The sequence below is a fragment of the Peromyscus maniculatus genome, chromosome 5, assembly GCF_049852395.1.
Source record: "Peromyscus maniculatus bairdii isolate BWxNUB_F1_BW_parent chromosome 5, HU_Pman_BW_mat_3.1, whole genome shotgun sequence".
Lineage (NCBI taxonomy): Eukaryota > Metazoa > Chordata > Mammalia > Rodentia > Cricetidae > Peromyscus > Peromyscus maniculatus.
In genome coordinates, this window is record NC_134856.1 from 40,040,474 (window position 1) to 40,170,546 (window position 130,073).

General features: G+C 44.3%; 2 protein-coding genes and 1 long non-coding RNA gene across 3 annotated transcripts; all 3 read left to right on the forward strand.

Moving 5' to 3' along the window:
• The first annotated feature begins 11,214 nt into the window (after positions 1–11,214).
• LOC143273156 (uncharacterized) lies at positions 11,215–18,057 on the forward strand. Its single transcript, XM_076571535.1, has 2 exons — positions 11,215–11,635; positions 15,249–18,057. Exons 1-2 carry the CDS (start codon positions 11,594–11,596, stop codon positions 15,813–15,815), a joined length of 609 nt encoding a protein of 202 aa, XP_076427650.1. The 5' UTR covers positions 11,215–11,593; the 3' UTR covers positions 15,816–18,057.
• Positions 18,058–38,949: 20,892 nt separating this feature from the next.
• On the forward strand, positions 38,950–44,403 carry LOC121829729 (uncharacterized). The gene is made up of 3 exons (XR_006072795.2): positions 38,950–40,570; positions 41,801–41,915; positions 44,228–44,403. It is a non-coding gene; the product is annotated as an uncharacterized LOC121829729 (long non-coding RNA).
• A 9,676-nt stretch (positions 44,404–54,079) lies between these two features.
• Cyb5b (cytochrome b5 type B) lies at positions 54,080–96,641 on the forward strand. Its single transcript, XM_006974144.4, has 5 exons — positions 54,080–54,341; positions 77,117–77,245; positions 77,660–77,689; positions 87,815–87,843; positions 92,616–96,641. The coding sequence occupies exons 1-5, from the start codon at positions 54,180–54,182 to the stop codon at positions 92,704–92,706; spliced, it is 441 nt and encodes a 146-aa protein (XP_006974206.1). The 5' UTR covers positions 54,080–54,179; the 3' UTR covers positions 92,707–96,641.
• The last annotated feature ends 33,432 nt before the right edge of the window (positions 96,642–130,073 follow it).

The following is a 130,073-nucleotide window of genomic DNA, read 5'->3' on the forward strand; positions in this document are numbered from 1 at the left end:
TTTATAGCTGAGTATTGTGTTTCATTGTATGAAAGCCCGCAATTTACCCATCCATTCTCCTGCTGATGGACATTTGTATTCTTGCCAGTTTTGGATAATTAGGAAAAAGGCTGCTGTTGTGTGACATTTTGATTGTGTTCTGACAAATAAAGCTTGCTTGGATTCAGAGGGCAGAGCTAGCCACTAGCTGGCCACAGAGTTTTAGAGGACTGTAGAGAGAGGAGACAGGAAGTGGTCTTGGGCCTTTGGATGGAGGAACAGAAGAGGTAGGAAGTGACTGGCTCCTCCCGCTGCATTCCCTGAGAGGCTAGTCTCATGGCTGGGGGTTCACTTACTGCCAGCTTGGGGAGCCACGTTGACTGCCCCAACTCTGGGAAGTTTCTAGGCCCATGCCACCACCGAGTATCATGCTGCCCACTTTTGCCACTAGCACGGAGCCAGAAAGCCTTCTCTTAAAAGAACAGTGCCTCTGCTCACTGCCAGTGAACTGAGCCCATAGGAGAAAAGGAAGCTACCAAGAAGCCATGCTTGACTCTGTTCTGTATCTAGAATTCTACTTCAAGTTTTGTCAGGTTTCACGTGGAAATTTCGGCCATATGTTGGAATGCCATATATAATAAGAGTATTTTCTCTGAATTTGTCAAAGCAAATGGACTAGACATTGTTAATGTAATTCTTACCTGTGTTTATTTGTATACAGTTATTGTACTTATTGTATATAGTTTTACTATGTTAGTTAAAACCTTTGCTTTTTATTTAGACAAAAAGGGGGAAATGATGTGTGCTGTGGATGATTGATGGATAAATAAAGTGCTGATTGGCCAGTGGCCAGGTAAGAAGTATAGGTGGGACAAAGAGAGAGGAGAATTGTGGGAAGTGGAAGGCCGAGAAGAGAGACACTGCCAGTTGCTGCCACAAGAAGATGTTAAGATAACGGTAAGCCACGAGCCACATGGCAACTTATAGATTAATAGAAATGGGTTAATTTAAGATATAAGAACTAGATAGCAAGAAGCCTGCCACGACCATACAGTTTATAAATAATATAAGCGTCTGTGTGTTTATTTGAGTCTGAGTGGCTGCCAGCCTGGGTGGGACTGGAGATAACTCCAGTTACAGATGTGTGATATTTTGATCGTGTGCTAACAAAGCTTGCTTGGAGTCAGAGGGCAGAGCTAGCCACTGGTAGACCATAGACGTTTGGAGGACTGTAGAGAGAGGAGACAGGAAGTGGTAAGGTGGGTAAAAGTAAAAGTTTTAGATGTAACTGTAGATTGCTCATGGAGAGGGATACATAATTTTAGGTGGCAGTTTCTTTTCTTTATTGTGGAAAACAAAGCCAAATTTGCTCCCTGAATATTTACTCCATCTAACACGTCTCTCTCTCCTTTATATTTTAGCCTAGTGGCAGTGTGGAGAGAATGCAGTTGTGTTTGTTGAAAACATCTTTTATCTGGATCTCGATGATTAAGAGCGCCCAGTTCCCAGCACCCACCTGGCAGCTTGTGTTTGTCTGTAACTGCAGCTCTAGGGGACCCAACACAGACATACATGCAGACAAAACACCATCCATAAAATAAAAATAAGTAAATCACTTAAAATGATTTATAAAAAAGAAAAAAAACTTCTATCAATCACTCTCTGGTTTATATTTAAAACAAACAATTTTTTAAAATTATATTTATATGTGTGTGTGTTTCCATGTAAGAGGAGCTGTCTGTGGCGGTCAGAAGAGGGTGTTGGCTCCCCTGGAGCTGGAATTACAGGTGTTGTGAGCTACCCAATGAGTCCTTTGCAAGAGTGGCCCATGCTCTTTAACTGCTGGGCATCTCTCCAAGCCTTCTATGGGTTATCTTTTATTCTCTTTTTAAAAATAAGTCTGTTAGTTAGATGTGGTGGCACACCATGTAATCACTGCTCAGTAGGGAGAGACAGGAGGCATGCTACAAGTTCACAGTCAGTCTGAACTGCATAGTTAAGACTGTCTCAAAAAATAAAATAAAATACATGCCATAGTGGTTAGGCCCTTGTTGCTCTTTCAGAGGACCTGAGTTTGACTCCTAGAATACCCACATGGTAGCCATCTATAACTTCAGTTCCAGGGGATCCAACACCTTCTTCTGACCTCCAACAGTATCAGGCAAACATGTGGTGTACATATATCCACACAGGCAAAACACTCATACACACACACAAAAATAAAAAATATAAAAACTAAAATAATGATAATAATAATAATAAAATAAATAGGGGGTCAGGTGTGGTGGCACTGCCTTTTTAATTTTTTATTGAATTTTTTTCATATAATATATTTTGATCATGTTTTTCCCCTCCCTCAATCCTTCCTAGAGTCTTCCCACCTCCCTACCTTTATGTCTTGTTCTCTTTTTCTTTCAAATACAAGTAAACAAAAACCCAAGAAACAAAAACAAAAACCTCCACAAAAAACACAAATCAAAATAAACAAGCAAAGACCAATAAGATTTTAAAAAGCCAAAATAAAGTAAAATGAAACAAAAAGTCCACAAAATGACTATTAAGTTTGCTTCTCCAGGGCACGGGGCCTGCTCTGGAGAACGAATACCAAGTAAGGAGAAACTGATTGGAGAAAACTGATTTTCCTTTTGCCAGAGGGATCAATTGCAGATAGCTTCTCTGTTAGGGGTGGGACCCTGTCTGGCTTGTGTAGGCACAGGCCTTTAATCCCAGCAGTCTAGAGACAGAGGCCAGTGGATCTCTGAGTCTGAGGCCAGCCCAGCCTGGCTTACAGAGAGAAACCTTATCTCAAAAACCCGACCAACCAACAAATAAACAAAGATAAATAGGGGGCCGGAGAGATGGCTCAGTGTTGGAGAGTGCTTGCTGCTCTCGAAGAGAACCTGAGTTCAGTTCCCAGCACCCTTCCTGGGTGGTCACATCCACCTGTAACTCCAGCACCAGGGACCAGAAGAAGCCCTTGGCCTCCATGGTCATCTCCATGGCACCATACCCACATGCAGACACTCCATGCATATAATTAAAAAATTTAAAACTCTTTAAAAAGCAAACAATATGCTTGCACGCTCCCGTGTGTGTGTGTGTGTGTGTGTGTGTGTGTGTGTGTGTGTGTGTGTGTACTAGTGTATATGTAGGTATGTGTGGAGGCCAGAGGACAATTCCAGAAGCCCAAAGGATTTCTCACTAGCCCAGAGCTCACTAACTAGGCCAGGCTGTGAGCCGGAAGAATCCATTGTTTTTACTTTCTCAACACTGGTATTGTAAACATCTCCCAGAGTTTTACAAGGGTTTTGGGGATCTGATTCAAGTCTCTGTACTTGCGAGGCAAGCATTTTACTAACTGTTGCCCTAACCCTCAAACTATAAAGTTTGAACTTTCAGTCTTAAAATGATGACGATGATGATGATGATGGAGAGAGAGAGAGGATGGATGTGTGACATGCCATGGTGTGTGTGAAGGTCAGAGAGCAACTTTCAGGAGTCAGTTCTCTCCTTCTACCACGAGACTTCAGGGATTGGAAGTCAGGTTGCCAGGCTGACTTCTTTACTAGCTAAGAAGTCGCCGCTCCCCCCCCTACCCCCCCCCTGCCCCTCCCCCCACCCTGCCCCTCCCCCCACCATCTCCCATCTCCAAGTCTCAATATGTAGCCATGCATGGCCAGGACTTCACTATGTAGGCCAGACTGAACTCAAAGATCTGTCTGCTTCTCCTCTAAAGACAATCTCAAGTAGCCTTTGCTGGCCTCAAACTCCCTATGTAGCCAAGGACAGGTATGGATTTCCTGATCCTCCCGTCTCCACCTCCCCGATGCTGGGATCATAGGCACGAATGGCCACTTTGGTTTTTGTGCAGTGCTGGGAATGGAACCCCGGGCATTTGCACACACTGGGTAAGCATTCTACCATCTGAGCTTACAGCCTCTGCCCCAGGCATAATCTTGTATCCAATCTAAATTTGATGTTTGAGAAAATAGGGCTCAGATACATTTTATTCCTCTGTGAGTGTCTCACTCATTATCTATATCTATATATCTATATCTATATCTATATCTATATCTATATCTATATCTATATCTATATCCCCTTCTGGGGCTGGAGACAGCTCAGAGTTTAAGAACACACACTATTCTGTGTTCAGTTCCCAGCTCTCACAACTGCCAGGCAATCTGACACTCTCTTCTGGTCTCCATGGATACCTGCGCACATGTGATGCATATCAACTCCTGTAGGCACACACAACATACATATTAAAAACACACATGGGGCCGGGCGGTCGTGGCGCACGCCTTTAATCCCAGCACTCGGGAGGCAGAGCCAGGTGGATCTCTGTGAGTTTGAGGCCAGCCTGGGCTACCAAGTGAGTTCCAGGAAAAGGCGCAAAGCTACACAGAGAAACCCTGCCTCAAAAAACCAAACACACACACACACACACACACACACACACACACACACACACACACACATTCTTTTTTGAAGTGCCACCATTGTTATGAATTAAGAGGCCTTGTGTGTAGACCCGTTTCTAGGGCTACAGTAATTTGAAAGTTAATTGAGTATGTAAGCAAAAACTGTGAAGACCACATGACTGACCAGTTCTGGGGTCTTTAGTCATGTAACGCCCCCGTGCCCCTGTGCCCGGGGAGGTCAGATAGGATGGCACGGTAAAGCAGCTGGGCGCTCTGAGCCAAGAAGCCTCAGGCAGCAGTAGTAATGGTTGTCGGGTTTTTTCCCCCTTTTGTTGTTATATTTCAAGTGCCACAGAGCACATGGAAAGAACACCCACTTGGCCAGGAAATGCCAGGGAAAGAGCCCAGAGGACGTGACATTTGGGTGGGTCATGAGTGACGGGGAAATCTGTCATCTCGTTTTATGACTGCAATCTGCTGTCTGTGGCGCATTTCCCACCCGGGTTTCATCTACAGTGCGTCTTATCTGATTTAGAAGGGCCCGGAGGACTGTGCCTTGCCCCCGCCCCACCCCAACCCTCGCCACAGAAGATCTGGAGCTGGAGCTGGCTCTGCGTTTGTCAGACTCAGGAGTGCTTCACGGAGGCCTGGGCTGGGCCTTGAAATTTTTCTGTAACTGCGGTGCCACAGGATTCCTGAGTTTCACCCACACAGGCTCCCTCCTCAAGTCCCAGCTGGCTGCCAACACCCACACCAGCAAACTCACCCCCAGCACCACCACCCTTGGCGACGTCGGAATTCCCACCCCACCCCACCCTGCACCCCCCAGGTCTGTCTGTGCTCTGGGAGAAGAGCACAGGGTCTTGTGAGGCACAGACACCTGATAAGCATCTGGTGAATAACCAGTGAGTAACTACAGTAGATCAGGATACAGGAGCCGCTGTGTAGCAAGGAAGGGGAGGAAGTGCCAGTGTTCCCTGTGCATCGGAATCATGGAGGAGCCTGCAGTGTTCAGATTCCCGCTCCCTTCCCCGTCTGGGAGGTGAGAATGGAGCGCACAGAAAGCAGCCACAGCTTCCCAGTGAAACTCCCTGGGCCCTTCTGTTTGGAAATGATAGCATTACTAAACACCTGGACCCGTTCTTCATTAAAAGTATCAGACTGAGCCAGGTGTGGGAGCCCATGCCTTTAATGCCAGCACTCGGGAGGATGAGGCAGGAGGATAGCAGAGTTTGAGGCAATCCAGGGTTACATATAAAAACCTTGTCTATAAGAAAAAATATGGGGGCCGGGCAGTGGTGGCGCACGCCTTTAGTCCCAGCACTCAGGAAGCAGAAGCAAGCGGATCTCTGTAAGTTCGAGGCCAGCCTGGGTGACAGAGTGAGTTCCAGGACAGGTGCAAAGCTACACAGAGAAACCCTGTCTCAAAAAAAGAAAGAAAGAAAGAAAGAAAGAAAGAAAGAAAGAAAGAAAGAAAAGAAAAGAAAGGAGGGGGGTGTGAACACACCTACAAACACATGCACATAGACTTCATATGCACACATATAAAGAAAGAAAGAAAAAAATATTATTTTAGTTTTTTTTTTTTTCATGACAGGCTTTCTCTGTGTTAACAGTCCTGGCTGTCCTGGAACTCACTCTGTAGACCAGGCTGGCCTCGAAGAGGCCATAGAGATCTCCCATAGAGATCCACCTGCGTCTGCCTCCTGAGTGCTGAGATTAAAGGTGTTTGCCACCACCACCAGGCTAAAAAAAAAAAGAATTATTAATAATATTTAGCACAGGAAAACTGAATAGATATAGGAAGGAGTTTGCCTTTTTATGTCTTTCCATGGCACTAAAAACTTAGCCTCGGGAATTACTATTTTTACATGTTACAAGCAGAGGATGTAGCTCAGGTAGAAGATGACACTTACCTAGTATTCATGGGTTCCACCACGAGAACCACCCAAACAGGGCATGGTGGCATACCCTGTAATCCCTCCCCACTAGAGGTAGAGGCAGAAGGACCAGACATTAAAGGTAATCCTTGTCTGCAAAGTAAGTTTGAGGCCATCCAGAGCTACACATGAATTTGTCTAAAATAACACATACATACACACATATGCACAAAAACACACACTTGCATGTGCACATATACACATACATACACACTTGCGTATACACACAAATAAATAAATAGCTTTTTTTTTTAACCACCCAAGCCGGGCAGTGGTGGTACACACCCTTAATCCCAGCACTCCAGATACAGGGGCAGGCCGGACTCTGTGAGAAAAAAAAATCCATATATCCTCTGGATCGTTTTCTTTCCAGCAGGGGGCAGCAATGATTCTCAAATATCCCTGACTAAGCACTAAACTGAGAGTTGGCATCCACAGGTTTCCAGTTCCAGGCTCAAAAACTGTCCTTGTATCACCAGATCACAAAGGAAACAAAAGACAACAACCACAGAAAGCTTTAGATGTTGTACAAATTGTTGAATAATACATTTTCCATACGGCTATTTTATTGATCCCCAAAACCTTTATTGTCCCTGAAGTTCAGTTTTCTCTTCTTTTCTCTTTTTTTTTTTCTTCTTGAGACAGAGTTTCTTAGTGTAGCCCTTGCTGTCTTGGAGCTCTCTTTGTAGACCAGACTGTACTGGAACTCACTCTGTTGTTTATTGTTTGTTTGTTTGTTTTTTGCTCTTTTGTGGGGCCCTGCCACCCAGTTCCCAAATAAATCACACATGGAGGCTTATTCTTAATTATGAATGTGCGGCCTTAGCTTGGCTTGTTTCTTGCCAGTCTTCCTTATCTTAAATTATCCCGTCTACCTTTTGCTTCTGGGCTTTTCCAGTTCTCTTCTGTAAATCTTACTCTTATTCCGTGGCCTGCTGTGTAGCTGGGTGGCTGGCCCCTGGAGTCCTCTTCCTTCTCTGGCTACTTCTCCTTCCAGATTTCTCTTTCTATTTATTCTCTCTGCCTGTCAGCCCCACCTATCCTTTCTCCTGCCTTGCTATTGTCCATTCAGATCTTTATTAGACCATCAGGTGATTTAGACAGGCAAAGTAACACAGCTTCACAGAGTTAAACAAATGCAACATAAACAAAAGTAACACACCTTAAAATAACATTCTATAACATCCATCTGTAGACCAGATTGGCCTTGAATTCAGAGATCTGCCTGCCTCTGCCTCCCAAGTGCTGGGATTACAGGGGTGTATCACCACCGCCCGGCTTTTTATTGTTTCTTTTCTTGTTTTTGAAGCTCAGTTTTCTCATCGGATAAAGTCTATGGATTTGCTGAAACCACTTTAAAAAGCTCTCTTTCTATCTGTTTAAAAACAAGCCTGGTGGTGGTGGTGGTGGTGGTGGTGGTGGTGGTGGTGGTGGCGGCGGCGGCGGCGGCGGCGGCGGCGGCGGCGGCGGCGGCACACGCCTTTAATTCCAGCACTTGGGAGGCAGGGGCTGGAGGATCTCTGAATTCAAGGCCAACCTGGTCTACAGATCCATGTTGTAGAATATTATTTATTCAAGGCCAGCCTGGTCTACAAAGAGAGTTCCAGGACAGCCAGACCTGTTACACAGAAAAACTGTGTCTCAAAACCCCAACACTTACCCTCTCCCCAAAAAACCTACAAAACTGTAAGCAGGCATGATGGCACACACCTCTAATCCTAACACATGCAATGCACATGTGTGGACATGCACACTGGTCTGGTCTACAGAGTGAGTTCCAGAACAGGCAGGGTTACACAAAAATTATGTCTTGAAAAACCCTAAATAAATAAACAAAACTTTAGTTGGGCATGGTGGTACATGCTTTCCAGCACTCTGAAGGCAAAAGCAGGCAGATCTCTAGGAGTTTGAGGCCAGCCTTCTCTACACAATAAGTTCCAAACTAGCCAGTGCAACATAGTGATAATCTGACTAAAAAAAAAAAAAAAAAAAAAAGCTGGGCGGTGGTAACGCCTTTAATCCCAGCACTCGGGAGGCAGAGGCAGGTAAATCTCTGTGAATTCGTTTCCAGCCTGGTCTACAGAGTGACTTCCAGGACAGGCTCCAAAAGCCACACAGAGAAACCCTGTCTCAAAAACCATAAGAAACAAAACAAAATAAAAAAAAGACTTGAGTCTGGAGAGATGGCTCAGCGGTTAAGAACACTGGCTGCTCTTCCAGAGGGCCCAGGTCTAATTCCCAGCATCCACATGGCAGTTTACAACTCTCTGTAATTCTAGTTCCAGGGGATCTGACACCCCCACACAGACATTCATGCAGGCAAAACATCAATGCACATAAAATAAAAATAAATCATAAAAAATAGACTTTACAAATCAGCATTAAGAAGAAACAAGCCCTAGTACCCTCTGAAATTAATTGGCTTATTAAATTATCTGCTTGGCAGCCCTTAGCTGATCAGGATGAATCATTACCAGTTTATATTTAGTGTAGATCAAAGAATGCCATTTTTGGGTGGGGGTATTGGTAATTACTCAAAACACTGCTGGAGAAAAAGAGCTCTTCCCACTCAATAAATGTTTAGCATGTGTGCCGAGGTCACAGGTCTAGTGTTCAGAAGGCACACACAGACTTACCAAAGGATCTTGAGTGGGCCGGCCAAATTCCACAGCAAGCAGTTGTAGAGAAATAAACACAAGTTAAAATTTAACCGCAACTATCTGTTCTTGCAGTTCAGTCCTCCTCAGTGGGAGGGGCTGACAGGGTGGGATTGAGCTCTGTTCACTCTAGCAAGGACCTGAGCTCTGCTGTGACCGCAGAAGGCACTTTCTACATAAGCATATTCATGTGTACTATACATCTTTCATACATACAACATTGGGACTTTTCCAGCATTTTCCATGCTTCAACAGCAATGCTGTTTTTACAGATGGTTAAAAAAATCATAAAACTATTTTCCTCTCTCTCTCTCTCTCTCTCTCTCTGTGTGTGTGTGTGTGTGTGTGTGTGTGTGTGTGTGTGTGTGTGTATTACTAGGAACAGAACTCAGGGTCCATTCCATGCTAGGCAAGTGCTCTGTTCTTGAGCTACATCCCCAGGTCTTTTTGTACTTTCTATTTTTTGAGATGAGGCATCACTGAGTTACCCAGGCTGGCCTTGAATGCTCTCTGTACCTAGGCTGGCCTTGAACTTGTGACCATCTTGCCTCAGCCTAACGAGTGCTAGGGTTAAAGGTGTAAACCACCACAGCCAGCCCCATAACTATAATTTGATTCTACGGAATGTCTCTAGGAAAGAGGGATGCTGCAAAGGAGCCTCAGTTTCCAGGGTCAGACAGGAGCTTAGGCCCGGTCTCAAGGAAGGAGACCTAAGAATCCAGAATGGTCACCAGGACTAGATAATCAAGACAGGCCTAAGAATCACCTAGAACGTTTGTCACACCATTGCCATGGTCTGCTCTCTGAGATTTTCATGCTGATCCAAAATGAATTCCATTACATACTGTACTCATGGAGAGAGAGAGAGAGAGAGAGAGAGAGAGAGAGAGAGAGAGAGAGAGAAGAAGAAGAAGAAGAAGAAGAAGAAGAAGAAGAAGAAGAAGAAGAAGAAGAAGAAAAGGAAGGAAGGAAGGAAGGAAGGAAGGAAGGAAGGAAGGAAGGAAGGAAGGAAGGAAGGAAGGAAGGAAGATTCATTTTTATTTGAGGAGAGCAGGAGAGGGTGTCAGGTCTGGAGTTACTCGTGGCTGTGACCTGCCAGATGTGGGTGCTGGGAACAGAACTCTGGTCCTCTGCAAGAGCAGGAAACACTCCTAATGACCATCTTTCCAGCTCCACTGTACTGATTTTTTTTTAAACTAATCTTGGCTCCTGTTTGGGAGCTCGCATGCATTTACACACACGTTAGAGGACAGCCTGGGTGTCTGTCTTCCCATTCCACCTTATTCCAGATGTAATCTCTTTGGTTTTGTCTTTGTACTCCAGCCGCCCTTCAAGCTGCTGGGGATTCGCCTGTCTTCACCTCCCCATCGTTGTGGGAGTCCTGAGTTTTGAGAGGGGCACTTGCACCCTGCTTCACTTGGGTTCTTCCTCTAGCAGTTTTTACCCGCTGAGCCGGCTCCTAAGCTCTGAACTAAAACTGCCATAAAACTTTAACCGCAGGAGGGGCCACACGTGACATTCTGCAGCCATTTCCTTTCCTGCGGGTTTATTTGTTTTCTTCTCCCAAACACCGACTGGCCTCCTTTATCCTCAGTCAAGGGCATCGCTTTGAAGTGCGGCGGTGTCGGGCGCCCTTCAGTTCAGCCTTGGCATGAGGGGCTGTGAATTCTTTCATCTGAAACCCTCTTCGGTCTGCCAGCCACACACAAGTCAACAGTCCATCTCCCTAAAACCTGCTGCAAACTCACCTCCCCTGGCAGCCTTCCCTGACAACTTTCAACTTTTTGCGCTGTGTTCTGTGCTATGTAGACGCAAAGTGGGTAGTTCGGATATAAGCCGGGAAGGATCCTTAAGACATACGTTCATTCTGGTTCTTTCCATTTGGGACAGTGTGGCTTGAGGAAGCAAGCAGGGACTCTGGAATGTGTATGACATGCACCCTCGGGCGTCCTCAAGTTCATCATGCTGTCCCCTGGGAAACCATTTTCCCTTCTCTTGGGCTCTTGTCCCACCTCAGCTTCTCCAGTAGCTGTCTTTTCTTCTCTCCAAGAGTGGAAGAACAGGTTTCTTTTACCTCCCCAGAGCACAATCAAGCCCAAACCATCATCCCATTGTGTCCTCATCTGTCAGTGGAGGATAATTATAGTCCCTTCCTCCTTGCGTTCTTGTAGGAATGAAATGAGATCAGGCATGTTTCCAGACCGGGCACCTGGCAGGTTGCTCTAGACTGGGTTGTTGAAAGCCCTTCCGACGCCTGAGGCAGAGGCAGTGGTATTCTGGGACCAGGAGCTGTGGCCACAGCTTGGCCGTTCTGGAGCTCCTGGTTGGTGGTCACTTGCTCATCGGCCGGTTCTACAGTATTTTGGCAGTCATTCTTGGGTATTTAGTCCAGAGTCTATTTCTTCAACTTTCCGTAATAAATTAGCAAGAGAAAAGTATCTGTCAACTGTAACTCAGAAAAAAACAAATCAATCAAACTTTGTTGAGGGCTACTGAGATGGCTAGGTGAAAAAGGTATCTTCCACCAAGACTGATGACCTGAGTTTGATCCCTCAGACCCATCGAGTAGCAGGAGAGAACCAACTCTTGAAAGATGTCCTCTGACCTCCACACCCATACCACATCCATACGCAAAGTAAGTAAACAAATAGTTTTTAAAAAATTCACTGAAGGCTTGGGGATACAGGACATAATCGTATTTCAGGAAAGAAAAAAATTATCTTTATTTACTTGTGTCTGCATGTGCCACGGCCCATGTGTGGAGGGAGGTCAGAAGACAACCTTCAGGAGTGAGTTCTTTCTTGCCGCCATGTCTGTAATAGTGACGGAACCCAGATGTCTACCCTGGCAGTGCTCCTCCTACTGAGACATCTCACCAGCCTTTCAAGAAAGAAGATTTAGGGGCTGGAGAGATGGCTCAGAGGTTAAGAGCACTGACTGTTCTTCCAGAGGTCCTGAGTTCAATTCCCAGCAACCACATGGTGGCTCACAACCATCTGTAATGAGATCTGGCGCCCTCTTCTGGCCTGCAGTCATAGGTGCTGTATACATAATAAATAAATAAATCTTAAAAAAGGAAAGAAAGAAAGATTTAAATTGACTACTACACGGGGTCATGCTAAGTAATCATTAGATTATTAATGTCTCATAGAACTTTCTTTAATGAATTGAAAAAAAAATTTTAGAGACGGTCTTGCCATGTGGCTCTGGTTGGCCTGGAACTCATTATGTTGTTATGTAGCCCAGGCTGTCCTCAAACCTCAGCCTCAAGAATGCTGGGGTTACTGGCATATGGCACCATGCCCGGCTGTTGATGATGGCATTTCTTTCTTTCTTTCTTTTTTTTTTTTTTTTTAATTTTGGTAATTTTCTTTTTTCTTTTTTTCTATTATCAGCTTGATACAGTACAAATTCTTATCCTAATAGTGAAATGTTTCACTGAAGCTTGCCCAGTGATTGAGTAAAACCAAAACTTAATTTACATCCTAAGGTGTGTGTCCCCCCCCCCCCCGTCCCCCCCCCCCCCCGTCCCCCCGTCCCCGTCCCCCCCCCCCCCCCCCCCCCCCCCCCCCCCGCCATGTAGCCTCCCTGGTTCTGTGGATTGCAGTCTTGATTGTTCTTTGCTTTATATCTAGTATCCACTAATGAGTGAGTACATACCATGTTTGTTCTTCTGGGTCTGGGTTACCTCACTCAGGATGATATTTCCTAGTTCCATCCATTTACTTGCAAATTTCATGCTGTCATTGTTTTTCTCTGCTGAGTAGTACTCCATTCTGTATATGTATCACATTTTCTTAATCCATTCTTCAGTTGATGGCATCTAGGTTGTTTCCAGGTTCTGGCTATTAGGAATAATGCTGCTATGAACATAGCTGAGCATCTATCTTTGTGGTATGATTGAGCATTCCTTGGGTATATGCCCAAGAATGGTATGGCTGGGTCTTGAGGTAGATCGATTCCCAATTTTCTGAGAAACCGGATGGCATTTCTTTTTATTTTAATTATGTATTTGTGTGTGTGTGTGTGTGTGTGTGTGTGTGTGTGTGTGTGTGTAGGTGTTTTGCCTATATGTGTGTCTCTGCACCATGTGCATACAGCGCTTGCAGGACCAGAAGCCGGTGTCAGATCCCCTGGAACTAGAGTTACAGATAGTATGGGTTCTAGGAGCTCAACCCAGGGCCTCTGGTAGAGCATTCAGTGCTCTACCAGCTGAGCCCTCTCTCCAGCCTCTTCATGGTGGGTTTTCAACACTATACTGCAAGTCCTAGCTAATGAAAAAAACAGTAAAAGGAAGTATAAAGTACACAGATCAAGAAGGAAGAAATCAAACTGTTTGTGTTTCCAGATGTCATAATTATCTATGTATAACATTTGAAAGAACCGAAGAAGATTCACTCCAGTAGTCAGCAATTATAGCAAAATCATAGGAGGGAGATTCTGTGTTCCTGGGTAAGGAAAACTCAGTACTGAGCTCAGGAATTGGAGTTCAGTGACAGAGCATCTGTCTAGCATGCCACAGCCCTGGGTTCGATCCTAAAAAAAAAATAACAAAAAAGACTTATTGTAGGTTCTACCCAACATGTTCCAAAGAATGCCAATCAGAAGTTATTTTCAAAATATTGACAAACCAACTCTAACTCATTTTTTATTATTTATTTTATTTTTGAGATAGCATGTCATGTAGCTTAGATTGTCCTTAAACTCAATATGCAGCCAAGGCTAGCCTTGAACTTCTGATCTTCCTGCTTCCACCTCCCAAGTATGTACCACCATTCCTGGCTTGATTCCAAAATTTATTTGGAAAGACAAAGATCAGCATAATGAACACACTACTGAAGGAGGAGAACACACTGGAAGGCTGGCATTACCAACTTTAAGACATGCTATAAAGTTACAGTATTCAAGGTATAGTGACAGAATAGACAGGTTGATGGAATAGAGACCCAGAAACAGACACACAGCAATACAGTCAAATTATCTTTGACAAAGCAATAGAGACAACATAATGTAGGAAAGGTAGCATTTTCAACAAATAGTACCCAACACACCCAATATCCACGTGCAGCAGAATGAGTTTATACACAGACCTTAGACAAAATTAACTCAAAATGATTCACAGATTTACAGGTAAAATGTAAAATTAAAATACCCTAAATAGCCAGGCAGTGGTGGTGCATGCCTTTAATCCCAGCACTCAGTAGGCAGAGACAGGCAGATCTCATGAGTTCAAGGCCAGGACAGGCACAAAACTACACAGAGAAATCCTGCCTCAAAAAAACAAAAATAAATAAATAAATATAAGAAATAAAAATAAATAAATAAATAATGATCTATGAGAAAATCTAGATGACACTGGCAATGTTACCTTAGATACAACACTAAAGGAAAAATTTCCTTAAAAAGTGAATATACAGATGGCCCGACTTGAATTTTTTTTTTTTAATTTACACTGGTGCAAAAGCAATACCCATTAGATATCGTGTAATAAACTGTTCGACTCTTGATCTCTTCCTTGATGGTATCATACAATACTATATCGTCTCACGATGTTGGGCGGTGGCAGCTAGCCCTGCCTCCCGGTTAGCCACACAACCATGAAGGGACTAGCAGAGCTCTGGATTGCTCTGCTGTGGTGTTTGGTAGGATGGGAGAACAAGGGGAATGTAAAAAAGTCCGTTGCTGACTAGGCATAGTGGCTACATCACATGTAATCCTAGCCCTTGGGAGGCTGAGGCGGGAGGATTAAAAATAAATAGCCTTGAAGTCTTCCATCCTGAACCCACCTCATAAATGCTGAGATTACAGAGGCGGGTGCAGTGCACGCACTCACTTCCCATTCCTCCCAGGTCCACCCTCCCACCCTTGAGCCCTTCCCTCTCCAAAAGTAAAAAGTAAAATAAGTTAAACAAAACAAAACAAAACAAAAACACCAAGTCCAATTTGTGTTGCCCATATACTCCTTTGAGCCTGGGCAGACTCCCAGTGGCCAGCCCCTTAGGGATAACTGAGTCTTTCCACTCCCCCCTCCCGAGACAAAAGCCATCAACTGTGAAGAGCTACACTTCAGCGTCTATATCACAGTTTTTAAGTCTTCAATAGCTTCATGTCTGGACTGTTTCTCTTTTCTGGGGGGGGGCAGACGGGGGAGGCAGATGGGGGAGGTTGGCACAGAAGCCTTCAATGTCTTCCCAGTTATGAGTCTGCAGTCATCAACACCACTGTAAAAGATGCATCTCTGCCCACAGAAGCCTGCGACAACAAGGATCATGGGCATCAACGTGGTTTCAGGCAGCCGTTCAGATCACGGACATCAACACGGTTTCCAGTGGGACATCACATGGTTTCGTGTGGCAGCATGGATCACGGACATCAACATGGTTTCCAGCAGCAGCATGGATCACTGCAGTCTTTTGAGACTTAACCCAGAAAATGAACCATTCTTCATCCCAGATAGCTTGTTGGTGCTCAAAGTCAGGGTGATGGTGTGGTTGGGCAGAGTGTCTGGGGGGCAGGACCTGCCCGTGCTCGCTGGATGCCCTGCCAGTATTCCTGGCGTGACCATTGCGTTTGCAGCCAATGAGTGGCCCCGTGCTCTCCAGGCCCAGCGCTGTGAGTACCAAGGGTTAGCAGCAGCCGCCGCCGCAGCAGCAGCGGCTTCATGCTGTGGGCCAGGCCTGTTGGCCAAGCAGCTGCATTGTCCTAGCAGGGCAGGCGTCAACAGGGCAAGGTGGCCTGAGCCTCCTGGTGGCTCTGAGACCTGCCACACAGGCTCCTTTGCCAGCAGCGGCTCTTCTCCCATCTCTGGGCTTTAGGCACCATGGAGGAGCTGCCTCTCTAACACTCTTCTTCCTTTTCATTTCCTCTTTAACTATTTGTTCAACTCAGCTTCTCAACCACTGGATGGTTCAAGCTGTGGGCAAGTCTGTAGGGCATTTCCTTGATGTTGGAGGGCCGAGCTCACTACGGGCAGTTTCATCCTCTGAGCGGGTGGTCTTCACTCTGCAGAGACTCCTCTGGGTGCAACAGTTGATTACATTCTCACACCAGGTTGTCATGGTGACAGGAGTCTAGTCACATGGTGTCTGCACCCAGTGTCACAAGCTCCCTGGGATTTTCTGTAGCTCCACCTAATCACACCTCGTTTCCGAGATCCTCCACCACACTTGCTTAGCGGTGATACCAGAGACCGTACTGGCTCTCTGTATATTATTTTTTAAAGGGTGGATACATGCCATTGTACATTTGTCAAAACCCACAGAAAGTGCACCAACAAGCCAGGCATGGTAATGCACAACCAAAGGACTAGGAGTTCCTGGTCAATCTTGGCTATATATCGAGTTGTATGCTAGCCTGGGCTACATGAATCCCTATCTCAAAAAACAGGAACAAAAAGAAGGCAGAACCCTAAGAGTAACCGTAACACAAACTGTGGTTTTGGGGTGATAATGATTTGTAAATCTAGGCTCACTAGTTGTAGCAGATGTATTACTCTAACGTGGGTATTGATCGTGGGGGGTGGGTTCTGAATGCAGAGGAGTCTATACTGTCTGCTTAGTTTTATGTGACCTAAAATTGCTCCTAAAAATAAAATAAAGGAAAATGAATGGGAAAGGCAGGCACGAGGAACATAGCTTTATGCAGGGTACTTGTCCATTGTGTGAAGCCCAAAGTTCAATCCCAAGAACCATAAAACAAGTCTCTTTAAAAGAGAAAAATTGCTGGTCAGTGGTGGCGCACGCCTTTAAATCCCAGCACTTGGGAGGCAGAGCCAGGAGGATCTCAGTGAGTTTGAGGCTAGCCTGGTCTACAGAGCGAGTTCCAGGACAGCCAGAACTGTTACACAGAGAAATCCTATCTTGAAAAAACAAAAAAACAAAATGGTCAAAGAGAGAGAGAGAGAAATTATTTTTGTAAATTTCTTTCTTCCCTGAGAACTATTACAATGATTCTGGAAAATAAATGAATAAATAAATAAATAAATAAATAAATAAATAAATAAATAGAGAAGAACAAAAGACAAGGCCTGTGGTGTATTAATGCTTTTTAGTTCTGAGTGCCAAGGTGTGCTGGTAGCTGTTCAACAAACAGCTCTCAGAGACCGCTGAGGAGAGCTGCGTAGCCTGTTAGTACGGTATAAATACATCCACCATGAATGACTTTCAGGAGAGAGACGATGCTCGCTCGGCACGGACATGAGCAAAACTGACTGACTCTTCCCCGCATAAACTTATCTACCGGACGAGGCTGGTCAGATCTCTACACAAACAAAACACTGACTTCTAGTCTCCAGGACTCACTCAGGCTCTGCCTGTGGCCCACTGCGTTCCAGGACAGCTGACTGGGCTAGCAGAGCAGAAACCGTAGAGGAGATGCCCTTAATAGCTTCTGACTCAGGCAGCCTGAAGAAAAAAGGAATTCTTTTGCAAGCTTAGGCATTCCAGAAGCAGAGCAAAAGTGGAGTTGTGCATATTAATTAGGCTTTAAATGGCTGGAAGAGAGCGGGAGGGATGCGTATTTCAGGACTTGGAAGATTTGCTGGGCGTGGAGGCACATGCATAGAATCCCAGAACTTGTAAAATGCAAGAGGATCAGGAATTTGAGGCCAGCCGAGGCTACAAGAGGCCCTGCCTCAAAACCAAACCAAACCAAAATCTACATGCGGTGGTGCAAGCCTGGAGAGACAGAAGTAGCATGACAGCTACAAGTTCAAGACCAGCCTGATTTATCCAGCAAGTTCTAAACCGGCCAGTCAGGGATCCTTAGTGAGACCTTGTCTCAAAAAACAAAAAACAGCCGGGCAGTCTTTAATCCCAGCACTCAGGATGCAGAAGCAGGTGGATCTCTGAGTTCAAGGCCAGTCTGGTCTACAGAGTGAGTTCTATAGACAGAGAAAGCCTGTCTTGAAACACCCCTTCCCCCTAAAAAAATATGTAAAAGCAAGAGAGAGCTGGGTGTGGAGGGACAGGCCTCTGATTCAAGCACTCAGGAGGCAGAGGCAAGCAGGTTTCTCTGAGTTCAAGGCCAGCCTGGTCTATATAATGACTGTCAGGCCAGCCAGAGCTACATAGTGAGACCCTATAATGACTGTCAGGCCAGCCAGAGCTACATAGTGAGACCCTAAAAGCAGACAAGTACAAGCTCTGAGTCAAATTCTGGCCTGGGTGATCTCAATATTTTACTTTTCTGCATCTCAAATTCCTTATCTGTATCTGGAGACACTGTACAAGCTTTGACAGAGTTTTCAAAGCAGCTGGCCATGTCTAGCTCATAGTAGGAATAATGGTTAATCTCCACTGTGAATTTGAGTTGATTAGGAGTTACCTAAGAGACACTCCTCTAGGGAGTGTCTATGAAGGCATCTCAGGGGGGGTTAACCGAGAAGGGAACATTCACCCTGCATGCTGACAGCACCACCCCATGGGCTGGCGTCAGATGAGCACCAGCATTCACTCACCTGTTTCCTGGCTGTAGACACAACATGAGAAGTCACCCCATGCTCTGACTGCCATGCCTGGCTTGGCATCATGAGCTATCCCCTCAATCCACAAGGTAAGAGAAGCCTTTTTCCTTGAGTTGCTTTTGGGAGGCATTCTGTCATACAAACAGTAGCTGATACAGCAGGTAGCCCATTTACCACAGCAGATGTTACTGCTCCTCATGGGCCAACACATCAATGTACTGCAACAACATCCTCACAAAGGACATTCTTTGCTTTCTCTCTCTCTCTCTCTCTTTTTTTTCCCATGATAAATCTAACAGACTTGGGAGATTTATATGGTATTTGATACCATTTGTAGAATAAGTGGTTAGAAAGACATCTTTTTTTTTTTTTTTTTTTTTTTTTGGTTTTTCGAGACAGGGTTTCTCTGTGTAGCTTTGCGCCTTTCCTGGGACTCACTTGGTAGTCCAGGATGGCCTCGAACTCACAGAGATCCACCTGGCTCTGCCTCCCGAGTGCTGGGATTAAAGGCGTGCGCCACCACCACCCGGCTAGAAAGACATCTTTTGTTACTTCCCAAGTGGGATTGAGTCCAAGTCCACTAAGATCCTAAAATCCATGGATGCTCAAGTCTCACATAAACTGGCAGAGTGTGTGCATGTAATACGCACACATCTTCCTGTGCACATCCTTCTTGGAAGAGGGAAAGAAACGGGCACTGTGAGAAGTAAATAAAGAGAATCAAACCTTCGTCTGCAACACTCTAGTCTTCAGTGAGGTCTAGTCCTTTCCTAGTCAAAAGTTAGTAATATAAGAAAAATAACGGCAGGATTTTTTTTTTTTTTTTTTTTGAGACAGGGTTTCTTTATCTGGCTGTCCTGGACTAGCTTTGTAGACCAGGGTGGCCTCTAACTCACAAAGACCCACCTACCTCTGTCTCCCGAGTGTTGGGATTAAAGGCATGCGGCACCACTGGCCCCCACAATGGCAGGATTTTAAAGAGGGTAATTTATTATGAAACAATACAAATGATTATAAATGTGTTATATAATGGGTTTTTGTTTTATCTTGCTTTGTGTTTTGTTTTTCCATGTTGGTTGAGTTGAGACCACAAGAGGACATTAATCCTGGAGCTATCATTGAACAGCCCTGGGAACCTTCTGGAACACAAACATTCACAAAGAGTGCACATTGCAGTCAAGCACCTCTTCTACCATGGGCCTGCCACTTTCATGAGATGACAAGAATAAATCGAAATGATAAATCATAAAGGCTCCACAGACCTTCCTTCCCACACAGCTAACCAATGGGCAGCAGAAAGGAAGCTGGGAAAAAAGGCAGAGGTGTCCAAGTTCAGCTTTATTCTAGACCTTCTCTTGCCCTCTCCCCCCACACAGCTGTTCCCTATGAATGGACTTGGCTCTGTTGCCTCCACACCAGAATGGATTGTCCGCACTCACTTGAGAAGAGGAACTCATTTTTCCTGAACTGATGCTGTCTCCACACGAATTCAGACTTAGGAAGGAGCTGTCTAGCCTTTGATAAACATTCAAGATGCATATGTGACCAAAGACAGCGGGTTTCCTTCTGTCCTCCTGGTATCTCTTTTATCTCACTAGACCTGCTAGGGCTTTGGTTCACAGTTGTGGTGAGTGGTAGCTGGGAGTGTGCCCTTTCTTCCTGCCCAGATTCACAAACAACAGGGTGTTTCCCGTAACCTGAAGTCCCAGGTGCTTGGAAACATTGCCAAATACTTTTTCCAACTTAAAAAAAAAAATGCAATTGTATCTACTAATTTCAGATTATGACATGCATTCACATAATTTAAAACTTCAGAAAATATAGAGCATAAAATGATATTTGTTCCCCCATTCCCAGCTCTCTTCCCCAGTTCTGGTAGTTTCTAGGCTATCTTTTCTGAGATAGGGATTTAAACACACTTAAAAATAACTTTAAAAAAATTATAAGGGCTGGCTGGAGAGATAGCTCAGTGGTTAAGAGCACTGACCTCTCTTCAAGAAGACCGGGGTTCAATTCCCAGCACCCACACGGTGGCTCACAAGCACCTGTAATGAGATCTGTTGCTTCCCCTGGCCTGCAAGGACACATATGGACAGAACACTGTATACATAAAAAATAATAAATAAATGATTAAAAATAAAAAAATAAAAAATAAATTGAAAAAATGAATAATAAATAAGAACAAGCTCGTCAAGCCTGATCACCTGCGTTTGATCCCTGGGACCCACTTGGATGGTGAAAACTGACTGTAAGTTGTCCTCTGACCACTTACATGCATGTTCACCCCCCCAATAAATAAACAAATGTAATAAAATGAATAAAAACCATTTATATTTATGTCTTCTACTTTTTTTTTTTTGAGAAAGGGTAGCCCTGGCTGTCCTGGAACTCACTCTGTAGCCCAGGCTGGCCTCAAACTCACAGACATCCACCTGTCCCTGCCTCCTAAGTGCTGGGATTTAAAGGCGTGCACCACCATGCCCAATGTTATTCTTCTACTTTTTATCCTTTTGTTTTATGTTAATAACACTCTATTATATGGAAATAGTTTCCTTTCTCTCTCTCCCCCCTTCCACTATAGGAAAAATACTTTTTGAAGAACAAGTTCTTAAATGTTTATTTGGTGATTCAGGGACTTGTCTTAAGACCTAAGGGAATGCTTAGTGTTAAGTGTTTTGAAGCCTCCTCCTAATCCCCACCTGGCTACTGTCTGTGTAGGGCTGGGATTGGTGTGTCCTCCCTTCTTCCTCCCAGATAGATTTCCACTTCAAAGCAAACAATCAACAGCTCTTCCAGGGGTCGGAGAGAAGGCTCTATGGTTCCTATGGTTTGGAGAGTTTCCTGACCTTTCAGAGGGCGAGAGTTCAGTTCCTAGCATACAAGTTGCGTGGCTCATAGCAGTTGTGTGACAGAACTTTTCCTGGGGAGACATAAGACACACACATATCTACTCACCTCCGTAGGGAGGCCACAACAGGCCAAAGTGGATATAGGAATATGGTAAGGGGTTATTTAGAGAAGCAGAAGTGACTGCAAGGCAGTTGCATCACCGAAACCCAGCCCAGCCTGGGTGACAGTTCAGAGGCTGGGAACCTGGAGCACACTGCACAGTCTTCCAAGTAAGAGACTCCGTCTAAACCTCTTTCCAGGCGGCTGCTTAGTGTCCGAATCTTCCTTGCAGTTCTCCAGCAGCTCTTACTGCTTACTGTGGGAGGGCAGCGACTGGTGAATCTGGCCAGTTTCAGGAACTTCCTCAAGCTATTTTGATTTGTTTACTTTCCTGCTTAAGGAGCTTCCCTGCAGGATAGAATGTTTCAATCTCAGAGGAAACAGCTACATTACAGCTAACTAAGACTTGAGCTCCAGGGGGTCTGACTCCTTTAGGTACCAACATACATGTGCTCACATATACACATGTGCTTAGACACAGATATGTACACATATACGTAAATAAAAATAAACCTTGAAAACATTTTACAGCTCAGGGTTGGAGAGATGGCTCAGCCGTTGAGAGAACATGCCCCTTGGGCAAGCGTTGTGGCCCATACCTTTAATCCTAGTACTTTTGAAGGTAGAGGCAGATGGCGCTCTGTGAGTTTAAGGTGGACCAGCCAGAGCTACCAAGTGAGACCCTGTCTTAAAAACAAAAAACAAACAAGTCCTCCTAATATTTCCCCCAAAAGAGAGGACATGCTTCTCTTAGGATCTAAATTGGGGTCCTAGCATCCACATCAGGTGGCTTACAACCAACCGCCTGTAACTCCAAATCCAGGGATGTTTGATGCCTTGTGGCTTCTGTGCATGGGAGTACAGATGCCCACTGAGGGGCAATACATACAATTAAAAAAATAAAAATGAATCTTTCATTTGTTTTTGTTTTGCAAGACAGAATTTCTCTATGTAGCCTTGGCTGGCCTGAAACTAGCTCTGTAGACCAGGCTGGCCTCAGACTCACAGAGATCCACCTGCCTTTGCCTCCCGAGTGCAAGTGCTGGGATTAAAGGCGTGCACCACCATGGCCCGGCAAAATTAATCTTAACAAACACAACAAAACCAAAAAAAGCCAAACAAACAAAAACCCCACAACTTTTCTGGTGAGGATGGTGGCCACAAAGTGGGGGGGATTTGAGGGAACTTTGGTAAATCCCCGAGTCCAATCCAGCCTCCACTCACACTAATAACAAAGAATAAAACCTGGGAAGGAGAGGCCTGGGGGATGAGGAGAAAGATGAATTTTTTCCCCTCTAGCTTCTAAGAGAGTTTTGCAAACAATCGAAGTAATTAAAAGTTCTCAGAAGTAGCCGCTGGTGCCCTTTTCACCGAGGCGATGAGGGCCAAGCATGATATATTAAAAGAGAGGGAGCTGCTCCATTGAAGTTAAAAATAACCTCTGTCACATGGCTGATTTGTTGGAATGCAGCAATAAAGGACTGTGGGCAGAGGGAGGGCTCCACGCAGCTGGGCAGTCTGTATCAGACCGCGCACATCCTGGGGACTGTTTGTGTTAGCAAGGAGAAGAAAGAAACACTCTCCCAGCTGACTTAGGGCATCTAGAACACACACACACACACACACACACACACACACACACACACACACACACACACACACGAGGCAGGAAGAAGGGAGAGTGAGTTCAAGTTCAGAGCTGTGACCTTTGGGCTTATCAGACAATGAGTGGGTGAGAACTGGTCACCTGTGCTCCCTGGATGCTGATTCACTGAACAAGAAAGGCCTTGCAGTTTCCCTGCCTTTGAATCCATTTCAAAGGAAGATATGGCCCCAAGGAAACCTTTGATCCCGAATCCCTGGGAAAACCGATCTAGGGTGTCTTGAGAGAAAAAGAGCTCAGCCAATGCCTGTCATGCTTGGAGACACTGGAGACTGAAAATTTGTTTCTCAGCCTGGAGGATTGAACTTAAGGCCTGTGTGTGCTTCTCAAGCACTCCTGAGCCATAGCCTTGGCCCTCTTTTCACTTTTTATTCTGAGACAGGGTCTTGAAATATTGTCTTCTACCCCAGACAGGACCGGAACTTGCATTTCTCCTCTCTCAGCCCTCCTAAATGAAAAGAGTTGAGGGGGCTGGAGAGACGGCTTACCTGTTCAGAGCACTGACTGCTCTTCCAGAGGACCCAAGTTCAGTTCCCAGCACCCACGTGGCAGCCCATAACTGTTTGGAACTCCAGTTCCGGGGGACCTGACATTTTCATGCAGGCAAAAACATCAATGCACATAAAATAAAACTAAAATAAATTATAAAGAAAATATTGAAATAGTAAAGTGCTTGCCCAGCAAGTGCAAAATTCTGTGTTTCCTCTCTGATTCATAAACTTGGTGTGGTGGAGCATTCCAGCAGCAGGATGAGAAATTCAAGGTTATCCTTGGCATCACAGTGAGTTTGAGGCCAGCCTGGGGTACAAGAGACCTTGTACCTGATGCAGGCTGGCACCAAGGGTTGACAAGTAAAGACACTTGCCACCAAGCCTGAAGACTTGGGTGGGATCCCTAGAACCCATGTGGTTAAAGAGGAAGACTCACTTCTGCAAGTTGTTCTTTGGCCTGCACACAAGCCTTGGTGCAAATAGGAGAACACACCCACAAATGAATGTAATGAAAATAAATAAAAGGTTAGTAGCTGTCTTACACATATTTATGCACCATCTGACATCAAATCTGTAGCTTTTTTTTTTCCCATTAATTTGCACAAAAACCCTATTTAGAGCAGGGCAGCATGCCTTTAATCCCAGGCAGATCTCTGTGGGTTCCAGGCCAGCCTGATCTACAGAGTGAGATCCAGGACAGGCACCAAAACTACACAGAGAAACTCTGTCTCACCCCCCCCCCCCCAAAAAAAAAAACCCTATTTAGTTTAAGTGGGATTCTGTCTTCCCCTCCCACCTCCAACAATGGTTCACTATATATAAAGAAGGAGGCCAACCGAAGGTTAGGATAACCTCTCCGTTCTCAGGTAGGACAAACATCTTCCACAGCATTTCCTGCATTCTACCACACCCACACGTTTGGTTTTCCCTGAAGCCCTGAGCTCTCTGGCCTGTGTTTTCCAAGCTGCTGACAAGCAGAGACAGGGCCAGCGTGAGGAAGCTGCTTCAATCTGGCAGCCAGATCTGCTGGAATCTTCTAGAATACTTGATCTATTTATTACCAAGCCCAGAAAGGGTACCACTAAAAAAGGGACTGTTAATGTCCTAGTGGAAGTTTGGGGTTCTTATTTATTTATTTCATGTGCATTTGTATTTTGCCTACGTGTATGTCTGCAGAACAGGCCAGGAAGGAATGTTGTCTTCGTAAAAGGAGTGGGTAGTGAATCCAACTCTCCCAGACTTGCTGGGACCACCTTTCTGGACAGATGACCTTCAGAAGAAAGGTGCTTCTTTCCATCCCCATGTGTCCTGCTATGTGGCGGGCCCCCAACTAATAGTGTTCCATGCACTTCTTCATCTTTCACTTTTTTTTTTTTTTTTGGTTTTTCGAGACAGGGTTTCTCTGTGTAGCTTTGCACCTTTCCTGGAACTCACTCTGTAGCCCAAGCTGGCCTTGAACTCACAGAGATCCGCCTGCCTCTGCCTCCCGAGTGCTGGGATTAAAGGCGTGCGCCACCACTGCCCGGCCTCATCTTTCACTTTTACATGTAGAAAAGGGAGGGTGTCAGGAGAAATTGGGCCTGGCTGTCTAATATCTTCCTTTTCCTGAAGCCTGAGGACGAAGGGGTTAGGAAGGGGATAGAGGAGGGTAACTCAGAGGCAGAGGGCTTACTTATCCTATATGAGGCCCTAGAAAAGGGAGGAGATGGATGTTGAGGGTGAAGGAGGGGTATAACTTCTTCTCTTCACTCTGGTCCATTACTCCTTGGAACTTCTGGGGAAAAAATCTGCTTAATTAGATATGAGGAAGCTACGTGGTCACACACCCCACCATATTCTTGAGCCCATAGTCTGTGTCAGAAGATGAGCATCTTCTACTTTCTTTCAAATGACTTAGGGTCTGCTGTGTTCTTAAAGCTGTATCTTTAATTAATTCATAAATCAATTAATGTGCATAGGTGTGTGTGCTTGTGTGTATGTTTGGATGTGTGTGCAGGTGTGTGGAGGCCAGAGGACATCTTCAGGTCCTGTTCTTCAGGCACCAACTGTGGAGGGACCCCAAAACAGACTGACCACACAGCTGCCATGACAGGCTTAGAGGTTGCGACCCAGCTTCTAGCAAGCAACACCTAGGACCCAGGGAAAGCCATAAGCTGATCCCACCCAGTGTGGCCTGCATCCAAGAGGACATACCTGACATTTCAAACATTCCCTGTGCCTCTAGACAAATGTCAGCTAATCAGAGTCCTGAACCCTGGAAATCCCCTCATCCCAACCTCTGCTATAATAAAAACCCCACCCTGCCTGGCTCTGGGCTCTCTGCTCTCACTGCTGCATCAGATAGAGAGCCCAAGCTCTGAGCTTGAAAATAAAGGCTCTTTGCTTTGACATACGGGATTCGGTCTCCACAGTGGTCTTCTGGGGGTCCCCGAAATCTGTGCATAACACAACCACCTCTTTGGTTTTATTTTTTATTGCTTGTTTGTGTTTTGAGACAAGGTCTGTTATGTAGCCCTGGCTGTCCTGGAACTCACTATTTAGACCAGGCTGGCCTCGAACGCATAGAGATCCACCTGCCTCTGCCTCCTAAGTGCTGGGACTAAAGGCTTGTGCCATCACTCCTGGCAACTGTCTACCTGTTTTTGTTTTTTGAAACAGAGTCTCTTATTGACCTGGAACTTGTGAAATAGGACAGGCTGGCTAATCAACCGGCCCAGGGCTCACCTGTCTCCACCTCCTCATCACTAGAATTACAAATGCCACCGTGACGCCTGTTTTTCTAGGTAGGTTCTGGGGACTAACTTCAGGGTCCAGTACCCGACCAACTGAGCCATCTCTCTAGGCATTTCTTCTTGACCCCCTTGATATGTAGCCCTGGATGGTGGAGAACTCACTATTTACAATAGGGGTTGGCCTCAAACTTGGGGCGATCTGCTTGCCTCTGCCTCTCAAAGCACTGGGATTACAGGTGGCTGCCACCATTCCTAACCTGGAAACCTGTTATTTATGAAGTGCCTTCTGCAAGGCAGCCACAAGCACAGCTAAGAGCTCCGCGGAGCTATGGACTCACCCTGGAACTCTTCCTTCCTTGAAAGTCCCCAGCACTAGCAGCAGGGAGCCCTTGGCTTTGGGAACTTAAAGAGACAGCGGAGGACTACAGAGGCTCAGAGGGAAGTCACGAAGGTGGCAGGAAGACCACATACACTCACAACAGCAGGTAAAAGAGCTGGGTTGTTTCACATGGAGGGGGCAGAAAAACAATGGAGGGAGCCACGTGGAGGGTGTGGCATCCCTGGTATTTTTCCACAGCTTTGCTCAGCCTGGATCAGAGTGCTGGTTGTCCCCCACCTCGCCCGGTCCACTCTCATGCTTTCACATCTACCTCTGGGAGAAGAAATCGTTCCACTTGTGCAGAGACGTGCGGGAGGTCAGGACACACAAACCTACCAAAAGTCATTTGATAGAAAGCGTTGGGGAAGAAGTGAAAATACACAGCAAAGTATAAAGATGAAAATTAAAACTGGGTGATGGTGGCGCACACCTTTGATCCCAGCACTAGGGAGGCAGAGGCAGGCGGATCTCTGGCTTTGAGTCCAGCCTGGCCTATAGAGTGAGTTCCTGGACAGCCAGGGCTACACAGAGAAACCCTGTCTCAAAAAGCAAACCAAAACAGAAAAGATGAAAAGGTAAAATCATCAAACCCTCAGCTCTGATATAGTACTGTAACTTACTTTTCTTCTCTTTCTCTCTTACTTTCTTTCTTTTTTTCCCTCTGAGACAGGATTTCTCTATGTAGCTTTTGGAGCCTGTCCTGGAATTCGCTCTGTAGACCAGGCTGGCCTCGAACTCACAGAGATCCACCTGCCCCTGCCTTCTGAGTGCTAGAGTACTGGGGTCAAAGGCATGCACCACCACCACCCACCCAGCATCTTTTCTTTTTCTTTTTTTTTTTTTTTTTTTTTTTTTTTTTGGTTTTTCGAGACAGGGTTTCTCTGCATAGCTTTGCGCCTTTCCTGGAGCTCACTTGGTAGCCCAGGCTGGCCTCGAACTCACAGAGATTCGCCTGGCTCTGCCTCCCGAGTGCTGGGATTAAAGGCGTGCGCCACCACCGCCCGGCCGCATCTTTTCTTTTTCAAGACAGGGTTTCTCTGTGTACCAGTGATCAATCAAAATGCTGGTTGACCATGGTGCTACACACTTGTAATCTTACACTGGGGGAAGGGGAGAAGGAAGGGCCAGGAGTTTGATGACACACTCCGCTGCATAGTGAGTTCGAGGTTATATGAGACCCTATCTCAAAAAAATAAACTAAAAAAGAAGGCTGGGTGGTGGTGGTGGTGGTGGTGGTGGTGGTGGTGGTGGTGGTTGCGGCAGCGGCGGCGGCGGCGGCGGCGGCGGCGGCGGCGCTCACCTTTAATCCCAGCACTTGGGAGGCAGAGGCAGGTGGATCTCAGTGAGTTTGAGGCCAGCCTGGTCTACAGAGTGAGTTCTGGAACAGCTAGGACTTGTTAGAGAGAGAGAGAGAGAGAGAGAGAGAGAGAGAGAGAGAGAGAGAGAGAGAGAGAGAGAGAGAGAGAGAGAGAGAGGAGGGGTTCCTCAAATAACAACAGAACTGAGGCTCCCAGAGGTTGCCCTTAGCCATACTGGCCCCTGCTGTGTGGCCAGACCCTGGGAATAGGAACAATTTCTTAACTTAGTAGATAGCTTTGTTAAGAAAAGGTGGAAAGAAAAGTGATAAAATCAGTCTAGGATGTCTCTCTTTACCAGAAATCCCTATCACATCCACCCACATTCGCAGGGCCCCTCTGGCTCCAATAATTCAATCATGGGAACGTATAAGTGAACAAAGAGTTGTAGAAAGTTCTTCATCAGCGGGAGAGTTACTTTATTCAATGTGTTTCCTAATGTGAGTTGGGACAATAAAGGGGAAGAAAGAGAAGAAATAAAAGGCCGGTTTCTCTGGCCACTATTAATGAATCACCCCCATGTCATTACCCATCCCTAGTCAGGAAAAGCTGAGCTTTTTCATGCCAAGAAAAACAGCAGGCAGGAAGAAACAAATTATGACCTTGTTTGTGTTTTGTGTCTTAACTATTTGATTTATAGGCCTTGATCCAGAGATTATGGATGAAAGAAAATATTTCAGTGCCCCAGCTGTAACCTGAACTTAACCAAGGGTGGGTCTCATGTCCATGGCTAAAAAGTTATGAAACTGAAATGCTTTGAGAACAAAGGATTCAAGTTGGAGGCCATCTGTAGGCATTTTCAAGCTGCTCACAAGGTCTAATTCTTTTCTCACACTCCAACATCACGCAACTCTCTTTAGAAAGTTTGCTGCCTTTTTCTCATTCCAGAAGCTGGGCATTTACTGACTCAGTAAATAGTTAAGCACCTAGTGTGTACCAAGCACCAATTCAGACACTGAGGATCTACATCGGAGTCAGAAGACATTGTGTGGTCATGGGCTCCATGGGGAGAAGAAAAATAGCAGGATGTATTAAAGAAAGACTGGAGAGTTACCAAGAGGAGGTGGCATACTTCGCTGCTGATATTGGACCTGAGATGGAATAAATTTATGTGAGCTTGGGATGGATGGGACCTTTCCAGGTAGGTGGAATAGCCTCTAAAACAGGCTCATGAGACAGGCCTGATAGTGTAGACTAGTAATCCAAGGCCTTGGGAAACTAAGAAGGAAGAATCCCAAGTTCAAGGCCTGTGGCGGTTTGATTAGGAATGGCCCTCATAGACTCATGTGTTTGAATGCTTGGTGTAGCATGAATCTTAAAGAGTCTTATTAATAAAATCAAACCTGGGGCCAGTTATTGGGGCGAATGCTGGAAGATCAGAGAAGCAGAACAAGCCACAGCTTCCTCACCTCCACAGTTCCTCAGCTGATCCTGTTTCCTCAGACTGAAAGCTTCTGTGTCCTCATCCCAATGGATCTCAGCTGAACTGCTGCTGGAAAGCCTGAAGCTTAACCAGCTAAAAGCTTCTAGTTCCTGGTCTTCATGCCTTATACACCTTTCTGCTATCTGCCATCACTCACTGGGATTAAAAGCTCACTTCTTGGGATTAAAGGCGTGAGTCACCATGCCTGGCTGTTTCCAGTGTGGCCTTGAACTCACAGAGATTCCAGGGGGATTTCTACTTCTGGAATGCTAGGATTAAAGGCGTGTGCTACCAGTGCCTAACCTCTATGTTTAATATTGTGGCTGTTCTGTCCCTGACCCCAGATAAGTTTATTAGAGTGCACAATATTTCGGGGAACACAATACCACCGCAGCTTGGCCCATAGCGAGTGGCACTATTAGGAGATGTAGCCTTGTTGGAAGAAGTGTGCCACTGTGGAGGCGGGCTTTGAGGTCTCATATATGCTCAAGCTATGCCCAGTGTGGTACACAGTTCACTTCCTGTTGCCTGAGGATCCAGATGTAGACTTTTCAGCTATCTCTCCACCACCATGTTTACATGTTGCCATACTTCCTACCATGATGATAATGGACTAAACCCCTGAACTGTAAGCCAGCCCCAGTTGAATATTTTCCCTTATGCTGTGGTCATGATATCTCTTCATAGCAATAGAAACCCCAACTAAGCCACGTGGTAGTGATGAACACTTTTAATCCCAGCATTCAACAGGCAGAGGTGGGTGGATCTCTGTGAGTTCAAGGCCAGCCTGGTCTATAGAGCAAGTCCCAGGATAGGCTCCAAAAGCTACACCGAGAAGCCCTATCTTGAAAAACTAAAACCAAAAAATAAATAAATAAATAAAATAAAATAAAATAAAAATACACAATGAAGTACTACTCAGCAAAGAAAAAAATGACAGCATGAAATTTGCAGGCAAATGGATAGAACTAGAAAATATCATCCTGAGTGAGGTAACCCAGACTCAGAAGGACAAACATGGTATGTACTCACTCATAAGTGGATACTAGAAATAAAGCAAAGGTAAATCAGACTGCAACCCACAGATCCAGGGAGGCTACCTAACAGGGGGAACCCTAGGATGACTGTGGCTTATAGTAAGTTTTTGTTTTGCCCAATCACTGGGCAAGCTTTAGTGAAATATTTCACTATTAGGATAAGAATTTGTACTGTATTAAGCTGATGATAGAAAAAAATAATTTAAAAAAAAAAAAAGAGCCAGAGGAACAGGGAGTTTGCTGTGAGAGTGTGTCTCCTAATAATGTCAGAAACTACACCCATGAAATCTCACCAACACGACTGCCTAAACATGGGCTGGACAAGGACGACAATGGACGTGCTAATGTGGTGAGGGTGGGGGATCAACCCGACACGAAGAACTACAGGCAACTACGAATGCTGAAGGTGGAGAATTGGTTTTACCCAGAGGAGGGCACAGCAAAAGATCAGCCCTGAAAACACGCATCATACATTCAAGTAACTTCCTAAAGACTGAGCAGGTTGCATTTATGTGTACATGTGTATGTATGTGTAATATATTCACACATATATGTAACATATACATATAACTTGTGTATATTTCTCATAAAGATTGAGCAGGGTGAAAAAAAACCCACAGATTGTACATTGTTCACTATACTTTTCTAATAAAATCATAAAATGAACATACTTGTATTTACTTCATTTGCATTAAGAAACTTAAGAAAGGACTGGAGAGATGGCTCAGTGGTTAAGGGCACTCACTGTTCTTCCAAATGTCCTGAGTTTAATTCCCAGTACCCACATGGCAGCTCACAACTGTCTGATGCCTTCTTCTGGTGTGCAGATGTATATGCAGACAAAGTGTCCATATACATAAAATACATAAATAAATACATCTAAAAAAAAACTTAGAAAGAAACACACAAAACTAATACATGATAAAATTCACTTACAAAAAATATAAATGTAAGATTAGCGTAATTCAAAAACATTAGTATTCTGTGTGTCAGACTGTGTGAACTTGCTTAAATGCATCGTCACTGAGAATATCAGTTTGGTAATGGCTAACATTGCAAATGCTTATGCCTTTGACCTAGAAGTCCCATTTCTTTTTGAACATTGCATAATGATATAAGATCAAGGTTACTAATTTCAGAATTGTCCACACTTGCAAAGGCCTGGAAGAAACCCAAATTGCTATCAGTAGGATATAAGTTAGGGTACATTTACAGCTATGAATACTAGAACTATGCGAAGCTGGGCCACGTACCAATGAACCGGGGCTCTCTCTGTATCAGCAGGTAAGTGTGTGTGTGTGCGTGTGTGTGTGTGTGTGTGTGTGTGTGTGTGTGTGTGTGTGTTTTGCCAAGAACTGAATGCAAGGCCTCATACTGGCTAGACAAATGCTATGCCATGGTGCTATTACCCTCCTCCCCTCCCCCACTCCCCACCCTGCCATCTATCTAAACATTTCTGAAGTAAGTCATTAAGCAAAAAAAAAAAAAAAAAAAAAAAAAAAAGCACGTTACAGAGTTACAGATTGTGTGTTGCTCACTCGCTTTTCTAACATGAGCAAACTTGTCTTTACTTGCTTTACATTAAGAAACTTAGAAAAGAAACACATGAAGATAATGATGATCTGGGGTGGGTTAGTGGGAAGGGAAACTGGGTAAAAAGGTGAGGGAGAGATGTCGCTGCATGTCTTTCAAATTTTTTCCTTTTTCTTTCCTTCTTTCTTTCCCTTTTTGGGACTAACTTAATTATAATTCCCAAGGTCAACATTCTGTTACAACTAGATAAAACAGATGCCTGATTTTTTTATGTGCAAAAATAATGTTTTCTTAAGTATTGATTTGCTGTTAGTAGTGTTTATAATGACATTTTGTTTTTCCCTTGACTGAATAAGACATTTCAAGCCCATGATTAAATTTCTTCAAATGATGTTTATATGCTTTCCTATTAGGTAAAGCCTTCACTTGCTAAATAGATACTGTCTTAATAGCAAAAATAAAATAAAAATTAAAAAAACGTTTTTCAAATAATTATTCATATTTGGGACATTTTTGCAAAATTACATAGTAATCATGGAGTTTATTTTACTGGGCAAAATGTTAAATCTACTTAAAATGTATCCATTATACAAAATTTTATCATGTCTACTATTTCTAGTCCTTTAGATCAATAAATAAACATCTGTCACTATGTAAGCCTCTAAAAAGTAAAGACAATCTGGTGATTTCATTAATGAAAAGGAGATCCCCTCATTAATGAAAAGCAGACCCTCTGGCCTGAAAGGAAGACTTGTACTTTCATATTTCCTTTTTTTTTTTAAAGATTTATTTATTTATTATGTATACAGAAGAAGGCGCTAGATCGCATTGCAGATGGTAGTGAGCCACCATGTGGTTGCTGGGAATTGAACTCAGGACCTCTGGAAGAACAGTTGGTGCTCTTAACCTCTGAGCCATCTCTCCAGCCCCCCATATTTCCTTTTTTCAAGACAGGGTCTCACTGTTGCCCTGACTGGCCTGGAACTCACAGAGCTGTGCACTGCCACTTGAGGCTCATTTTGATATTTTTCTAGTCCTGCTGTATTTAAAAGGTGTTTACATTTTTACTTGGTATAGTCCTCGATGATGGGAATGATGCTGATCTCAGGTCTGATAAGACTACAGTTAAGACAATACAGATGCTGCTTTACTTATACCATTTTGGGGAGTACCTGTATTTAAGCTTTTCTAGTCTAAGTTAGAGTACCTCTCCTTCATCTGCTCTTTGCTTCTTTAAAACATCCGATGTCTTTGGTTATTTTGATATGAAATACAATGCCTCTATGCTAGAACTCTGTTAAAACTTTAATAGCTACCATGTTGTCAGAACCTCAGCAGTAAATGCGGAGAGCTAAAATGTTGCAGGTCTAAACCCCAAACTATCTTGAGAACTAGATTAGTCTTTTAAGTAGCCAATCAGTCAGCTTCCTCTTTATGTGACTTGATATCCCGCCACCCTTGGTTTTTCAAGACAGGGTTTCTCTGTGTAGTTTTGGAGCCTGTCCTGGAACTCACTCTGTAGACCACAGGCTGGCCTCGAAGTCACCAAGATCTGCCTGGCTCTGCCTCCTGAGTGCTGGAATTAAAGGTGTGTGCCACCACTTGATATTCTTATGACCAGAACTCAAAAACAATTTAAGAGATCGACTTTAAGGAAATTGGTCATAGCCTATGAAAGGGTCTTTGCTCTGAGTCGCCCAGCTTCCTCTAGAATACAAACCTCAAACCTCCTCCGAGGCTTGTTCCAGCGTTAACCGTTCCACTCACTCTACCCTCAGCTGCTCCGGTCACGGTCACGTTCTCTACCACAGGGTTCTGGTCACAGCTCTGGGTTTTGTGCTACAGCCGGGGCTCTGGTTCTCCGCTTCCCTCTCTTTAAAGTGCTCCTCCTCCCGGGGTTCTGTGCCCTCCTCTGCGGCTTCTTGTCCTAACTGGAACTCTGTTCCTCATTCCCTTCCCTCTGACAAGACTCTGAGTTTTCTGAGACCCCTGTTCACTGGCCCGGAATTCCCGAACTGGGTTGGGTGCTCCTCCAGGCGTGGAACTGAACCAACCCCTTGTCTTGATCCACTCCTTTCCTAAGACCCTGGGATCTCAGCTTCCTCGTCTCCAGGAGGGTAGACTAAAGTTCACAAAGACATGTCTGCACTCTCTCCCTTTCCCCGGAACCCTTTGACTTACCAAACAAACAATTCCTCCCCAATGGTTGGTGTTCCTGGTCACACTGGATTTTCTTCATCTGTCCTGTGACCTGCTTTTCTCTGGCTGAGAGAGAACGTTCTTCTCCCCGCTTGACACTCCTTTTCTCTCTACACTTTCTGTCTGCCTTTGCTGGAAGTTCTGGGTCCAGTCTAATGTCATCAGACTCAACAGTGAGTCTCCAAGTAGGTTGGTGAATTAATCTGTTCAATGTTACTATTGTCTAATAATTTTTTTGTTTGTTTGTTTTGTTTTTCAAGACAGGGTTTCTCTGTGTAGTTTTGATGCCTATCCTGGAGCTCACTCTGTAGACCAGGCTGGCCTCGAACTCACAGAGATCTGCCTGGCTCTGCCTCCTGAGTGCTGGGATTAAAGGCGTGCGCCACCACCGCCCGGCATCTCATAATATTAAAAAAGGAAATAAAGTACAAGGAAAAGTAAGCAAGAAAAGAGAAGGCTAGACGGACGTAAGAATGTAAACTTTTTTTTGGGGGGGGGGGAGATGGAGAGATGGCTCAGTGCTAAGGGAGCTTGCTGCTCTCAAGACATCGTTTGGGGGCTGGAGAGATGGCTCAGCGGTTAAGAGCACTGGCTGGTCTTCCAGAGGACCTGAGTTCAATTCCCAGCAACCACATGGTGGCTCATGACCATCTGTAATGAGATCTGGCACATAGGCAGAACACTGTATACATAATACACAAGAAATAAATCTTAAAAAAGAAAAAAAGAAATCCGTTTGGTTCCCAGCGCCCACATTGGGCGGCTCTCAGTCACCTGTAACTCTGGCTCGAGGGGATATGACACCGTCTGGTCTCCAACCACACCCACACACATGTGCACATCCCCACACATACATGTTCACAGATAAAATAATAAAATCCTTAAAAGAGACATTTTTATTTTTATTTATTTATTTTTTGTTTTGTTTTTCAAGACAGGGTTTCTCTGTGTAGTTTTGGTGCCTGTCCTGGATCTCGCTCTGTAGACCAGGCTGGCCTCGAACTCACAGAGATTTGCCTGGCTCTGACTCCCGAGCGCTGGGATTAAAGGCATGCAGCACAGCCACCCATTGAGATATTTTTAATAACGTTCTGTATAAGACTTTGTTCATAGTTAAGATGGCTGGATATTTGGAGAATGAAAAAAAAATAAAGCTAAAGAAGCTTAGACAAGGTACAAAAAGATCTTAGATTAAATTACATGAGATATGTAAAATATAAGACTACAAATGCTGTATATAATAATTAAAGCTTATTAAAAATATCTAAGTCCAATGTTCAATCAAACCTCTACTTAAATTCATGTTATGTAAGAGATAAGACTAGAGATGATATATGTGTAATAATTAAATGTTATTAAAACTATCTAAGGTCAAAGTTCAACCAAGCTTCTACTTAAATCAATAGGATTCTCTTAAGCTATTGATCTGTTCTTGGTAGCATTTACAAGTACCAGCCTTAAGAACAAGAATATATGTCTAATCCAGATTTATTTAAGCCTGTTTAGTTTTTGCCCAAGGTTTATGTATCTATAACCACATTTAAAGGCCTATACATACAGAAAGCCTAAAAGGGCACTATTTAACTCTTGTTCTCCAAGGTCAACTAGCTCCCAGGGGACTGTAGGACATCTCTTGAAAGGCTCTGAAGCTCTGGCAAATCACCTGTCCTCCTGTACAAAGAGTCCATGAGGCCCCCCCAAACTGGATTCTAAGATGTATACATTCTACAAAGAGGAGTGCTGTGGGATGTCTTTCTATACGCTGTGAATATGTGTGGCTCCTATTGGCTAATAAATAAAGCTGCATTGGCCTATGGCAGGGCAGGATGGAGCCAGGCGGGAAAATCCAAGGGAGATAATGGAAGGAGAAAGGCAGAGTGAGAGATGCAAGCCGGCCGCCCAGGGAGCAACATGTAACCGGACACAGGTAAAGCCACGGAACAGGAGGCGATACATAGATTAATAGCTATGGGTTGAGTTAAGTTATAAGAGCTAGCTAGTAAGAAGCCTGAGCCACAGGCCATGTAATTTGCAATTAATATAAGCCTCTGAATGATTATTTTATAAGTGGCTGCAGGACTGCTGGGCCGAGCGGGACCGGACAAACTTACGGCTACAAAGGAGCGTCAACACAGAAGGATATGCCCTCAAGTGCTTCCGAGGAGAGCCCTAGTCTGCAGGGCCTTGACTCATCCTCAGCAGTGACACAACTGGTTAAAAAAAAGTCTAATGGGGCCTTGGAGAGATGGCCCAGTGGTTAGGAGCACTTGGGAGCACTTGTTCTCAGAGAGGACCTGGTCAGTTCCCAGCACCCACGGGGTGGTTCACAACCATTCATAACTCTAGTTCCCGGGGATCCTATGCCCTCTTCTGACCTCCACAGGCACCAAGCATGCACAGTAGCACGTGCTACTGAGAGCCAGGTGGAGATCCCCAGTTGTAATTAGATGAGAAGATAATCATGCTTTTCCTAACTGTAAACAAAATATTGTTTGCATGTAGTTGGACTTTCTTTGGAACTCCAGCTTCCAAATAACAATACGGAGACTTCTTATTAAGTATGAAAGCTTGGCTTTAGCTTAGTCTGGTTCCCAACTTGCTCTTATAACTTAAATTACCCCGTTTATAATAGTCTGTGTTCCACCACGTGGCTTATTACCTCTCCTCCATACTGTACATTAGACTTGCTGTATGTCTTGCTGGTGAATCCCGCCTCTCTTCTTCCCCGAGATATCTGCTCAGAAGTCCTGCTTATTCTCTCCAGCATAGCTATTGGCCATTCAGTTCTTTATTAAACCAATCAGAAGGTTCTTTGGCAGAGACACATTCGTAGTATGCAAAAAGATTATCCCACAACATTTGTATAATCCTGATAATTCTGCTAATGTCTTTTTTGCTTTACAAGGTCTACAAAGAGACCAAAATTACATCAAACACCCTCATCCTGTCGGTGAACAAGGTTAGAATAGAATCCCTGGATCTTTTTTTTCTTTTTTTTTTTCTTTTTTGGTTTTTCAAGACAGGGCTTCTCTGTGTGGTTTTGGTGCCTGTCCTGGATCTCACTCTGTAGACCAGGCTGACCTTGAACTCACAGAGATCTGCCTTGCTCTGCCTCCTGAGTGCTAAGATTAAAGGCTTGCACCACTGCTGACTGGCCCAAATCCCTGGATCTTTGCAGTAAAAAGTGGACTATAGCTATTAGACTCTTGGTATTGACTCAATTCATCTTTGGACTCATGTTCTCAGCTTATCTGTTACAGTCTTGGTAGTGAGACCATTAATCTTCGGACTTTGTGTACTCAATCGATTCTTAATTTTATATACTCTTGTTGACAGCCAATCCACAGTTAGCTGACCCTGTGACAATTTAACTCCATCTATCTGGGTCTCCTCATTTGCCCCCCAATGCCTAGAATTCAGCAAGAGTAGAGATCCTAAACCCTTATGTGTCCCAACTTCAATCAGAAATTCCCAGATTGACTTGATGTCCATCTCCTAAGTGATTTTAGGGTCTCACCACTTCAGGGAAAATGTTAGATAGCAAGACAGACATTGGTGGGCATGGATGGAGGCTACTGAGAAAGGACCCCCTTCCCATGAACTTGGCATGCTTCCCTCTGACATTTGGACTTATTTTTAATTTTTACTTTTTTTTTTTTTAAAAAAATTATGTGCATTGGTGTTTTGCCTGCATGTATATTTGTGTAAGGGTGTTGGATCCCCTGGAACTCGAGTTACAGATGGTTGTGAGCTGCCATGTGGATGCTGGAAATTGAACCTGGGTCCTCTGGAAGAGCAACCACTACTCTTAACCTCTGGGCCATCCCTCCAGCCCCATTTTGACCTTTTTACTCATTGTCTGAAGCTCCCTTGTCTTCTGCCGTGTGGCTGCTCACGGACCTTCATTACTGAAACTGCCTGCTTCCTAATGAAAAGGCACGGTTTTCTACTCCACTTTTTTTTTTCTTCAATTTTTGTATCTTAGAGACCAAACGCTTCTATCCAGAACATCACTGGAAGAAGACATGTTGACAGCATCCTTTCGCAGAATTTCTGATACCAGAAGTTGCTCCAGGACAGCTGTGCCCTCCCCCCAGAACCCCGCCCCAGGGAGGATATTACCTTTGTCCAGTAGGAAAGAGCTACAAGAATGACAACTACCCCCTTCTCCACCCATCTGTAGGAACAAAAATGAGGACTGTTAGCCAAGGTGTTTTGTAATGCTCCTCTATTTTGGGTAAGTGGAGATAATTTACATTTCTAGAACTAACTTGTTCCTCTGGATTCTTGCTGTTCATACCTTATTAACCCCCTGTAATGGCCCACCAGGAAAAATGTTTATCGATCACCTAACATTCTTCAACTGGTTACCCTCACAATGTCCAACTGTCCCCTACAAGGAAACTTTCCTCTTTGCTGACCCTCCTGTTAGGAAACTGTAAGATGGGACTGCCACTCTGCCATGTGGTCTGGACTCACCCCGGGGATGCTGCTGTCCATCTGTCTTTCTACAGCATTAGTAACTCTTCAATAATCTCTAAGCAGACAGTCTGCCTCAGAGTCGCCTTTGAATCTGAAACCCCAGGCCTTTTACTGGGGTCAGATCAAGAACTTTGCCCAGGCACAAGAGCTTGGCAGAGCTCTGCTACTGAGCGGCATGCCCGGCCTCGTTTTGGTCATTTTAAATTGGCTACTGGTCTGTTAGGTTTCTTTGTGTAGCTTTGGAGCCTGTCCTGGAACTCGCTTTGTAGACCAGGCTGGCCTTGAACTCACAGTTTCCCCTGGCTCTGCCTCCCGAGTGCTGGGATTAAAGGCGTGTGCCACTGCCTGGCTGAGTTCTACATACATTTTTAAAAATATAGTTTTACATAGTCTATATACAAGTACCTTATATTAGATAAGACTTCCCAACATGTCCTCCCTTTTTATGAGCTGTCATTTAGTTTACTTGATAGCATTCTTCGAATAAATATTTTTTAAATTTTGACAAAGTTGGGTTTATGAGATGGTCAACAGGTAAAAGTGCTTGTGGCACAAACTTGACGATCATAGTTTGATCCCTAGATCCCATGGTGGAAGGAGAGAACTGACTCATAGCATATACCTGCCCACACTCATACTCACACATCATGCATCACTCCTATGCACAGTAATAAAAATAATAAGAAAAATAAAATTTAATATTGACAAAGCTCAAGTTACTTTTTTTTTTGTCTTGACTCTTTTGCTTTTGTGGTTGTATTTATTACTCTTGCTTTTAATTGTCACAGTTGTTTTGTTTGAGAGAGAGACAGACAGACAGAGAGAGAGAGAGTTGAACTCACCTCTCTATTTGCATGCAGAGGGTAGAGGTCAATGTCAGGTGTCCTTTATTTTTCACAACCTTATTTATTGAGACAGGGCCTCTCACTGACCCTGGAGCCTCTTGTTTAGATTAGAATGGCTGACCAGTGAGTACTTAGAATCTATCTCCACTTCTCAGTGCTGGGATTACAGGCATGTTCTTACAAGGTCTGTCTTTTTACGTAGGTTCCAAACTCAGGTCCCCATCAGGCAGTGGTGGCACACGCCTTTAATCCCAGCACTCAGGAGGCAGAGCCAGCCTGGTCTACAGAGTGAGATCCAGGACAAGCATCAAAACTACACAGAGAAACACTGTCTTGAAAAACCAAAAAAAAGAAAAGAAAAGAAAAACCCCTCCAAACTCAGGTCCTCATTCTTGCATAGCAGGACCTTTTCCCACAGAACCACCTTCTCAGCCCACTGTTTTTCAAGTTTCCAAACTCAGAGTTAGCACAATTGTGTTATTTACTTTCTTGTATTGTGTTTAAGTCTTCAATTATGTATGGATTTTAGTTTTATTGTTTCTCCAGAAAAATTCATGGAAAACCATTTAATTATTTTAATTTATCCAAACACCATAGAAGGCCACCTTTTCTCACTGATTTATTTATTTACTTATTTATTTTTGTTTTTTTTGAGACAGGGTTTCTCTGTGTAGCCCTGGCTGACGTGGAACTCACTCTGTAGACCAGGCGGGCCTCAAACTCACAGAGATCTGCCTGCCTCTGCCTCTCAAGTGCTGGGATTAAAGGTGTGTGCCATCACCACCTGATTCGAAGTAACATTTTCACCTTATTATCTATTCTATTCTGCTTTTTTTCAGCACTGAGATGGGACCCAGGGCTGCACACCTGCTAGTTAAGAGCTTTGTTATTAAGTTATAGTCTCAGCTTTTTTGTTTTTTGTTTTTGTTTTTGGTTGGGGACTGAAAGATAGCTTGCCCGTAAAAGCAATTGCTACCAAGCTTGATGACCTGCCCCATTTGGTCTGAGGATTCACAGAGGTAAGAAGTCTCTAGTGTGGTGGCTGCTGCTCTGCTTCTCTGATCTTTCAGCTTTCACGCTAATATCTGACTTGGGGTTTTTATTGTTAAGACTAGTTAGGATCGCATACAGAGTTGGATCTCTGGAACCCACATGATAGAAGGAGAGAATCAACTCCCACAAGTCATCACCTGACCTCCATACATGGGCAGTGGCACAGGCATGGCCACATGTGTACACATATGTGTGCATGCATACACAAAGAGATAAATGTTTAAGAATTAAAAAAAAAAATCTGAGACAGGTTGCTATCACTTCAATGTAAAATGTCCCCCATAGGCTCATGTTTTGGAACACTTGGTCCCAGCTGATGGTGCAATTTGAGGACGTTATGAAACCTTCAAGAGGTGGAGCATGGATAAGGAAGTAGACTGCTAGACTATGAAATAAGGAATCCGGGGAAATGGAATTTCTCCCCGGATTTCTGTGCTTTGAGAAGAGGAAGCCTGAATGAAGCCTTGTGCCATTAGGAGGGAGAACTTGAGTGCTGGCTAGTTTTATGTCAACTTGACACAAGCTAAAGTCACTGGAGAGGAGGGAACCTCAATAGAGAAAACTCCTCCATAAGACTGGGCTGTAGGCAGGCCTGCAGAGCAGTGGTTCTCAACTCTCCTGATGCTTCAATCCTTCAATACAGTTCCTCATGTCGTGGTGACCCCCAACCATAAAATTAATGTTGTTGCTACATCATAACTGTAATTTTGCTACTGTTATGAATCATAATGTAAATATCTGATGTGCAACCTTGTGAGAGGGTTGTTTAACTCCCAAAGGGGTCATGACCCACAGGTTGAGAACCACTGCTATAGAGTTTTGTTTGTTTGTTTGTTGTTGTTGTTGTTCTTAATTAGTGATTGATGAGGGAGGGCTCAACCTGCTGCAGGTGGTGTCTCCCCTGGGCTGGTGGGCCTAGGTTCTATAAGAAAGGTTTTATGAGCAAGCCAGGAGGAGCAAACCTCCATGGCCTCTGCATCAGTTCCTGCCTCCAGGTTCCAGCCCTGTTTGAGTTCCTGTCCTGACTCCCTTCAGTGATAGACCATAATATGGAAGTGTGAGCCAGATAAACCCTTCCTCCCCAGCTTGCCTTTGGCCATGGTGTTTCATCACAGTCATAGAAACCCTAGTAACTAGGACAACCTGTCTCCCAGAGACATTTCACAGTGCCAGTAACTTGTCATATTACCTTGCAGGATGAGACTGCAGCTCAGTGATGGGTGGAGCCACACCTTGACCTGGACTGACCCGGACACATCCCTCTGGACCTCTGCTTAATCCTCATGTCTGGACCCAGTAGATGGAATGGGGGTAGGGTTCACTAAATCTCTCTGTCCCTCTTCCCAGTGTGGCTACATTGAATACAACTTCTTCTTCTTCTTCTTCTTCTTCTTCTTCTTCTTCTTCTTCTTCTTCTTCTTCTTCTTCTTCTTCTTCTTCTTTCTTTTCGCTTTTTATTTGGTTCTTTTAATTGTCGTATAGAGATGAGCAGCTGAGCCTGGCCTGCTAGGGCAGCCAGAGGCCAGTAACGTACACTTACATTTACCTCTCCTTTTTCCTTTTGCTGGAGCTTGAACACAGGCCTTTGTGTGTGCTAGGCAAACGCTCTGTCACAGAGCCACACCTCTAGCTCCTGTTTACCTTTTGAAACTCGAACATACTTATTACCTGTTAAACACACTGGCAAACGCTGGAAGGTGGAAGAGTGAATCTTCTGAGACCAGGCAGCTGAGCCCGAGGAGGAAAGCATCCTTCCTGTCAAGGCCTGCTGATCCAGAGCTTCCCCCAGAGGGAAGCAAAGGAAGGGGAAGCAGCTGATCTCAGGGTGGGAGTTTTGCCACAGAATGCTGACAACCAGGCTAGAGGATAAAGGTTCCTAGCTTTGCGATAACTTTCTGGAACTTCCCAACTCCTCAGGGTTAGTCCTGGGAAGGGAAAAAGAGAACGAGGGCTGTGATAGACTTAGAAATCTGTCTATCCCTTAGTGAAAGGAAGAGACTAGGTTTATGAAGATATAATGTAACCTATAATATACTAATAGTTTATTACATTATATAACAGATATATTATATATCATATAGATAGATTATATTAATATATTTTATATTATATAATAGATCTAATCAGGTCAATGTCACTCTGTTTCACTGTTGGAATAGGGAAGTTGGAGGCAGATCCACCTTTCCTTCTCTGGGACATTGAGTTCGAAGCTGTCATGCTGGGTTTTACAGTCCTTAACTTATGGTTCTACCCAATCCCTGGCTCCTCAATGCCAGCCCATACTAAATCACATGGTGTAAAACTTCCTCTAACCCCCGCCCCCCAAAGGATCTGAAAGTCAGTTCTTTTCCTTTTGAAGGCTCTGCTCTGGGCCTCGTCCCATCATACTGCCCACGATGGCTCTCTTTTACTATTATTTTAAGCTATTTCTCTTTTTTGGTGGGGTGGGGCAGGGTTTTTCTGTGTAGCCCTGGCTGTCCTGGAACTTACTCTGTAGACCAGGCTGGCCTCAAACTCTGAACTCAGAGTTCCACATGCCTCTGCCTCTGCTCTCCCAAGTGTTGCAATTAAAGGCATGTGCCACCACCCCGGCTGAGCTATTTGTCTTAATAACATTCCTCTCCAGGTTTTAAAGGAGACCCTCCCCTTCTCTGTAAGGTCTCCTCATGCTGTCTTTTTATAGAAAGTACTTTTCTTTTCTATTGCTCTTAACAGGTCAAAGCCAGGCCATGACTCTTGTCGTTGAGAGGCCCTCTCTCCTAAGAAAGCTAATTCCCGAAGGGTAATTTTGTGGCGGCTCCTGTCCAGGACCACCCCCTTGATGCCTTTTTTTTTTTCTAACAGGAAGGAGAATGTACCCCAAACAGGGTAGAATTTTCCCTTTTACTCTTTCCCGAGGAACAGATGCATGTTTGCCGTGGTGGCTTCTTGTTTGAATTCCACTTTTTAAAAATAAAAGCAGTAAAACAGCCTTGCAAGTAAAGAGTGATTCTCCTGGAGAAGCATCTCACACATAATACATCTTGAAATAAGTTACAGAGCACAAGTGTCAGGACCCAGTAGATGGAATTGGGGGAGGGGATCTCACCAGATCTCTCCGTCTAAGACAGCCCGGGGAGAGGATTTTCTAATCCATACAAGTATTGGTTGGGCTGGAGAGATGGTTCAGTGGTTAAGAGTACAGACTTCTCTTCCACAGGACCTAGGTTCAATTCCCAGCACACACAGGGCAGCTCAACACTGTCTGTAACTCCAGGGAATCTGACACCCTCTAAAAAAAAGTATTGGTACTAAAAATTGATGTTGAAAGTGTTTCAAACAATTTTGCCTTTTTTCTTAACATTTCCTTCCTTCCTTCTTCTTCTTTTTCTTCTTTTTTTTTTCTGAGACAGCTTCAAAGGCAGACAGTTTAATAGCCCTGGCTGTCCTGGAACTCACTCTGTAGACCAGGCTGTCCATGAACTCACAGAGATCTGCTTGCCTCAGCCTCCCGAGTGCTGGGATTAAAGGCCTGTGCCACTACTGCTGACTCTTAACATTCCTTAAGAAGCAGATCTCATTTCTTTTTTTCTTTTCTTTTCTTTTTTTTTTTTATATTGAAAGATCTCATTTCTAATGTCTAGAAAGTATAACCTCCTGTATCATCTCTGCTTCTGGACCTGCCCAGGTGTGAGGAAGCTCCAGCTGAGGATTCTGCAGCTGGCACCATGCGAAGAACTTTAACTGGCAGTCTGTTGCTGCACCTCCTCTAAGCATTTGTTAAGAACTTGAAAAAAATTAAAGCATTCACTAAAAGAAAGCTACAGACCAATATTCTTCATGAATACAGACGCAAAGACTCTAGAAACTATTACCAGGACTCATGAGATGGCTCTTAGAGGCTCTTGCCACCAGGCTTGACGACCTGAATTTGATCCCTAGGATTTACAAGGAGGGATTAATGGTGGTAGGCATAACCACGCCCAAAACATTTTAATCTAGTAAGTTTACTTATCATATTGATGACAAATTCACTCCTGTCACTTATGAATATTCATCTCCAGCTGAGTATTTTCACATTGTAACACATTCTAGAAGGGTCCTCTGCCCTCAGTTCACACTGATCACTGGCTGAGAGATCTGAGCGAGAGAAGACAATTTTCACGCTGGGTTCAAGACTGTCATCCGGCAGAGAGGTCTAGTCTCCTGGCTTATAGTATAGTCCTCCTCTGAAGTCCTATCATCTACCCACATCCCTTTGATAAAGATGGCGAGGGTCCCTGCTGCTAGAGGAAGTCCTAACCACTCTCCTGTTGACCACCTTTGAAATCCCAACTCCAGTCTCCAGACCCTGAAGGCTTATCTACTTTTTTGTTTGTTTTTAGAGACAGGGCTTCTCTGTGTAACAGCCCTGGCTGTCCTGGAACTTGCTCTGTAGACCAGGTTGGCCTTGAGCTCACAGAGATCCACCTGCCAGAGTGCTGGGATTAAAGGGTGTGCCACCACCACCCAGTTACTTTTTCTTTTGAAGGACTCCAGATGAACTTTTTCAACCTCTCCCTTTGCCAGAGGCTCTCCTATTCTATCCTCTCAAGGTCTTTAAAAACATGTGCTTTCCTGTACGGAGGTAGAAAGGAAATGATGAGAATACTTTAACTAAATCATCGTATGAATGACAAAGGTATTTTTATCATCATTTAAAATTCAGTGTTTTTCGGCACTGTTCACAGACAAACTGCATGAGAACCAATGGAAACACTTGCTAAAAATATTGATTTCTGGTTCTATATCTGTACCTACTGGTCTCACATGTGAGGCAGGGAATCCTCAGAAGATTCACGAGTAGTGAGGTCCATTTTGAACTATTCATTTATCAAATAGATTCAGAGAGCTTGTTTTCACTGCTTTTGGTAATAATGTCTTCTAGAAATTAAATTACACACACACACACACACACACACAAAGGCATATTATATGTGTCTATGTCTGTGTGTCTATGCGAAGCAGGAACTGGAAGGACCATTTTGCCAAGCAAATTTCAGTGGTCACCTTCCTATGGGTCCTGTATGTCCAGTCGATCAAGCAGTTCAGGCAAGAACAGTTTTTTGCCCAAATGGCTATTTTTGCCAAGAAGAAGATAAACTCCATATAGAGTATCTTTGATGCCCATCCTCCTCTCTGAAAACAAAAAATTTAAATGAGTTACATAAACATAATACCTCGAAACAAGAGTAGAAATTTACATACAGTGTAACAAAATTAAGTTTAAACTTGTATCAATAAATTAAAATCCATAGCAATGTAAAACATTTCTAAACAAGTTGTTGCTCTTTAAAAGAAGGTTCATTAATCTACCCTTTCATCCTATCATTATCTATTACTATCCCCTTTTCTTCTTTAGAAAGAGATTGCATTTATAATCAACCTGCTTTAAATAAAAATATTGGTTTTTCTCTGTCCCACACCAGAGGGCCCTTCTGATGTGGGACAGAATAATCTCTCTACTATGTTAAAGTTAAAACCTTCCTTTTTGAAAAAAAGAAAAGGAGAAGTGCTGTGGATGTCATTCTGTATGCTGTGAAAATGTGTTGCTCTGATTGATTGATAAATAAAATGCTGATTGGCCAGTAGCCAGGCAGGAAGTATAGTATATGCGGGATGAGCAGAGAGGAGAATTCTGGGAGTGGAAGGCTGAGACAGGAGACACTGCCAGCCACCGCCACCACCATGAGAAGTAAGATGTAAAGTACCAGTAAGCCACAAGCCATGTGGCAACTTATAGATTGATAGAAATGGGTTAATTTAAGGTATAAGAACTGGATAGCAGAAGCCTGAGCCATTAGGCCAAACAGTTTAAATAATATAAGCATCTGTGTGTTTATTTGGGTCTGAGTGGCTGCAGGCCCAGGAGGGACTGGAGATAACTCCAGCTACAAACACTGGCTTCTTCCTTGGTGAGTTTTTCCTTCATTAGTCAGTGTAAACAGTTTCCTGGACCCGTGGGAATGACCATCAATCATCCAGCGTCACTCTGGTGTCCTTGGAACTGGGGGTACCCCTGTCCATGGTCTTTAGTGGCTATGATCAGCCCCCATTGCTGACTATCACCCCTGGCCATTCCCTATGACTGCGGTCTGAGGCCTTGTTTTGGTTTATTTCTTGTCTCTCAGACCCTCATCCTCAGGCTACCACCCCGGCCCTCGCTCTTTGCTCGATAGAGCACTGAGCGACTTGTGCCATTATTGATCCTTACTTAGTCTCTGGGATGCCTGAGATATTATAGCCATTAGATCTTGTTTATTTTTTTTCTTTCCTTTTTTTTTTCTTTTTTCTCTTTGCCGCAGCCATGGGAAATAAGACCTCCAGTCCCATACAGAAGCCCACATCTCCTCTGGGATGCCTTTTGGAAACCCTCAAACCTCTCAGCTTAATACCCTTCTTACAGACTTCCAAGCTTTTCCACCTCTGCACTAAAAAATGGCCTAAATATCCCTTAGATAACAATAAAATATTGGCACCTAATGACTCGCTGGACCCTGATATTTTACGGGAGTTATCTAACTTCTGTCAGCGAATGGGCAAATGGAAAGGGTCACCTTATATCCAAACTTTTCTCTGTCTCAGCTCCAGACCCTCCCTTCTCGATTCCTGTTCACCTGCCCACCTGCTCCCAGCTGTGCAACCCGACCTGAGGAACCTCTCACTGCTGCTTTAGACCCTGCCAATGAACCCTGCCGTCCCGACCTCCTGCTCCTTCTTCTCTAGCCACTGTTCCTTCGGCTCCTCTGGCCCCTCCCTCCTCTCCAGTACTGGGCCGCTCCAACCGCCCGACTCTGGCCCCCACCTCCCCTCCCCCTGCCATGAGTTCTCGAACTGCTAAGGAACCCCACCCCTGTCAAACCAACCTGGTGGCCATCCTCACCTTGTGAGAGGTAGTCGGGGTGGACTGACTGGTAAGGTTCATGTCCCTTTCTCACTGGCAGAACTCTCTCAGACAGAAAAGAAACTGGGTTCTTATGTGTCCAACTCTACCTCTTTATTAAACAATTCCAATACATCACCCAAGCCTATGGTCTCATCTTTGTAGCATGAATCTTAAAGAGTCTTTATTAATAAAAACAAACCCGGACCCAGGTATTGAGGTAAACTGGAAGATCAGAGAGACAGAACAAGCCACAGCTAACCTCACCTGGCCAACTTCTCAGCTGGTCTTGTTTCCTCAGACTGGATGCTTCTGTGTCCTCATCCCAATGGCTCTCAGCTGAACTGCTGCTCAAAAGCCTGAAGCTTAACCATCTAAAAGCTTAACCAGCCAAATGCTTCTAGTTTCTGGTCCTCACGCCTTATATACCTTTCTGCTTTCTACCACCACTCCCTGAGATTAAAGGCTGGCTTTCTGGGATTAAAGGCTTGTGTCACCATGCCTGGCCATTTCCAATGTGGACTTGAACTCACAGAGATCCAGAGGGATTTCTACCTCTGGAGTGCTAGGATTAAAGGTGTGAGTGCCACCATTTTCTAGCCTTTGTATCTAGTGGCTGTTCTGTCTCTGACTCCAGATAAGTTTATTAGGGTGCACAATATTTTGGGGAATACAATACCACCACACATCTTTTGTAATATATATATATCATCCTAACTAATAACCTACTTCCTGTGGAGCACAGAGGAGTCTGGGAACAGGCTAGGAGACATGTAGATGAGGTCCACCAGACTAAGGCAGCCTATCCTCCTGGAGCTGAGGCGGTCCCCGATCAGGATCCATGGTATGATTGTAACACCCCAGGTGGCTCCCTAGCTAGGCATCAGTTTACTACCTGCCTCCTAGCAGGTCTTTGTAAGGCTGCCCTCAAACCAGTAAACTATGAAAAGCTTCAAGATATAGTTCAGGGCAGACAAGAGAATCTGTCTCAATTTCTAGAGTGACTTACAAAGGCCCCCTTACGGTGTACTAATCTAGATCTGAGAGCCCAGAGGGCAGACAGCTCCTTATGACCTATTTCTTTTTGCAGAGTTTCCCCGACATTAGGGCCAAACTTAAGCATCTGGACAGAGGGCCTTTGACCCCACAGGCAGAAGTCTCAGTGCTGGCTTTTAAGGTAGAAATGGGAGAAATGAGAAAGCCCATAAACAGCAATACCAAATTTTGGCCAAGACCATCTGACCAGGTGCCCGAGGGCCCCCAGGTCCTTGTTTTAAATATGGTTGAGAAGGTCACTGGGCTTGTATTTGCCCTGCCCCACATGGGCCACGGGCCATGTCCAAAGTGCCACCAAGAGGGACATGGGTCAGTTGACTGACCCCATGTGCCTCATGATGGGGACATCAAACACAGACCACCCTCCAGCCAACCATATAGGCTTGGCCATGGATGACTCAACAACTGTGATCTCCCACAGGGAGCCTCGGGTAGCCATTACAGTATCGGGGCGATCCATTTCCTTCCTCATGGACACCGGGGCCACTTACTCGATCCTGAGGGAGTTTTGGGGACCCACCTCTCCTTCTTGTCTCCCTATGATGGGGGTAGGGAGACAGCCTTACCTACCTTATCAGATGCCACCACTTAATTGTATTTTCAGGGGTATCCCTCTCACCCAGTTATTTTTGGTCATGCCAACTTGCCCTGTGGCCCTAATGGGAAGAGATTTTTTTTTTTAGCCAAGGTTGGAGCTTTCATTTTGTTTGCTCCCCCCATTCGCCTGACCCCAGACTCACCAGCAGCTCCTCTCCTCCTCCTCCTCCTGGCCTTTTATCCCACCCCCAACTCAGGGGAATTTCTCCTAATAAACAGGGCCCTGCTCTCCTAAAGTCCAGAGGACACCAAGATCAACTGCCTTGTCTCCAATTCCAGAAGAACGAGGTTTTATCCCCAAATCGTATTCAATCCTACTGGATTGAGCACCCCATATGTTTTTCCTTCCTGATTCCCCCCTCTGCCTTCTCCTGTCTTTACCAACCACATTCTGCTTCATCAGTTTCCCTCTGTGTCTCTAATAACATATTCCAATTTCGAATTAACTACTCAGCTAACTGTTACAGGACCACCAACAGCCATAGCGTGGGAGGCACAAGGACCATCAAATATACTCAGGAGGGAGTTGGCTTGGACCCACCCGGACAGGTCTGATCCACTTCAGCTTGTGGTGTCCAAGCTGTCAGATCCAAGCAGTGATGGATGACTCCACAGGGCTCAAAACAACAGCGAAGACCATCAGCTACCTCAAGAAAAGCCCGTCCTCACCCCCCCCCCAAAATTAACTGACACCTACCAAGTCAGCTGGAAGCAGTTCCCAGAGACACGGAACCCCTATTCCCATTCACCCACCACCCCTAACTTTGTGTGTGTGTGTGTGTGTGTGTAATGTTATTATTCCTAGCCACTTCTGGAGTCATGTGACTGTACATGCGCTGTCAGCAGTCCGGCAAAACGCTTAGTCACTCCAGGGCCTCACGTCCCACACAGTCCGTGTGCAGTGTTGTCACATAATCTGCATGCAGCGTGATCACGTAGCTACATAAGCCCATATACGCATGCGCAAGGTGACCTATAAAAGCAGGCTCCACCTGCTCCCTGCTCTCCAGGGGAGCGTGTACCCCCACCCCACCCCACCCCCACCCCGCACCTTTGTTTTCCGCAGGCCTACCCACCTCCACTCTTTCTCTTCCCTAACGAAAACTCTTATCGTGGGTTCCGTTGTACCTCATGTTTTCTCGAGCCTGATAGGTAAATAATGTCGACAAACGAATAACAGTTTCTTTGATTTTTTTTTTCTTTTGTTCAGAGCTGGAAGTTGAACCCAGGGCCTCAGGCGTGCTAATCAAGCATCTTATTTTTACATCCTCAGCTGCCAGAGTTTGTTTCTTGTTGCTGGTGACACACACATTTAACCCTAGTATTTGGGAAATGGAGGTAGGTAGATTAGGAATTAGGGTCACCCTTTGCTGCAAGGTGCAAAAATTTACAAAGTAGGATTTCAGCTGATTATGACAAAGCTAATACCTGGAAGAAGCCAAGGGCCTTCCAGAGGTCAAGCTCAGGCTCAAGGAGTCTTGGTGATATTTGGCTTTTGATTATCAGCCGTTTTCTGCTATGAGTTTCTTGTGTGCTGTTGTAGCTTTTCCATCATTTACTGGGCACCATTTCCCCTCTACTAAAGGAATATTTGGATAACCTTGTGCGCTGACAGGTATGTACAGCCAGAACCCCAGTTCAAGCCTCCCTGTAATTATCGTCATTGGCAGCATCCGGACAGGTCCATCCCCCAGAGGAGGAAAGTACCTTATCAGAGTTACACCTCTGTACTCTCTAAGAACAGAATTAAGCGTCCAGACTACCTGTTTGAGAAGGTCTGGAGGCTGTGCCAATTAAGCTTAACTTCCTCCTTTCCCAAATCTTACCTCTAGTTCCAGATCTCCCTTTAACTATCACCAGAGGCATCTAGCTGTACTCAGGTTGCCTAGCGACTGAACATACCTTCCCCCACCCTGCAGAAAAAATAACAGATAGCTTGGACAGATGGGAGGCACAGGAAAAAACAAGGCAGTTTTATTTTCTCCCATTGACCTAGGAACTTACAGATTCTTAACATTTTCTACCAAACACGTTTAAGTTTATAGTTGAGCACATAAGACCCCTCTTCTTAGATATTGCCCGAATTTAGCCTTTAGTTAATTCATTTCCCCATTGGTCACTTCCCTTTGGGGTTGCAAATGATAATGAATGGTTATTGCCCCTCTATGTGATTCTTATCACCCCTCCATTTGACCCTGGAAGCCTGGCTTTGCACTGCCAAGGGATTACTGCTTGCAAGTGTATATACCGGGACTTCCAGGGCACTGGAGGACAGAGAAGAGAAAAGAGAATGGAAGAAGTAGATGGGTAAGAACTTGAGAGGAACAAACTGAGATGGGAAAGAACTAGACTGAAGGGCTAGAAGAGAGGACTAGAGGAACGAGATGGAAGATGAGGAAGAGCCAGATTGGGAAGAACAAGATGAGGAAGAACAAGATGAGAGAGAAGGAGATGGGAGAGGAGCTGATGTGGGAAAGAACTAGATGGATGAGAATCTAGAAGAGGCAGAACTAAGATGAAGGGATTAAGATAGAACCTAGAGGGGACAGCAGATAAATGTATAGAGAAATTGGGCAAGAAAGGAGCTAAAAATGAGAGCAGAGTATAAGCTTGTAGAGAGAGAACTGGCACAGAATAATGAAGTGTATGAACTAAGGAGTTTTGTGTACATAGATTCATTTCTTTTCATCAAAGATTAATTATCAGCTGGTTGTAGATTCTTCCCGGACCCTGGGAGGGGACTATTGAGGGGCTTGACCCCACAGTCCCCGATAACCCTTGACTACATGGTCAGTTTGAGGCCAGTCTGGGCTACATAAGATCTTGAGCCCCCCCCCAAAAAAAAACAAAAAAACAAAACAAAAAAAAAAACCAACAACAACAAAAAATCCCAAAACAAATAAACAAACAAAACCCCCAAAACCAAAATAAAAAAAAAAATAGGGGCCAGAGAGCTGCAGACAGATGGCTGAGCTTGTAAAAGTGCTTACTTTACCATCAAGCTTGAGGATTTGAGTTTGATCTTTGCATGGCAGGAGAGAACTGACTACTACAAGTTGTCCTCTGACCTCCACAGGCACGCACCCTCAAATAAGTAAATAAAAGTATTTTTTTAAAGCGAAAAGGGAAAAACACAACAGGGGCTCAGAGGGTAAGAGCTCTTGCTGAGCAAATGTGAGGTCTTAAGTTCAAGTCCCCACACCCCCACTAACAGGCAGACAGGCCCCCAGGGCCCCTGTAATTCCGGTTCTGGGGTGGTGATGGTAGAGACAGGCAGGTCCTGGGAGCTTGCTGGCCACCCAGGATAGCTGAAAACAGCCGGCTCCAGGTTCAGTGAGAGACCTTCTCTCAACGGAGTAAGTACGGGAATGGTAGAGGAAGACATGTGACAAGCTCCTCCAGCCTCCTCGTACACATACGTGTGTACACACACATTTGGAAACCACATACCCACACAAAATAAGAAAAATAAAATTAAAACACGACAAAGACCTTGCCTCTTAGTTCTCCTTCAAACCCTATTATAAAACTTGTAGTAAGTTTTCAGAAAAAAAAAAATCCCTGAAATGAATCAAAATGTTTGAATTTAGTGGTTGTGGAAGGTCCTAAGAATCATCAGGGTTTGCTCTCATAGAGACACGTCTAGGAGGGGGAACCTGAAGTGAAGAAATGCCTCCCTTGGGTTGGCCTGTGGGCATGTCTACAGGGCATTTTCTCAATTGCTAGTTGATGTAGGGGGACCCATGCTACTGTGGGCTGGAACATCTCTAGGCATGTGGGCCTGGGCTATACAGGAAAGGTAGTCCAACAAGGCCAGCCTGAAAGCAAGCCAGCAAGCAGCAGGTCCTCTGTGGTCTGTGCTTCAGTCCCGTCCTTGAGTTCCTGCCCTACCTGGTTACCCTGGATGATGGCTTATAACCTGTGAGCCAAGGAAACCTTTTCCTCCCCAGGCTAGTTTTGGTCAGTATTTTATGACAGCCGTCAGGGCAAACTACAACACATAGTTTGTGTAATTAGGGAAGATGGGAAGTGGACGTGGCACATGAGGATGCACACTGTGGATCTCTGTGAGCTCCAGGCCAGCCAGGCTTTCACAGGGACGTATGTCTCAAAATGAATAGGCAAATAAGTAAAATATTAGTGAAAGAGATCGCAAGTTGCTTACGGAAAGTCCAGAGTGGCAGGCTGTGGAAGTAACACGATGAAAACATTTTAGGGCGATCAGCCTATTAGTTTTAACGGCAATTAAAGATAAGAGGCTCACAACTCTGAACATTAACTTGGAATTCTGAACTACCTAGACTTCTAGCAGGGGTCATCTGAAGTTAAGTCCCATGTTAGGTCGTTTAGAAACTAAAACAGTGCAGACAAGCCCTGATCACGGAAGGATTCTATTAGAGATCATTTTGTCAGCAGTGGAGGAAACCTGGGGTGTCTACCTTTGCCCCCAAGTACTACGTCCTTGTGCATAGAGCCCTGCTGGCCAACGACAGCTGCACTTGACCCAGCGACTGCTATGTGCTCAGACCTTCCTTTACACACTCCCATTTAGTGAGCCAAGTGTCTCCACAAGGAAGGGAGAGGTCATCACGCCCATTTTTATCGCAGAGCCATTTGGAGCCTAAGGGGAACCAGAGTCCCAAAGCTGTAACCCCGGGACTGCAGTTCTGGTCGCGAAGATGGAGCTTCCGGTGACTCGGGGGACGCAGGGTGGCGGGAAGGGAAAAGGGACGTTGGAGCCCCGGCTCTCTTCTTTTAGGACCTTGCAAGCCCTTGGGCCCGGAGAAGAGCAGCCTCTCCCGAGGTGACACCTGTCACCCGGCAACGTTTAGGCGCGGGTCCAAAAATCACGGTATCTGATTGGCAAGGTTGGAGGGGCTGGACGGCGCTGATTGGCTAGCCGGACGTCGGACCAGGCTTCACCCGGTTACGGAAGCCGACGAGGGTCGAGCGCGGGCCGGGCCTGAAGGAAGTTAGCGGCAGAACCTCCCCAGGTCGCGGTGGCGAGGGACTCGGACCCCATGGCGACCCCAGAGGCCAGCGGCAGCGGCGGGAACGGCGAGGGCAGCGACCCCTCCGTCACCTACTTCCGGCTGGAGGAGGTGGCGAAGCGAAACTCCGCGGAGGAGACGTGGATGGTGATCCACGGGCGAGTCTACGATATCACCCGCTTCCTCAGCGAGGTGCGGGCCCGGGAGGCGGGAGGCGGCCGCGTGCTGCTGCTGGGGTGAGGGGTGGAGGCCACGCGCAGCCGCGGGGACCGCGACCCTCAGAGGGACCTCCTGCGAGGTCTCAGCCTCCGGTGACGGCGGCGTGCCCATGCAAGTGCATGGAGCGCTTGCAGTAGGCTAGATCACACCCCGAACCATCACCCCGTTTTCCATAAAGAGAAACTGAGGCTCGCAGAAGCCGAGACCTCTCAAGGTCACACACTCAACGACCTAATCCATTGGAACCCGTTTCAGAACTGCTCCTTTATGGAAAGTATGCCTTAGGAAGCCATGCCCTTGGGGCTTTTATTTTCTTGAGGAGAAGCCGAGTTTTTGTTTTTGTTTTTTTAAGTTAAAAACATTAAATTATGTATCTGTACGAGGGCTTGTGCATCTGCGTTTCGGTACCTGCAGAGGCCTGAGGTCAGAACCCCAGGGGCTGGAGTTACTGGAGGTTGTGAGCCCCTGAGGTGGACTCTGGGTACTGAACGTGGATCCTCTGAGAGAGCACTTTGTGCTCTTAACCAATGAGCACTCTCTCCAGCGGAGCCCAGATTCCTCCCACCCCTGTTACTGATTAAGCAGTTGATTTTTGTTGTTGTTAAAGACAAGGTCTCATTGTGTATCCTTGTCTGTCCTGAGAGTCTATGTAGATCAAGCTGGCCTCAAGTTCAGGGAGATCTGCCTGCCTCTGCTTCCTGAAAGCTGGGGTTAAAGGATGGCCTGATTTTTAAAAATATTTTCTTTCCCTAATTTTTTTTTGGGGGGCGGCGGTTTCGAGACAGGGTTTCTCTGTGTGGCCCTGGCTATCCTGAAACTCACTCTGTAGACCAGGCTGGCCTCGAACTCACAGAGATCTGCCTGCCTCTGCCTCCTGAGTGCTGGGATTAAAGGTGTGCACCACTGCCACCAGACTTCCTCTCCAGTTTTGAGTTCACCTAGAAGCCATGATTTTTCCCATTTTGCCATTGACTATATAGTCCCTCACTCTGTTTTTCCTTTTTAAAACTTTTGAAGGTACTGGGGATTGAACCTGGGTCTTGGCCATATTAGGCAAGTGTTCTACCGTTAAGCTAAATCTCTGATCCCTTCAAACCTTTTTCTTAGCTCTCTTCAGATAAAAATCTCATTACACAAGATCTCTTTGAGACGGTTGTGCAACAGATATTTATATATATATTTTTTCTCCTGAGACAGGGCCTGATGTGTCCCATGCTGGCTTTTGTCTTAGCCTCCTGTGTAGACCTTGAACTTGGAATCCTCCTGTGTGTGCCATGCTGGGGATGCAGTCCTTCCTGCTTGTCAGGCACTCTTGTCAACCGAGTTACACCTCTGGCCTTAGGTTTGACAGGTGTTCAGCCATACCATCACCTCTGTCTGAGGAAGCAGCACTTTCAGTCCCCTGAAGTGTATCCTCTTGTTCCTCTGCTGTCCTTCTTAACATCAGGGAACCAGTGACGAGCAGTCACCAAAGATTAGTCTGAAGCTTTGACTTGTGTGATCATTTTATTTTGTTGTAGGATGATACCCTTATGGTTGATATCTGATAATACAGCTTGGTTCTGAGGACAGTTAATTTCTTTTTTTGTGTGTGAGATACTGCATCCGAAGGCCTTGCACATACCAGGCAAACTCTACCTTTGAACTGCTTTCCCAGAGCCACACCTTCCCTTCAGGGTCTCAATATGAAGTTTTGCAAAGAGAGGACATTACGCTAATGGATTTTTTTTCTGGTAGACAATGAACAAAATTCAAGAATTTGGTAATTTCTTACATTTGTATAGTAGACAATTACTACCCCCCACCCTCAAGGCTGGGAAAGGAACTCAGGACCCTCACAAATGCTAGGCAAGTGAAGTATTCTATCCCTGAATGTCATTGCTTGTTTGAGACAGGATTTTGCTCTGCAGCCCAGGTGAGGCACTAAACTCTTTGGAGTCCTTCTGCCTCAGTCTCCTGAGAGCTGGGATGGCCAGTCTGCCACCACATCTGACTCTCAGGTTTCTTCCTTTTTAAACCTTTTAAAATGGTTCTTCAGAGAGAACCCAGGGCCTTAGCTGAATGCAGGGTGAGCACTGTACCCCTGAGCCATACCTCCACACCCAGCCCAATTTGTTTTGCTTGTTATTTTGAGATAGGATCTTATATAACCTTGAACTCCTCATTCTCCTGTCTCTACCTCCCCAGTACTGGAATTAATGATAGCCATGTAACACCACTCCTGACCAGGCCTCTTTTCTTTTTTCCTTTTCTTTTTTTTTTTTGACATGGCATCTCTCTGTGTAGCCCTGGCAATCCTGAAACACACTATGTAGTCCAGGCTGACCTCAAACTCACAGACATCTGCCTGCCTCTGCCTCCTGAGTGCTGGGATGAAAGGTACCCCAGCTTAATTTTTAAAAAAAACAACTAGTTGAGAGTGACATGATAGGGATACTAGAAACAGTTTCTGTGAGGTTATGATCATATAATTATCTGATGAGTGACAGAGTCGGGCTTAGAAGATCCCTTGATTTCTTTTGTCCACATAGTATCACTTTAAATCCCAGTCTTAACGATGTCTTCTGGTATTTGCCTTCTAATACATTTTCTGTTAAAGTATAGTCCATAATATGGAGGCAGTCCACTTTTTACTTCAAGTTTTGTGGTTTTAATTTTCCCAGAATTTATTGATTGAGCATAGACAGTGAATTTGGAAGGGCCCAGGTAAGGAAAGGTTAGCAGCCTATTTCACCATGCACTGATGTAGCCAGAGACAGCATCTGGTAGGCAAGGCTTCCCTTGAAGCTTGAGATACAGATCTTTTTCTGCAGTTAGCTGTTTCTTTGTTGTCTTTTTTTTTTTTTTTTTTTTTTTAAGACAGGGTCTTACCTGTATTCCAGGGTGGCTTTATGGTACTCAGACTGGCCTTGAATTTGTGACAATCCTCTTGTGTCAGCTTCCTGAGTGCTGAGATGACACGCTTGAACTATCATGCTTATGTTGCAGTTAGCTGTTCCTGGTTAACCTGTTCCATAATCTCTATCCCTGTTTTGTTCATTCCAAGCTTATTCATTCAACTACTTAGGCAAACAGTAAACCTTTGCTTGGTGTCAGATACTGTTTTAGGTACTAAGGATACAGGAGTGAAGAAACAAACACCTGTGCCATCTGGAGTCCACAGTGCCTGGGAAGCAGACAGTAAACAGAGTGAATGGATTGTATTCCATGGTTGGATGTAGATAGGTGCTAAGATGAAAGAGAATGGTGTGGTGTGTGTATGTGGTGAGAATAAAGGTGAGGGGCTGACAGTTCGGTAGAGAGGCCAGAGAAAGTGTCATGCAGCTGACCCATGAAGACCAGGAGTGAAGTGAGAGAGCTAGTCAGGAGCATGTCCACAGGGAGAGCATTCCTGGGGGAGGGCACAAGAGCCCCTGAGGTAGAAATATGTCTGGTGTGTTTGGAGACAGTCAGTGAGGCTACAGCGGCTGGATAGACAGTCAGAATGGTTAGAGGGCCAAACATGTTCCAGCTTTGTTGGTCTTAGGATGGAGTTTGATTCTTGTTCTGAGATGGAAAATCATTCAAGAAGAAGCATGATATAGCCGGGCGGTGGTGGCGCACGCCTTTAATCCCAGCACTCGGGAGGCAGAGGCAGGCGGATCTCTGTGAGTTCGAGGCCAGCCTGGGCTACCAAGTGAGTTCCAGGAAAGGCGCAAAGCTACACAGGGAAACCCTGTCTCGAAAAACCAAAAAAAAAAAAAAAAAAAGAAGCATGATATAATGCAATTTAATGTTTAATTGGGTCATTCTGACAGCTCTTTTGAGAAAGCAGTGATGGAGGACAAAGGTAGAATTGAGGAACATAGTTAAGGAAGATGCTGTAATTAAGGCAAGGACTAGTGGCTTGGACCAGAATAGTGGTGACAGGGGTGATAAGAAGTACATGCTGGCTAGGCGGTGGTGGCGCACACCTTTGACCCCAGCACTCGGGAGGCAGAGGCAGGTGGATCTCTGTGAGTTCAAGGCCAGCCTGGTCTACAGGGTGAGTTCCAGGAAAGACTCCAAAGCCACACAGAGGAATCCTGTCTCAAAAAACCAAAAAAAAGAAAGAAAGAGAGAGAGAGAGAGAGAGAGAGAGAGAGAGAGAGAGAGAGAAGAAAAAGAAAAAGAAAAAGAAAAAGAAAAAGAAAAAGAAAAAGAAAAAGAAAAAGAAAAAGAAAAAGAAGGATAGTATAGATAGAGAACTATGCAGAAGCCAGGAAATCTGGCTTGGTAGGTAACTCACACTAGGTGCCTGTGAGACTAGATGGTGGATCCCCTTGAACTAGAGTTACAGCAGTGCAGTTAAGAGCCACCTGGTGTGGGTGCTGGGAACCAAACTTGAATCCTCTGTAAGCACTTACAACCAGTCTCTGAGCCATCTCCTCAGTCCCTGCAGTGCTTGTTTTTTTTTTTTGTTTGTTTGTTTTGTTTTTGTTTTTGTTTTTGTTTTTGAGACAGGTTCTCACTGTCTTGGCTGATCTGAAACTCACTGTGTAGATCAGGCTGGCCTTGAACTCACAGAAATCCTCCTTTCTCTGCCCCCCTCAATGCTAGGATTAAAGCTATGCACCACCAGCCTGGCCCCTGCATTTTTTTTTAAACCTGTGTATCTGTGTTAGTTACTGTTCTGTTGCTGTGAAAAGACACCATGACTAAGGATACTTATAAAAGAAAGTCTTTAATTGGAGGTTTGCTTACAGTTTCAGAGGGTTAGTCCATGAACATCATGACAAGGAGGAATGATGTAGGAATAGTAGCTGATCCACAAACTGCAGAGAGAGAGAGAGAGAGAGAGAGAGAGAGAGAGAGAGAGAGAGAGAGAGAGAGAGAGAGAGAGAGAGAGAGAGAGAAAAGAAAGAAAGAAAGAAAGAAAGAAAGAAAGAAAAAGAAAGCGAGCCTGGGCCTAGTGTAGGCTTTCAAACCTCAAAGCCCACTCCCAGTCACACACTTCCTACACAAGGACACATCTGCTCCAACAAGGCTATACCTCCTAATCCTTCCCAAACAGTTCCACTAACTGGCAACCAAGCATGAGTTCAAATATATGAGTCAGGGGGCATTCTCCTTGGAATCCCACAGACTCTCAAGGACTTTTCCATGTCAGTACCTGAAATATTCTTCATTATTGTTGGATAGGACTGTAGCTAGAATTTTCCTGCCTGGGCCACAGTCAGGACAAATCTCTGTCACCCGCCAGTCCCACAGCCGCTCAGACCCAAACAAGTAAACACAGAGACTTATATTGCTTACAAACTGTATGGCCATGGCAGGCTTCTTGCTAACTGTTCTTATATCTTAAATTAATCAATTTCTATAAATCTATACCTTGCCATGTGGCTGTGGCTTACTGGCATCTTCACATGCTGCTTGACATGGCAGCAGCTGGCAATGTTTCCTTCTACCTTCCTGTTCTTTCTTTTCTCCTCTCTGTTAGTCCTGCCTATACTTCCTGCCTAGCCACTGGCCAATCAGTGTTTTATTTATTGAACAATCAGAGTAATTTGACATACAGACCATCCCACAGCATAGGACTTGTAGATAACCTGATTAATTTAGGCAGTTTCCTATTGATAAACATTTGGGGTATATCAGTATATAGTTCCCCTCTAACCCCAAGTCACTTTTATTGACATCTTATATATAGGCAATGAAGTGTACGGATATTGGACATAGAGTTAAATAAGTTTGGGCAAATGTTACATTTGTGACCACCATTAAAATGAAGAAGAATATTCACTAGAATACCACTTCTAGTGTAGCCATTGATCTGATTTCTAACATAGAATAGTGTATATGTCTCTCACTTCTTTTATCTATTTTCTGTTTTTTTTTTCTTTGTATGGATATGCTATTTATTCACCTGTTGGTTAACTTTTGGGTAGTTCTAGTTTTTGACTGTTATGACTAAAGCTGTTATGAACTTTCGTGTACAAATCTCATTGTAGACATAAACTTCCATTTTTATAATAACCTAGTAGTAAAATTGGTAAAAGTGAAATGATATATCTGTAAATTTTTAGGCAGTGGTCCGTGCTTCTCTCAGAGTTCACATCATTTTGTACTCACACCAGCATATGAGTCCTTTAAAATCTGCTTGTCTTCACTGACACATTGTGTTTGTTAGTCATTTTACTTTCAGCTATTCTGGTGGGTAAGCAGTGACTTAACAATACCTTTGGTATTGTTTCATTGGCTTTATGACCATCTTTTTGTAAGATATCTTTTCAGTCTTGCATACTTTTTTTTTCACTGTTGTTTTGTTTTGTTTAAGTAAGTAGCACTATAAAGACCCTTCCTTGTCTGTAAAATGGAGCTAGTAGTACCTTCTTCATAGGGTGGTTTTGACCAGTAATTTAAATGGGAAACATAAAGACTTAGTATCCATCATAGAGCTTAGTAACTTAGGGATTTTTGCAAATAATGTAGAACTGTGTTGTTCCCAGCAACACTTATTTATCGCTGGGGAGATCAAACTTGGGACTTCCCATATTCCAGCCACATCTTTGCAATGCTATGTGACAGATGCTTTGAATAGTTAAAGGTGACTTAGATGCCTAGGAGTAGCAGGAAGGAGCTGGCAGTAGTTACTGTCATATGTGGGAGACAGTGGCTTTGCCTGAAGGAAGGCAGAGAATACAGTCTCTGTTTGGTATAATCTCTAAACACTCATGAGAATTGCTAAACCTGAATTTGAGACTAGGGTAGTTTGGTGACCTTGTCAGGTTACACCCTTTGGCATCAGGCTTGTTTCCTAGGCAACGCCCCTCTTCCCAGGCTCACTCTCATCCCAAGCAAATGCCATCATTTCCTTCCGTCACTCCCTAGCTCTGTTATCTTTCTTTTCCCTGCCACACTTTAATCTTCTGTTTGGCTTTGGTGATATAATGTATTTGGCTAGAGATTGTGTTTTATCACCTAGCCTAATTTTTGCAGCTTCCTCAAGCTGATCTTTCTCAGTTCCATTTTCCAAGTCAGGTGGTGTCTAGTAGAGTTCCGTTGTCACATTTTCACTGCATCAGTATGGAATTTCCATCCACACACAACTTGAGTCGTTTTTTTCCAGCTAGAATTTTATACTGTAATTGTCATTCCTTACACTCTCTTGTCAGTCATTAGTCCTGTTCTTTCCATGGACTTAATAATCTGGAATACATTTCCATTAGTAATCTGTTCTTTCTTTTCTCTTCTCAAGCATAGGTTTTTTTTTTCTGTCCTCTGGCAGTAGTATGTAGTAAACTAATTGAATTTAAGACTACTGCTCCCTACCACATAGTCTTTGGATGGTGGAATTGACTAAGATCCTTCATAAGAAGATAGGACAAAGTTTTCTCATAACTGTACAGTATTTTATTTGGTTATTTTTGCTTGAGTGAGTAAAAATATATAGGCCACACAGTCAGTTGTTTCTTCTCCTTTGTTAGTTTATATGGTAACTTACATGTGCTTTAAATGCAAGCTGTCTGTGGTCTCACTTATCTGAAATCCCTGTACCTATTACGTTGAATTGGGAAAATCTTGAGTTTGAGGACTGCCTGAGCTACAAAACTTCCAAACTAAATACACAAGAGATTTGTATGTAAAGTGGGTGATAAGAAAGTGGGCATTGTGTATTGTATAATACCAGGTTTTACTTAATCCAAGTCAGTGGGAGTCTTACTTGTTTTGGGGTAGAGTTTGAATTGAGGACCTTGGGCTTACCAGGCAATACTCTGTGATTGAACTCTATCTCAAGCCCTGTGTATGTGATTTGTTCAGATTTATTTTTAATTTTGTGTGTGTATGTGTATCTGTGCACTTGAGTGCAGGAGCCTGTAGAGGCTAGAATAGGGTGTTGGGTCTCTTGGAACTGTAGTCATAGTGCCCATTGTCCTCCTTAAGAGCGGTAAGTGCTCTTAACTGGAGACATCTCTCCAGCTCCTTATGACTTTTGCTGTTATTGATATGTTTTGTTGTGTTTTTGCTATGCTAGGAATCAAATCTTCTGCATGTTTGATAATCATGTTGCCACTTCCCAGGCCAAGGAAGAATCACACCCCCCCAACCCCTGAGACAGGGTTTCTCTGTGTAGTTTTGGTGCCTGTCCTGGAATTTGCTCTATAGACCAGGCTGGCCTCAAACTCACAGAGATCCGCCAACCTCTGCCTCCCGAGTGCTGGGATTAAAGGCGTGTGTGCCACCACCGCCTGGCCGAGGAAGAAATTTTTTATTGTCCAGTAGACTTAATTAGTATAGACACCCAGTCTAGATTATTGAGGATAACCCTGCACTCTTGTCCTGTTTGACTGTGGTTTAGACAAAAGCAAATTTGGCGCTTATGTTAATTGTTGGTATGTAAATTAAACTCTGTTTTATAACAGTAAGTGGTGTATATGTATATTTATACATGTGTCTATACATACATATATATATATATATCAAACTATCTTTACCTTTTTTACTTTTGTTGTGTTAAGGATTGTCCCATCTATACACTTAGCTCTCCTCTTTTTCCTTTTTTGTTTTTGTTTGTTGGTTGGTTGGTTTTTTGAGACGGGGTTTTTTGTTTTATTCATTCATTCATTCATTCATTCATTCATTCATTCATTCATTCATTCATTTTCTGAGACAGAGTTTCTCTGTGTAACAGCTCTGGCTGTCCTGGAACTCACTTTGTAGACTAGGCTGGCCTTGAACTCACAGAGATCTACCTGCCTCCACCTCCTGAGTGCTAGAATTAAAGGTGTGCACCATCACCGCCAGGCTGAGACAGGGTTTCTCTGGGTAGCCCTGGCTGTCCTGGAACTTGTAGACCAGGTTGGCCTCAAACTCAGGGATCTGCCTGCCTCTGCTTCCTGAGTGCTGGGAGTTGAGTGCCACCCCGACCCTGGCTTTAGCTCTCCATTTTAACCATTTTTACCTGTACAATTCAATGGCTTTCATTTCATTTACAGTATTGTGTAGCTATCACCACAATCTATTTCCAAAACTTTTTATCACTTTGAACAGAAACTCTATAAGCGTTAAGTAACAACTCTCCATTCTACTCCCCAAATTCATGGTAATCTCCAATTGTGTTTATGAATCATTCTGTTTTATATAAGTTGAATCATATAATGCCTTTTGTGCTTGTCTTTCTTAACTTACTATATGCTTTTTAATTTATATATTTACTTGTGTGTGGGTGGGTGCGGGGGTGAGCCATACTACAGTGTATATGTGAAGGTCAGAGGAGAACTTTCCGGAGTCTTTTCCTTTCTTCCACCTTTCTGGTGATCAGACTCAGGTCGCTAAGTTTGGCAGCAAGGACCATCACCTACTCATCATTGATGAGCCATCTCTTCAATCCTTTACTCTTTGAATGAAAAACATTCTTATTCCAAATTTTTAACCATTTTAAGTATATTGTTTGGCATTAAGTACATTCACATATTTTTTTGCAGCTATCACCACCATCCATCTTCAGAGCTTCCTCATTCCAAATTCAAACTGTACCTATTAAGCAACAAATCCCAATTCCCTGATGTTCCCAGCCTCAGCAGTTCACTGTTCTGATTTCTGTTTCTATTAATTTTATCCATAGAAATGGGATCATGTAAGTCAGCTGTGGTGGTTCATGCCTATGATCCCAGTATTCAGGAGGCTGAGGCAGGAGGATTACTGTAAGTTCAAGGCCAGCCTGGAGTTCTTTGGTTTTAATTGAACTTAGGTAGTAATTCTTCTAGATGCTATTAAGTAGAATTCCTTCCTTCTTTTCTTTCTTTTTTCTTCCTTTGTTTCATTCCTTTTTTTTATTTTTTTTGGATGGGGGGGTGGAGGTGGGGGTGGGGGGGATTATTCATTGTTGGTTCATGGAAACATTCCCCCCCCCAGCTTGTTCCCCAAAACCTTGCTGACTTAGTTTGTGAGCTGTTAATACTTTTCTTGAAGATTCTTTGAGCTCTTCTGTTTCTCTCTTTCTCTTATTTTTTTCTTCCTTTCGTTCTTCTTATTTGGATTTCTATTTATTTGTCTAAGTGTCTTGGCTAGAACTTTAAGTACAGTACTGAACAGCAGTCCCGAGAACTGGCATCTGATCTTGTTACTGATTAAGAAACAGTCTTTCACTTTTGAGTATTCTTTTGTATGTTTTTCATAAGTGCTCTATATCATATTGCTGAAATTTCCTTCTTTCTAGTTTTCTAAGATTTTTGTCAGGGTATTGAACTTTGTCAAATGCTTTCTCTGTCTCTAGATGACTGGGTTGTTTTCCCCTTTCAATTAATGTGATGTGGTTCATTGATACATTTTATTTTTCTTTAGAAATTTTATTATGATTAAACATTTTATTTATTTAAAATGTTTGTGCACATGTACTTGCTGTAACACACATGCAAAAGTCAGCAGACGACTTTGAGGAATCTGTTCTCTCCTACCATGTGGGTCACGGGAAATGAAATCAGGTCATTAGGGTTGGTAACAAGTCCTTTTACCTTATGAGCCATCTGAGCCATCTTGAGGGTCCTCTACCTTGTGTTGAGACTGTCACCGAACTGAGTCCTCATGTCCGCTTCCCCTACTCCTGGATTATAAGCACCCGCCACTGTGCTGAGCTTTGCACATGGGTGAGTCCTTATGCTTGTGTGGAAAGCACTTTACTGACTGAGCAATCTCCCCAGCCCACACTGATGGTAAAAAAATATCAACCCAGAAAGTTGGGTGTGGTGATGAACACCTGTAAACCCAGCACTGGGGTGGGGCAGAGGCAGGCAGAGGCAGGCAGGTCTCTGTGAGTTCTAGGCCAGCCTGGTCTACAGAGTTCACAACAGCCCAGGCTATGTAGAGAGACTCTGCCTCGAAAAACAAAACAAACAAAAGAAATTCACTGTTTTAAAAAATAATTCTTTTGTTGCTATTTATATTTATTTATTTTAAAGTTTGTTTGTTTTTGTAATTTCATACATGAGTACACTATATCATTTCTATCCTTCATCTCTCCCCTCTAACTCCTCCCATGTCCTCCTTTAGTGTTGCTCACGTGTACATGTGTTTAGGACTGATGCTTGGGATTGGATAGCTTCTCAGGAGGCTCCTCCCTGGAGAAAAATGGATTCTTTTCTCAGCAGCCAATCACGTGTAGCTCTTCATCTAGGAGTGAGGCTTGTGAAGGTTCCCTATTCATGTTGGCATAGGACTTAGCTTAGGCAACCATGTTGTTCAGATTTCATGTGTGCAGAGTCCCTGTCTAGCAGCAGGTATCCTGGGCCTCAGGCTCTTACATTCTTTGTGTCCCCCTTCTAGGATGTTCCTTAGGTGTAGGGTTGTTCAATCCAGGTATTTCTGACCTATTAGCATTAGCATTATTTGCCTATAGTCACGTGCAAGGATTGAAAGTTGAGCTTTTGGCTGGGCGGTGGTGGTGCAGACCTTTAATCCCAGCACTCAGAGGCAGGCAGATCTCTGTGAGTTTGAGGCTAATCTGGTATACAAAGAGAGTTCCAGGACATCCAGAGCTTTCATACAGAGAAACCTTGTCTTGAAAAACAAACAGACAAACAAACAAAACCCACCTCTGCCCCCTAAGAAAAACAAAAAAATGTTGAGCTTTTGATATTGAACTGCCTTCATTGGCTTTCCTGGGCACAGGGTGAATAAACCTTTTGTTTTGGATATCCCATTGCAAGCTTGAAAGTGTTAAGAGCTTTAAATGCCACAGGTCATGTATGGGGCAAATAGTGAGTAATAAAAAATCCTGTATCTGTCTTAAGCCTTGCCTTGGTTTGCTCTTGAGCTGAATAGGTTATTACACAATTTGTGGCTCCCCACAGAAGATCATCGTTTTTACTCAGAAAGGCTGAGAACAATTTATCCTGCTCTCTCTAAGGTGAAACCTGGTTTTCTTTCTTGACTCAACAAGTAAAGGAGTGAGGATGGAGCTGTAAAGAAGAGCATTTTGTTTGATTTTTGGGACAGGGAATCATTATAGTCCTGGCTGTCCTGAAACTCACGGTTTAGACAGGCTGGCCTTGAGTTCATGGAGATCCACCTGCCTCGCCTCCCTAGTTCTGGGATGTTTGTTTTATAAAGAGACAGTCTCAAGTCTCAGTGTTACCTAATACCCCAGCTTGTCTTGAAAGGCTAAGCTCAAGCAATAATCTTCCTGCCTCAGTCTCATGAGAAAGCCCAGACTACAATGTATTGTATGTAACCCTAGCTGATCTCAAACTTACTGTGAGGATGACTTTGAACTCCAGGTCCTGCTTTCACATCACAAGTGTCAGTATTGCATGTTTTTCCATTGTGTTCAGTTACCAGAGCCTTTTTTTAAAAAAATAAACACTGAATGTCTCCTATATAATTGTTGAATACTATGTAGTGTATTGTTTGCCTTCGTGATTGGATGGCCAACTGGAAAGTGGTTTCCTGTCACTGTCTGTGAGAGAGTATCATACTGTTTATCACTAGTCCCAAAAAGCTAAAAATTTGGTGTATGTTTTTTACTGAGTGCATATCAACTTTTCAGTACTGTAAAGACCAAAATGTAAGGCAAACCCTGAGTCACAGTTGCTCTCTACACAAAGAGGTGGGAATGAAAATACTTCACTATTCAAATCACTTGGGCTGATAAGATGGCTGAATGGGTAAAGGTACTATAAATAAATCTCTTCCTAAGCAGGACATAATGGTGCATGCCTTTAATCCCAGCACTCTGGAGGCAGAGGCAGGTGGATCTCTGTGAGTTCGAGGCCAGCCGGGTCTACAGAGTGAGATCCAGGACAGGCACCAAAACTACACGGGAAAAACAAAAAACCAAACAAACAAATAAAAAATAAAATAAATAAAAAAAAACCAAAAAACAAATCAAGTCTACATGACCGAAATTGTCACAACTATTTCTGGCCTCCAGGGTTTCTGCTTATTCCACTCTGTCCCGTTCCTTTGCTGCCGCGATCGTCTTTTCAGTGGATGAGGTGACTGTCAGTTCTATCTGGATTGTCACTAGTATAGTAGCATATCTGTATCCTTCAACTAAAGTGGTTTTGCATGTTAAATAGCTTTTAATTAGTTTGAATAATGAGGCATAAATATAGCACAGTTCCAGTATCCTTTCGTTACATGCTTTGGACTGTCAGAACCTGCAGTTGACTAGAACTGTCAGACTAGGGGAGGGTATCAGCATCTCCTCACAGTCCCAACATCGAAGTGTGGTGAAGACGTGCAGTGTTGTCCTACTGAAAAGAATCCAATATTATTACCAAACCTTAATGATGAAGTTTTTGAGATAGTTGAGTTGCCTTTGAATTTATGTATGTGAATAGATGTTTTGCCTGCATGTATATCTGTACACACACACACACACACACACACACACACACACACACACACACACACACACGCCTTTGCCAGTATAGGCCAGAAGAGGGTGTCAGAGCTCCTGGAACTGGACTGGAGTTACAGACAGCTATAGGCTGCCATATGGGTGCTGGGAATTGAACCCAGGTCCTCTGGTAGAGCAGCCAGTGCTCTTGACTGCTGAGCCATCTTTCCACCCCTAGTAGTTGAGGTTCTTGAATAATTGGACAGCCAATGAAGAAGTTAAATCTCATTTAGAAAGTTTTCTTTAACAATTAAAACATTTTAAATTAGCATATAAGGTATTATATATTGCTATGACATTTTTCTTCTGAAGAAGTAAGAAGAAAAATGAAAGGTGGGCTAGCAAGATGGTTCATTGGTAAGGGTGCTTACTGCAAAGCTTGAGTTCAGTTCCTGGAATCCACATGGTAGGAGAGAACTGACTTCTGCAAGTTGTCATTGGACTTCATACAAGTGATTTGAGGTGTACACACACACACACAGACAGACAGACAGACACACACACACACACACACACACTCTAAATAAATAATACTTTTTTTGTGAAGAAAAATGAAAGTATATGTCAGAAAAGAAATATAGCTGGAGAGGTGGCCCAGCATCAATTAAGAGCACTTGCTGTCCCTCCAGAGAACCCAAGTTTGATTCCCAGATGGTGGCTTACAATCATCTGTAACTCTTCCAGAGAATCTGATACCTTCCTCTAGTCTCTGCAGGCACGAGGCACGTGTGTGATACCAAGACATAAATGCAGGCACAATGCCCATATACTTTAAAAAAGAAAAGAAAGTACAGGAGGCAGGGTGCTACATAGATCAAGTTCTTTTTGATGTTGTGCAGCCTTGAGTCATCCACTTTCTTGGCTCCTCTCTGATTTCTGCTTCTCTGGCAGTGAAAAGTACTAGAAAAGGCTATGGAAACCAAGATCCACCACAGCGCAAATGTCCTGCCAGTGAGAGGTACCTCCTTCAATCTCATCTCATGGACTTCCTCCCCTACTTTTTTATGGCAGTATTTCAGGTTTATATCCTTTCTGTGCTTGATTGGGGAGAATGGGATGTAGAGCAGAGGTACTTTATGTAAGTTACCTCATCTGAACTCGTCTTTCAGTAGCTTAAAAAAAATACTTATTTTTTATTTATTTTGTGTGTGTGTGTGTGTGTGTGTGTGCGCGCGCGCGCACACGCACATACATGTGTCTGAAGAATCCAGAAGAGAGACCACGTCCCTGGAGTTGGAGTTGCAGAAGGTTGTGAGCCATGCAATATGGCCACTGGGAACTGAACTCAGGTCCTTTTCAAGAGCAGTTACATCTTCTTTTTTTTTTTTTTTTTTTTTTTTTTTTTGGTTTTTCGAGACAGGGTTTCTCTGCGTAGCTTTGCGCCTTTCCTGGAGCTCACTTGGTAGCCCAGGCTGGCCTCGAACTCACAGAGATCCGCCTGGCTCTGCCTCCCGAGTGCTGGGATTAAAGGCGTGCGCCACCACCGCCCGGCAGTTACATCTTCTTAATTGTTGAGCCGTCTCTCCAGCCCCCTGAGGCTGGTCTTTTGTTGTTGTTTTTTGTTTGTTTGTTTGAGACAGGGTTTCCTTGTGTAGCCCTGGCTGTTTCTGGAACTCATTCTGTAGATCAGATTGGCCTTGAACTCAGAGATCTGCGTGCCTCTGCCTTCTAAGTTCTGGGATCAAAGACATGAACCACCACTGCCCAGTGAGGCTGGTCTTATTCCTGATAATTTTATCTCTGCCTCCTGAGTACTAGGTTTGCAGTCATGTGCCAATACGCCTGGCTTCTTATTTCTTATCATTCTAGCCAGGGCAGTACTTAGCACTACTTTATTAGTTACTTTTTTTCTTGCTGTAACAGAATAGCTGACATTAAGAAAGGATTTCTTTTGACTCACAGTTTGAGGGATATGGCTCACCAGGACAGGGAAAGCATGATGACTGAAGTGAGAGGTGATGGTCATATCATGTTTGCAGTCAGGAAGAGAGAGAGGTGAATGCTGATCTCATCTGACTTTCTCATTTTGCCCTTTTTATTCATTTTGGAACCACAGCACATAGCATGCCACCCACATTCAGGGTGGGTCTTAGGTAAGTTCTAGAAACCATCCTCACAGGTGTGTTTTCCAGGTGATTCTAAATCCTGTTAAACTGACAGTGAAGCTTAGCCGACAAAAAGACTGGTAGACAAGAACTGGTTGGGCTAAGACTGAACTTTGTCCCGTCTCTTGGAAAGTTTGGGCTAGGTTTAGAATGCGCTCTCGCCTGCCCTAGGACGTTTAGCCTTTGAGTCAGGTTGGGTGGAGTGCCCTGTGCACTGTTCTCGGACCTCTCAAAATAGCTACAGCAAACTCACAGAGTTAGACCCAAGGTTAACCTGTAGGCCCCACCTGCCCAAGGACCATGTAACTTCCTGAGGTTCTGGGAGTTGTAGTTCTTGGAGAATAACAACAAAGCCTCATGGTAAAGTATGGTGGCCTGTAGGTTTTGTCTATGTAAGCCCTGCCAACATGTGTCTCAAGGCCACACAGCTGAAAAGTTTCCAGATGGTGGTTCTGACCAAATCCCATCTTGGTCAGTATTGATCATTTTAAATAAAAGCTTGCTTAAATTCAGCCAAAATTGTGGAACTTTTTTGTTTTTATTTTTTCTGGCAAATTTCAGGATTAACAAAAGCAGCATATTTTTATGTATTAGCAGTCTATAAGTATGCTCTCCAGGACCTGTGGCACGGAAGTTAGGGACTTGGAGCTCTTAATAGTATTTAAGACTGCCTTGTGTCTGCTACTGGTATACCAATTTGTCATTTAGTTTTACTTGTCCATTTGTATGTGTGGATGGTTTTTAGATTGATTCTTGAAGATTGTTAAACACTTTAATCACTTGTACTTAATTGTACATATTGGGCTTCCATCTAAAATAGTGCTTGGAGAAAGTGCTATGCAGTGAAACACATTCGAAAAACTCTACCTTGTGCCCAGTCAGTGGCACAAGGTGTTTCCCCTTTTCTGCATAGTTCTGAAGACATTTTAAAAAATCTGTAACACAAAATGCACAAAGCCTGAAAGCATGCTCAATGAGTTTGTTTGTTTGTTTGTTTGTTTTTGAGACAAGGTTTCTCTGTGTAGAGACAAGGTTTCCTCTGTGTAGCTTTGGAGCCTGTCCTGGAACTTGCTTTGTAGACCAGGCTGGCCTCAAATTCACAGAGATCCACCTGGCTCTGCCTCCCGAGTGCTAGGATTAAAGGTGTGTGCCAACGCCGCCCCGCTGCTTAATGAGTTTTTCTTAAGTTCATACATCCATGAAATTGCCTTCCAAGTTCTGATAGCCCTCTAGGTGTGTTTTTTCCTAATCAGTACCTCTTGTCTTCCCCAAAGTGACCACTGTGGTGACTTCTAGCTTTTTGCATAATGTATTGTATTACAAAGCATTCCTTTTGCTCACTTATGTATAAATCTTAGTTATTATGGCTTGACTTAGAAATGCCCCCTACAGGCTTATGAACACTTGTCTGCCAACTGGTGGCACTATTTTAGGAGCTGTGAATCTTTTAGGTGGCAGAGCCTAAGCTGACAAAAGTAGGTCCCTTGGAGTGGTCCTTTTGAAGTTATACCAACCCCTGGTTCTAGCCCCACTCCCTGCTCTGTGGAACAGACCATTACAGTATGAACCTGCGTCCTGTGCTCTGCTACCTGCCTTCCCTGCTCTGATGGACTAGAAGTCCCCTGAAGCAGCCACAAGAAGTCTCTCCTCCCTAATGTTGTTTCTGTTATATATTTTAGTCACACTGATGCAATAGTAGCTAATATGGTGATTATTGCCAAAACCAAAAATTAGAACCTTAACAATCAATCAGATTGTTGTGGGGTATTCACCAGAGAAGATTTGCTGGGACATGGACTTAATCCAATAGAAAGTCTTTATTTGCTAAATTGCAACTACTCTAGGTGTTCGGGATCCCAGTTCTCAGGACAAGCTTTTAAGCACAAAAACTGTCCTGGGTTGGCATACTTCAGTTAACAAGATCAGTTGACCAGAAGAGGAACTACATAATCCAAGAAGCAAGTTAGTACACTTAGAGACTTTCCCATAACTATGGACTTTGATGGATTAGGTCTTTGTTTTCAAATTTGGCGGGTGGCACTGTCTACATGCAGAGTTTTACAGCCTGAATGGTACTTCCTTCATGGAGTCAGTTGTGCTAAGGTCTGGGAGCATACTGAGGTCTGGGGCCCTGTTAGAAAATAAGCTTTTACATGTGAGGCATGGTTTCCCATGCTCTGGGGAGGCAGAAGCAGGTAGATCTCTGAGTTTGAGGCCAGCATGGTCTACATAGTAAATTCCAGGACATGCAGGGAGACCCTGTTTCAAAACGTAACAAAAATCAAATAAGCTGCTACCCATTTTTTCTCTTATCTCTTGTCCCAACTCAAAATAACTATCATTCCTAATTCCATTTTCATAATTTCCTTTTGTTTTCAAGTTTTATGGCATCTGTATGTGTTTTATATATATATATAAGCATACACATTTCTATTTTTAGTTGTTTTTTTTTACCTAAAATTATATTATGATGAAAACATATAGCATAAAATTTACCATCTTACCCTTTACGTTTGTAGGGTGTTTTGTGAGATAGGCTCTTGCTATATAGGGTTAAACTCCTGACCCTCCTGTTTCTATCTCTTGAGTCCTGAGATTTATAGGCATGTACCCATTATGCTGGGCTTGGCTTGTTTTATTTTTTTTTCTCCTCCTCCTCCTCCTCCTCCTCCTCCTCCTCTTCTTCTTCTTCTTCTTCTTTTGGTGTGTGTATGTGTGAGTGTGTGTGAGATAGAGATATAGGGTCTCACTATGTAGCCCTGACTGTCCTGGAACTCACTATGTAGACAAGACTGGCCTCAAACTCATAGAGATCCTCCTGCCTCTGCCTCTCCAGTGCTGGGATTAAAGTCATATGCTACTACACTTGCCTTCTTTTTCTTTCCATTTATTTATTATTTAAAATTTTTTCATTTTACATACCTACCACTGTTCCCCTTCCCTCACCTTCTCCTGTCCCCCTCCCTCCCTTCTTTACTTTTTTTTAATGATTTGTTTTTATTTTATGTGTGTAAGTGTTTTACTTGCATGTATGTCTGTGTTTCACATTTGTGCCTGGCGCCTATGGAGTCCAGAAGAAGGCATTGGATTCCTTGGAGCTGAAATTACAGACAGTTGTGAGCTGCCATGTAGAGCACCTGAATTGAACCCAGGTCCTCTACAAGAGCAACAAGTGCTCTTAACTGCTGAGCCACCTCTCCAGCCTCTTGGTTTGTTTCTTTTTTGGGGAAGGGGTTTTGAGACAGGGTTTCTCTGTGTAGTTTTGGTGCCTGTCCTGGATCTCACTCTGTAGACCAGGCTGGCCTCCAACTCAGAGATTGCCTGCCTCTGCCTCCTGAGTGCTGGATTAAAAGAATATGCCCCTGCTGCCTGGCTTTGGTTTGTTTTCTAATGAGAAGATGGGTTGATTTACTTTGTAGAGTGAGGAGTTATTTGTTCATGGTTACATCTACTTAAAATTTTACTTATTTTTATTACTATTATTATTGTTGTGTTTGTGTGAATGTGGGCATGCCTTTGCCATGGTACATCCGTGGAGGCCAGGGGACAGTTTTAGGGAGTTGGTTTACTGTTCACTGAGAGCTCTAGGCATTAAGCTCAGTTTTTCAGGTTTGTACATCAGGTGCTTTGCTGGATGAGCCATCCTACTGGACCTACATCTACTTCTTGACAGAATGTCACCCTGTCACTTCTCTGGGACACTTCATCCAGGTAGAATATCCCTGGGCAACTCATATCTGTGTGTCTGCCAACACAAATATATTTATCCACAACAATAGTTTATTATGCTTAAAGTTAGAACTGACCGCACATACTACTTAGTTATAATTGATAATGCTGTTCCAAAGGTTTGCCTCTTTTTCTGCTTATTAATTCTAGTGTTAACAGAAGAAAAAAGTTAAAACATTTTTATGTATCTTTGTGTGTGATGTGGGTGGGTATGTTTGCGTGTGTTGTTTGTGTGTGTGTATACATGTGTGTAGAGGCTGAGGGTGACATCAAGGGTCTTCTTCCCTCAGTTGAAGTCAGAGTTCACTGCTAGTCTAGTCAGCACAACTGTCTCCTGTGATCCCTTACCTCTGCCTTCCCAGCTCTGGAATTACAGGCAGGCTGCCAGGTCCACCTGGTGTTTACCTGACTTCCAGTTTTCACTTAATGTGGGATAAACAGTTTATCCACTGAACCATCTCTCAGCCTTAAGACATTTTTTTATTTTTTCTGAAGCCAGGTACTTTTAGTCCCAGCACTTGGGAGGCAGAGGCAGGTGGCTCTCTGTGAGTTCCAGGACTACCTAGAAAGTTCCTGGACATTCAGGGCTGCATAGTGAGACCCTGCCTCATCGCCCCTCCCCTCCAAACAGGTATTTTTTCATATGATAGTATTTTTTGTTGTTGTTTCTTTTATATGTTAGTGTTTTGCCTTCATGTATGTGTGTGTACCACAGATGTATTTGGTGCTTGCAGAGGTCAGAAGGTATCAGATCCCCTGTAACGAGTTACAGATGGTTGTGAATCACCATGTGGGTGCTGGGAACTGAACCTGGGTCCTCTGCAAGAGCAACAAGGGCACTTAACCACTGAGCCCCTCTAAACATGTTTAACTTTACTTTTTCCTTGTGAATTACCAGCCACACACTCATCATTTCCTGTTTTCTAGTATCAAGGCTCAGAAAAGAAGGGTCCTGCTGCGTGTCCCAGGCTTGTACAGCTTCTGTTTAATTCAGAGAAACTCCATTTTTTCAAACAGTAGTTACCAGGTTAAGGGCAACTTGTTTTTAATCATATTTTATTTCTTTTCCTAAAAATTGTTTGTTTTTGAGATTGTATTTTAATCACAACATTTCTCCAAATCCTCTCATATATTCCTCCCTGCTCTCCTTCCAATTTGTGGCCTCTTTTTTCATCAGTTGTTATTGCAGGCATGTATGTATTTGTAGATACATATATATTCCTAAAAACAACCTGTCGAGTGTGTATAATTTTACCTGTATGTTTGTATGTGTGTATGTTTGTTTGTTTGTTTGTTTGTTTGTTTGTTTTCAGGCCTGACCATTTGACACTGGACTACCAATTGGGGCGTCCTTCCCTGGGAAGGATTACCTCTCTTCCCAGCTTTACTCAGTTGTAAGGGCAGCTCTTAAGTCCTCATAGGGATCCACCTCTGGGTGCTGGGGATTAAAGGTGTGTACCACCATGGCTTTTCATTTGGATACAGGTCTGACAGAGTAGCCCCAGCTGGCTTGAGCTTAGGATGCTCTCCTCAACCTCTTGCGATGATAGGATTATTGGCCTCTGCCGTCAGGCCTGGCATATCTTCTTACTGTGAAAGCCTGTTTGTTGGGATATGCCATAGGGGAAAATATCTTCCCAAGTTTTTTTTTTTTTTTTTTTTTTTTTTTTGGTTTTTCGAGACAGGATTCCTCTGTGTAGCTTTGCACCTTTCCTGGAACTCACTTGGTAGCCCAGGCTGGCCTCGAACTCACAAAGATCTGCCTGGCTCTGCCTCCCGAGTGCTGGGATTAAAGGCGTGCGCCACCACCGCCCGGCTCTTCCCAAGTTTTGACATAGAGCAAATTGGAATGCAGTTCCCTATGCAGTGATTTCATTTTATCTCCAGATGAAACAGCCGAATGGTTTCAGATGAAACAGGTGAATGGCACTCTTACTCATGCATTAAAATAGCTTAGATGCTGGGCTCTGCTGGGTGGAGACTTTTGAGGAGACCAAGATAGAAGCTGTTCTGACCCTCAGGGAGCTGGCCAGTAAGTGCCTGTGACTGGCAGGCAACTTTGAGAGGTTTTGTATTTCTCTTGAATTAATCTTTAAAACATTACTACTGCTTAAGTGTTTGTTATAAAAAGCAACTAATTAAAAACACTAGTATTTCAGGAATACAGGTTTGGATGTATTAAATAATGAAAATTCCAAATTTGCTAATAAGTACATGTCTGCTGAGTATTGGAAGTCCAGTATTAGTTTAGAAAATACAGTTTTGGAATAGGTAATACTTAGGTTAAAAAACAAACAAACAAAAAAGTTTTAAAAGACATGGACATGGTGTTTACCTTGTGCAGCCACCAGAGACCCTTTGGCATTTCCAGGTATCTATCTACTTTTTGTCTGTTTGTTTTGAGACAGGGCCTCTGCAGCCCTGGATGCCCTGGAACTCACTGTGTAGGCCAGGCTGGACTGGAATTCAGAGATCCTGCCTGCTTCTGCCTCCCAGATGCTGGGATAGAAAGTGTGCATCATTATTCATGGCAGGTGCCAAGTTTTTAAAAATTTATTAGTTTGTGTGTGTGTACACATGGGTGTGCAAGCTGCCCCAAAGCATGTGTGGAGGGAAGTCAGAGGACACCTTTTGGAAGTTGGTTCTCTTCAAGGTTCTAGGGATCAAAATCAGGTTGTCAGGCTTTCTCCTACTGAGCCATCTCCCCAGTGCCAAGTGTTTGTAGCCCATCCTGTGTAATAGCAGTAGCTGTCAAGATAAGTACTGTCACTGTTCTGTTTACAAGTATGGATGCAATGCTATCTCAGTTTCTTTGTAACTTATAATTGTAGAATGTACTTCCCCTGCCCTACCTACTTACTTATTCTCCCCCCCCCCCCCCCACTCAAAAGCAGTTTTAAACATACAGAGAAGTTGCAAGAATAACCATTCAGGAAGCTGAGGCAGGGGGAATTCATGCACATGCACACACATACACAAGAGAAAAGTTTTGTTTTTTTTTTTAAAGAGAGAAATAGAATGGGCAAGGGACATAGCTCAGCTGGGAGAGAGTGCTTGCCTGGCATGAGTGAGACCCTGGGTTCAGTCCTCTTCCCTGTCTGGCTGTAGTGGCCTCCTGCAATCCCAGGAAACAGAGAGAGCTGCTCTTTAAGGTCATCCTGGGCTATATATTCAGTTCCAGGTCAACCAAACTACATGAGGCCCCATCTGAACAAAGGAGTTGGGATGAAGGAGGAGGAAGAGGAAGAAAAAAGAAAAATGTAAAAAACAGAAGAAAGAATTCCAGAAATTCTGGAGTTCCCACTTGTGGTTGTCATTGTTGTTGTTTCGGTTGCAGTTTTAATGTTGACAAAGAAAATCAATTATTACCCACACTGTGCATTTGGGGCCAGACTATTGTAGAAAACGGTGCTGTGTGTGTTCTTCCTGACACGCCTCACAGGCGGCACACAGTTTGTTCCATTAACTGGAGAAGGGGAGGGGAGAAGGGGGTGGAAAGAAAGAAGGAGTTTGCTTTTCAGAGAGCGCTCTATTTAGCAAATGCCATTTCCTTCTAGCATCCTGGTGGGGAAGAGGTTCTGCTGGAACAAGCTGGTGCTGATGCAACGGAAAGCTTTGAAGATGTTGGCCACTCCCCTGATGCCAGGGAAATGCTAAAGCAGTACTACATTGGTGATGTCCATCCGGTAAGAACTGTCGTATAACTCAGTCACTTATGCAGAGAAAAACTACTGGACAGCCACTAACAGGATGAGAGAATGAATTATTTAGAATAGAAATTCATTCAGCCTAGCCTCAAGCCTGGTTTTCTCCAGAATCATCAAGCTACACAGGAAAAGCCAAGGGAACTAACTGGTTTTTGTCTTCTATTGACTGGTTTTTGAATTACTAACACCTGTTCCTGAGATAGTGGTTTGGTTATTAACTATGGACTTGTAAGTCCTATGCTTATAGCCTTCTAATAGGGGATCCTGATATACTAAAGGGTGGAGCTGGGCCCCTTCTTCAGACCCTGAAATCTCTGAAGAATAGGAACTAACACATCGCTGGAGTTCATTTAGATCCATCTTTAACATTGTTCTCTCTCTTTTTTTAAACAGAGTGACCTTAAACCCAAAGGTAGTAACAAGGTAAGAAGTCATTACTTTGTCTTATGAGTGCCAAGTATTTCTTCCTTTCTCTCTTTTAAAAAAAATTATTTATTTATTTATTGAGACAGGGTTTCTCTGTATAGCTTTGGAGCCTGTCCTGGAAGTCACTCTGTAGACCAGGCTGGTCTCGAACTCACAGAAATCCGCCTGCCTCTGCCTTCCGAGTACTGGGATTAAAGGCGTGCACCACCACCGCTGCCCGGCGAGACTCCAAAGTATATTTATTGTAGTTTTGAAAGAAATTAGGTTATGGGTTCAGTTTGGGAGAAAATCTTATTCTTACTTATATAAAACATGATAAATGCTCTGATTAAATTGTTTTCTGCAAGATATTTTCTTTATAAACTAGAGGCCTTTCTGTCCCTATTTCCCCAATTTAATTTTTTAATTCTGTATGCTCAAATTGTCCCATGCCCTTCCCAGTTTGCTCACTGATGCAGCCAAAACAAAAGATGCAGTATTGAGTATTTGAAAACCTTAATGTACTTTGCCTTATGTACCAAGAAGAAAGCTTAGAAACCTTTTCTGCTTCCCACAAGCAGGGTGGTGTCATTGCCAATGTTTTCTTCACTTTCCTGTGACTTCTATCCTTTAGAAGGTTATTACGCTGTCCTCTGACCTCCAGGGAGAGCAGTCAAGGTGTTCCCTAGCTCCTGGTGCACACAATAGAGACTCCCTCATTCCTCCTTCTAGATTCTCATTCTTCATTGAGCTAGGAAATGATGAACAGGTTTGGCACAGCAATTTGAACTGGCCTTGGCACAAGAATTCTTTCAATTCAAGAGATTGCTTGCTTGGCAGTGTCTGCCTTCTGTTGCTCTGGAATCCAGATGTTTTTATAAATTAACCCTTCTGTCTTGCTCCTATGCTACTCTGAACTGTTAAATTACAAAGGCAGATGAAATGCTCTGAAACATTTGTAAGCACTGGTGGTTGCCTTTGTCCTTCCCTCCTCATGCCTTACCCATTCTTCTCTCCTCTTGGGACATTAGGGTAAAATTTGAGCTAATTGTGGCCTCAATTGAACATGTTCAGAAAATGCCACTCTCAGTTCATTTCATTCAAAGGATACTATAATTTTTTAGAAGAAACACACCTTGAATTTAGCAATCATAAAAGCACTCTTTTTTTTTTTTTTTTTTTTTAAACAGGGATTCTCTGTGTAGCTTTGGACCCTGTCCTGGATCTTGTTCTGTAGACCAGACTGGCCTCAGACTCACAGAGATCTGCCTGGTTCTGCCTCCTGAGTGCTGGTGTTAAAGGTGTGCACCACCACCACCCAGTGAAAGCAGTAAAAAAAAGTAGAAACATATTTTGTAGTTACTGTGTCTAGAAATCTATCAAGTGTTTCTTGTTGCTAGTTTTCTTTCTTGGTAATAATAATAATAATAATAATAAACCTGGAGGCCATTAGGAACCTTTGTGGGGAGTGGACAGCAGTGTTCCAGAAATTCTGTTGCTTATTATATCAACCTAAATTGGGATCCCCTGGAATGAACATGAAAACACAAATCAAGTGTTCATTTCCTGGTCTTTGACTATTCCTGTTCAGAATCGGTGCAGTTGCTGGATTTGTATTTTGACTAGCCTAGGTGATAGGAAGGAAGCCAAGCGCCACACTTTCTGCTGAACACTGTGCCTGTCATTGCTTTTGAAAAGAGATTGATTAGCTGACATCAAACTGATAGGCCTTGGAGTTTTTGTTGTTGTTGTTTCATGCAAGAAGTATAGAAAAAGCCTCTGCAGGCGGTGGTGACGTACAACTTTAATCCCAGCACTCGGGAGGCAGAGCCAGGTGGATCTCTGTGAGTTCGAGGCCAGCCTGGTCTATAGAGTGAGATCCAGGACAGACTCCAAAACTACACAGAAAAAACCTGTCTCAAAAAACCAAAAAAAAAAAAAAAAGAAAAGAAAAGAAAGAAAAAAGAAAAAGCCGCCAAGTGTTCTGATAATTTAGAACTACAACTGTAGTGTCGCCCCATCCTAGGTTAGGGAGGGATGGAAAGCTGGGCTTTCAAGCCTGTGTTTCTACAGCTCCTTGTTCCCAGGGGATCTGTCTCCATTAGGATGATTCTGGTTGTTTGTTTCCAGTCAGGCTGTCTTTTACTCTTCAGGCAAATTACGCAAAGAAAGCCTTTTGGAAAAATTTCAAGACTACCTACCAGGTTTTCACAGAATTATATTCCAAACTGATTTTCTTTTCCAGGAAGAAATTCTTGATCCCTCAGTTTATTTCTGTGCTTGATGTTACCAAAAAGGCTGAGAAGCAATCTGGTTTCTCACAGGTTGAAACTTCTGTCCTAGGATATAGGTATCTCTTTTCTTCGCTTTTTTATCTCTGGTTTAACATTCACCATCAAGAAGTGGGAGGAAAGCTCATTTTATTAATTAGTTTCTTTTCTTGTGATTCAGGGTTTCTGAATCTGTAAGAAATGATTTTTTAAGCCTCGTTAAGCAGAGCCTTCAGCTTTATAGGGTGGGGTTTAGTTTACTTCCTCCTTTTCCTTCTGTGGATCACTTCTCTCCACCTTCATGGAGCCGCTGCGCTCTTCCCGTGGAGTGGGGGAGCAAGACAGAACCAGACACATGACTGTCTCTGTTTGGGAGTGTGAGTCGGTTTCCAGTCCCACGTCTTCTCTTTTGCTTGTTCGTCAAGGTCTGTCATATCTGCTAAGGACGACCTTGACCTTCTGACCCTCCTGCCTTCCCTTCTGGAGTCACTATGCCTAGTCTTTGCTTCCCAATTCTTTTAGAAGCCGCTTTTCATGTTACTTTTACTAAGGCACAGGTAAATAAGTGGTTATGGTCACTATTGTTTATTTGTAGATTCATAATACCCTCGTTGATAGCCTAGATATACTACGATATAAAATTTTTAAAGATTTGTAATTTATAAATTTGACAACAGATATCACAGTTTCTTTTTTTTTTTTTTAAAGAATTTTCTTTTTTCTTTTTTTTTTTTAGATTTATTATTTATTTATTATGTATACAGCATGTATGACTGCAGGCCAGAAGAGGGCACCAGATCTCATTACAGATGGTTTTGAGCCACCATGTGGTTGCTGGGAATTGAACTCAGGACCTCTGGAAGAGCAGTCAGTGCTCTTAACCTCTGAGCCATCTCTCCAGCCCTCGTTTTTGTTTTTGAGATCTGGAACTCAAAGAGATCTGACTGCCTCTGCCTCCCTAGTTGTGAGATAAAAGGTGTGCCATGATGCCTGGATTTAGTCAGTAATAACTATTTCGAATTAAAAAACATTTGGTGGTGGTGCACACCTTTAATCCCAGCACCAGGGGGCAGAGGCAGGTGGATCTCTGTGAGTTTAAGGACAGCCTGGTCTACAAACTGAGTTCCAGGACAGTCAGGGCTACGCAGAGAAACCCTGTCTGGAAAAACAAACAAACAAACAAACAAACAAACAAACAACAAAACAAATAGACAAAATTTGTCCTTTGGGAAATGGTGTTGCCAAAGGTCACATGGTGAGACTCTTGTCTTCAAAAATAAAAAATAAAAAAGAGAATACTTTGTCTTGATAGTTGGGGTGAAGAGTCAGTACTTCAAAACCTCCTTAGCCACGCGGCAGGTGTGGCTGCAGGAGAGCCTGTTTCAGAAAAGCTCTTTACTGTTCCGTAGGGACAAGGAGTAACTGCTGTGATCAAGGGCTTCTCCTGGGCTATGACACTGCGCCCTGTAGTTTGTCAGACACTACGGTCCTTGGAAATTGAGTGTAATATGTCATGGCCAGTCACTCTTGAAAAACAAAATACAGTTGTTTTCTGAGCAGTGCCAGAGATCAATGCCTTCTATGAAGTTCTAGAAACAAAATGAGGTATGAGAAGAGCCAGGCAATGTCCTTTCATACTTTCCAAATAGAATTGGTGGGTCACATTTTTCCCCTTAGAGGTCCAAATAAGGGCGATACCTTGGGAGGGCTTTTTCTTGAGACAGAGTCTCATGTTGCCTGGGATGGTCTCAAACTCACCATATAGCAGATGATGACCTTGAATTTGTCATCCTCTTCACTACCTCCTAAGTTCTGGGATTATTTATGTGGGCCACCACATCTTGTTAATATGGTATTGATCAAACCCAGGGCTTCATACGCGGTAGGCAGTCACTCGACCAGCTGAACTGTGCCCCAGCCTTTTTCTAGTGATGTGCTATGAGTACTGTCGCAGCGGGCTCTTTTTTTTTTTTTTTTTCTCAGTATGGATCCTATAGTGAGTTCTTAAGAGAATCTAGAAATTTGTATTAGGGAGTGTTTCTTGTTTTTAAATTTTGTCATGTCAACAGAGAAGCGTTTTTATATACAACTAGGCTGACTACAGGGACATATACTTGGTGAAGCAGTAATTATTGAACTGTATTTTCTTCTAGAAAGGTTGTTTGGCACTGAAGAGGTGGCTCAGCAGTTAAGAGTGCATGCTGCTCTTTCAGAGGACTGAAGTTCAATTCTCAGCATCCACATTAGGTGGATTAACAGCCTAAGGGGCCCTATACCCTCTTTTACCCTCACATACATGCTCACACATAGACATAATGGACTCATAATCACCAGTAATAACAGCGTTTTTATTGAAAAAGAAATGACTTTCAGTAAAAGCATGAAGTATGCTAAAACTTCACAAGAAGGCTGTCCCCAAGATTATATACTACACAACCTTATGTAATTGGGTCTATAAAATATTTAAATCTTAAGTCTTCTGTCCTCTAACTTTTAAAATGGTAATGTGCACCTAATAATAAATTCAAGCTGGGCGGTGGTGACACACACCTTTAATCCAAGCACTCAGGAGGCAGAGCCAGGAGGATCTCTGTAGGTTCGAGGCCAGCCTGGTCTGCAAAGTGAGATCCAGGACAGGCACAGAGAAACCCTGTCTGGAAAAAACAAAAGAAAAAGAAAAATAAAACATTAGAGAATACACACTTAAGGAATGTTGTAAACTTCATCTTCAGAACATAAAGATAGCAAAGAAAGAGCCAAATTTATGATTTTGAAGCATTAAAATAGAGATAGGGTATCATCAGTTAATCACAGATTATACTTAGGCTTTCAGAAGTATAAATACAGATGCATAACATGTATAAGGAGCTTGTGATTCATTCCTAAACTGTATTTGCTATTCAAAGAGGATTCCAAGTATTTAAAACTTAAGCCTCAATACATCTTCAATAAACCTAACAGTAGTTCCCTAGCTTTTTACTTGCTCACTATAGCATTTCTGTGGCCACTGACTTAAGAAAAACAAGTCAGGAACTTCTTATTTAAAACAATACTGGAAAAGACTCTCCCAGAATTATACCATGGCCCCTATATCACAATGTACTACTATATAAATTTTATTTTTGTTTGTTTTTTGTTTCCAAAACAAGTTTTCTCTGTGTAGCCCTAGTGTCCTGGAACTCATTCTGTAGAACAGATCAGCCTCAAACTCAGAAATCCACCTGCCTCTGCCCCTCCTCCGCTGACCCCAACATCCTTGTCCATGACTGCAGACAGACATTTCTTCTTCTCATTTTCACAGGGTTTATTGAGGAAATATCTGGGGAAACATTCTTTTGTGGAGCTGGTGAAAGAGCAAGAGATGGGCTGTGGTAGTAGTGCTCCTTCGGTCTCTCTAGACATGAGAGAGCGCTGTTTCTTCTGCTGCTGATCTTAAAGGTCTTGCTAAAATGCCTTGGCTCAGAAAATTGTGCTGGAGTAATGATTTTAGAATTTAAGTTCATCTGAATTTTCACTCTACAAACAATGAAGCTGAGTTAGCCCTGAGCTAGAAATACTATGTATAGTTCGGTTTGGGCAGATTTATAAAGAGTCTGTTTGGGACTGGAGAAATGGCACAGTGGTTAGAGCACTATCTGTTCTTTCAGAGGACTGGGGTTCAGTTCCCTGAACCAGTGTGGCAGCTTACAACTGTCTGGAAATTCTCGTTTGAGAGGATCCAACTCTGTCTTCTGATTTCCATGGGCATTGCACCCCTGTTGTGTACATACATATATGCAGGCACACACTCATACACATAAAATAAACAAGAAACCATCACAGAAGTTTACTTGGCGTGCTAGTTTGTTTTTTTTTTTTTTTTGGTTTGTTTGTTGGTTGTTTGGTTGGTTAGTTGGTTTTTTGAGACAGGATTTCTCTGTGGAACAGTCCTAGCTATCCTGGAACTTACTCTGTAGACCAGTCTGGCCTTGAACTCAGAGATCTACCTCCTCTGCCTCTGCCTCCCAAGTGCTGAGATTAAAGGGGTGCACCACCACTACCTGGCCTGTGCTGGATAGTTTTATGTCAAGTTGGCACAAGCTAAAGCCATCTGAGAGGAGGGAACCTCAATTAGGAAAATACCCCCATAGGATGTAGGGCATTTTCTTAATAGGTGATTGATGGGCCCAGCCCATTGTGGGTGGTGCCATCCCTGGGCTGGTGGTCCTGGGTTCTCTATCTAAGCAGGTGAGTAAGCCATGAGGAGCAAGCCAGTAAGCAGCCCTCCTCCATGGCCTGTGCATCAGCTCCTGCCTCTAGTTCCTGCCCTGTGTGATTGCTGCCTTCATTGCTTTTGATGATGAACTGTTATATGGAATCCTGAGTGAAGTAAACCCCTTCCTCTTCACGTTGCTTTTGGTCATGGTGTTTCATCACCACAATAGTAACCTTAACGAAAACACTTGAGCATAAAATACTTCCTTTAGCCGGGCAGTGGTGGCGCATGCCTTTAATCCCAGCACTCGGGAGGCAGAGCCAGGCGGATCTCTGTGAGTTCGAGGCCAGCCTGGGCTACCAAGTGAGTCCCAGGAAAGGCGCAAAGCTACACAGAGAAACCCTGTCTCGAAAAAACAAAACAAAACAAAACAAAAAAACAAAAAAAAAAATCCTTTTACCCTACAAATCCCATCTTTAATATTATTGTTCATAAAAATATACTTATTTTACTTATTGATTTTATGAGGAATTAAACCCTTAATACCTTGTGCTTTAGGACTGAGTTTTATTTTAAATTTTGTGTGTTGTATTTGTGTATGTTTTGTGGATATGTGCACGCAGGTGCGTGAGCTCAGGTCCTCATGCAGCAGGCAGTTTACTGACTAAGCCATAGCCTCAGTGCAGGAACCAGTTTTATTTGAGCAGGCAGTTTGTTTTGTTCTGTTTTTGAGACAGGGTCTTGAATAGCCCATACTGGCCTTGGGCTCTTAATCCCCCTGCCTCTACCTCCCAAGTGCTGTAATTACAGGTGTGCCATCATGCTCAGCCAAGCAGTTAATTTTTATTATTAATAATATTGGGCTAAAATAGCTGGGCAGTGGTAGCACACACCTTTAATCCCAGCACTTGGGAGGCAGAGGCAAGCGGATCTCTGAGTTCGAGGCCAGGCTGGGCTACAGATTGAGTTCCAGGAAAGGCGCCAAAGCTACACGGAGAAACCCTATCTGAAAAAACCAATATACATATATATATGGCTAAAGTAATAGCAGACTCAGATTTTGTTTTGCAAGTATATTCCTTGAAAAATAAAGATGCATGCAGATTGCTGATGTGGTAAGGCTTCTGCTGGAAGAACTTAGGATTTGATCTGTCTGATCTTTCATAACTGAAATCTTAGTTTCCATATGAAAGGTAGAGAGCACTAACATCTGGGTATGGACTTACCCAGCCAGATGTGCCTGAATACCAAAAGAATAAACTAAATTTATCTGTAGGCTGTAGGAATTTCACTTAAGTGTAATTAGACTCAGCAGAGTTTTGATATGGAAGTAAGGGTTGTGGGAAGTGTGTGAGAAGGCAAGAAAGTTATTTTATTTTTTTCTTCTTAGTTTTATAAAATTGAGGAAGAATTGAACAACAAAAGCAAAACTAAACTAAACTTAGGTGGCTTCTTTCCAAACTGGCTGGAGGACTTGGCTGTTAATAGCTGTGCCTTATGTATCTCTTTTAATATTTCTGACTAAAAAGGAGGGCCACAACTGAGCCTTTACTCTGTTGTCAAGGGCCTGAAGAAAATGGATGATTTCTATTTCCATTCCTCCAGTGTGGTAGGCAAGTTTTTCTTTTCTTTTTCTCTCCCCTCCAGGAGTGGATTGTTCTTAAAGCAGGGGTATTTTAATGGTATTTAGTTATTAAACATGACATTTTATATTATTTCTTGTTTGTTAGAAATGATTACTATCTCAGCACACTATAGGCTTAGCGCTATCTATATTCTTTCTCCCTTCTTATAATTCCGTCCAGGGCTCACTGTGGTTAGCACATATTCAGAACTGTGGTTGTCAAAAGAGTATAAAAGGTTTGAAATGGAGAGGTTCCCTCTCGGTTTTCAGGACTGAAGTATGTGTTAATCTGTATGACCGTGCTTTTAGTTCATTCATGTACAAATGCACTAGACAACAATAATTGCAATCAATTTTATAACAATTTGATCACTATGAAAAGGAACCATGGCCAGGTAGTGGCGCACGCCTTTAATCCCAGCACTCCGAAGGCAGAGCCAGGTGGATCTCTGTGAGTTTGAGGCCAGCCTGGGCTACAGAGTGAGTTCCAGGACAGGCACTAAAACTACACAGTGAAACCTTGTCTCAAAAACAAAACAAAACAAAACAGAAAAGGAACCATGGACTTACTACCAGCCATATTCCATTTACCTCCCAATGCCTCTTGTCCAGCCTAAGGCAACTGCTGACCTCCTGTTTCAATTCATTGTCCATATAAATGGACTTATATAATAGATGGCCTTTTGTGTCTGCCCCTTATCACTTAGCATAGCATAATGTTTTGAAGGTTCATCCATGTTGTTGCATACATCAGTAAGTAATTACTCTTTATTCCCAAAATGTGTTTATTTATTTTATGTGTCTGGGTGTTTTGTTTGCATGCTTGTCAGTGCACCATGTGTACCTGGTGCTTGGGGAGGCTAGAAGAGGGCATCAGATTCCTATGGGACTGCAGTTACAGACAGTTGTAAGCCACTATGTGGGTGCTGGGAACTGAACCCAGGTCCTCTGGAAGAACAGCCATTGCTCTTAACTGCTGAATCATCTCTCCAGCCTCCAAAATCTAATTTTTAAGATTATTTGGATCAAGTTATCGTGATGCACACTTGTAATCTCAGCACTTAGGAGGCCAAAGCAGAAGGGTCTTGAGTTTAAGACTATGCAGAGTGAATCTATATTTAAAAAAAAAAAAAAGGATTCATTTAGGTTTTTTTTTCTTCCTTTAACTGCTCTTCCCCTTTTCAATGTTAAATAATCCCAGGTTGGAGAAACGGCTCAGTAGTTAAGAGCATTGCTTGCTCTTGCAGAAGACCCAGGTTCTATTCCCAGGAACCATATGGAGGTTTTCAAATGTTTGTAACACCAGTTCCAGGATGTCCAACACCCTGCTTCTGGTGCACATACACACAAGCAAGCAAACACTTAACACATAACATTAAATAAATCTTAACAACAACAACAACAAAAAAGGTTAAATAACCCCCAAAGTCCCTAGTTTGATTTCAAAAAGTAAGCTAGGTCATTTCTGTAAGCTGTAAAGTAGTAATCTACATGTCCAAGAGCATTTGACAGTTGATAGTTTTGCAAGAGAAGAGATTTGAGGACTTTTTAAAATGTTTTCAGAAATTGTGATCTTAGCTATGCTGTGGTAAGTCCAGTTAAATAGGACTGTCATTATGACCCAAAATATTGGTCCATTTCAATAGACTTGTTTTGAGACAGGGTTTCTCTGCATAGCCCTGGCTGTTCCTGGAACTCGCTCTGTAGACTAGGCTGGCCTTGAACTCACGGATATCCACCTGCCTCTGCCTCCTAAGTGCTGATATTAAAGGTGTGTAGCACCATCACTTAGCCATTTCAATAGACTTTTATCAATGATATTTTTACATGTAAAAAGCTTAGGTCATTTCTATGTTCTCTGTAGTAATTATTCACTAAGAAATACCAATGTATTATTAGAAATAGAAGATTTTAAGTCTTCCTATTACCTAGAGGCATCAAATGTGTGAAGGAAATTCTGTTATTATCTACAGTTTATCTACATATCCAAGAAGACTTACATGCACTGTACTAATGTTCTCTTTCTGTTATTTTTGAACATGTGACTTCTTCAGGATCCTTCAAAGAGCAGTACGTGCAAAAGGTTAGTATCTTCCCATGAAGTTCCTTACACTCTACATAATGTTTGGCAAGAGGTTCTTTTTAATGTAAGTTTGGGGCTTCGAAGAGCACTGGCTGTTTTTCTAGAGGACCTGGGTTTGAGTCCCAGGACCTACATGGTGGCTCACAACCTTCTCTAACTCCAGCTCAGGGGGTGGGGTGGGATCTGATGTCCTCTTCTGGCCTCTGGACATTAGGCATGCACATTATACAGACAGATATGTAGGCAAAATATCTATATGCATAAAATTTAAAAAGAAAAACCAAAGCAAAGAATTTCTATGCAGATACAGGCAGCAGTAGTTCGTTTTGGGGAGGGAAGGGTATTAAGTATTTTAAAAATAGGATGTGAAGTTGGGAGGGAGACGGGGTGGAAACTCTGAGCAGTGGTCCTCCATCTCCTAACGCTGCGACCCTCTAGTACAGCTCCTCATGCTGTGGTGACCGCACCATACAGTTATTTTTTATTTTTTACTTTTGGTTTTACGAGACAGGGTTTCTCTGTAGCTTTGGAGCCTGTCCTGCTAGCTCTGTAGACCAGGCTGGCCTCGAACTCACAGAGATCCGCCTGCCTCTGCCTCCCGAGTGCTGGGATTACAGGCGTGCACCACCACTGCCCGGCTTCCAAACAGTTATTTTTGTTGCTACTTCAAAACTGTAATTTTCCTGCTGTTGTGAAACATCATGTAAATATCTGTCTTCTGATGGTCTTAAGTGACCCCTGTGAAAGGGTCATTCAACCCCCAAAGGGGTTGCAACTGACAGTGGAGAACCATTGCCCTTGAGAGTTGGAGGGGATAGTAATGGAAGGACATCACCAAAATACAACATATGAATGTATGAAGTTTTCAAAGATCAATGTTGTTTTTAAAGAATTATTATACAAAATACATACATAAAGGATCTTGCAAATAAAGTTTTAAAAATATCCCAATAGAATATGCAAAAAGATTTGTATTTAAATACTTTACTCAGAGTTGGGGATTTAGTTCAGTGGTAGAGCACTTGCCTAGCAAGCGTAAGGCCCTGGGTTCAGTCCTCAGCTCCCCCCCCAATAAATAAATAAATAAATAAGTGAATAAATAAATACTTTACACAAATAGAGGCATGTGGGAAAAGGTTTGGTGTCATATCACTAAAATATTTCACACCTAGTATGTGGGCAAAAACTAGAGTTCCTACACACAAGAAGACTTGCTTATTAGGAAGGGAGTTACCAAGACTCTTAATCCATCTTCTGGGAGCATTCGCTTTGAGAACATTTTGGCAGTGTCTAGTAAATAACTTTTGACCTAACAGCTCCATTCCTACGGAAGCTACAATAGAAACATGTCACAAATCAGAGCACAGTGTGCCTGCTGTATAGTCCCAGCTACTGGGAGGATTGTTTGACCCAGGAGTTTTGAGACCAACCTTGGCAACATAGTAAGACTATCATCCAAAAGAAAGGTACACGGAAATAGATACGTGAATATTTATAGCTGGGGCTGGAGAGATGGCTCAATGGTAAAGAGCATTGTCTGCTCTTGGAGAGGACCCAGGTTTGGTTCCAGCACCCTCATGGCAGTTCACTATCAGCTCTATAACTCCAGTACTGGGGGATCTGACACCTTCCCAAGAAAGGAGACGGGGCCCAGAACCAGGGCAAGAAAGGGTAAGGGTCTCCCAACCAGAGCACAAAAGCTGAGGGTATACAAAACCAGGGCAAAAAAGCAGAAGGAACCCCAAACCAAGGCAAGAAGATGTTTGACTTTGAGAGTGCCAGGAACTCATGTGGTGCACATACATGTAATCAGTCAAAACACCCATACACATAAACTAAATCAATTATAAAAAATTAAAAAAAGTCAGGTGTGGTGACACACACCTTTAATCCCAGAGTTTGAGAGGAGAGGCAGGTGGATGTTTGTCAATTCAAGATTAGCCTGGTCTACATAGTGAACTCCAGGCCATCCAAGGCTGTAGAGTGAGACTCTATCAAAAAAAAAAAAAAAAAGATATTTATAGCAACATTACTCAAGACATTCAAACACTGGAAAAACTTCAAATATCCATTGAATGAGTAATAAAATGAACTCTAATATAGTCATATGGTAAAATAATACTGAATAATAAAAATTAACAAATCACAATTATTTACAGTAACCTGGATGAATCTCCAGAAAAAAAATGCTGTCTCTGGCACAAAATTATTATTGGTGCTCAGTCTCTTTGAGTCCAGTGGAAATGCAATTCTTGTTTGTTTTCACACTTAAACAGTAGCAAAAGTGATGTGAGACTGGGTGGCAACTCTTCCCTTTGTACTGGAGAATTTCCCTTCACTGTTTTCTTGGGGGTCCTCTCTCTGGACTGTAGTCTTTGGTGGTCGCTCTTCAGAAAGCCTCAGTTACTTAAGGGTTCCCATGTTCCACAGTCTCTGCTGTGCATGCTGTCTTGGCTTTTAAGCAGCGCCACCTGCCTGCCTGCCGGTCTCACCTGGGGAGTGACTTGCCACTGTACTTCCAGGTGCACTCTGCTAGATGTGTTGAGGCAAAGAGAATAATTTTTGTTCACAATCTCAGCTGGCTTTATTTGTTTGGAACTTTTTTATACCAAGATTGGATATGTCTTAAATAGAGGGGCAGCCAAATCATTTGGGTCACAAAAAGCCTCACAGCTTAAGCCTGGCAGAGCTAATAAGGCCTAGTAAAGAATTGTTTTAAGGGGGCTGGAAAGATGACTCAGCAGTTAAGAGCACTTGCGACTCTTCTAGAGGACCTAGGCTCAGTTCTCTGCACCCACATGGCAGCTCACAACCGTCTGTAACTCCAGTTCCAGAGGATCTGACACTTTCTGGTCTCCTCAGGCACAGGGCATGTAGCTGTATAGAGACTTACATACAAACAAAACACTCATACACCACACACACACACACACACACACACACACACACACTAAGAATTGTTTTAAGGAGAGGTGTCTGCTCTGAAACTCCTAAGGGAAGTCACCTGCAGTACCTCTCATGGCATTGCTACTTGCTTAACATCTTTTAGAACAACCTGTGCACTCTTTGTCTCTCCTCAGTACTGTCCAAAATTAAAACTAGACATTGAGGCTTAGAGAGATGGCTCAGTAGTTAAGAGCACTTGCTGTTCTTGTAGCACATGGAGGCTCGCAACCATCCACAACTCCAGTTCCAGGGAGATCTGATGCCCTCTTCTGACCTCTGAGGGTACCACAAACCCACATGGTGCATATACATTCATACAGGCAAAACACTCACAGATATAAAATAAATAATAAATCTTAAAAAAATGAACAAACAACTAAAATTAGACATCGAGAGCCGGGCTACCTGACTCCCATTACCAGCTTCTTACTTGGGATGCAATAATAGGATAGATAATATTAATATCTCTATGGGGTCTGGCCCCTAATACCATACACATAAAAATTAATATTGCAGTGTAATAATTTGTAAAAAAAAAATCACAAAGGCAAATTTTAATATCTATAACCCCATAACCCAGAAATAACCAGTATGTCTTGATAGAAACACCTATGAAGGTATTTATATATATCTAGTTGTTTTTTTTTAAATACCAGAGCAACTGTGAACTTTTTATCTAATATTTGTGTGTATCTGCATGCATGTGTGTGCATGGGAATGCAGATTTCATCCTCAGGAACACTGTCTCCGAGACATGGCCTCTCATTGTCCTAGAGCTCACTAGTTAGGCTAGACTGGCACATACCAGGGATCTGCCCATCTTTATCTCCCCAGCACTGAACTTTCAAGCATAGGCACTGTTCCCTGAAGTTTTATTTGAGTTCTGGGGATCACACTCAAGTCCTTAACTTACTGTCTCCTGCTCCTCAAACTCTTGATCTTCCTGCCTCAGAACCCAAATGCTGGGATTATGGTGTGTGTGTGTGTGTGTGTGTGTGTGTGTGTGTGTGTGTGTGTGTGTTTCTTTTTTTGTTCTTTTTGTTTGTTTGACAGCATCTTGATACATAGCTGGGGTTGGGCTGGCATTTATAGTGTAGCCCAGGCTAGCCTTTAAGTTGCAGCAATTCTCCTGCCTCAACTTCCAGAGTGCTGGGTTTGCAGGCATGTACCACTGTGTATCTGTTTTGATAGCATACTATTCATTCTCTTCTTGTGTTCTGGTGCTAGTGCTCAAACCCAGGGCCTTCTGCATGGTAGGCAAGCATCCATCACTGAGCTACAGCCTTGTTGTGTTTTTTTTTTTGTTGTTGTTGTTTTTGTTGTTGTTGTTTGTTTTTGTTTTTGAGTGGGGTGTCACTCTGTGGCCTTGAACTCTCAGAGAGTTACTTGCTTTTGTCTCCAGAGTGCTGGGGTTAAATGGGTACACGACCTCTCCCTGTAAGTTAAATCTTTTTTAGTTTTTACATCCTTTTTAAAAGGAAGGCTTTAGGGCCCTGCAAGATGGCTCAACAAGTAAAGACACCTGCCGAGTCGGGTAGCTGAGGTTCCCACGTGGCAGGAGAGAGCCATTCCCACATGTTGCCCTCTGCGCTCCACATGCACATCACACCATGCCTGAGCACATCTGTGCACAGGCACAGGTAAATGGAGAGTTGTGGTTTCTGTTTGTTTTCCTTTCAAATACTGCGTGGTAAAAGTTTAAGAGAAAATCAGGGTAAATCAAATCAAGATTCCTGTCTCATGAGTTTTAAAACATAGGTGCTGAAAAACATTCTGTTATTTGGATAAAATAATCTTAACTTCATTGCTTTTTCTTCCTGCTCCAGTTGCTGGGCATATTGGATTCTCCCCGTCGTGGGCGCTATTCTTGTAGGTTTCCTGTATCGTCACTTCACGAGCGACAGCAAATCCTCCTGAGGAGACCGTGCTGATGTGTGGGAGCGCATGCTCCAGGGAGTGAGAAGTAGAGACTGACTTTGGAGGCTGCAGCAATGCTTCCTCCTTGAATCCTGCCAGTTCCCTCACTTGAAGCCAAGATGGTTGACCAGATGTCTATCCTCCTTCAATCTAGGACCAGGGTCCTTCGCCAGCCAGAGCCTGATGCCCAGAGCAGCTACTCACATTGTGTCCTTGCCAGGGTTTCTTCTCACTGGCTTCCACTTGTTCCCTTCATTTCAAGAGTTAATACTGATGATTAGAGTTCCTATGTTGTATTGGCATGGCCTTTGGGGACAAGATATGATTTCTGATACTTTGAATTTGCATTAGATATATTTAAGGGGACAGTACTCTAGTTTTGAATCTTTTCCTGTTTTTCTTTTAAGTAAAATTTTTTTTTTAATTCTGATTTAATTTTGTCATTATCATAAGGGGTTTAATTCATGAAGTTAAGATGTGTCTCTCTTAGTTAAAACATAGCTGCCAATCATCTTATTTATGATTATTAAAAGTAAGGGGCTGAAAGATAGATCTTAGGGTAAAAGCAATTGCCACAAAGCCTGATGACCTGAGTTTCATTCCCTGGACCCACATGGTAAAAGGAGAGAATCAATTCCCAAAAGTTGTTTTCTGACCTCCACATGGATGCTGTGGCCCTAGTGTACATGCACAGGTACACGCTTTTAGACATAACACACACAGGCACAGGCCAAGCACACATTAAACAAATGTAATTTAAAAAATATATTCAAATAATAATAATAAAAATTAAAAAAACAAAAGGACTATGTGGTTTTCTCCCTCCCAGATAGTGTAGCTGATGGCACCTCCCGTCCCTAAGTCCAGACCCTTTCTTCCCAAGAGTACTTTATAAAACTCTGCATCCCTTTGTTTCTTAGGTGTAGAAAAGCTGAAGAAAGGGACCAGTGAGTTAAGGTGAATTCAGAATAATCTCTTTTAAAAAGGGAACATAACATCGCTTACAGGACAGTAGTTTAAAGAAGCGAGCGACTTGCTCTCTCTGCCCGACACCAGTTTCTGATAGTCTTCCACCCTGGCTGTCTTTACTGGGGAAAGATGAGTGTTACCCTGGAGCTTCCCTAAAGCCTGGGATTATGTCTGTGGGGCTTCACAGAAGGCTCTTGCTGCTTTTCTGTTTACCCATGAACAAAGTTTTGATTCCATGTTTTACCAAAGTAAGAGACTCAAGTTTGGCCTTATCTCGGTAAAATAACTAACATATAAATGTCTTTGTCGGGGCATGCCGCTTCAGATCGGGAAACCTTGCCAAGAGACTTCTGTTCTCGTCTGTGGTTTACCTCCATGGCTCCAACTTGGTGATCTTGTTCTACTTTTCTTTTGAGGATTATTATGATAAGTCTGGAAGCTTTTTCCCCCCTCCCTTGGATATGAATTTCATTGGAAAAGTAGTTAATCGTTTAAAATTACTGTTTCTCATTGGCCCAGGCATTTTCCTGGCATCTTTGACTTCATTCTTTTCCCTGTGGCGGTACCTGACAGTTTTCCAGCTGTTTTTTACCCATTAGCTATGATTTTCCAGCACATCCTTTGTTCATTACCAGTCTGCTTCTGGGCTGTTGTCACATCCAGCAGGAAGCCATTCAATTCTAGAAGGACCAGAGATGCTGGGAAGTGTCTCCTGCCTCCCTTCCAGCTTGCCAGGGGCTTGACAGGACAGGAAACTGCACATTAAACCAGTCTGCCATGCAAACTATTTAAGAAAAAGTTCAGCCCAGGACTTCTATCCTATGATTTAGCAGTTGAATGAATTCAGAATTCATCCAACTAGCATTAGCCTTTTCCTTACATACTTGTATATGATATTTTAGAGTAACTTCTAGATGACTTTTATATATCAGAGATACAGACTTGAACTTTCTCTTTAGAGATGTCTATGATATGATAGATTGAATAAGAGTCGTCATTCTATAACAAGTGGCGTGACTGAGTACGCCTCCACTTAAAGGTGAAGAAGGCTTTGTGCAATGAGGCCTGGAGTCCACTTCTGGGCTAGCCAGGCTACATGGAAACAACAGAGGCACACGGAGGTACAAGAAGGGAATGTTCAAGCTGACACTAAGCCTGAAGATCACTTGGATCAGTTGTGAATATGTTGGCAATCGGCTTTACATCCATTGAAAAATTTCTGGTTATAGGAAATGTTAAGAACTGTTTTTGGCTGGGCAGTGGTAGCACACGCCTTTAATCCCAGCACTTGTGAGGCAGAGGCAGGAGGATCTCTGGATTCAAGGCCAGCTTAGTCTACAGAGCAAGTTCCAGGACAGCCAGAACTATATAGAGAGACCTTGTCTCAACACCCCCCACAAAAATGAACTGTATTTTTTAAGTAAAATTGGTGTTTTGATTTTTCTATGGTAAACATCAATACAAAAATCGTGTTTTCCTGCTTCACATCTGTGTCCTCTCCCTGCCTTTATCTGAGCTCGTTTCTTTTACTGAGAGCCAGAAGGAAAAGATTTTCATACTTTTGTCTTTGCCATTTATGAAATCCATCTAATACCCAGGGCTTCTTTTGAACCACTGATAATGTCATGTCATTTTATATTATAAAAAGTTGCTTTTTTTTTTTTTTTTCTTTTTGGCCAGGCATGGTGGTGCATGACTTTATTCCCAGCGCTTGGAGGCAGAGGCAGACAGTTCTTGAGTTTTAGGCCAGCCTGGTCTACGTAGCAAGCTTCAGGCCAGCCAAAGCTACATAGTGAGACTGTCTCAAAACAAAACAAAATCACAAAACCCCTTTTAGGTCTGTCTGCTCTAATTCTGTTGCCTACAGAAACAGCTAGGGGAGGAGGGAGGTCTTAGCTGAGAGTTTGTTAAGGCTTTTCCTGAACAAAGCAATACAGCATGTGCACCAAACGCATTAAGAAAGACTGAACTTGTTAAAGAAGCCTTGACATTTGTGGGTCATGCAGACTGTCCCTGTTGGCTGGCAGTACCCCCAACTTGTGGGGTGTTTGGTTGTTTATTCTTGAAGTGGCCCGCTGCCACCAAACACAAAAGAGGGACACACGGTGTTACTGCCCATTCTCTTCAAGTTCCCACCTGGCCCTGGGAGCTGGTTTTCCTTTCTGCATGTGTGTAAAGAAAGTGACTGCATGTGTGTAAAGAAAGCAATGGGACGCAGTTTATGGGCTGTGTTTACAACTCCTTGTGTGATTACTTAATCAGAGTCTGTCCAAAGCTATCATTTGAGCTATGGGCTCTTTGAGCAGTGCCACTGGGGCTGATGGTGTTGGGTGTGTGCTCATTTCGTGCTGCTGTGGAGCAGAGAGAAGTGCTTTTACAAGACGGATGTGTCATCACGTGTGGCACTCACACTTCATCTCAGGTGATACCTGTCTGGCTGAAGTCCACCTGGGTGGCTGAAGCAGAGCGTGACTGTTGTTGCCTCCTACCCCAAGGGAAATGCACCCAGACATGGCATGTCTCAACAAGAAACTGAAGTTTTAAAGCTGTGCGATTCAGTTGCCAGATAGCGCCAAAGTAACGGAGAGCTCCGTCATATTTGGCCAGCTCTGGAATTTGTGAGGGTGACCTAGGAGGGGGTTTCTGAAGAAGCAGAGACGTGCCAGTCACCTGCCTTATACCCAGTGTCTTACTCAAGAATTTCAGTGGTCACTCCTTGCCCACGCCTGTATCGCCTACACCGGCTGCTTGGGCAGAACACCGTTTCAGTTTTTTAACTTGCTTTTTACTGCACCCTCCACTGTGAGTAACTAATATTGACATTCCTTCTGTGTATTCAGTGATGGAGTTTGTTTACCTATTTGATTTCAGCTTATTTTGAACAAAGATCTTTGTCTCTTTCTACTGGAATGTGCACACAGTGAATGTTTGTTAGAACTACACAATAAAGATACTGTTTTCCTTTTCTTGTCCTGACTACAGTTGCTTTTTAAATTAAAAAATCCGCTTTTTTTTTTTTAAAGAAATGTTGGTGCTCTACTTCTCAGGTATTCTGAATGAAAACAGTTGGAGTGCACAAAGTTCTGTATCTCTGCCAACATTTGTTTAACCTAAGTTACTATGGTGTGCTGTGGCTCTCCGGGGTTCTTTGTTGGAAGTGGATCTCTCATTTGATAGTTGCAAGTTAACAGCTCTCCAGGTTCTGCCATGTTAAGAGATGGGAGTAGGAACCAGAAAACAATTTGGAGTTCTGTTTCTACTGGTGAAGAAAAGCTAACACGAGGTAATTTTTATTATCTGCAGTGCTGGGCCTCAAATGACTGTTTTTCTTGGAACCAGCTAAACTGTTGGGGAAATTTAAAAACAGAGGTTGAGGTTCTGGTGATTGTGTGAAGGAAGGGAATAAACCGTTTTTATAATTACCTCTCTCACAGACTGATAGCTTTCTAGCATGACCAACATTAGGTCAGAGTAGATCACTCATTAGGACCTGGTGATTCCACTGCGGCAGGAATCGGGGATTAGTGACAGGAAGGGATAGCCCCATTCTTATGCCAGCCTTTGAACCTCGTGTCTAATCTCTGATGCTAATAAGAATTCATTATCAGGCCCTCTTCCTGCTGTTTGGCAGATGCGTGACAAATCTTGCTTGATTCATGATAATCTGAGAAGGCTATGATTCCATTTACAAAAATTTAGGGTAAGAAAACCCTACATAAAGTCTGTAATGGGTAGCAAACATCTGACAGCATTTAGCTAAACAGATGTCTGTTCTGTGTATTCAAAGCTTGCTCAGTCAGCCACTTTTATGCTTGCTTGCTTCTCTCTCTCTCTCTCTCTCTCTCTCTCTCTCTCTCTCTCTCTCTCTCTCTCTCATTTTTTGAAGACAGGGTTTCTCTGTGTAGCCTTGGCTGTCTTGGAACTCTCTCTGTAAACCAGGCTGGCCTCAAACTCAGAGATCTGCCTGTCTCTGCCTCTCAAATACTAGGATTAAAGTCATGCACCACCATTGTCCAACTTGTGCATGTATTTTGAAAACTTAATTTTTGAGGCTAGAGATATGGCTCAGCAGTTAATAGCACTGGTTGCACTTCCAATGGACCTAGGTTCAAGTCCCAGTACCCACATGACAACACACAATCCAACATCCTCTTCTGACCTCCACAGTCACTGTTCATAGGTGACACACAGACATATATGCAGACAAAACACCTATACACATAAAAGAATATAAAACCAGACGATCCCTTTATAAAGCACTGAAGAGAGACTTAAATTGTTTTTCTGATGAATTATGAATGCAGTTGCAAAACTGTCACGTGACACCTGCTGTGTGTCACCCAGTGACTGATGGCTCCATACATTACTGACCTTTAGTCCTGCTGTAGCTCCCGAGTGAAATGGGATGTCCAGGTTTCTCAGATTTTACTATTGAGTCAGAAAATCATGGGGGTTGGGGGCAGAATTTGAGCCTGGCTGGCTGGGGTTTTGTTTTTGTTTTTGCTTTTTCAAACAAGGCCTCACCATGTAGCCCAGGATGGCCTCTGAATTCAGCATCCATCTTCGGCGTCCCTAGTGCTAAGATTATAAACTGATGCCACAACCTGTTTCTGTAGTGACAATAGGCTCGAAATAATGTTCTGGTAAAACAGATTTTGTTGTTGTTATTGTTTTCCTGGCGCTGGGGATCCAACCCAGGGCTTTCATACATGGTAGGCGAGTACTCGACTACTAAGTGGCATCTGCCGCACCAAAAGTGTTTATTAATTATTAAATGTCTTGCTGTACACCTAAGCTGGCCTAGAACTCCAGCTCGCCTACCTCACACACTTGGGAGCGTATGGTTAAAAAGTATTCAGATATGCAGGTATCAAGGAAATGCCTCTGGCTATCCAAGTGAATGCCTGTAATCTCAGAGCTTGGGAGGTTGGGGCAGGCTTCAGAGCAGAGATCCTGCCAAAACAAACAAAACAAAACCTTCAAGCTGATGTACAAGAAGGATGTGTGTTCGGGAACTGTCCTTAGAATGGTCTAGATGATGGAGGAAAATCGCTGCGTGTGGGAGCACAGAGGAGCCCGTGTGGGTGCAGTGTGTGAGAGTGCACACTGATCTCTATTTAGGGAGCACAGAGGAGCCCGTGTGGGTGCGGTGTGTGAGAGTGCACACTGATCTCTATTTAGGGAGCACAGAGGAGCCCGTGTGGGTGCGGTGTGTGACAGTGCACACTGATCTCTATTTAGGGAGCACAGAGGAGCCCGTGTGGGTGCGGTGTGTGAGAGTGCACACTGATCTCTATTTAGGGAGCACAGAGGAGCCCGTGTGGGTGCGGTGTGTGACAGTGCACACTGATCTCTATTTAGGGAGCACAGAGGAGCCCGTGTGGGTGCGGTATGTGAGAGTGCACACTGATCTCTATTTAGGGAGCACAGAGGAGCCCGTGTGGGTGCAGTGTGTGAGAGTGCACACTGATCTCTATTTAGGGAGGACAGAGGAGCCCGTGTGGGTGCAGTGTGTGAGAGTGCACACTGATCTCTATCTAAAGCATAAAGTCAGGCAGCAGTGACAAAAGTGATGAGAACCTTCTGCTCAAGAGGGCGTTAAATGCCAGAGGGAACCACAGAGTTGAAAAGCTTTGCTGTGGCTCGAGAATTGGGAGGAGAGCCGGGCAGTGGTGGCGCCTGCCTTTAATCCCAGCACTCGGGAGGCAGAGGCAGGTGGATCTCTGTGAGTTCCAGGCCAGCCTGGTCTACAGAGCGATATCCAGGACAGGCTCTAAAGTTACAGAGAAACCCTGTCTTGAAAAACCAGGAAAAAAAAGAAAGAAAGAAAGAATTGGGAGGAGAGCTGAGTATAGTAATACATGCCTTTGATCCTAGCCCTGGGAGGCAGAAGCAGGCAGATCTCTGTGAGTTTGAGGCTAGCCTGGTCTACATAGAAAGTTCTAGACCACACTGCATAATTTACTATATATTTTATGGTTCAGGATATCAATCTGAGACTGCTGTAGCTTTTATATAAATATTTTTGTGTTGGCTAATATTTGAGATTTTATAGAGTATAATATAGATTGTTTTGAACCCCAAATTAGTCCCCAATGTTTCCCAATTATCACTAAATATAATAAAATGTGTATTCAATTTCAAAAAAAAAAGAAAGAAAGAAAGAAAGTTCTAGGCCAACCAGGGCTACACAGTGAGACCCTGCCTTAAAAAAATAAAGGAAAAAAAAAAAGTAAGTGGGTAGTGTATTAGTCCAAGTTCTCTATAGGATCAGAACTGATAGAATGAACTTATGTGTTATGTAAATTCTACATAGATAAAGGGGATTTATTAGAATGGTCCAGCTAGTCCAAAAATGGCTAACAACAAAACGTCCAAGAATCCATTAGTTGTTCAATCTATGAGTCTGGATGTCTCAGCTGGTCTTCAGTATATGCTGGAATCCCAAAGATGTAGGCTTTACTGCCAGGGAGGGAATGGACTTGCCAGCCAGAGAAAGCAAGCAGGCAGGCAGATTCCTTTTTCCATGTCCTTTATATAGACTGTCAGCAGGTGTGGCCCGGATTAAAGATGGATCTTTCCACCTTAAAAGATTCAGATTTAGTGTGGGTCTTCCCACATCAAATGATTTATTTCAGAAAAATTCCTCACAGGTGTGCCCAGCTGCTTGAGTTTTAGTTAATTCCAGATGTAGTCAAGTTGACAACCAAGAATAGCCATCACAAGTCTGACCCTTGTCAACCTGACACACACTGTACGTCCTAATGGGGCAACCTGGGTATGGTACCCCTTTAATCCCAGCATTTAGGAGGTGGAGGCTGGAGGATCAAAAAATGACGATCATCCTTGGCTATATAGTAAGTTGGAGGTCTGTAGTCAGAAGGTTTCTCTTGTCCCACCAAGCTCCCAAAGTCCCATGGCCCGCTTATAAAATAATCACTCAGAAGCTTATATTAATTGTAACTGCTCGGCCATTAGCTCAGGCTTATTACTGACTAGTGCTTACACTTAAATTAACCCATAATTCTTATTTATGTTTAGCCATGTGGCTTGGTCCTTTTCCCAGTTCTGCCTTGTCATCTTGCTTCCTCTGTGTCTGGCTGGAGACTCCTTCGGCAGCAGCTGGCATCTCCTCTCTCTCTTCTTCTTCCTCTCTATCTGCTTGAATTTCCTGCCTGCCTCTAAGCTGCCTTGCCATAGCCAAATGGCTTTATTTATCAACCAATCAGAGCAGCACATATTCACAGCATACAGAAAGACATCCCACAGCAAAAATCAGCCTGGTCTATATGAGACCTCATTTCAGAAAAAGCAGACATCAGGCTTCGTAGTGGTGGTGCACGTCTTTAATACCAGCAGGGAAACACAAAACATAAAAGCGAAAATCAAGGCTGGAGGGATGGCTTAGTGTTTAAGAGCACTCACTGGCGGCTCTTCGAGAGGAACCACCTTGAATTCTCATCACCTACATGGCAGCCCAAATCTGTAACTCCTGTCCCAGGGTTCCACCACCCTCTCAGGGCACCAGGCACACACATGGTGCACAGACATGCATGCAAGCAAAATGCCCATATACATAAAATAATAATAATAATAATAATAATAATAATAATAATAATAATAATAATTTTTTTAAAATGGGCAGGTGAGATGGCCTAGTGGGCAGAAGTAGATTCTACACAAGCCTCACAACTGAATCAATACCCCAACCCATGTAAAGATGGGAAGAAAGAACAGACATTTGTTCCAACCCCCACACCCGTGTGTGCCCATATTCACATATACATAATCATAATAAGATGAAAAACTAAACACAAAAAAGAACTGGGAAGGCGCCAGCCTGGTGCCACATCTATAATCCCAGCTACTTGTGAGAGGGTTCGTGGTAGGTTCATGTGTGGCTCTCCATGTGGAAACTTGAAGAACCAGTCTGCGCTAGCAGGAGACTGTAACACTATTAACCTTTAGAAATAAGTACATGTGCTGCATTGGCTCAAAATACAGTTTTCAAGCTGCGCGAGCTAGTTAGTTTTATGTCAACTTGACACAGCCGAAATCATTTAGAGAGCTTCAACTGAGAAAATGCCTCCATCAGATCAGGCTGTAGGCAAGCCTGCGGGACATTTTCTTAATTAGCGATTGATGTGGGAAGGCCCAGCCCAGTCCTGGGTTCTATAAGAAACTGGGCTGAGCACGCCTAAAGGAGCCAGACAGTAAGCTGCACCCCTCCATGGCTTCTGCATCAGCATCTGCTTCCAGATTCCTGCCCTATTTGAGTTCCTGCCCTGACTTCGTTTGATGATGAACTGTAATACGGAAGCATAAGCCAGATAAACTCTTTTCTCCCCCAAGTTTCTTTGGTCGTGGTGGATTATCACAGCGATCGGACCCTGACTAAGACACTGGACATGGTGGTGCACACCTGTAATGCTAGCATTGGCGTAGTGGAGAGAGGAGGTGAAAAGTTCAAAGGCATCCTGAGATACATAGTGAGTTTGAGGCCAACCTGGGCTATATGCGATATGATCTCAAAATCACACACACACCACACAACACCACACACACCACACACACACACACTCACATACACACTTTTTTTTTAGTGAAAATAATACAAAAAAATTGTCAAGTTCAGTTTGTCGTTTTTCTGTCTTAGTCTAAAGCACATTGGCCAAAATAATATTTTGTCCTGGAGTCAGGCCTACATCTGAATTGATAATTAACTGTGATTATTCTGTTAAAAATGAGTTCACACTTACACAGTGCTTATGAGACACTTAATATACATTACCTCATTTAGTTCTCTTTAGCAATCCTACCAAAGTGCTTTTATCACCCCTCATTTATAGAAAGAGAAACTGAGGAATAAAAGGTTACATGGCTGACATTTACAAGCTGAATTATGAGTCAGAATCTGCACCCAGGCAGTCTGTATTTTATCAAGAAACCGTTTGTGCAAGCGGGGTGTAGCGGCAGTTCTATAGCCCCTGTTCTATGCCCGCTCGGGAGGCAGAGGCAGGAGGACCACGGCAAGTTTGAGGGCACCCTTTTCTATATAACAAGGCTGGGCCTGCCAGAGTTATGGATGGAGACTCCAGTTCAAAAATTAATCACTATGTTATCAGTTAGGGCAGCCAGCAAGGAATGGCATCTTATACCTAAAAGTCATAGCCCTTGGGAGACTGGGGAATCACAAGTTCAAGGCCAGTCTGGACTACAGAGTGAGACCCTGTTTCAAAGTAAAGAAAAAAAAAAATCCTTGAGTCTATTCAGATATGTGATATTTTTTTCTAAATGACAGATTTTTTTTTGCTCTGTTTTCTTTTTGGAGAGAGCATTTCACTTGGCCTAGGCTGGCCTCAAACTCCCTACGTAGTCGAAGATAGGTTGAACGAAGGGCCTCTTGCCTGGACCACTCGAGTGCTGGGATTCCAGGTGTGCACAACACCCAGTTTATGTGGTGCTAAGGATTGAACCCAGGACTTCACGCATGGTAGCCAAGTACACTACCAACTGATCTATGTCCCCAACCATTAATGAAATTTGTTGTTGTTTTTTTCTGTTGTTGTTTTTGGTTTTTGTTTTTTAAAAAAGTGAATATACCATGGCTCATTAGGTAAAGGCACCTGTCACCGAGTTTGATCCCGGGAACCTACATGGTAGAAGGAGAGACTCTACTCCCTCAAGTTGTCCTCCGACCTCCACATGCATGCTGGAGCACACACATGCCCCCTCTACACACGACACAGAAGTATAATAAAAAGCAAATATACACCGGGAGGTGGTGGCGCACGCCTTTAATCCCCAGCACTCAGGAGGCAGAGGCAGGCGGAACTCTGTGAGTTCCAGGCCAGCCTGGGCTACCAAGTGAGTTCCAGGAAAGGCAAAAGCTACACAGAGAAACCCTGTCTCGAAAAACAAACAAACAAACAAACAAAAAAAGCAAATATACTTACGTGGTTGTCCATATTGTTCACCAGCCGCTTCTGCCATTTTCCTCCTCTACCTTGCCCTTTCTCCTTACGAGAGCTCTCTGGTGAGCCAATATCTAGAACCCACCTACCAGCTACCCCAGCCGACCGAGGAGCTTCGTCAATGGTGCTGGCTCCAGGTTAGGTTACTTGGAGCACTCTTTGGACCCGATGGGCCAGTGGATCCACGTGGGCATTGATTAGCAATGTCTGCCATAGGCAGGAAGAGAGAGGTAGGAAATATGAGGTCCATCTCCCATATGGGCCTTGCTGAGTCATGCCTTGGTTTCACAGTCCAACCCAAGTCTCAATCTCCATGAAACCTCAAATAACTCCAGCCCAGGTTGACTGAACTCTTTGCTTAGCCCCTGAATAGCAGTGTGTTCTGTTCTCCCGTCTACACTGGAGTTTCACCGAGGGTAGGGGTTGGCCAGGGTACCTCCTGTGAGATCCCTCACTATACCCAGGCCGGTGCCTTGCCTGGTGGCGGTACAGAATGTGTTGTGCTGCTTGCTTGGGGTCAATTATAAGAAAACGGAAGCAGGGAATGTGCCCTCTGCTGGCAGGGGAGGGAAGAGCACTTCTGTTAAAGTCTCTACAACCTTGACCTGACCTTGTGCAGCTTCCAAGTGACATTTACTGTAAAGGGAATCCTGAAGGTTCTTAAGAAGCAGCCTTGACTACACTGGGATGCTTTATTTTATGTGTGTGAGTGTCTTTACAGGTACACATATCTGTGCACCATGTGCCCATGGAGGTCAGAGGAGAGTATTATATTCCTTGGTGCTAGAGTTACAGACAGCTGTGAGCCACCACGTGGAGGCTGGGACTTGAACCCTGGTCCTCTGAAAGAGCAGCCAGTGTTCTTAACATCTCTCCAGCCCCTGGGTAGGGTCTTGAAATCATGAAATACTCCGCTTAGTTCACAACAGCTTACCTCAAACTGCAAAGTGGAGGTTGTGGAGCTATGAATAAAAGGCACATTCCCAGTTGACATAAGAAGGAATACAGGACTCAGGTCACTCCCAGGGAAAAGTTGAATCCAAACACGAATGCAAATTCAAACATCCACGGGCTATCAAATGGTAGAGATCATAACAGCTAGTACAAGGAAGGCCACCACACAGCATATGTTGTTATATATATGGTTTTTGTCATTGCGGTTTATTTATTATTTATTCTTATGTGCATGTGTTTACCTACATGTATGTCTGTGCACCACAGTGCACACCTGGTGCCTGAGGAGGCCAGTAGAGGGTACTGGATCCCTGAGGACTTTGTTACAGACAGTTGTGAGCTATCATATGGATGTTGAGAATTGAACTCTGGTTCTCAAGCAGTGCTCTTAACCACTGGGCCATCTCTCCAGGTCCACAGTGGGTTTTTTGTTTGTTTGTTTTTTACTTTGATAGAAACAATAGCCTCATTTAAATAAAGCATGTTATTGGTGTATTTTCTTTTTCTTTTTTTGGTTTTTTCGAGACAGGGTTTCTCTGTGTAGCTTTGCGCCTTTCCTGGAACTCACTTGGTAGCCCAGGCTGGCCTCAAACTCAGAAATATGCCTGGCTCTGCCTCCTGAGTGCTGGGGATTAAAGGCGTGCGCCACCACCGCCCGGCCCGTATTTTCTTATAATGGTAATATTACGTGACAGAGGGTTACATGTGCTGATAGTACCTTATAAATGTGGTACAATTAAAATATTAAAAACATTTGTGACTGGGCCTAGGGAGATGACTCAGTCAGTAACAAGTTTGTTTTTTAAACCAGAATGCAACATTATTGGTACATATGCACTGTGGTGGCTGTTCTTGGTGTCAACGTGACTACATCTGGAATTAACTAAAACCCAAGCATCTGGGCACACCTGTGAGGAATTTTTCTGAATTAAATCATTTGAACTGGGAAGACCACTTTTAATCCAGATCTTTTGAGGTGGGAAGATCCACCTTTAATCTGGGCCACACCTTCAGCTGGCAGCCTAGATAAGGACGTGGGAGAAGGAAGCTCACTCTCTCAGCCTGCTTGCTCTCCCTCTGGCTGGCGAGTCCATTCCTTCACTGGCATTAGAGCCTCCTTCTTCAGGATTCTGGTGTAGACTGAAGACCAGCTGAGAATCCAGCCTTGTGGACTGAACAACTACTGGATTCTTGGACCTTCCACTGGTAGACAGTCAGTGTTGGACTAGCCTGTGAGCCACCCTAATAAATCCCCTTTCTACACACACACACACACACACACACACACACACACACACACACACACACAGAGAGAGAGAGAGAGAGAGAGAGAGAGAGAGAGAGAGAGAGAGAGAGAGAGAGAGAGATTCATCGTATTAGTTCTGTTCTTCTAGAGAACCGTGACTAATACAAGTACATATCTATATAAAATGTTACATATGGTCTGATGGTGGTGGCGCACACCTTTAGTCCTAGCACTCGGGAGGCAGAGCCAGATAGAGAGATCTCTGAGTTGGAGGCCAGCCTGGTCTACAGAGTAAGTTCTAGGACAGCCAGGACTGTTTCACAGAGAAACCCTGTCTCGAAAAGCCAAAAAATAAAAATAAAAAACATGTTACATATGTATATAACACAGTAACTCACCATTAAAAGCTATCTGCTATTTATACTATTATTTACAGATGTGTAAATTTTTCTGTTTAACACAAAGTTATCATTATTGTATTGCCATTAGTCTGATTACTATTTACTGATAGGGGAATCTATCACTCCATCTTCAGTGACAGATTCTTCCAGTTGGTGTTTGTTCAGTGCTTTCACTAATTAATTAATTAACTAATATTTTGTGTTTGTTTTTTGTTTTGTTTTGTTTTTTTGAGACAGGGTTTCTCTGTGTAGCTCTGGCTGTCCTGGAACTTACTCTGTAGACCAGGCTAGCCTCAACTCAGAGATCTGCCTGCCTCTGCCTCCTAAGTTCTGGGATCAGAGGCGTGTGCTGCCACTCCTGGCTTCATTCAGTGTTTTAATAAGATTATGATTCCCACACTGAAAAAAACAGAGTACATTCCCTGTTACCCCATGAAAAGAAATTGATGGTGCTAGAAGCTGGCTCAGCAGTTAAGAATTTTTGCAGCTCTTGCGGAGGACCTAAGTTCAGTTCCCAGGACCGACATGGCAGCAGGCAACCATCAGTAACTCCAGTTCCAGGGGATCTGACGCCCCCTTCTGACCTCTAAGGGCACTCCATGAACAGACATACATGCAGGCAAACACCCATACACATAAAATAAATCTTTTAAAGAATAAATATAAATGCAGACATATATGACTCCTACTTATAATTCTTAAAAAGAAAATGTTGGTTTTTTGGTTTTTTTTTTTAACATATTGAGGTCAGTAAAAAGAACCTGGAATCTTCTAGGGAGCCCATGATCACGATTGTTGTACCTTGTAGCATTTAAATGGCACGTCTCTCGTGCGTGGCAGGCCAGCATGTGACTTGAAAGAGGTAGAATGTGTCCTGAGTGTAGACTGAGACATTATGTCCTGTGTTTAGCATAAGTGGTAGCAGACACTATTCCAATAACTTACAGAAAATATCTTCATGACTCAGTGCCCAAACAGGCAGCTCAGAGAGACAGGCTCATTAGCATTCAGGGGAGAGAGAGGGAAAGGACTGCTGTGTTTACTTTGCCATGGTCAATTTGTTCCTTCCTCACAGTCACTTACCCCTAACCTTGAACCTCCAGCAGTACGTTCAGCCACAAATCTCTGTTTATACCTCTCACTACCATTTGGCAGTACGAAGCGTGTTGATAAATACAAAGACGTTTTCGGTTTCGTGATGTGGTTCTTCACACAGAGCTATGGAGTGGACACCTGTGTCTACCCCAGCCCCAGTGGGAAGTCAGAGACAGCTGGAACAAGCCCATCCACCTGGGCTGGTGGGCTGCACATGTGACTCGGTTTTTTTCTGGGATGTGACAGGACATCTGGGAGCTGTTTCTTCTCCAAGAAGAGAGAAAGAACTAATGTGAACATCTTGCTAGCTTGAGAAATCCACAAGTGCCGAGCCTAGCCGAGTAGCCTCATGCAGCTCCCCCCAAAGCCTGCTCTATAGCTGGTCTGCCATTTCTGGAGAGGGCATAAATCTCCTATTGTTGAGGTTGTTTGTTTGCGGTTTCTATTGCTTACAGCTGGAAGCATCCTCACTGATAAACTATGCCGAAGAGAAATGACTCATGGGAAAACAATGCTCCCAGCTTCTGATTAACTCTGGCCTCTAGAGATAATTATCTGGGCCATCAGATATATAAAAATATGGAGGTCAGAGGATTGAAATTATAGTGGCTGCCTTTGGGGAGAGGGTGGGGAGTGGCTGAGAGGGCCTGAGAGGGGCTTCTGGAATGTCGCTCATTTCTTGACTGGGTGGTGTTTTTGTGAGAGTGTTTATTTTGGGTAAATTCACTGAGCTGTACTCTCAGGATCCATGTGTTTTTCTGCCTCAATTTTCAGACCTTGACTGGAAGGCTATGGATCATGGTCATTTTACCAGATGGGCGAATGAACCTATAGGAATGTGTTTTTCCTTTTTTTTTAAACTTAAAAAAATGGTTATTGTATTTACAGGTGGATCCAATGCCTCTGGCTTCCAAGAGCACCAACACTCAAATGCACACATCCACACAAATACATATAATTAAAAATAATAAAATAAAGTTAGCCGGCGGTGGTGGTGCATGCCTTTAACCCCAGCACTCGGGAGGCAGAGGCAGGAGGATCTCTTGTGAGTTTGAGGCCAGCCTGGTCTACAAAGTGAGTTCCAGGAAAGGTGCAAAGCTACATAGAGAAACCCTGTCTCGAAAAACCAAAAATAAAATAAAATTAAATTAAATAAAAATAAAGTTATTTTAAAATTTATTGCATTTATTTATCTATGAATAGGAGGTAGGGAAGCATGTGTCCTCCACACATGTGGAGGTCAGAGGACAATTTTCAGGAAATGGTTCTATCCTTCTATTGTGGACCCAGGGACTGAAATCTGGTTATCAGGCTTGGCAGCAGACGCCATTAGCTGTCAGCCATCTTGCTAGCCCAGGATATATTTTCTTCTGTAAACTCCCAGAAGTTCTCTTGACAGTTTCCCTGTCACTCATGTAGAGCCAATTTGCTTCTCTCAACCTAAATGTTTCCCCTTTGTGTTTGGATGGGAAAGCCTCAGGAAGAACTCCATAGTTTCTAAAATTGAGTCACAACTAATATTAAAAACCAGAATAAAAACCAACAGGTTAAAGACTGTTCATGGAGGGCTTCCTTCCAGCAAGAGTCTTAGGGAGAGGTTTTGGCGATGATGGGTTCACTCCAAGGAAACCTGGCTTCAGAAGAAGGCAACCATTAGCTTCATGAAGGAGGAGGTGTAATTTGTTTAGTCAGTGGGCTTTGGGGACTGTGGTTTGAATGAGACTGGCCTCCATGGGCTCATATGTTTGAATACTTGGTCCCCGGTAAGTGGACCGGTTTGGGAAGGATGAGGAGGCGTGGCCTTGGAGGAGGTGTGTCGATGGGGGCGGGCCTTGAGGTTTCTAGACTTGTACCACTCCTGTTGCACTGCTTCCTGCTTGAGGGTCAAGAGGGGAGCTCTTGGCTGTTGCTCCAGCCACCTGTCGCCAGGCTTTCACCCTGCCGTCGTGGATTCTAACTCTCTGGAACCACAAGCCCAATTAAACCCTTTTCTTTTATACGTTCCCCTGGTAACTGTCACAGTAATAGAAAAGGAGCTAATACAGGGACCAATTATCTGAAGATAGCTCTAACTCTTCTAGAGAAAGTCTAGCAAGGGCAGCTGTGGTAGGACAGAGCATAGAGAGTCGGAGTTAGACCCATAAAGGCAAGAACCTGGAAATAGCAATGCCCAGGAAAGGGGCTGTTGGCAAGACGGTTCACCGCAAGGAGCCTACAGCCAGTACTGACAACCTGAGTTCAGTTCCTGGGATCCACTTGGTAGAAGGTGAGAACTGATTCCTGAAAGTTGTCTTTTGATCTCTGTACATTCAACATGGTACACATACACCACATACATGAACACCCATACACACAGGCAAACTCAGATAAGTAAATAAATTGTAATAATTAAAAAAAAAGTCTCAATCCTCATGAAGGAAAGGATCTAGGAAGCAACCATATTAGGAAGCCAGATGTGGAATGTGGTTGGTTGGTGAGGGAGAGTCCTGTCCTGTTGAGCAGCTATGCAGAACTGGAAACACATGAGAAGAATTTGCAGATGTGGTATGCTTACGTTTATGTTTCACCTAACTCTTCAAGGTGTGTTCACACTAAATTGCAGCTGTATGAGACAGTGTTACCATGAGGGAGGCCATGACTAAGAACCAGCTTTAGAGTCGGGCCAGCCTGGATTTGGATCCTGGTTCTAAGTTTGTAGTAGAAAGGGACTGCACAACTCGCTAATCTGTTTCAAAGGTTCCTGTCATAGTTAGGGTTTCTATTTATTCGAAGAGACATCGTGACCATGGCAACTCTCATAAAGGAAAACATTTAACTGGGGTGGCTTACAGTTTCAGAGGTTCAGTCCATTATCCTCATGGTGGGACATGGTGGCAGGCAGACGTGGTGCTGGAGAAGGAGCTGAGAGTTCTACATTGGGATCCACAGGCAACAGAAAGTGAACTGTGTAACTGGGCATAGCTTGAGCACAGGAGACCTCAACGGCCACCCCTACAGTGACACTCATTCTTTAACAAGACCACTCCTACTCCAACAAAGCCATACCTCCTAATAGTGCCACTCCCTATGGGGTCATTTTCTCTGAAACCACCACAATTCCCAACTCTAGGGTGCATTTGACATCATCCAGGGAGGGTTAAACATGGGGCTTTACACTCACTAAGGACAATCCATACCCAGCCCCCCTTGAGACATTTTAAAAAATGATTTATGAATTTTTACTTTATGTATATGTGTGTGCCTGTTTGTCTGTATGTGTACCACATGTGAGCTGGTGCCCTAGAAGACCAAAATGCGTCAGATCCCCTGGAATTGGAGTTACAGGTGTGAGCTACCTGATGTAGGTGCTGGGAACTGAACCCTAGTCTTCTGCAAGGGTAACACGTGCTTTTAACTGCTGATGCATCTCTGCAGCCCCCACTGGAGATATTTTTGACTGTCACAGCTGGAGGGGTGCCAATGACATCTAGTTAGGAGACTCCAGGACTGCTGCTAACCATGTCATGGTGCATGTGTTAGCTCTGCCCCCTTACAGATAGTTGTTGATCTCAAAATGTGCACAGTGCTGCTCTTAAAGAACCCTGGGCATGGTGGGTGGTGGTGGTGCACGCCTTTAATCCCAGCACTTGGGAGGCAGAGGCAAGTGAATTTGCAGCCTGATCTACAAAAGGAGTTCCAGGACATCCAGGGTTACATAGAGAAACTCTGTCTTGAAAAAAAAAAAAAAAAAAAAAAGACAAAAAAGAACCCTGGGCACTGACTGCATGGTTCTCAGTCTCTTTGTCTGTAGAATGGATATATCTACATGGCCCCACAGACTGTTAAAGAGATTTGGTTAAGTAGGAGTTGATGTCCAACAGTCTGTTCTGTGTTCCGTGTTCAAGGCCAGGCATGTATCTCTAAAGAAGCAGACTTCTGTGTGCTCAGGGCCGTCTACTGGGCTCCCGTTCAGTTCCACAGTTTGTATCTCATTTTGCGGGTGATTCTGGTCCTTTGCCACAGTGGATTGGATCAGAGGTGGACACGTGATCCAGATTAGACCAGGACCCATGCTGTCCCTGTGACTTTTGTAGTTGGTACCCAGACTTGCTAGGGTCTGTTGTCTGTGTCTCGCATGGAGAAGATAGAAACCCAAGAGCTGTGGTCATATCTCACCGGGATGCGGAGACAGACATGCACAGCATGGGCAAGGGAGGGGAATGCAACTTTTGGAGATGGCAACCTCCCATTGAGAGGTGGAGAACCGGGGTCCACTCCCAGCTCTACCCTTAGGCAGGCTCTGGCTGCTACCATTTTTTTCTTTTTCAATCAACCTTGGAGCTGCAGACTGGCCCCTGATAACACAAGTAGACTCTTAGCGTAGCACCTGACATGGGAAGCCTCACGAGGGCGAGTGACCGACATTGTTGTCATCTGAGGCAGAACGTAAATAATGTGCCTTGTGATCACACAGCTCTCGAGTGCTGAACCTGGTTAGAATCCGGTCCTCCCAAGTCCTGTGCTCATTGCATGAGTTGGCTGTTTGAAACCTGGGGCTTATGCATGAACGCTTGGCTCAGTCTGGGAGGAAGGGACTGGACCTGCCTGGACTGAGTCTACCAGGTTGATCTCAGTCCTGGGGGAGGCTTTTGCCCTGGAGGAGGTGGGAATGGGGGGTGGACTGGGGAGAAGAGGAGGGGGTGGGAGGGGGGGAGAACAGGGGAACCCGTGGCTGATATGTAGAACTGAATGGTATTGTAAAATAAAATAAAATAAAATAAAATAAAATAAAATAAAATAATAAAATAAAATAAAATAAAATAAAATAAAATAAAATAAAATAAAATAAAATAAAATAAAAAGAATCCGGTCCTCCTGACACCCGGACCTGCATTCTGTTCTGCCTAGACTTTGAGTTATCGCTCAGACTTTCGGATGGAAGATCAGCAGGCAAGTGCCTGTATCCAGCTGCAGTTATTCAGAAGAGCAATCAGGTGGGTAAGCCTAGGTCGAGGACTCAGCTGGCTGCGATCTGCGGAAGTTTCTCGTGCCCTTCCCTGACATGGCTTTCCCTCCTGCTGCCAGGAGTAACCGATATCCTGTTTTTTTGTTAGAATCATTTTAACAGTTTTTCCACCTACACATGTAACCTTAAGCCACATGATTCTGTTTCCTCTGTTTTGGAAGTTTACACAAACGAAATCACCCGTTTATATTCTTTTGGGACGTGGCTCTTTCTGCACTGTGTGACACCCCCTCCCTCCCCCACAGGCTCTTCTGGGTAGCTAGAGTTCATTTCTTGTTCTTTGATGGACAGTCCACGAGGTATTTATGCAGTCTATGCTCCATGGACATTGGGTTGTTTCCATTTCTTTTTAAACCAGCAATACTACTGTGAGCATTTTTGTTTGTGCGGTCTGCTCAATGTGTACCTAAGGGTGGATCTGCAGTCGTGAAGATCTGGTCTGTTTGGATGCTTCACCATGCCGATGTCAATGCCTGTGGCTACACAACAAAGAAATCACTGTGCAGTGTTGAGGGATACACAGAAACCTAAAATACAGGATCTTACCGAAAACATTAACTGCAAAGTGATCATGTGACCTAGCCCCCCCACCCACCCCCAACGTGCCATGAGAACTGAGAGCATGCTTAACCAGGCATGATGGCACATACCTGTAAGCTCAGTGCTCAGGAGGCTGAGGCAGGAGCATCATGAGTTAGAGGACAGCCCAGACTACACATCAAGATCCCGCTTCAAAATAACTGTGGGGGTGGTGGTGGTGTGGAATGGGGCTGGAGAGATGGCTCAGCAGTTTAGAGCACTTGTTGCTCTTATAGAAGACCTGGGTTCAATTTCCAGCACCTACATGATGGCCCATGACCACCCATAACTCCAGCACCAGGGGATTACACACTCTTTTGACCTTGGCGGGTACCAGGCATGAACATGGTGCACACACACACACACACACACACACACACACACACACACACACGCAGACAAAAACTCCATACACATAGAATAAAAATATAAATAAATAAAGAAAATATATGTTCATATGAAGTATGTATAACAATGTTCACAGTAGCATTATTCAAATATCCAGAGATGAAATATAGTGTATATGCCTATGTGTATCTGTTCATATGTGTCTGTGCACACAGTGGAAAATTATTCAGCCATAAGAATTAGTGAAACTGATGCATATTAAACACGGATGAATTTTGAAACCATGACATTAAGTGAAAGAAAAGAAATCAGACACACCAAAAAGTCACATACAATATGATCCAGTTTATGTGACATGTCCAGAATAGGCAAATTCATAGACAGATTAGCACAGATTGGGATTGCCAGGGATGGAAGGCCTAGTGACTGTTTATGAGTTTAGGGTGATGAAGGCCTTCTCCAGTTAGTGATCATGGTCACAGTGGTTTGCAAGTATATCAAAAACCCTAAATGTATAGTTAAAAGGGTGGATTTTATGATATATAAATTATACTTTAATAAAAAAGAAATAAAAACAGCATTCTTTTTTTTTCAAGACATGGTTTCTCTGTATAACAGTCTTGGCTGTCCTGGAACTCACTCTGTAGACCAGGCTGGCCTCAAACTCACAGAGTTCTGCCGCCTCCGTCTCCCGAGTGCTATCTAAAGGTGTGCACTGTAACACGAATTGCTAAAATGGTCTTTCAATTAAAAAAAAAAAAAACCAAAAAACTCAGAGCTAGATATTGGGGTGAAGGCTGAAAGATCAAAGCAGCAGAGCAAGCCACAGCCACCACCTCTCACCTCACCAACTCCTCAGCCTGGAAAGGCCCCTCAGCTGAAAAGCCTTTAGTTCCTGTCTCCTCACGCCTTATATATCTTTCTCGGCCCAGCCATCACTTCCTGGGATTAAAGGCTTGTGTGCTTCTCAGTACTGGGATTACAGGTGTGTGCCACCACAGCCTGGCTCTGTTTCTCTCCTAGACTGAGTCAATCTCATGTAATCCAGGGTGGCTTTGAACTCACAGAGGTCCAGACGGATCTCTGCCTCCCGAGTGCTAAGATTAAAAGTGTGTGCCACCACTACCTGGCATCAGTGTTTAATCTAGTGCCTTGTTCTGTCCTCTGATCTTGAGGCAAATTTTATTAGGGTACACAATATATCACCATAGTGCACCACCATGCCCAGCTAGCATTCTTCTTTTTAAAAGATACTTTATTTTTAATTGTGTGTCTGTGTGTCTGTATGCAGGTAGGCCACCTGTGTGGGTGCCTGAGGAGGCTAGAGGACAGTGTTGGGTCTCCCGGAACCACATCATTTTCCTCTGTCAGAGCAGGAAGCCTTCTTCACGGCCGAACCAGCTCTCCAGCCCCCAGCATCCTTCTGAGTCATTCATTCGTCAAAACTGGGGATGCAGCTCAGTGACAACATGCTTACTTAGAATGCTCAGGACCCTGGATTCGGCTCCCGGCACAGCACTAAAATAAAATAAAGTAAGCCGCCTATTCAAAGCAGGCATATTGAGTACCTAGGATCTGCCAGACCTTGCTCAGTGTGTTGTTGAGGAAATGGTGGTCACTGAATCAGACATGGTCCCAGAATTGGTCCTGGAAAGGAAGAACTGGATCATCCCAAGGAGAGTTTAGTGAGGGTACCATGAGCAGAGTGTAGGAAGGGTCAAGAGGAAATCTGTCGGAAGGCATCCGGTAGCACGTGGCAGCCCATGCTATATTGATGTGAAAGGGTGTGTGACAAGGTGGCCACCAGGAAGAACTGTGGGGCTTCCACGAGGAGAAAACTCACCCCTGCGTCCTGTCCTCTGCTCTCCCACCTCCTCCGCGTGCCTCCCATCAGGGCTCCCACCTATCAGCCAGGGGGGGGGGGGGGGGCAGGAGCTTGGGCAACAGGGCCAGTCAATGCAAACTGCGTATGCGCGAGCCTGGCTTCTGCAGAGGCCGCAGCCATTGTCCCCATTCACCCACTCCCTGAGGTAACAGAGGAGGAGAGAAGGCTGCCAAGCCCCTGTGAAGAAGAAAGAGACTGTGTAGCCGTCCCAAACCCACAGGACTTTACAGACTGGTGTGGAGACAGAGTGATCTCCTGCAAGAGGCCGACTTGAATGAAAGAAAGCAGCCGTGCAGGGGTGCAGCACTTTGGATATGGTGACTAGAAAGGTCTTTCCAATGAAGTGGTGCCACAGTAAGCGGGGGCCCCAAGGATAAGCCTTGGTGATGAGGGTGCCATTTATGGCCATGGGGAAGCTTAGAGCTGGAGACTGTCACTGGGGGCGTTTTGAAGAGAAGCTTTTTGCAAGCCCGCAAGGACAGCTGTATGCCGAGGGACACACACACACCCCACGCCGCCCCTGGGCCTGGGGTTGAGCCGGAGAGTCTGACTATGGGCAGACACCCAAGGTCTGCTCTTGGAAGCCAGGATGTGTGTGGACTGCGCCCTCCCCGGAGGTTACCCTGAGTGCTGGCGCAGCTCTCTGGCTCGGCCGCCCGCCCGCGCACTCCCGGGGCTCCTTCCAGCATTTATTGGGACATCTGCCACCTCCCAGGTCCTCCTCTCCCGAAGCCAAGAAGGGTCAGAGGAAGGGAGTGTCCCTGAATACCAACGTAGCAAAGGAGCTTCTGAAAGCTGAGGGGGCCCCCAGGGAGAAGGTATGGCCGTGCCAATTCCGAAAGGTTCCCAAACCGACTTCTAAAAGCACCAAGGCCCATGAGTAAGATCATGGCGCTGGATGGGACACGGGGGTAGGAAAGCTGCCCAGATCCCTGGCAGGAGCTCGCTGAAGAAAGCAGGCCAGGACGCCTCCTTTGCAGCAGGCACATTGTTCCCCCTGCCCTGTGGGCTCCGGGTGTCTCCATCCGGGCCTGAGCCCACCTGTGAGCAGCCTCCAGCCCGCGCTGCGGCTCAGCACCCCGCAGGATTCTCTTCCATGAAGGTCTCTCACCTCTGGCTCCTGGCCAAGCCAGTTGCCCACAGACTGGAAAACAAAGGCACACTGCCTTCCCTGGAGACCTGGGCTTAAGGGATGGGCCTTGGGCAGGCTGGGCGGATGCTCTGTTGATTCTTTTTTTTTTTTTTTCCGAGTGCAGAGACTCTGACAGCCAATTCCTGTTGGAAGTGGCTTTGTTTTCTTTGGAGCATAAAACACTTTTCCTTTCTCGTGATTGTGGCAGTTTTGGGTCATGTTTAGGATGGTGACTGACCTAATCATGCGCCTTCCGTAACCGCCATTCTTAACCTTTTGGGACACAGATGTTACTACAATCCTGATTGAATAAAGGGGTCCTCTCCCCTCCATGCTTCAAACTGAACATTTAACTTCTAGAGTGAGGACCCTTTCAGACCAGCCAGTGGTGTAGCTCAGGGAGAGAGAGAGAGAGAGAGAGAGAGAGAGAGAGAGAGAGAGAGAGAGAGAGAGAGAGAGAGAGAGAAACCTTGTCTCAAGAGAGAGAGAGAGAGAGAGAGAGAGAGAGAGAGAGAGAGAAACTGTTGGGTTAAAGAAACTAAGAAAAGCCCTTCCTGTCCCCATATTCTGACCCCAGATCTCCTTCAATCTGGCTTTTCAGAGTCTTAGCACGGGTTGGGGAAGCGGGTCCTGCTTGGCTCCCGTCTGAATCAGTTCCATGTGTCCAGGCATGCTCTAGCTAAGGCTGCCTCTGGGGAAGGCTCCAGGCCGGCTCCAGGCCACTCTTCAGGCAGCAGACTATTCCAGAGGGATTTGTAAGCCCTTTGTCTTATCTGTGTGTCTCTATTACCGAGGAGCCGGGCCCCCGGAACCTCTACAGATTCAAGGAGAGGTGGCCCCAGCTCTGGAGGAGGTTCTAGGGAGACAGGCGTTGTCTGGTTTTGTTAAATTCCAGTAGAAAGTCACTTTGCCAAAAATGCCCAAAATAAAAAGGACTGTCTAGACACTCACATATTAGAAGCTCTAATACGAAGAGGCCTGACCTTGACGTCATCAGTTTATGCTTCCATGGCAAGACGAAGGGGTCAGTCATTTAACAAACAGGACTCTGAGCCATCTGTGTACCAGGCTGTGTTCTTGGCACCTTGAGGGGCTGGATGGGGGGGGCGGCAACAGGGACGAGATGAGAAATATCTCCAAGAACATGCAACTGGGACAGAGACCCACTGACAGACTTGATTATCTGTTCATTCTCAGCCTCCCTTCCTGTAGCCAGTCAGCTGTGAAAGAAATTAAAGGGAACATTCTAGAAATAAACAATGTATACTGTTTACACTGGGCATTGTTCTGAGTGGCATGATAAAATGAGTGGTGTCACTCTGTCCACCTGACTCCTGACCCATGCTCAGTGTGCCCATGCTGTATCTGCTACCTACCTGCTAACTAACCCCTTGGCAGACTTTCTGAGGAGAGGCCACAGTTCTGTAACTTTGATCATAGTATACAGTGACGATGGCTCTGTCTTATTATTGGTTATTATCAGTCTCTTTGTAAATTATGGACATACAGGAAAAATGCACGTAAGATTTGGTGCTATCTGAGACTTCAGACTTCCCCTGCAGGTCTTGCAGCATGTCCCCCACGGATGAGCAGGGGCTGCAGGGTTAAAAAGGCAGCAGCGTGTCCCCCACGGATGAGCAGGGGCTGCAGGATTAACAAGGCAGCAGCGGCTCAGGGGACCCCGGGCAGCGGGAGCTGATGTTGCAACGGTCCCGAGACTGGAGGAGCTGACTTGCTTAGAGAACAGAAAGCTACTGAGCCTGGCAGAACGAGGGAAGGGAGGCAGGAGAGGAGAAGTTAACAGGCTCCATCACATGGGCTCTGCAAGCCTTTCAAGGAAGCAGAAGCTGGAGTTTTATTACAATGTGGCAGACAGTGGAGAGGAGGATGCTGTTCGCACTTTTAGAGCTGGGTCTCCATAGAGAGGAAGATATTAGATTGCAGGGGGATGAGTGGTCCAGGAGAGTGGGGTGATTGTAGCTTGATCCTTTTTGGTAGCAAGACAGACGGAGGGCCTGGGATTCTTTTTCAAATGGACATACACCGTTTAAAAAAAATTCTCCTCCCCTTGAACCTTGAACCTAATTTGTTACAAATTCATGGTGGTTAAAACCCATAGAAGGCCCAGGATGGTGGCACATGCCTTTAATCCCAGCACCCAAGAAGTAGAGGCAGGAGAATCTCTGTAAGCTCAAAGTTCTAGGCCAGCCTGATCTACATATGGAGTTCCAGGACAGCCAGAGCTACACAGTGAAACCCTGTTTAAAAAAAAAAAAAAAAAAAGCCAGGCAGTGGTGGCGCACGCCTTTCATCCCAGCACTCGGGAGGCAGAGGCAGGCAGATCTCTGTGAGTTTGAGGCCAGCCTGGTCTACAAAGTGAGTTCCAGGAAAGGTGCAAAGCTACACAGAGAAACCCTGTCTCAAAAAACAAACAAAAAAATCATAGGGATTTTTCTCTTAATACATCTGTTTATTTATTTATTGACTTTAAAACAGGGTCTCATTCTGCAGCCCTGGCTGCCCTGAACTCTGTGCTAATCAGGCTGGCCTCCAACTCACAGAGATGCACCTGCCTTGCCTCACAAATGCTGCCACTTTTATTTCTTTTGAGACAGGGTCTCATGTAGCCCAGGATGGCCTCAAACTCACTATGAAGCCAAAGATAACCTTAAACATCTCATCCTCCTGCCTCTACCTCTCAAGTCTCGAGATTGCCAATATGTGTACTCCCACATCCAGTTCTGGCATGCTGGGGATCAATCGAAGGACTGTGTTCATGCCAAGCAAGCAGTCTACCAACTGAACTACATTCCTAACTTGTATAATGTGCCTTCGATGGCCATGTTACAGCTCTCTTCCTTGTCCAAGCTGTCTGTCTGTTCCTGCCCTTGTAGGAGACTAAAATAGGAGCAAGTGTATGGCTGATCTTGTCTCAGCAGAGTGTGAACATCCCTGGCAGGCAGCAGGAGAGATGGAGAGTTGATAGTTATTAAGTGCTGGCTGCATACCTTTGGTCCCCTTCTATCCTACAATAACCACACAATAGTCTGGCTACTAGCCTCGGTTTCACTCCTTACGGTTCATTTCTTTTGTTTGGTTTTGGGTTTTAGATAAAGGCATTGACAGAAAGCTCCGATACATTGCCCAAGGTCACATAGCTAACAAATGACAGAGTTGGCATCCAATACGGTGTCTGTCTGATTCCAATTCTTGCCACATCAGCTGAGGCTGGTGAGACCAGTTCAGCACATCGAGGAGGCCCTAAGAACATCAGGACTCCCTGGATTTTAGCTACTCTGGTCACCTTTGGGGGTGATTTGCTGAAACTATGAGGGTGTGCTGAGCACAGTCAGGGTCAAGTGTGTCTTTGTAAGGTTTTCCTCAAAGGTCAAAAATGTAATAATGCCCACAAATCTAAAGAAGAAAAAAGGAGTGTGGGTCTTGAGACAAATAGAATCATTATGTAGTAATAAATAAACTAGGGTGAGATCAATTAGAGTGGAGTGGAGGGCAGAGCGGACACTGCCTCTCTGGGCTCTTTGGATCTGAGAAACCGATGATGACTATTAGTGTTTCATGGAGGAACACCCAGAAACCAAGATCCTGGTGACGAATTAGTACTTTTGTTAAGATTTATTTTCATTATTTTTAATTGTGTGTGTGTGTGTTTGAATGTACATATGGCTGCAGCATGTTGGATGCCTTAGAGGTGGAGTTACAGGAGGTTGTGAGCTGTCCCACATGGGTGCTGGGAACTGAACTCAGGTACTTTACAAGATCAGTTTGTGCTCTAGCTGCTGAGCCATTTCTCCAGCTCCGGAAGTTCTAAGGAATAGTGAAATCTTGTCCTTGCTTCTTGGTGACAATTACAATCAACAAAGGCTTGGGGGAAGGGTATCCATGTTTCCAGCAAGACCTCGTGGCCCATCATTCCAGCAGCCAGGACTTCGTGTGCCATGCAGGGATCTCTCAGACCCCACAAACCTTGAGAGTGCCCTATAAACAAGTAGCATGTGCAAGGTTGACCTGACCTGGCTGGCCAGGACTGTGTCAGGAAAGGGCTGGAACAGCAGTTCATAGGAAGAGCCTGGTCCTCAAGCACACTCAGTGGCAGTTTCCCTCAGGGTTACAAAGAACATGATCTACTTGTCTTCTCCCTCTGCATTCTTGGAGCTGTCTGGAGAGTAAGTTCACCTGCTGCTATCCAGCAGGCTCTTAACTACGATCATCTTGTCCTTCTTAGAGTGGGATCTTTACTGTGCTGGAAAGAATGAAGTCAGGTTGGCCAACAAATCCTGTGCCTTCCACAACACATTTCAGTTGAGTTATAAGTCTGTTATGAAGAAGCGGAGGTTGCTAGGTGGTGGTGGCACACACCTTTAGTTCCAGCACTCAGGAGGCAGAGACAGGTGGATCTCTGAGTTCTAGGCCAGCCTGGGCTACAGAGCAAGTTTCAGAAAAGCCAGGGCTACACAGAAACCTTGGCTCGAAAAACAAACAATAGGTCTGAAGAGATGGCTCAGTGGTTAAGGACCCAGGTTCAATTCCCAGCACCCACATGGCACATCACTGCCCTCTGTAACTCTAGTTCCAGAAGATCAAACACCTGCTTCTGACTTCCTTGGTACCAGGAATGCATCTGGTGCACAGGCATACAAACAGGCAAAGCACTCATATACTTAAAAAATAAATAAATCTTAGCTGGGCGTGGTGATCCACACCTTTAATCCCAGCACTCGGGAGGCAGAGGAAGGCAGGTCTCTATGAGTTCGAGGCCAGCCTGGTCTACAGAGAGAGTTCCAGGACAGCCAAGGCTACAGAGAGAAACCCTGTGTCAAAAAAGAAAGAAAGAAAGAAAGAAAGAAAGAAAGAAAGAAAGAAAGAAAGAAAGAAAGAAAGAAAGAAAGAAAGAAAGAAAGAAAGAAAAGGAAAAGAGAAAGAAAAAAATAAGAAAGAAAGAATGAAAGAAAGACAAAGAACAACAACAAAGAAGTGGAGACATTCAGGTCTGACTTTCAAGGACTAAGGTCTGGCATCCACTTCCGTAGGCGTCAGGATATGGGGCACAAACCCGGTCTTCTGCAAGAGCAGTACGAACTTTTAACTGCTGAGCAGTGTGCGAGCACCCCCCCCCGCCCCCTCCCCCATAGTCACCATTCTGGGGCGGACAGCTCAGTGGTTAGCAGTAATACCTACAGAGCACCTATCTAATTCCAGACACCCACTGCTCCAAAAAGAAACCGTGCACATCTGTAGCCACCCCCACGTTCCTCTCCCCTTGTTGACATTTGAATGTAAAATGTCCCACCCCATGTATTTAAACACTGGACCTCCTGTCAGTGGCATTGTTTTGGGATGCCGTGAAGCCTCTTGGATCTGGGGCCTAGCTGGATGATCAAGGGTTGATTATAAAGGTGTGGCTTGAGGGCTATAAACAGGTCGATCCAAATCAGGCCCAGCATCTTGCTTCCCAACTACCATGGTAGCCAGCCAGCTTAAGCTTCCACTCTGGGACCCACCCCAGCTCCCGCCATGCCTCTGAACTGTGAGCCAGAATACATCTCTATCCCGTGTTTCTCACAAGCATTGTGTCACAGTGAGGACAAAACACCCTGGCAAACACTAATCTGGTCCATGGGGACAGACTCTGAGGAGAGACCTACCTCTGGGCCTCCAAGTGAATGGACACACCCACCATCCCCAACAAGGGCCTGCACTGGTGCTTCTGGGTTTGGTCCAAGTACTGGGCTGTGAATTCCAAGACTATCCGCGACACCTGTAAGTGACTCACAGCCTGTGTCGCCACTGCCAGCCCCCACCCTAGACCCGCTCCATCTTGCGGAGATGTTCCTCATCTGGATCCTCTGCCTGTGGAAGGTAACACCAAGGCACTCAGGGCCACGAGGCCTAGACTTCCCAAGGTCACGGTGGCAAACCCATCACAGCATGCAAAGGACAATTTAGGAATGTGTCCTGAAAGGCTGGGGCCGGAAGTGGGTTTGGAACCGAGGTGGGAGGAAAGGAGCCAGCAAAGATGCTGTAGCTGACCACCCGGAGGAAGAGGAGGAGAGAGGGACCGGGATGTGACTGGAAGCGGCTCCCCGACCCTGCCTACTTCCTAACCTGGGCTCCACCTGGCACTTTGGAAATGCGTCTTACTCTGTTCACCCTCACTGCCTGGAAAGGTGTGAACGAAGAGACACCTAGAAAAGGCAGAGGGCAAGAAGAAACTGATGCTACCTGGTCAGTGGGCAGTCTTCCTAGCTGGCTACGGGGGTGGGGCCTGGCGGAGTGGGTGGGGCCAATCTAGACTGACATTACCACAATCACAGAAGCTGTTTCCAAACAGCTGTGGAGGAGTAAGGAAAAAAAAAAGTGCTGGGGCTTCAGAGGCCTCTTTCCCCAGTCCAGGTCACCAAGAAGGGAGCCGGGGCTCTGCTGATCTGTAAACGCAGAGCATGCGCAAGCCAGGTGTGGCGGGTCACATCTGTAATCAAGCCCAGGCAGGAGAGCTGTCGAAAGTTCCAGGCTAGGCTGGGCTACAAAGTGAGAATCTGCATCCCGAACCAAATCAAACCAACCAACCAGCTAACAAAACAAACGGAGGAAAGAGAAAAGAGAGCACCACCAAGATAAAATGTCTGAGATGTTACTGAAAAGAAATAAAAGCTTGGGCTGGTAGGCTGGCTCAGAGAGTAAAGCGTTTGCTGCCAAGTCTGAGGAACCGAGTTCAATCCCTGGGCCCCACATGTTGGAAGAAAAGAACAGATTCCTACAAGTTGTCCTCTAACTTCCGTGAGCATGCCGTGGTGTGTGCTCACACCACACACACTCAAACACGAGAGAAATAAATAAAAATGGACCAAAAAAAAAAATTGTAAAGCGCACTGTGGGGTGTAATTGTCTGTGACAGACCCAAACCTGTCTGTGACAGACCCAAACCTGGAGGGACCCACAGCATCCTGCCAACAGCCTTCGGGGAAAGTAACTTCACTGTCTGCCATGGCTTTTGTTTTCAAATGATTACTTATTGTCCATGCTGCTGTGTATTAGAGAATATCATTATTGTTTTGAGGAAGTGCTGGGGATCAAACCCGTGGCCTCACCCATGCTCCGCAAGAGTTCTACCGTTATGCTACAGTCCTGCCCCCCGAAGGACACCTGTTTCATTGTTGTTATTGTCACCTGGTGCTGGAGTGAACCTGGCACCTCGTGTGTGTTTGGCAGGCGCACCACCATTGCGCTGAATCAGCTGTGTTCCGAGACTGTGTGCAGATTTTTATCTGTTTATTTCACACTTCTGCTGTTCTGCCTTCACCTCCTCCTGCTTAGATTACTGGCCTGGGCTCACGGTTTTATGTGGCACAGAGGCTTGCCCACTGGGCATGCTAGGCAAGCACTCTGCCAGCTGAGCTATGCCTATAGCTGTCCCCTTCCTCCCCCTCCCCCTCCCCCTTCATGCAGGGTCTTGCTCTGTAGTTCAGGCTGGCCTTGAATGCTATTGTGTAACCCAGGAGGCTAATTTCAAACCTGCTGTCCTCCTGCCTCAGCCTCCTAAGTGTCGCTGGAATTATAGACTTCCATTACCATATCTCATTGCTGTATAGACTTTTGTTTTCTCTTGACAGGGCTTCACTCTGGAGACCACCAGTCTGGTCTTCAACTCACAGATCTGCTGCTCTGCCTCCCAAGTGCTGGGATTAAAGTCATTCATCAGGGGCTGGAGAGATGGCTCAGAGGTTAAGAACACTGGCTGCTCTTCTAGAGGTCCTGAGTTCAATGCCCAACAACCACATGGTGGCTCACAATCATCTATAATGAGATCTGGTACCCTGTCTGGCCTGCAGGTAGAACACTGTATACAGAATAAATAAGTAATCTTAAAACAAAAGCAAAAACACTGGATGCTCTTGAAGAGGACCAAGATTCACTTCCCAGCACCCATATGGCGGCTCACAACCACCTGTAACTCCAGTTCCAAAGGGATGCCTTCTTTGCTGGGTGGTGATGGCCCCCCCCCCAAAAAAAAAAAGGGTTTTGGCATGCACTGCCATGCCAGGCTTGTATAAACATGTGTGTGTGTCTGAGTTGTAGTGTATTGTATATGGTGTTCACATCTGTTCATGTTCAGAAGAAGATACCCTGTGTCCTCCTTTCTCATCCTCATGTTCTTTTGTGGCAAGGTCTCTCCCTAAGCCCTAGGCAGCCAGCAGGCCCAGCAATCCTCCTCTCTCCCACAGTCAGTGCTGGGTTTCTGGCGTGCACAGGACCACAGTTGGCTTTAGATCAGGGCACAGCAAGCACTCTTAGCTGCCAAGTCTTCTCTCCAGTTCTCTCCGGCCCTGTGTACAGACGTTCTTAATACACATCCAGTGAACTCTCCTCTGCGAAGGAAATCAGATTCAAATGCAAGGTTGCAGCAACGGCCCTGAAGAATCCCATAGTCAAGCTTATCTACAGACGACTGAAGGCATAAGGCTCAAGCTTACAAAGCACCTCTTGTTCTTTTTGTTTTTCAAGACAAGGCTTCTCTGTATAGTCCTGGCTGTCCTGGAGCTGTCCTAGACGAGGCTTGCCTTGAGCTCACAGAGATCTACCAGGATTAAAGGGATACACTACCACACTCGGCTATAAATAAGTTCTTTTTTGTTTGTTTGTTTGTTTTTGAGACAGGGTTTCTCTGTATAGTTCCTGGCTGTCCTGGAACCTGCCCTGTAGACCAGGCTGGCCTCAGACTCACAGAGATCTTCCCGCCTCTGCCTCTCGAGTGCTGCTTGCAAATAAAGGCATGCACCACCACCGCCCAGCCTCAAAGCTGCATTTAAGCGACAATCCATAAATGCTCAGAAAGGAATCCAGAAACCACACCAAATTTCTCTGATGACTGACATCCAGGGAACATTATTCTGGACCAGTTTCTCAGGCGATGGAAGTATTTTCTCTGCCACCAGTTCCTGTAAGCAATGTGTGCTCCTTGAGCTTGAGAGGTGCCCATGGCAACTGAGGCCCTGGGTTGTCTAGTTCTTTGAAATTAACTTGAATTTACATAGTCATGCTCAGCTAGTGCCTGGTGGGAAGAACAACACAGTCCTGACCTTTCTTCTATGCATGTGTCTTGTGGAGGGATATAAAGAAAGGCAAGAATACATGACCATGCCTCCTCCAACCTGGTAGGTGTGCTTACCAATTAACCTACTTACAGAAATTATCCTAGGGGACTGAGGAGATGGCTCAACAGTTAAGAGCACTGGCTGCCCTTCCAAAGGACCCAGGTTTGATTCCCAGCACCCACATGTTGGCTCACAACTGCCTATAACTCTATTCCAGATGGTCAGATGCCCTCTTAGACACACATGCAGGCAAAACTCCCACACACATAAAATAAATAATTGGAGCTTGTGGCTTAATGGGTAACGGCGCTTGCTGCCAAGCCTGACAACCTGAGCTCCTCCCCTGGGACTCACATGGGGGAGGAGGAGAAGGATGCTTGTATGTCCTCTGACCCGCCCCACCTGCTGTGCACGCTCAGGCTCCCTCCCCCACATAAACACCGTGCGATTCTTAAAATGAAAAATATTTACTTCTGTTTCAGGCGGCTGGATCCTTTGTTAAACAACCAAGTAAATATTAGTAAAAGCCAACCGGTGGTGACACTGAGCGACTTCCTGCTTTCTTTTGCACCCTTGTTTTGTACTTTATCACTCTCTCCAGCAAACACAAAAACCTTTGTCGTAAGAGAAGCATACTGACGTATGAAGGCTTATCCCGTCACAGTGTGTCAGGCTGCCAATAATTTCAGAGACAGTGGCACGTGTGCCCAGTTAATGGCAGAAATCCAGATTTCCCCCAACTACACACAAGCATCTTCCAGCACCAAAGAGAAAATGTCACTGTACTGTTGTAGAATAATCTTTTTGTACACTGTGAAGATGTGTCCCTCTGGTTGTTTTAATAAAAAGCTGAATGGCCAACAGCTAGGCAGGATTTTCAGGCACAGAGGATGCTGGGAAGAAGAAGGCAGAGCCCGAGACAGGGAGTAAGCAAGACATGCAAGAGGAGAGGTAACAGCCACCAGCCACGTGGCAGCACATAGGTTAATAGAGATGGGTTCATTTAAGTTACAAGAGAGAGTTAGAAACAAGCCTAAGCTATTGCCAAGCTTTCATGATTAATAATGAGTCTCTCTGTCATGATTTGGGAGAGAGAAAGACTTGATGCACTGTACTGTCTTGTTCTGGATTACTGTGGTCAGGACAATCGCCACTTGGGAAAGAATTTAGGGAGTGGGGAAAGAGTATTAATACTTCTCAATAAGTACAAGATGCAAAATTTCACCAGCTAACCATGAGCATTCAATAGGGTGATCTTCACTCTAGCTAGGCCTTCCAAACCTGTGGTGTCTCTAGAATGGGACACCGTCTATGTCCACTCAGTATGTGGGAGAGAAGTCTCTGTTGCTTGCAAGAGGAACCCGACTGGTTGCCTCCATATCTTGGTTTTTTCTGAAGCCTGTCCATTTTCAACACTGTAAATGGAATCACTGAGCACCTCAGATGCCCTTTGATTCTGTCTAGCCTTTACCACAGATGTCCACGCTCATCTTTGGAAGTGGCCACATGTCATCCTGTGAAATCATGGTTGACACCCCAAGAGTCTGGGACTCAATTCATTTTAGCCAGTACCTTCTGAGTACTGATGAGGTACTGAGTGCTGAGTTCTGATAGGTTAAAAAAATGCACAACAAGGTATGTCCCCAAGGATATAAAACAATCTGTGTCCACAGAAAGACTTGTTCAAGCCAGGTGCAGTGGTGTATGCCTGTAATCCCAGCCCTCTGGAGGATGAGCTGGGAGGTTTGGGAGTTCAAGGGCAGACTAAGGCTACATAGATAAACAATCAAATAAATAAACGAATAGGGAGATAGCTCAGTTGGTCAAGAGCTTGCTATGAGTCCCTGAGTTGCATTCCTAGCACTAACATGAAAACCTGGGCATGGTGGATGTGCTGGTGGTCCCGGCACTGGGGCAGCAGGAACAGGATGACCCCTGGGGCACAATGCCACAAGTGAGTGAAAAGACGATCTCTGGACGGAGAGAAAATACTTGCAAACCCCGTGTCTCATAAGGATAGACTATCTAGAATATACAAATAGCTAGGAAAACCACACACAACCTGATTTTTAAACCGGACCAAGAAGCTGGGCAGAGGTGGCACATGCCTTTCATCCTGTTACTCAGGAGAGAGAGAGAGAGAGGCAGACAGATCTCTGTGAGTTCGAGGCCAGCCTGGTGTCCATAGAGAATTCCAAGACACCCAGAGCTACTCAGAGAAACCCTGTCTTGAAAAAAACCAAAACAAAACCAAGCTGGTCTGGTCTACATAGACATTCTAGGTCAGTCAGAGACATGCAGCAACCCTACAGGAAAAAAAAAAAAAAAAGGCACTAAACCAAGAACAAGAAAGCAGGAGGATTTAGTTTTAGTTTTCTGTAGAAGACATACAAATACTCAGTGAGTATATAAAAATATGCTGTGTGCTTGACACTATTAATCACTAGGGAAATTCAAATCAAAATTATAAGATACCACCCTATACCAGCCAGGGTTCCTCCTATTAAAAGAACCGGAAAATAGCTGGGCCTAGTGGTCCACACCCTTAGTCTTAGAATTAGGGAGGCAGAGGCAGGCCGAGCTCTCTGAGCTGGAGTTTCGGGCCAATCAGGGGGCCACATAGTGAGATGCTGTCTCAGTTTTTAAAAAGAAACAAACAACCCAGAAAATGGAAATAGATGTAGCTCAGTGGTAGAGGTCTTGCCTAACATGAGCAAATCCCTGAGTCCAAACCTCAGTACCATTTAAAAAAATAAAACAGAAAATTATATGCAGACCAGGACATGAAGTTGGAACATGGACAGCGCTAATAGAAGTATGAAATGATACAATGTATGACAGTTCTTCAATTCATTACAACAATGAGCCAGCTATTCCACGTGTGGATACAGACTCAGAAGAGCGAAGGCAGGAGCCCAGAGAGCTGTCTGCATGTCCAAATGCGTATAGCACAGCAGCAGCCAGAGATAGAAGTGACCACTGTCCACTGATAAATGAACGGGTAGACACTGCATGACAGCCGTGATGCATTCAGTGAGAGCCAGGTGTGCTGGGTGGCCCCTGCCTGCAATTTCCTCACTCAGCAGCAATGAGGCAGGAGGATTACAAACTCCAGGAGATCAGCCTGGAGTTCCATGGTGATTTTGAGACCAACCCAGGCTCCACAGTAAGACCCTGTCTCAAAAACTAAAAACAATACAATAAAATATTTTTTTATCTTTTAATAAGAAAGGAAATTCTGACACATCTACACTATAAAGGAACTTAGAGGGCATTGTGGTAATTGAGATAAAGCAATGGACATATTTTTTAATTTAGAAATTAGAATAATGGTCAAAGCAATACAAAAAAAAAAAAATAAAGAAACTCTAAGAAATTTTCACGACCAAGAGGAAGCTAAGGAGAAAACAACAATTCTATGTAATGTATCCTAGATGATGGGATCCTAGAACACAAAAAGGAGGTTAGTATATCAGGGACTCTGATGAAGGATGAACCTTGTAATCCTACATCAACTTTGTACATTACTCATAGCAAATATCGTATCAGTGTAAGATGATCAAAGAAGTCACTGGGCTTGGGGCCCGTGGAAACTGTTGTCTATGCACTTCTTTGGTAAATCCAGAAGCGTTCTGCATAAGAAGCCTTTTTTTTTTTTTTTTTTTTTTTTTTTTTTTTTTTTTTTCCGAGACAGGGTTTCTCTGTGTAGCTTTGCGCCTTTCCTGGAACTCACTTGGTAGCCCAGGCTGGCCTCGAACTCACAGAGATCCGCCTGGCTCTGCCTCCCAAGTGCTGGGGTCAAAGGCGTGCGCCACCACCGCCAGGCAAGAAGCCTATTAAAAACCGTGATTTATGGAACCAGAGAGATCACTCAGCAGTGAAGAATGCTTGCTGTGCTTGTGAGTTTGGATCCCAGCACCACATCAGATGGTCCATAATTGTTTGTAACTCCAGCTCTGGGGCATATGATGCTCTCTTCTGGCCTCACTGACACCTGCATTCACATGCACATACTCACAGACGAATAGACATACACATATACACATACGCTGTGGATATCACTCTGTATAAATAAAATGCTGATTGGCCAGTAGCCAGGCAGGAAGTATAGGTGGGACAAGTAGAAAAGAGAATTCTGGGAAGTGGAAGGCTGAGGTGGAGAGACGCTGCCAGCCACCCAGCCATGAGAAGATGTTAAGATACTGGTAAGCCACGAGCCACGTGGCAACTTATAGACTAATAAAAATGGGTTGATTTAAGATATAAGAACAGTTAGCAAGAAGCCTGCCACAGCCATATAGTTTATAAGTAATATAAGTCTCTGTGTGTTCACTTGATTGGGTCTGAGCGGCTGCAGGGCGGGTGGGTGAGAGAGATTTGTCCTGACCGTAGGCCAGGCAGGACTGGAGAAAACTCCAGCTACACACATAAAAATGAATAAATAAAGGAATCTTAAAAATCCTAATTTAAGGTTGGCAAGATGCCTCTGTGGTAAAAGTGCTTACCACACAAGCTTGCCCACCTGAGTTTGAGCACCAGAACCCACAGTGGAAGGAGAGACATGGCCCATGAAAGTTATCCTCTAACCTCTATGTGTGCCCATGCCACACACACACACACACACACACACACACACACACACACACACACACACACACACTGTCAGAGC

Bases quoted from the DNA above. Each gene is read 5' to 3' on its own strand.
- LOC143273156 (XM_076571535.1), top strand. From the start codon at position 11,594: ATGTCCTCTGACCTCCACACCCATACCACATCCATACGCAAA. The intron at 11,636-15,248 runs GTAAGTAAACAA...CTCTGCCCACAG, and splicing joins ATACCACATCCATACGCAAA to AAGCCTGCGACAACAAGGAT.
- Cyb5b (XM_006974144.4), top strand. From the start codon at position 54,180: ATGGCGACCCCAGAGGCCAGCGGCAGCGGCGGGAACGGCGAGGGCAGC. The intron at 77,246-77,659 runs GTAAGAACTGTC...TTTTTTAAACAG, and splicing joins ACATTGGTGATGTCCATCCG to AGTGACCTTAAACCCAAAGG. The intron at 77,690-87,814 runs GTAAGAAGTCAT...TGACTTCTTCAG, and splicing joins AACCCAAAGGTAGTAACAAG to GATCCTTCAAAGAGCAGTAC.